Source organism: Bubalus kerabau, chromosome 14, assembly GCF_029407905.1.
Source record: "Bubalus kerabau isolate K-KA32 ecotype Philippines breed swamp buffalo chromosome 14, PCC_UOA_SB_1v2, whole genome shotgun sequence".
NCBI classification, from domain to species: Eukaryota; Metazoa; Chordata; class Mammalia; order Artiodactyla; family Bovidae; genus Bubalus; species Bubalus kerabau.
The window spans coordinates 37,714,675-37,858,853 of record NC_073637.1 but is presented as its reverse complement, the minus strand read 5'-3'; the positions used below and the strand labels follow the sequence as shown (position 1 = coordinate 37,858,853).

Genomic DNA, 144,179 nt, shown 5'->3' with positions numbered 1-144,179 from the left:
CTTTTCCATTATGGTTTATCAAAAGATATTGAATATAGTTTCCTGTGCTATACAGTAGAACCTTGGTGTTCACCCATTCTATTTATACTAATTTGCATCTGCTAACCCTGAAGTTCCAATCCATCTCTCCCCCAACCCTTCCCCCTTGGCAACCACATCTGTTCTCTGTCTGTGAGTGTGTTTTTGTTTCATAGATGGGTTCATTTCTGTCATGTTTTAGGTTTCATATGTAAGTAGTATCATATGGTATTTGTCTTTCTATTTCTGACTTTTAGTACAATAATCTCTAGTTGCATCCATGTTGCTTCAAATGACATTATTTCATTCTTTTTTATGGCTAAATAGTATTTCATTGTGTGTGTGTAGAGGGGTGTGTGTGTGTATCTTCTTTATCCACAGAATCTCTGCTTTGAATCTCAATTTTATTGGCCTCAATTTTAATAGACGCTAAAAGAATTCTAATCCAGTATTTTCTCTGGGATAGTGGCGGGGGGCAGGGGTGCCATGGTTCTGATATTTTATGCTGCTGACCCATGAATTTTAGGTGAGGTGAACAGCTTGCAAAACATCTCAATGGTTCTGCTTTTTAAAGACTTAAGAGACCTGTCTGTTATTAGAATATATTGTTCCGTTCTTTCTTCTCCCACAGCAGTTTGTATATGTGTAAATCTGTAAGTATTTCTAGAGGCTTCTAAAATTATTTGTTTACAAGTCTCCTCTCCATTAGAGTGCTAATTCCCTGAGGGCAAGAACCTGGTATTATCCATGCTTAAACTCTCAGCACCTAACAAATGACTGATACATGGCAAGTCTTCAATATTTACTTGTAGTGAATAAATAAATTCTGGCATTCCTTTACAACACTTGCAAGGATGGAAAGCCAGGAATGATTGGAAGGGAATTTTACATAATTTGCATATCCATATGTAATTGAATATACATTGAGTTTGTCTTTGTTCAATAAATTTTTACTGAATATCTACAGGTACCAGCCAATGTTTTAGGTAAAGGGGACACACAGATGATTATGATATTACTCCTTCTTTAGAACAGTTCAAAACAAATGATTAATTTAACATTTTTTTCTGGATAAAAGAAGGGGCTTGACATGTCTTTGGAGCTGATTGTGTGTCTCTTGGCAGTTATTCCATTTGTGCATATGATGCCATTTGAAAGGGTTTTCTTATTCTAATATAGAAACGACTATCAGTATTACCAATAAAATATTAGACAAAAGGCAATGCAATTTTTAAAAAGCCATTCATTTCTCTGCACTATATAGTTTGGTGAAATTATATACTTTGTGTAATGACTAACTTAAGTAGAGCATTGCAGTTTAATAGTTATCTATTCATATATTTGATTTTTGCTTATCCCTTGATTAAATGGAACTTTCAAGAGCGCAAGTTGCTTGTCTCAAAAGTCCTCTGGTTATTGAACCATTGCTGCCATCTAGTGGGAGAATTTGGTGTTTTGAAAGGAAGACCATGCCTCCAAAAAATTAGTATTATGATCATAATCAAATTTTTGTTACCATGAACCACCAAAATTTAAATCCTTTATAATACTGAATTACAATAAAATTAAGTCCTTTAAAACATTAACATTCTAACAAATCTTTATTGATATATACATATATTATCATTGTTTGGCATGTTTTATCCTTGCATTGTTGTGCTCATGGTTATACAAAATATTTCTTTTCTATTCTTTGGCATTTACTACAGTTAGATGATTAAATTGTAATTCTATATGATTAATTTCACTCTTCCTTAACATTAATCAGATATTTTACAATGATAAAAGTTATCTTTCACACTTCATTATTCAATCTAACAAATCTTTCCAATTCCTTTATGATATTTCCTCTCTGAACTGTAAAAGCAGAAGACACTCATCTGCTTGAGTTGATGGTTCCAATGAATCAACTCTTGGGGGGAGCACTGGTCACCATTGATCCCCACATTCAGGTGATGAAGCTTAGAGGGAGACCAGGACACGTGACAGGGCTGCATGCAGATCTTGGAAGCTATATGTTATATAGAAAATCAGTTCAATGGTAATGGGAGTAGTTAAGACATTTTTTAAAGATGAGATAAAGATAAGTTATTGAGGGCTCAGCGGTAAAGAACCAGCCTGTAATGCAGGAGCCGTAGGAGACATGGGTTCAATCCCTGACTCAGAAAGATTCCCTGGCAACCCCCTCCAGTATTCTTGCCTGGAGAATCTGATGGACAGAGAAGCCTCGTGGGCTACAGTCCATAGGGTCACAAAGAGTCAGACATGACTGAAGTGACTTAGCATGCATGCAAAGATTAGTTTCTCTCAAATATGGTTAGAAAACAGTTAATCTACTATCTTTTTCTGCAGGAGAGTCATGTTGATGAATTCGCACACTGGCAAGTAAACTGTCAATCCCTCTGAATGAGATAAAAAATACTAATGTAAAAATACAGGTATCTAACCAGGAGAGCGAGGACACTACCTTTTCAGCAAACACACAAACAAAAGTCACCAAAAGTCTCTAGGCACAGAACAAGGAGAATTACTCAGAATAGTATAACTTTTGGCAGGCAAGTAAAATCCTTATTGATGATTGATTGATTACCTTTTTATAAGACATTGACACGTGCAGTTCTTATGTAACGTAAGTAAAACGTAATTGTGATCATCAAAAATCATTATTGAGCACTTACTTTGTGCCAGTAAACACTGAGATGTGAAAAAGGCTGAGATTAGTCTCTATTATCAGAAGAAAATAGATATAAAGAGTGATGCCAAAGGAGAGTGGCAAAGGCAGAACAGAAAGAACTTTTAATTGACATTAACTTTGTCGGGCTTTTCTCTCTCTTTGAAATTCAGACTTACAATCAATAAAACTGTATAAATAAAATACAAGGCAGCTGGAAGAAACCGAGTTATAATTTATTCTCTCATCTTCCAATAAACATCTAGTTAGTACAGAGAAAAGAATAGGTATTAATATTTTAGAATCCTCTTAGGTATAAGAAAACAAAAAAAAAAATCCCACAAAATTGTTTCTTGTGTCAATTTCTCAATGTTCTACAACTGAAACTCCTTTAAACATCATCAAAACTGTTTTGAAATGTTAAACATGCACACTATCTAGAAATTTTTAGTGGGGAAAAATGACTTAAGTAATTCAAACATGAGAGAGAAATTTATTCTTTATTGAAACTAACTCATCAAAGCAAAACCAACTCATTTTTAGAAAATACAGTTCAAAGATGGAATGATACGCACTGTAATTGCAATGGCAACATGTGTAAAGAAAGGTACCCTTGGGGCTGACAGCGTTTACACTGAGAGTCCATCAAATGGGGATGCGTGACAGAAGGTACTTGGTTTGCAAAGTACTATTGAAATGCTATTCAGTTTAACTTGAGTGGATTGACCTTCGTTTACACATGTGAATGGGTGTAGTGAGCCAAGATTCATAGGATCCTTGAGGTACATGTCTTAACAGCAGGAGTAACTAGAATAAAAACATCTGTGATCATCCTCTGCGGATATTGACCACCCACTCACTTATGAGATAGTCTGTTGACGTGCATAGTGTTTATCTCCGTGTCATTTACAGAAAAGAATTGTGAGCCTCTGGGTATGAGTCTTCTTTTCTCAGCTACTTGGAAGGCCTTCGCAGGCAACCATTTGCCTTCTTGCGTTTCTTTTTCCTTGGCATGGTTTTGGTCACCGCCTCCTGTATAATGTTTTGAGCCTCCATCCACAGACCTTCAGGGACCCTCTATCAGATCTAACCCCCTGAATCTGTTTGTCAGCCCACTGTATAATCATAAGGGATTTGATGCAGGTCATACCTGAATGGTCTAGTGGTTTTAAGATGTGTTTAAGATACGTTTAAGATCAATAAGACGTGTTTGTTTTCATATATATACATTATACTTTTTTTCATAATATATATATATGTTATAAAAATAGCCTCACATGATGATCACGGAACTGTAGTCAGCATGTTGATGTCCCAGGTGAGTCAAAAGTGAAGTTCCAGTCAAAGGCCAGCAGGCTCAAGACCAACAAAGAGCTGATGTTTAAGTTCAAGTTCGAATGCAGGGAAAAAAAAAAAAAACAAAAACAGTGTCTCAGCTGAAAGACAATCAGCAATCAGGCAGGAAGAACTCCTGTTGTCTAGGAGAGAGTCAGCCTTTTTGTTTTGCATTAAACCTAAAAATTGCAGAGATAAAAATACGGAAGACATGATAAGGAAAGATATGAACCAACACATTGATTTAATAAATGTTTCCTGAGACTCACTAAGTGCCAGTTCAGTTCAGTCGCTCAGTTGTGTCCGACTCTTTGCGACCCATGAATCACAGCACGCCAGGCCTCCCTGTCCATCACCAACTCCCGGAGTTCACTCAAACTCATATTTATTGAGTCGGTGATGTCATCCAGCCATCTCATCCTCTGTCGTCCCCTTCTCCTCCTGCCCCCAATCCCTCCCAGAATCAGGGTCTTTTCCAATGAGTCAACTCTTCGCATGAGGTGGCCAAAGTACTGGAGTTTCAGCTTTAGCATCATTCCTTCCAGTGAACACCCAGGACTGATCTCCTCCAGAATGGACTGGTTGGATCTCCTTGCAGTCCAAGGGACTCTCAAGAGTCTTCTCCAACACCACAGTTCAAAAGCATCAATTCTTCAGCACTCAGCTTTCTTCACAGTCCAACTCTCACATCCATACATGACTACAGGAAAAACCATAGCCTTGACTAGACGGACCTTTGTTGGCAAAGTAATGTCTCTGCTTTTGAATATGCTATCTAGATTGGTCATAACTTTCCTTCCAAGGAGTAAGCATCTTTTAATTTCATGGCTGCAATCACCATCTGCAGTGATTTTGGAGCCCAAATAAATAAAGTCTGACACTGTTTCCACTGTTTCCCCATCTATTTCCCATGAAGTGATGGGACCAGATGCTATGATCTTAGTTTTCTGAATGTTGAGCTTTAAGCCAACTTTTTCACTCTCCACTTTCACTTTCATCAAGAGACTTTTGAGTTCCTCTTCACTTTCTGCCATAAGGGTGGTGTCCTCTGCATATCTGAGGTTATCACTAAGTGCCAAGCACTCACTATTCTTGGTATAAGACAGAGGGCAGTGAACAAAGACAGATCTCTTGGCCTCATGGAGTTTATACCCAGTGACAGAAAGACGGTAAAAAATTAGAGTATATAGACAATATTATTTCAGAGAGAGCTAAGGGCTAGGAGGAAAAGTAAAGCTTACCAGTGACTGAAGGATAATATGTTAATCTCTCAGTCGTGTCCAACTCTGTGGCCTCATGGACTGTAACTCACCACTCCTCTGTCCATGGAATTCTCCAGGCAAGAATACTGGAGTGGGTAGCTATTCCCTTCTCCAGGGGATCCTCCTTTACCATCTGAACCACCAGGGAAGCCTCTGGGTAGGTACCCTAAGACAGGGTGGATGAGCAAATTCTAAAAAATCACGTCTATAACTTCAGCTTTACGTTTATAACTTCCTTTTCCTTACTACTCATTGGGTTATATTTGCATCCAGTTAACACTTCAGCTGGTTAGGATTACCTAAATACCCCAAACTTTCATTCTTAAAGGATCTAAGTGAAAGTGAAAGTGTTAGTCACTCAGTTGTGTCCGACTTTTTGCAACCCTGTGAACTGTAGCCCGCCAGGCTTCTCTGTTCATGGGATTCTCCAGGCAAAAATGCTGGAGTGGGCTGCCATTTCCTTCTCCAGAGGATCTTCCTGACCCAGGGATGGAACCCAGGTCTCCTGCACTGGAGGCAAATTCTTTACCATCTGAGCCACTAGGAAAGGATCTAAGTTCTCAATAATTTTACCTTAATTGAATTGCCACTGTCTTCTTTACTTGTCATGGATATATCAGAGGGTATCCCATAGAATCCTCTAGATTTCAGACACACCCCTCCCTTTCTGTCCTTATACAGCAACAAACAAATTTCATCATGCTATTTGGGATCTATAACATTAGCTACCACAGCGATCTCCTTTCTAAGTCTATGTGTGGTGTTTTTTGTTTCTTTTTATTGAATTTTTTTTTTCTTTTACTTATCTGGCAGTGTGGGATCTCAGTTAAAGCAAGCAGGGTCTTTGATCTTCGTTGTGGCATGCAAACTCTCAGTTGTGGCATGTGGATTAGTTTCCTGACCAGGGTGGAACCTTGGCCCCCTGCATTGGAAACACAGAGTCTTAGACACTGGACCACGAGGGAAGTTCCTCTTTTCTTTGTTTGTTTGTTCTACAGAATGATAACACACAAATGACTAAGTGGCCGTCCCAGTTTCCAACTGGGAAATAATTGTTACATCCTCAGGGGATGTATCAGAGTTCAAAGCTATGAAGGTGGGAAGTAAAAATTTTGTGACTAAGTTATTAGGTATATTAGCTAAACCCTTCCTGTTTTCATGCTTGGTCTTACTGTGGGAGGAAACAGAATCAAATGGTTGTTACCAATTTTATGTACACACCACATCCTATTGGACACTGTGGAGAAACTGCAGAAAATTAGCTCTGTAGCTGAGGTTTCAGTAGGCCAATTCTATCTCTGAGAGCTCAGTTGGTAAAGAATCTGCCTACAATGCAGGAGATGCTGGTTCGATTCCTGGGTCAGGAAGATCTGCTGGAGAAGGGATAGGCTACCCATGTGAGTATTCTTGGGTTTCCCTTGTGGCTCAGCTGGTAAAGAATCCACCTGCAATGTGGAAGACCTATGTTCGATTCCTGGGTTTGGAAGATCCCCTAAAGAAGGAAAAGGCTACCTACTCCAGTATTCTGGCCTGGCGAATTTCATGGACTATATAATCCATGGGGTCACAAGGAGTCAGACACCAATGAGAAACTTTCACTTTCACTTTCATCTAGAATGGTAAAAGCAATAAAGAATTTGACTGTGGCATCATTGCATCTCTTCTCTTTCCATAAAATGAGTTTCTTTGTTCTGAAGCCATGCTGTATGGAAAAACAGGATGGTAAGCATGGCACCACACAAGAAGATGTTAGGAGAAGTACAGTGGGCAAAAATGCAAACCTCTATCCAGAATGAGCATCTAGTGAGGGCATGCAGCTGTTCCCTGGAAGGTAGGAGGGGAATAGTAATCAGCCTCCGGTGACGGTGGTGGTTGTTTCTGCTACCAGCAAGCTGGGCAGCCAGTGATGCGGCATTCAGATCAGCTCTAGAGCGGAGGACCCCTGTTGTCCAGCTTCTGCATTTTCTCTGTCTTTGACCCATACTACTCAGTCAGTCAGTCGTGTCCGACTCTGTGACCCTTTGGGCTGTAGTCCACCAGGCGCCTCTCTCCATGGGATTTTTCAGGCAAGAATACTGGAATGGGTTGCCATTTCTTCCTCCAGGGGAAATTCCTGACTCAGGGATCGAACCAGTCTCTCTTGCATCTTCTGCATTGTAGGCAGATTCTTTACCACTGCACCACATGGGAAGCCCAGTAACTAATACGAACTGTTTAAGTCAAAACTTGTATTTTTTAGGCCCCATCTTTCAGGCCTTCATCTGAGTGGTGTTACAAGGCTATGGTATCTACTTCTGGTGGCTACTGGATGCTTCACACATTCATCTGTAAACCAGGCATGAGTTGGTTTGTTGTTTTTTTTTTCTTCCTTAGTAGGCAAGATGGGGACTGTGATAAGTCAAGTGAGACATCCAGCGCACAAAACTCCAGGAGGTATCTACTCCTAGGATCATGTAAATGCTATCCTTTGTGAAAGGAAACAAGAAATACTTGCGTGTATTTACATTAGCAAAAGGAAACAGGAAGAATAAAATGTAATGAGACTTGTTACCTACAGGGGAGGTGTTCATGGGATGGACTTGATGTAGAAGTAATGACCTTTTTGTGTAGTTTGACTTTTGAAGCCATATTAATGTTTTTCAGACTAAAAATAACAAAAGAAAAGCAGCAAAGATGAAGGAGAGAATGAAAGTGTAATATAAACAAAAACTAATGTATCTAATTTTATTTCAGATGAATAACATAGCTGCCCAGAAGGAGGAAAATGCAATTTTGAACAGAAAACAGTTTTGTCTATAGATCCTTAAAGACAAGAGCTATTATGGTTATTAAAACAATATTAACCTGGTAGGTTTGTTTTCCCTATGGTGTGCATTAGTGGTATTGAAACTGCGTTTACTCTTTTCTGTGATTGAGCAAATAAGTAAATGTGCTGATAAAAATGGACACCAGAATTCTCATTGTTGGAAAAGGGGGTTAAAATACAGAAAGGGAATTCAGCAACATATCAAAAAGCTCATACACTATGATCAAGTTGGGTATATTCCAGGGATGCAAGGATTCTTCAATATATGCCAATCAATCAATGCGATACACCATATTAATAAATTGAAAGATAAAAACCATATGATAATCTCAATAGATGCAGAAAAAGCCTTTGACAAAATTCAGCACTGATTTATGATTAAAACTCTTCAAAAAATGTGCATAGAAGGAACCTATCTTAATGTAGCAAAGGCCATATATGATAAGCCTACAGCAAACATTATTCTCAATGCTGAAAAATAGAAAGCATTCCCGCTAAGAGCAGGAACAAGACAAGGGTGTCTTCACTTTCACCACTATTATTCAACATAGTTCTGGAAGTCCTAGCTATAGCAATCAGAGAAGAAAAAGAAATAAAAGGAATCCAGATTGGAAAAGAAGAAGTAAAGCTGTCCCTGTTTGCAGATGATATGATACTGTACATCAGTTCAGTTCAGTTCAATCGCTCAGTCGTGTCCGACTCTTTGCAACCCCATGAATCACAGCACGCCAGGCCTCCCTTCCATCACCAACTCCCGGAGTTCACTCACATTCATGTCCATCAAGTCAGTGATGCCATCCAGCCATCTAATCCTCTGTCATTCCCTTCTCCTCCTGCCTCCAATCCCTCCCAGCATCAGAGTCTTCTAATGGGTCAACTCTTCACATAAGGTGGCCAAAGTACTGGAGTTTCAGCTTTAGCATCATTCCTTCCAAAGAAATCCCAAGGCTAATCTCCTTCAGAATGGACTGGTTGGATCTCCTTGCAGTCCAAGGGACTCTCAAGAGTCTTCTCCAACACCACAGTTCAAAAGCATCAATTCTTCAGCGCTCAGCTTTCTTCACAGTCCAACTCTCACATCCATACATGACCACAGGAAAAACCATAGCCTTGACTAGACGGACCTTTGTTGGCAAAGTAATGTCTCTGCTTTTGAATATGCTGTCGAGGTTGGTCATAACTTTCCTTCCAAGGAGTAAGTGTCTTTTAATTTCATGGCTGCAGTCACCATCTGCAGTGATTTTGGAGCCCAAAAAAATAAAGTCTGACACTGCTTCCACTGTTTCCCCATCTATATCCCATGAAGTGATGGGACCAGATGCCATGATCTTCGTTTTCTGAATGTTGAGCTTTAAGCCAACTTTTTCACTCTCCACTTTCACTTTGATCAAGAGACTTTTGAGTTCCTCTTCACTTTCTGCCATAAGGGTGGTGTCATCTGCATATCTGAGGTTATTGATATTTCTCCCGGCAATCTTGATTCCAGCTTGTGTTTCTTCCAGTCCAGCGTTTCTCATGATGTACTCTGCATATAAGTTAAATAAGCAGGGTGACAATATACAGCCTTGATGTACTCCTTTTTCTATTTGGAACCAGTCTGTTGTTCCATGTCCAGTTCTAACTGTTGCTTCCTGACCTGCATACAAATTGCTCAAGAGGCAGATCAGGTGGTCTGGATTCCCATCTCTTGAAGAACTTTCCACAGTTTATTGTGATCTACACAGTCAAAGGCTTTGGCATAATCAATAAAGCAGAAATAGATGTTTTTCTGAAACTCACTTGATTTTTCCATGATCCAGCAGATGTTGGCAATTTGATCTCCTGCTCCTCTGCCTTTTCTAAAACCAGCTTGAACATCAGGAAGTCCACGGTTCACATATTGCTGAAGCCTGGCTTGGAGAATTTTGAGCATTACTTTACTAGCGTGTGAGATGAGTGCAATTGTGTGGTAGTTTGAGCATTCTTTGGCATTGCCTTTCTTTGGGACTGGAATGAAAACTGACCTTTTCCAGTCCTGTGGCCACTGCTGAGCTTTCCAAATTTGCTGGCATATTGAGTGCAGCACTTTCACAGCATCATCTTTCAGGATTTGGAATAGCTCAAGTGGAATTCCATCATCTCCACTAGCTTTGTTCCCAGTGATGCTTTCTAAGGCCCACTTGACTTCACATTCCAGGATGTCTGGCTCTAGGTCAGTGATCACACCATCGTGATTATCTGGGTTGTGAAGATCTTTTATGTACAGTTCTTCTGTGTATTCTTGCCACCTCTTCTTAATATCTTCTGCTTCTGTTAGGTCCATACCATTTCTGTCCTTTATCAAGCCCATCTTTGCATGAAATGTTCCCTTGGTATCTCTAATTTTCTTGAAGAGATCTCTAGTCTTTCCCATTCTGTTGTTTTCCTCTATTTCTTTGCACTGATCCCTGAGGAAGGCTTTCTTATCTCTCCTTGCTATTCTTTGGAACTCTGCATTCAGATGTTTATATCTTTCCTTTTCTCCTTTGCTTTTTGCTTCTTTTCTTTTCACAGCTATTTGTAAGGCTTCCCCAGACAGCCATTTTGCTTTTTTTGCATTTCTTTTCCATGGGGATGGTCTTGATCCCTGTCTCCTGTACAATGTCACGAACCTCTGTCCATAGTTCGTCAGGCACTCTATCTATCAGATCTAGGCCCTTAAATCTATTTCTCACTTGCACTGTATAATCATAAGGGATTTGATTTAGGTCATACCTGAATGGTCTAGTGGTTTTCCCTACTTTCTTCAATTTAAGTCTGAATTTGGCAATAAGGAGTTCATGGTCTGAGCCACAGTCAGCTCCTGGTCTTGTTTTTGCTGACTGTATAGAGCTTCTCCATCTTTGGCTGCAAAGAATATAATCAATCTGATTTCGGTGTTGACCATCTGGTGATGTCCATATGTAGAGTCTTCTCTTGTGTTGTTGGAAAAGGGTGTTTGTTATGACCAGTGCATTTTCTTGGCAAAACGCTATTAGTCTTTGCCCTGCTTCATTCCGTATTCCAAGGCCAAATTTGCCTGTTACTCCAGGAGTTTCTTGACTTCCTACTTTTGCATTCCAGTCCCCTATAATGAAAAGGACATCTTTTTTGGGTGTTAGTTCTAAAAGGTCTTGTAGGTCTTCATAGAACCATTCAACTTCAGCTTCTTCAGCATTACTGGTTGGGGCATAGACTTGGACTACTGTGATATTGAATGGTTTGCCTTGGGAACGAACAGAGATCATTCTGTCATTTTTGAGACTGCATCCAAGTACTGCATTTCGGACTCTTTTGTTGACCATGATGGCTACTCCATTTCTTCTGAGGGATTCCTGCCCACAGTAGTAGATATAATGGTCATCTGAGTTAAATTCACCCATTCCAGTCCATTTTAGTTCACTGATTCCTAGAATGTCGAAATTCACTCTTGCCATCTCTTGTTTGACCACTTCCAATTTGCCTTGATTCATGGACCTGACATTCCAGGTTCCTATGCAATATTGGTCTTTACAGCATCAGACCTTGCTTCCATCACCAGTCACATCCACAGCTGGGTATTGTTTTTGCTTTGGATCCATCCCTTCATTCTTTCTGGAGTTATTTCTCCACTGATCTCCAGTAGCATATTGGGCACCTACTGACCTGGGGAGTTCCTCTTTCAGTATCCTATCATTTTGCCTTTTCATACTGTTCATGGGGTTCTCAAGGAAAGAATACTGAAGTGGATTGCCATTCCCTTCTCCAGGGGACCACATTCTGTCAGATCTCTCCACCATGACCCGCCTGTCTTGGGTTGCCCCATAGGCATAGCTTAGTTTCATTGAGTTAGACAAGGCTGTGGTCCTAGTGTGATTAGATTGACTAGTTTTCTGTGAGTATTGTTTCAGTGTGTCTGCCCTCTGATGCCCTCTTGCAACACCTACTGCCTTACTTGAGTTTCTCTTACCTTGGGCGTGGGGTATCTCTTCACGGCTACTCCAGCAAAGCGCAGCTGCTGCTCCTTACCTTGGACGAGGGGTATCTCCTCACTGCCTCCCTTCCTGTACATAGAAAACCCTAAAGATAGTATCAGAAAATTACTAGAGCTAATCAGTGAATTTAGCAAAGTTGTAGTGTACAAAATCAATACACAGAAATCACTTGCTTTTCTATATACTTACAATGAAAAATCAGAAAGGGAAATTAAGGAATCAATCCCATTCACCATCGCAACAAAAAGAATTAAATATCTAGGAATAAACTTACCTAAGGAGACAAAAGATCTATACACAGAAAATTATAAGACACTAATGAAAGAAATCAAAGATAACATAAACAGATGGAGAGATATTCCATGTTCCTGAGTAGAAAGAATCAATATTGTGAAAATGACTATACTACCAAATGCAACCTACAGATTTAATGCAATCCCCATCAAATTACCAATGGCATTTTTCACAGAACAAGAACAAAAAATTTCACAATTCCTGAATATCCAAAGCAGTCTTGAGAAAGAAGAATGGAGTTGGAGGAATCAACCTTCCTGACTTCAGATTATACTACAAAGCTACAGTCATCATGACAGTATGGTACTGGCACAAAAACAGAAATACAGGCCAATGGAACAAGATAGAAAGCCCAGAAATAAACCCATGCAACTATGGGTACCTTATTTTTGACAAAGGAGGCAAGAATATACAATGGGGCAAAGATAGCCTCTTCAATAAATGGTGCTGGGAAAACTGGACAGCTACATGTAAAAGAATGAAATTAGAACACTTCCTAACACCATACACAAAGATAAACTCAAAATGGATAGACCTAAATGTAATACCAGAAACTATAAAACTCTTAGAGGAAAACATAGGCAGAACACTTGCTGACATAAATCAAAGCAAGATTATCTATGACCCACCTCCTAGAGTAACAGAAATAAAAACAAAAGTAAACAAGTGGGACCTGATTAAACTTAAAAGCTTTTGCACTGTAAAGGAAACTACAAGCAAGGTGAAAAGACAACCCTCAAACTGGGAGAAAATAATAGCAAATGAGACAACTGACAAAGGATTGATTTCCAAAATATACAAGCAGCTCATACCAATGCCAGACAAACAACCCAATCAAAAATGGGAAAAAGACATAAACAGACATTTCTCCAAAGAAGACATACAGATGGCTAACAAACACATGAAAAGATGCTCAACATCACTCATTATTAGAGAAATGCAAATCAAAACTACAATGAGATATCACCTCACACTGGTCAGAATGGCCCTCATCAAAATGTCTACAAACAATAAATGCTGGAGAGGGTGTGGAGAAAAGGCAACGCTCTTGCACTGTTGGTGGGAATGTAAATTGATACAGTCACTATGGAAGATGGTATGGAGATTCCTTGAAAAACTAGGAATAAAACCACCATATGACGCTGCAATCCTACTCCTACGTATATATACCCTGAGGAAACCAAAATTGAAAGAGAAACATGTATCCCATTGTTCATTGCAGCACTATTAACAATAGCTAGAACATGGAAGCAACCTGGATGTCCATCAGCAGATGAATGGATAAAGAAGTTGTGGTATATATACATGGAATATTGCTCAGCCATAAAAAGGAACACATTGGAATCAGTTCTAATGAGGTGGATGACCTAGAACCTATTGTACAGAGTGAAGTGAATCAGAAAGAGAAAGATAAATACCGTATTCTAATGCATATATTTGGAATCTAGAAAAAATGATAGTGAAGAATTTATTCACAGAACAACAATGAAGAAACAGACTTACGGACATGGAGAGAGGGGAGGAGAGGGTGAGATGTATGGAAAGAGTAACGTGGAAACTTACATTACCATATGTAAGAGATAGCCAACGGGAATTTGCTGTATGGCTCAGGAAGCTCAAACAGGGGCTCTGTATCAACCTAGAGGGATGGGATGGGGAGGGAGCTGGGAGGGAGGTTCAAAGGGAGGGGATATATGTATACCTATGGCTGATTCACATTGAGGTTTGACAGAAAGCAGCAAAATTCTGTAAAGCAATTATCCTTCAATAAAAAATAAACAAATTTTTAAAAAATACAGAAAGGGAGGTAGCTAGAAGGAACTTTGTGGAATTGGGTTGGAATTTAGAGGTACCAGTATAAACTGGTGGTTATGGACAGAGACATAGAAATGTATGTTTATATGCATAATTTATTTCTAGCTCTTTCTTCTGAGTTCTTGAAGCAATGATTCAAGAGAGATTGAGAGGTTGAGTGGTTCCAGTAGCAATGAGTGAACATAAAGCTCAAATCTTGGCAAATTAAAACCATTTGTCACTATAAAACACTATTAGAAAAGTCGTTGATTAAGGGACTGAAGCAGAGAAGGGACAAGAGGAGCTTGGAATTTCTCACTGTACCTGAAATTAAGGAAGATCTTAAAGAATGATGTGCGTGCATACTAAGCCACTTCAATCATGTCTGACTCTTTGCGACCCCATGAACTGTAGCCCACAAGGCTCCTTTGTTCATGGGGATTCTCCAGGCAAGAATACTGGAGTGGGTTGCTATGCCCTTCTCCAGGGGATCTTCCCAACCCAGGGATCGAATGATGGGCACATGTCAAAAGTACAGATGCCACCGTAACTGAGAAATCAAAGATAACCTTCCCTGTAATGTCACACATTATGAGTCTCTTGTTAAAATGCCCTGAAAACAGTAAAACTCTCTTTTGAACTTTCCTGGCAAATATGTATATCTGAATCAAATGATGAAGAAACATCAGCTAAAGCTCATATGGAGGAGGTATTCTACAAAATTATCAAGTCAGAGAAAGATTGGAACCATTGCAGATCAAAGAATATCATCTAAAGAGGCATGGTGACTGTATAAAATGTGTGAACTTTTCATGTGTAGCTTTGTTTGCAGGTTTTGAGGCGCTAAAGAATTTGGCAACTTCTGTATTGTTTTCAAATGAGCAGAAAACATGATAGGGGGTTGGTATTCCAGGGAACTATCTGGGTGCAAGGCTTATTATATTTTGTCTTATATACAAAGCAGATCTGACTTATGTACAAAGCTTTATGTAAACCAAATTATATTTGTTTTAATCAGATTAATCTCCAGACTATTTGCCTGCCTTATTTTTCATTCATCTCTAGGTTCTGTTACCTAAAAGGATATAATTTTCTTCCAATTTTATCTTATCTTCGTCTCCACGTATGTATCCGTCCCACTGTGATGTATAAAAAGGACACAATTTTAGGTTTGAAGATTTTTTGATTAATAGTATATATTTGAAATCTTAGTTTCTACCTATGTGTGTGTGTGAGCCTGCATACTCAGTCATGTCCAACTCTTTGCAACTCCCTGAACTGTAGCCTTCCAGGCTCCTCTGTCTATGGAATTCTCCAGCAAGAATACTGGGGTGGGTTGCCATTTCCTTCTCTAGAGGATCTTCCTGACCTGAGGATTGAACCCACGTCTCTTGCATCTCCTGCATTGGCAGATGGGTTCTTTACCAGATGAGCCACCTGGGAAGCCCATGTAGGATTAAAAATGTAAACTGACCTTTTTGAAACAGATTTCAATGATGTGGGTTTTGTTTTTTTTTTTTTTTTTTTTTTTGTCTTTTTTTTTTTTTTTAAATTTTATTTTATTTTTAAACTTTACATAACTGTATTAGATTTGCCAAATATCAAAATGAATCCGCCACAGGTATACATGTGTTCCCCATCCTGAACCCTCCTCCCTCCTCCCTCCCCATTCCATCCCTCTGGGTCGTCCCAGTGCACCAGCCCCAATCATCCAGTATCGTGCATCGAACCTGGACTGGCAACTCATTTCATACATGATATTTACATGTTTCAATGCCATTCTCCCAAATCTTCCCACCCTCTCCCTCTCCCACAGAGTCCATAAGACTGTTCTATACATCAGTGTCTCTTTTGCTGTCTCGTACACAGGGTTATTGTTACCATCTTTCTAAATTCCATATATATGCGTTAGTATACTGTATTGGTGTTTTTCTTTCTGGCTTACTTCACTCTGTATAATAGGCTCCAGTTTCATCCACCTCATTAGAACTGATTCAAATGTATTCTTTTTAATGGCTGAATAATACTCCATTGTGTATATGTACCACAGCTTTCTTATCCATTCATCTGCTGATGGACATCTAGGTTGCTTCCATGTCCTGGCTATTATAAACAGTGCTGCGATGAACATTGGGGTACTCGTGTCTCTTTCCCTTCTGGTTTTCTCAGTGTGTATGCCCAGCAGTGGGATTGCTGGATCATAAGGCATGTCTATTTCCAGTTTTTTAAGGAATCTCCACACTGTTCTCCATAGTGGCTGCACTAGTTTGCATTCCCACCAACAGTGTAAGAGGGTTCCCTTTTCTCCACACCCTCTCCAGCATTTATTACTTGTAGACTTTTGGATTGCAGCCATTCTGACTGGTGTGAAATGGTACCTCATAGTGGTTTTGATTTGCATTTCTCTGATAATGAGTGATGTTGAGCATCTTTTCATGTGTTTGTTAGCCATCTGTATGTCTTCTTTGGAGAAATGTCTATTTAGTTCTTTGGCCCATTTTTTGATTGGGTCATTTATTTTTCTGGAGTTGAGCTGTAGGAGTTGCTTGTATATTCTCGAGATTAGTTGTTTGTCAGTTGCTTCATTTGCTATTATCTTCTCCCATTCTGAAGGCTGTCTTTTCACCTTGCTAATAGTTTCCTTTGATGTGCAGAAGCTTTTAAGGTTAATTAGGTCCCATTTGTTTATTTTTGCTTTTATTGCCAATATTCTGGGAGGTGGGTCATAGAGGATCCTGCTGTGATGTATGTCAGAGAGTGTTTTGCCTATGTTCTCCTCTAGGAGTTTTATAGTTTCTGGTCTTACGTTTAGATCTTTAATCCATTTTGAGTTTATTTTTGTGTATGGTGTTAGAAAGTGTTCTAGTTTCATTCTTTTACAAGTGGTTGACCAGAGTTCCCAGCACCACTTGTTAAAGAGATTGTCTTTAATCCATTGTATATTCTTGCCTCCTTTGTCGAAGATAAGGTGTCCATATGTGCGTGGATTTATCTCTGGGCTTTCTATTTTGTTCCATTGATCTATATTTCTGTCTTTGTGCCAGTACCATACTGTCTTGATAACTGTGGCTTTGTAGTAGAGCCTGAAGTCAGGTAGGTTGATTCCTCCAGTTCCATTCTTCTTTCTCAAGATCGCTTTGGCTATTCGAGGTTTTTTGTTTTTCCATACAAATTGTGAAATTATTTGTTCTAGCTCTGTGAAGAATGCTGTTGGTAGCTTGATAGGGATTGCATTGAATCTATAGATTGCTTTGGGTAGTATACTCATTTTCACTACATTGATTCTTCCAATCCATGAACATGGTATATTTCTCCATCTGTTAGTGTCCTCATTATGAAGAAATCCTCTGTGTATGTCAATGTATGTCAGTGACATACAAAATATGTTTAATAATTGAATCATTCCCCAAAAGGGTGGATATTCTAACTAGAATGCTAAAAGCTTTGGCGGGTGATGGAACATAAGTTTGAAGTAGAGCTTGGGACAGATGAATTGCTCTGCATTATACCTGCCTGAGAATTGTGAGGAGGAAACAAAATGCAAGGTCTGCTGGCATCCACCGGATGGGGAGGTGAGCTGAGATGCAGGATGCATCACAGCGTAAGAAGTAGGGGATTGGAAAGGGAGTGGTCCAAGAGGAATTTTAGGGCAACAGGCTCTTGAGTGTGATTCATAAATCTCATATAATGCTTAGGGTACTTGGAGCGGTGGTAAAAACTAATGAAGAGGTGTAATTCCCTGACTGACACAGTGTGGAAATCATAAGGCTTTGTGGATGAGGGCACTGTAGACAACTGAGGTCCATCTGCACTTGGGCATCTTGTAATATGCAAAAGAACCCATCTGTGGATATGTTCCTTTAGGGGTCTTGGTTTGCGGGGTGGGGGTTCATGTTTTTCTGTAATATAATGACTGGTCAACAGTCATTTCCTGCCCTTTTTCTTTACTAAGCCATTTTTACAATGGGACAGTTTGATAAATTTGGTAAATATCTGAGGCTAGTTCACAGGCAAACAAAGTCATAAGTAGATGGGTAACACTCTGTTCACTGGTTTTCTCTAAATAGATACAATGAGTCACATCTTCCCCTTGGTTTACCATCTGCTGTGATTTAGAAAGCAGCCCTCATTTTTAAACAAGATAATTTTTTTTTCTTTTTCTTTGATTATTCTTGCATGTGAGAAGGATTGGCCTGGGACTCACACTTTTATTTATTTTTTGTTGTACATGATAAACCCTTATTGTGCTATGTCAACCCTTGTCTTGCCACCCTGTACAAATCACTTAAAGGGGGCATCTATAGCAAGAGTACCACTCAACTGTCTCTACAGATGCAGCCATGAGTGTGAATGCCGGGGACCAGCCCCGGCTGATCCAGGGTATTCGAAGGAGAGACGGCATAGGCGACCTATTTATTTATTTATTTATTCAGAGATATAAAGAGTAATAGAATGAGGATAGCTCAGTAGGAAAATTCAGTGGAGAAAAGAGGCTGAGTAGCTTGGTTTACGCGGGAGACCAATAAAACTTCAAGACAAGAAGTTTGCACCACTTACGTAGGCTGCAGTCGTCCTTCCATTCTCCCGAAGGAGAGGAGACACTGAGGCCTCCCCAGTCGGATCTTAGAAGCCCAGGCATAATTAGCAAGCATGGCGGGTTCCGCGCTGCAGATGGAGACTCAGCCAGAATTTGAAAGAGAGAGCGACATGGGGAGACCAAGTTTCGGTGAACAAGGCCCTCACTTTATTTTCCAAAGTAGTTTTTATACCTTAAGTTATGCATAGAGGATAATGGGGGAAGGGGTGGAGTCATGCAAGGACAGCAGTTCCTGGTTCGAATCGAAGCCAGGCTTTCAAACTTATCATATGCAAAAGTTCAGGTGATTGACATCATCTTCTGGCCAGGAGGCCTGTTAACATTTTAAGAAACTTATTTTTCTCTAAAGGTGATTATTCCAAAGTCAGGCACCAGCCTCCAAAAAAGCATTGGACAAAGCTGCATTCCTATAGGGCAAAGGTGAGGTGGGCTCAATCAAGAAAAGAATTAACTCAAGGGTCCAAGGTTACAAACATTGAGGCTACTACTTACATTTCTATACACCCATTATATCAATCAATACACTACCAAGGACACAGTAGGTAAGGAGTATGGAGACTTAGCAGCAAACATTGGCCCAATAAGTGAAAAACCCTTCACCAATACAATTTATAATCAATCTTTTAACTACTCAAAGGAATCTGTGTTTAGACAGTTTAGAACATCTCCTGCCTCTCACAGCTGGGAGGCTCTGAACAATCACATGTGGCCAGAAAAACCTATTCAGGCAGGCTAGAGGACTTCCAAAGGAGTTTGTAGGTTGAAACACTGTCACACCCAGGAATTATTAACTGGAGCTGTAAGCTAACTCTTTTTTCAGAGAGAGGTAGTGGGGGACAGCCCCCCGTAAAGTCAGAGGTGTAGGTGAAAGCACAAAGCAGAAAGTAGGCAGACTCTGGTTTTGGGGGTAGATGCTCGAGAATTTCCAGGGGGACTCCTGAGGCTTGATCCCGCTTTTGCGTATGCCGAGCCTCCTTCCTCATGACCTTTGTCATGGCCGGAGTTCCTCACGCTGGCTCCCGGCAGTGATAGAATTCCAGTTGAGCTATTCCAGATCCTGAAAGATGATGCTGTGGAAAGTGCTGCACTCAATATGCAATATGCAATATGCACTCAATATGCAATATGCCGGCTCCCGGCATGTGAGCTCATTTGCTCAGCCGTATCCGACTCTTTGTGACCCCACGGGCAGTAGCCCGAGAAGCTCCTTTGTCCATGGGATTCTCTAGGCAAGAACACTGGAGTGGGTTGACATGCCCTCCTTCAGGTGATTTCCCGACCCAGGGATTGAGCCCAGGTCTCTTGGGTCTCGTGCACTGGCAATTCCTCTTTCCTAGGGAGTGTCTGTGATGCCCCCTCACCATCACTATCTGGCAGAACTGATTTTACTATTGATTGTCATAGCAGACATTTGAGATGAGCTACAGGTCACCTGGAATGATTTTGTAAAGAAATCTGTCATGACTGGGCAGTTGGGCAGAGAGGTTGGGACAATCTGAATATAGGAAAGTCTTATCCAGAGCTGCCATATAATTTTCTTCCATATAAGCTTACCCTCTATTTTCTACACGCTATGATGAGAGAACCAGTTCTTACAATTTGATCATGAGTTTCATTCAAAAGTTTTATAAAGGGACTTCCCTTGTGGTCCAGTGGCTGGGACTTAACACTTGCAATACAGGGGGTCTAGGTTCAATCTGAGCACCAAGGAATTGAAGTTTTTGAACTGTGGTGTTGGAGAAGACTCCTGAGAGTCCCTTGGACTGCAAGGAGATCCAACCAGTCAATCCTAAAGGAAATCAGTCCTGAATATTCATTGGAAGGACTGACGCTGAAGCTGAAACTCCAACACTTTGGCCACCTGATGCAAAGAACTGACTCATTGTAAAAGACCCTGATGCTGGGAAAGATTAAAGGCAGGAGGAAAAGGGGCCGACAGAGGATGAGATGGTTGGATGGCATCACCGACTCAATGGACATGAGTTTGAGCAAGCTCCAGGAGTTGGTGATGGACAGGGAAACCTGGCGTGCTGCAGTCCATGGGGTCACAGAGTAGGACACGACTGAACGACTGAACTAACTGACTGGGTTCAATCCCTGATCTGGAAACTGGATCCCACATCCGCAACTAAGGGATCATGTGCCACAACTAAAGATTTCCCATGACGCAGCAAAAATCGAGGATCCTGTGTGCCTTGACTAGGACCCAGTGCAGCCAAATAAATAAATATATTTTTTTAATTTCATAAAACTTTTGAGCATCTACTGGGTACAGTCATTGAATAAGATAAATCCTTGCTTTTAAGCAACTGAGTGAGCAAACCAACAATTGTAATTGCAAAGACAAAGATATACAAAGAGCCTGAGTAGGGTGATGTGTTCTAACCCGGGAATTAAAAAAAGAAGTGTCTTAGAGGAAAGGGTGCCTGAGTTGTGCCTGAATAAGGAGGAAATAGTCAGGAAGTGGGGTGTGTGTTTGGGGTAGGGGTGGCAGACCAAGGTCCTAAGAGTGGGAACATTATGAATAAATCCTCAGAGGTTTGAAAGGAAGGAAAGGAAATGCAGTAAGGTGTTCAAGGAGGAACAAGCATTGCAATCATGGCAGGACAAAGCGTGAGGCCAGAAGGAGAGGAGTCAGGGCTGGATAGTTAGTGGAGTGGGTCACGGAGCAATGCAAGAGGCTTAGCGTTGATCCTTAGGCAACTCAGGAGACACTGGAGGGTATAAAATGGAGAGCTGTCTTTTAAAAGACATGGTTATGTGGAGGAAGCGCTGCAAGTGAACAAAATAACGAAACCATTGAGAAGGTTGCTGCTGTGGGAGACAGATGATGAGATATTGAACAGGACAGTAATTACAAAGATGGAGAGAAGGGAGTTGGGTTTGAAAATTATCAGGAGCTAAAATTAGTAGAACGTGGGGATCGATTACATCATGGAACAGAGTGAAGGAGCCCAGTACCTGCTGTGGTAACTGGTTGGCTGTAATACAGTCTATTTGAAGAGCCCACTTAGTGGAATACAAATTTAGCTTTGAGTATTTTATCAGAGCTCCCCAAGTGGAGATATCCACTAGCCGGGGGTCCCTAATCACCAGGCCATGGACCGATTGTTAGGAACCAAGCCCTAGAGCAGGAGGTGAGCAGCAGGCCAGAGAGGGAAACTTCATCTGTATCTACAGCCACACCCTAATGTGCTTGAATCATTCTGAAACCATACCCCCTCCCACCACTGGTCTGTGGAAAAACTGTCTTCCGTGAAACCAGTCCCTGGTGCCAAAAAGGCTGGAGACTACAGCACTAGGCAATCAGATTTGTGCTGAGTGGCATAGCCAGGTCAGGGATGCTGCTAGGGATTAAGAAATCAATAGCAGAGAAATGGGAATTAAAGCCCAGGGAGAATGTGTAGAACATAGAGGTCAATGATCAGAAGCAGCAAACGGATGGAATGACCAAACAGCAATAACAACAACAGAGAAAATCCATCAGTATAGACAAATAGGAAGGCAGGGATTGGGGGATGATGGTGGTGAGCTTTAGAAAGAGGGAATCCTGGGAATATATCTAGAGAAAACTCTAATTTGAAAAGACACATGCACCCTAGTGTTCACTGCAACACTATTTACAACAGCGAGGATATGGAAGTAACCTAAATATCCACATGCAGGCATGCCCAGTCACTTCAGTTGCATACAACTCTGCAACCCAATGGACTAGAACCTGCCACAGGCTTCTCTGTCCATGAGATTCCCCGGGCCAGAATACTGGAGTGAGTCGCCATGCCCTCCTCCAGGGGATCTTCCCGACCCAGGGATTGAACTTACGTCTCCTGAATTGGCAGGGAGGGTTCTTTACCACTAGTGCCAGCTGGGAAGCCCAGATAAAGAATGTGGTATATTTATACAATGAAATATTACTCAGCCATAAAAGAGAATGAAATAATGCCATACGCAGCAACAGGGATGGACCTAGAGAATGTCTAAGTAAGTCAGGAGAAAGACAAATACCAAATAATATCACTTATATGTGGAATCTAAAAGAAATGACACAAATTAATTATTTAAAAAAAAGAAATAGATCCACAGATATCTGAAAAAAACTAAGGTTACCAAAGAAGAGTGGGGAGAATAAATTAAGAATTTGGGCTTAATATATACACACTACTATATACTGACTAGATAACCAACAAGGGCCTACTGTATATCACAGGGGACTATACTCAAAATTTTGTAATAACCTATAAAGGAAAAGAATTTGAAAAAGAATATATATCTATATATAACTGAATCAATGTGCTACATACCTGAAACTAACACAACATTGTAAATCAACTATACTTCAATTAAAAAAAAACAATATTGTAAAAAAGTTTAACTCTGAGGCAGTCTTTTCTGACTAATTGAACTGAAGATAGTTGCTGCTGCTGCTAAGTCGCTTCAGTCATGTCCAGCTTTTTGTGACCCCATGGACTGTAGCCCGCCAGGCTCTTCTGTTTATGGGATTCTCTGGGCAAGAATACTGGATGGACTGCCATGAGCAAGCTTTAAACCTCAAAGTAACATTGGTCAGTTTGATGTCAGGAGAAAAGTTTTGATCATTTGACCAACTCACTTGTGCCATCTAGAACTGTATTCTCCAGGAGGGTAGCTACCACCATAAAAATTAATTCATAGTAAGTCAAATTAAAAATTGAGTCCCTCAGCAGCATCACACACTTAGCAGGAGTGCTACCCACTAGTAGTATGAACAGCATCAACGCATTTAAAGTGCTCAAAGGCCACATGTTTTGGACAGAGTAGGTTCCCAGGTGGCTCAGTGGTAAAGAGCCAGCTTGCCAATGCAGGAGACACAGGAGACGTGGGTTTGAGATCTGGGTCAGAAAGATCCCCTGTAGGAGGAAATAGCAACCCACTCCAGTATTCTTGCCAGGGGTAAGAATAATCCATGGGGTTACAAAGAATCAGACATGACTTAGGGAATGATCCTGCAAGGTATAATATTACCACCATGGTTGAAAGTTCCATTGGATGGTACTTACCTAGAAATGACTCCTTGGCCTGTTACTGCCCAAGGAAGGAGCCAGGTGCTAAGCAAAATGCCATTCACTAGTAGAAAAACTGTAGATGTGGTTACAGTGATCATGTAGTCCTTTGCTCAAAATACAAAGCAATACAGTATTAGGATTAGAAACCTTTAAGATTGGAATTACATGGAACTAAATGCAGTATTTAGCCATACTGAATCAGTGGAGGTGAATCCTTCTCCCTCATGGGCTCCAGTACAATAAAATCTGGATGCACTGCCGTCATCTGGGGCTTAGGAAAAATGAACTAAGTCTAAACATTTGAAATTTTGCATTTACTTTCTCAAAAATTGCCAAATAAAACAGTAGATGCCTATTGTGTATCAAGGCTACTTTGCTTTTAGGAAAAAAAAAAAAATCACAATCTCTAATTCAAACAATGATCTAAACTGTTTAAAATTTCAAAATATAAAATGAGAGGTCAAGAGAGCCCCCAAATACTGTTCCACTGTGGGGGGGGGGGGGAAGTAGTTCAAACATTTTAAATATGTTCTTAAATTTGTGCTTTTTTATAAATCATCCCTCATATTGGAGAGCAGTAATGCTAGCTTCTACTGAGAAGCAAACAGTAACAACCAAAGTATTATAAGGAAATTAATATTTATTATGGATTAGAGGAAAAGGTAAGAGTTCACTAAATAGCTTATTTGCTATTATATTGATACTATTTTTAATAATCAAACCATTACCCAGGAGATGCTGGCCAAGTAGAAGATGCTGGCCAGTCCGGATGATCGAATCATGAGGCTGTGTGGTAAATAGTTACTGCCTGATTAACAAACGAGGGACTCTAAAAGTCTAATTGTGTTTTTGTGAGTGTGTGCGTTTGACATTAAATTTTGAATCTTATTGCTCAGGAAGGACAGAAGGAAAACAAAAGCAAAAGGAAAAGCTTTGTTCTGAAGGTGTCCAGCAGGGGGCATCAGTGCTGCAGCTACAAGCATGCTTTCCCTGACCCCAATTGAAACAGGCTGGTTTATGATCAACCTTCATTAACCATTTCTCTTTCTGACACGAAGCAAGAAGCACAATCTAAATATCGATATCTTCAGGATAAATCTACTTTCATCCTGGGAATGAATGATTTTAAACATAACTTACAGAAAGCTTACATACAGCACGGGCTTCAAAGTCTTGAACGAATGTGGGGGGCGAGGCTAGAATAAGCACAGTCCAAACAATGATAAGACGATGGACCACTTTCCACTCTAGGAGTAGCCATCTGGGAAGAACAACTCTTTTCTTTTCAAACTCCCCTTTACTGTCCGTTCCATCTCCTCAGCATGTCAGAAGAGAAATACATTTCCATTCTAAAATACAAAATCTGCCCAACCTTTGTTCCCACCAGCCACCATCCAATTTACTCCTCTCTTTATAATCCCCAAACTTCTTGAAACCATGATCAACACTTTCTCATCTCTCATTCACTCTTCAGCTCCCTATAATCTGTTTCCCACCCTTGTGTCTTTCAAATAATCCTCCATGGAGCCCAAAGGGAAATTTGCCCAACTTCAAATCTCCTTGTGGTTAAACCTCTAGTCACTTAGGATCGAGTCCAACTCCTAAGCAGAGAATTAGGGTTGCCTCCCTCGCTGACCTTCTCTCTCACTAGCAGTCCCCAACTGCATCAGTTCACAGCACACACCATGCCTTTTCTCATTTCTGTGCTTTTGTTCATACTCTCTTCTCTCCCTGGAATGCCTTAACATTCTCCTTTCCCAGATTTGTCTGAATTTTCCTACACATTATTAACACCAAGCTCAAATTCTTGGAGGAAATTTCCCTAACTGGAGGAATTTCCCTAATTCCCCCAGTCCTACATGAATAACTGAACTCAGATCCAAATTTCTTATAATCCCCTCTGTATCTATCTGGGAATATATTTATTAGTGAATATGTTAATTATCTGTGTCTGTATTATAGTGTTTTGCTTATATGTCTATCTTCCCTTTCAGACTGAGAATTGCTTTAAAGAGGAGGTTTGGGAGTTTAATGATTCACTGAAGATTCCAAACAAAAACAATATTACAGTAAAATACTTTGCCTTGTACACATTATTGAAAACTTTTTTAAAACATCTGCTGCTGCTGCTGCTGCTAAGTTGCTTCAGTCTTGTCCAACTCTGTGCGACCCCATAGACGGCAGCCCACCAGACTCCCCCGTCCCTGGGATTCTCCAGGCAAGAACACTGGAGTAGGTTGCCATTTCCTTCTCCAATGCATGAAGGTGAAAAGTGAAAGTGAAGTCGCTCAGTCGGGCCGACTCTTAGCGGCCCCATGGACTGCAGCCCACCAGGCTCCTTCGTCCATGGGATTTTCCAGGCAAGAGTACTGGAGTGGGGTGCCATTGCTACCTATGTAAATACAGAAATTTATGGTTATTTCCAAGAAATTACTGTAGTGGAAGAATCATGGAATTACTTAATCGAGGAGCCAATTATTTAGAAAGTAATGGAATATGGTTTGGGGGGAGAAAAAGCAGGCAAACTTTGGAAAATCTAATGGTGAAAAGATGGAAAAAAACAAAGAGAGCATGACAAATATGTAAATAAGGTCACTACTATGGTTACTACTATTACAAAATATCGTGCCCATTGGTATGCTAAAAAATTTGGAAATACAGTAAAATAAATATTTTCTGGAAAACTACCAAATTGCTTCAGTATGAAGTATTTAATATGAATGGACCAAATTTAAACATTCATCAAATTGCCTACATAAAATACTTTCAGTTTTTACAAGTGAATTATTTAAATATTTCCTAGAAAATTTATGTGCCATTAAATTGTTTCAGAACATATGAAGTGGTAAAATTCACAATTCAGCCTAACAAAGCAAACATAACACTTATATCAAAACCCAATCCTTAGCCCTCAAACAAAACAGGGAAGATTCATTATCTGGAAAGTCATTAGTATTCAGTATCTCAAACTTGAAGAAAAAATTATACAAAATTTTAAACTTTATCATAAGGATATTTAATTAAATTAGATGACCATTTATAAGAAATTTTCTTTTAATAGAATCAGATCAGATCAGATCAATTACTCAGTCGTGTCCGACTCTTTGTGACCCCATGAATTGCAGCACGCCAGGCCTCCCTGTCCATCACCAACTCCAGGAGTTCACTCAGACTCACGTCCATCGAGTCAGTGATGCCATCCAGCCATCTCATTCTCTGTTGTCCTCTTTTCCTCCTGCCCCCAATCCCTCCCAGCATCAGAGTCTTTTCCAATGAGGCAACTCTTCGCATGAGGTGGCCAAAGTACTGGAGTTTCAGCTTTAGCATCATTCCTTCCAAAGAAAGCCCAGGGCTGATCTCCTTCAGAAGGGACTGATTGGATCTCCTTGCAGTCCAAGGGACTCTCAAGAGTCTTCTCCAACACCACAGTTCAAAAGCATCAATTCTTCGGCTCTCAGCCTTCTTCACAGTCCAACTCTCACATCCATACATCGCCACAGGAAAAACCATAGCCTTAGACTAGACGAACCTTTGTTGGCAAAGTAATGTCTCTGCTTTTGAATATGCTATCTAGGTTGGTCATAACTTTCCTTCCAAGGAGTAAGCGTCTTTTAATTTCATGCCTGCAGTCACCATCTGCAGTGATTTTGGAGCCCAGAAAAATAAAGTCTGACACTGTTTCCACTGTTTCCCCATCTATTTCCCATGAAGTGGTGGGACCGGATGCCATGATCTTCGTTTTCTGAATGTTGAGCTTTAAGCCAACTTTTTCACTCTCCACTTTCACCTTCATCAAGAGGCTTTTTAGTTCCTCTTCACTTTCTGCCATAAGGGTGGTGTCATCTGCATATCTGAGGTTATTGATATTTCTCCCGGCAATCTTGATTCCAGTTTGTGTTTCTTCCAGTCCAGCGTTTCTCATGATGTACTCTGCATATAAGTTAAATAAACAGGGTGACAATATACAGCCTTGACGAACTCCTTTTCCTATTTGGAACCAGTCTGTTGTTTCATGTCCAGTTCTAACTGTTGCTTCCTGACCTGCATACAAATTTCTCAAGAGGCAGATCAGGTGGTCTGGGATTCCCATCTCTTTCAGAATTTTCCACAGTTTCTTGTGATCCACACAGTCGAAGGCTTTGGCATAGTCAATAAAACAGAAATAGATGTTTTTCTGGAACTCTTTTGCTTTTTCTATGATCCAGCGGATGTTGGCAATTGGATCTCTGGTTTCTCTGCCTTTTCTAAAACCAGCTTGAACATCAGGAAGTTCACGGTTCACATATTGCTGAAGCCTGGCTTGGAGAATTTTGAGCATTACTTTACTAGCGTGTGAGGTGAGTGCAATTGTGTGGTAGTTTGAGCATTCTTTGGCATTGCCTTTCTTTGGGACTGGAATGAAAACTGACCTTTTCCAGTCCTGTGGCCACTGCTGAGCTTTCCAAATTTGCTGGCATATTGAGTGCAGCACTTTCACAGCATCATCTTTCAGGATTTGGAATAGCTCAAGTGGAATTCCATCACCTCCTCTAGCTTTGTTCATAGTGATGCTTTCTAAGGCCCACTTGACTTCACATTCCAGGATGTCTGGCTCTAGGTCAGTGATCACACCCTCGTGATTATCTGGGTCGTGAAGATCTTTTTTGTACAGTTCTTCTGTGTATTCTTGCCATCTCTTCTTAATATCTTCTGCTTCTGTTAGGTCCATACCATTTCTGTCCTTTATCGAGCTCATCTTTGCATGAAATGTTCCTTTGGTATCTCTGATTTTCTTGAAGAGATCCCTAGTCTTTCCCATTCTGTTGTTTTCCTCTATTTCTTTGCATTGATCGCTGAAGAAGGCTTTCTTATCTCTTCTTGCTATTCTTTGGAACTCTGCATTCAGATGCTTATATCTTCCCTTTTCTCCTTTGCTTTTCGCTTCTCTTCTTTTCGCAGCTATTTGTAAGGCCTCCCCAGACAGCCATTTTGCTTTTTTGCATTTCTTTTCTATGGGAATAGTCTTGATCCCTGTCTCCTGTACAATGTCACAAACCTCATTCCATAGTTCATCAGGCACTCCATCTATCAGATCTAGGCCCTTAAATCTATTTCTCACTTCCACTGTATTATCATAAGGGATTTGATTTAGGTCATACCTGAATGGTCTAGTGGTTTTCCCTACTTTCTTCAATTTCAGTCTGAATTTGGCAATAAGGAGTTCATGGTCTGAGCCACAGTCAGCTCCTGGTCTTGTTTTTGCTGACTGTATAGAGCTTCTCCATCGTTGGCTGCAAAGAATATAATCAATCTGATTTCGGTGTTGAATAATGGTCCTTAAATATAATAAAGAACTTCAAGTGTGGATTTTGATAAATTTATCATTTTTTCATTTTTAATGAAAGATCCAATGGTTTCAACTTTGTATCTTGAAAAGAGAATGTGGTAAAATGATTTGAAATCCAAGTTGTCTACAATTATTTGGTGAACGACCCCGTGTTACAGCTCACAGGATATTTATGCAGACAATTTTTATGCCAGGTTGCGGTTCTTCTACAATAGGTCTAGATGATTTCAAACTTTGTGATTCTTTCCCTGGAAGTTATGTCTATATAATTTTGGAACTAAGCAATATGTCTATAAAGTATCCTTAAAAATTTGGTGAATATTTTCCATACCATAAAAAGAAATTATATGAAATACTGATGGAACAGTTTGTTTAAAAATGATTTAAAGAATTAGAAATATGAATTTTCTCTTTGTCAGGAGTAATCCAATAGTAGTTATGTAGTTATGTTATCTTTGCAGCATGATGCTGTTAATAAACATGAACTGCTAAAATATCTTAACAAAACGTGATGGGCCACCCCTCAGCCTCTTATTGACCTTTGTTCTTAGAGTTTGAGGGTGGTAAGTAAGCATTCCTAGACGTGAGTCAGCCCCGTTGCCCCAAATTAAAGCTGACTAAGAAATAAAACAAACTCCTCCCTCCATGGGATTCTCTAGGCAAGAGTACTGGAGTGGGTTGCCATTTCCTTCTCCAGGGGATCTTCCCGACCGAGGGATTGAACCTGGGTCTCCCGCTTTCCAGGCAGATGCTTTAACCGCTGAGCCACAGGAAGCCCTAAAACCAACTACTGGAGGTGAAAAACATCAGTTTACACATTGATAAAGCTAGATGGGAGATGCGAGACCAGGGGAGGCTGCCAAATAATTTCCTTGCTGAGACTGACTTTCCCTCAGTGACTGTATTGCTCTCCTGCTGTGGGCAAAGCCAACCATGGTAAACAGACCTCAGGAAGAGCTGGAACTGCCTCGCCTAAAAGAGACCTGTCCCTGCTGTCTTTTTTCCCTAAGCTCACCAGTGAGATCAGCTATTCTCTTTCCAAGTGAAAGAGTGAGTGAGGTACACTGTTAAACACTAGAGAAAAGGTGTAAGTTCCCAATTTGTAGAGAACGGTTGCTTCTACCAAGTATATTTTCAGTAAGGTCTTAGAGAAGACACCATTGATCATTAAATTATTTCATGTTTTAAGATTACATTTAATTTATAAGGTTAAACAACTATGGCTTAAACAAGAAGGAAGCCAATGTTCCTTTTATTAAAAGACATCAGACACCGGTAGCACAATTACTTTAGCAGCTACATAATCATCCAAGGTCCAGCCTTCTTTCTGCTCTTTGCTCTACCAATCCACTTCCTCATGGCACAAGAAGGATTCTAGAGCTCTGGCCATTATATCAAATCCACATTGAATATGGAAGGAAGAAAGAAAGAAGAGAAGTGAAGAAGAGTATGTTCTCTTATTCAGGAAATTTTCTCAGAATGACACATGACCAAACGATGCTTTTGTATTTGATTTCTTTGCCAAAACAGTAACATGACTGTCCCTGTTGCTAGGAAGTCAGGAAGGTTATTTATCTGTGCCCAGTTAATACTGGAGCCTTATTACAAAGCACGAAGGGGTGAATGTGTTTGGGAAGCAACAAGCAGAATTTGTCATGTTGATCAAGCAACATGGAAAAGAATCATTTCAGTTCAGTAATCGTGTCCAACTCTTTGCAACCCCATGGACTGCAGCACGTCACGCTTCCTTGTCCATCACCAACTCCCAGAGTTTACTCAAACTCATGTCCATTGAGTCAGTGATGCCATCCAACCATCTCATCCTCTGTCGGCCCCTTCTCCTCCCACCTTCAATCTTTCCTAGCATCAGGGTCTTTTCAAATGAGTTAGTTCTTTGTATCAGGTGGCCAAAGTATTGGAGTTTCAGCTTCAGCATCAGTCCTTCCAGTGAATATTCACAGGACTGATTTCCTTTAGGATGGACTGGTTGGACCTCCTTGCTGTCCAAAGGACTCTCAAGAGTCTTCTCCAACACCACTTTTCAAAAGCATCAATTCTTCAGTGCTCAGCTTGCTTTATGTGAAAAAATAATAGCACCTAATTTCCTCCGCTGAAAAGTTTTTGATCAAATTCTCTAATTTATTTATTTATCTGCTAATTTTTGGCTGTTTTAGATCTTGATGGCCCTGCGCAGGCTTTCTCTAGTTGTGGCAAGTGGGAGCTACTCGTTGTTGCAGTGTGTGGACTTCTCATTGGAGTGACTCCTCTTGTTGCAGAGCAAGGCTCCAGGGCACATAGGCTCGGTAGTTGTGGCACAGGCGCTTAGTGGCTCCGTAGGCACGTGGGATCTTTCCAGACCAGGGGTCGAACTCATGTTCCCTGCATTGACAGGTGGATTCTTAACCACTGGACCAGAGGGCAAGTCCCTCAAATCTTTTTAAATTAAGTTTTTACTTTTACCTTGTTTTAAGTGCCAATAAAGGTCCGTCTAGTCAAGGCTATGGTTTTTCCAGTGGTCATGTATGGATGTGAGAGTTGGACTGTGAAGAAACCTGAGAGCCGAAGAATTGATGCTTTTGAACTGTGGTGTTGGAGAAGACTCTTGAGAGTCCCTTGGCCTGCAAGGAGATCCAACCAGTCCATTCTAAAGGAGATCAATCCTGGGTGTTCATTGGAAGGACTGATGCTAAAGCTGAAACTCCAGAACTTTGGCCACCTCATGCGAAGAGTTGACTCATTGGAAAAGACTCTGATGCTGGGAGGGATTGGGGGCAGGAGGAGAAGGGGATGACAGAGGATGAGATGGCTGGATGGCATCACCGACTTGATGGATATGAGTTTGAGTGAACTACGTGAGTTGGTGATGGACAGGGAGGCCTGGCATGCTGCGATTCATGGGGTCGCAAAGAGTCGGACATGACTGAGCGACTGAACTCAACTGAAACATTATATTAAGGCCTTGAAATGTCTACTTCTTTTAAATGTTCTCAGTATTTTTCATTAGGGTGCCTTATGTCGTTCAACAAGACTGAACTGTTTGGAATTGGAGACAGTATTCTTAGGAAAGCCTGATATAAGAGCTGGGTTCAGAGAAAAAGTGATCATGTAAGTTAAAGTACACTTGTTATTGTTGATTCATAGGATGGTGCCTTGCCTATCGACAACTGAGATGTTTGGAAACCTCAGATTTCTGGGGACACAACTAACAGACACAAAACAAGCTGAGAAAAAGTACTGAGAGAATCTAAGAAACCCAAATAAGTGTTACAGTATCCAAACACCAGTACTCATGAATATTTCACCTGTGGTGTTTAGTCCCATTTCTGCTTATTTGCAGAGGAATCAAAGAAGTGTGAGTGCCTGGTTTCTACAGGAGATTAAAAGAAGCAAAATAGTTAAAGTATGTACAAAGCAAGAATAGGTTAGTAAGGATATATGCAAAGATACAACACCTAGGGAAAAGGCAGAAAAAAATGAGATTCTTCCATGTCCTGGCCATTGCAAATAGTGCTGCAATGAACGCTAGGGTATATGCATCTTTTGGAATTATGGGTTTCTCTGGGTTTATGCCCAGGAGTGGGATTGCTGGGTCATATGGTAGTTCTGTTTTTAGTTTTTTAAGGAACCTCCATACTGTCCTCCATAGTGGCTGTACCAATTTACATTCACACCAACAGTATAGGAGGGTTCCCTTTTCTCCACACTCTCTCCAGCATTTATTGTTTGTAGATTATTTTTTGATGATGGCCATTCTGACTGGTGTGAGGTGATACCTCATTATAGTTTTGATTTTACTTTCTCTAAAGAATTATGACATTGAGCATCTTTTCATGTGCTTTTTAGCCATCTGTATGTCTTTGGATAAATATCTGTTAGATCTTCTGCCCGTTTTTTAATTGGATGATTTGCGTTTTGATCTTGAGCAGCATGAGCTGTTTGTGTATTTTGGAGATTAATCCCATGTTGGTTGATTCATTTGTAAATATTTTCTCCCATTCTGAGGGTTGTCTTTTTGTTTGGCTTGTAGTTTCCTTTGCTGTGCAAAAGTTTTTAAGTTTAATTAGATCCCATTTTTGTTGTTGTTGTTGTTTCCTTTGGTTTTATTTTCATTACTCTAGGAGGTGGCTCAGAGAAGGCAATGGCACCCCACTCCAGTACTCTAGCCTGGAAAGTCCCATGGATGGAGGAGCCTGGAAGGATGCAGTCCATGGGGTTGTTGAGGGTCGGATACGACTGAGCATCTTCACTTTCACTTTTCACTTGCATGCATTGGAGAAGGAAATGGCAACCCACTCCAGTGTTCTTCCCTGGAGAATCCCAGGGACTGGGGAGCTTGGTGGGCTGCCGTCTATGGGGTCACACAGAGTCAGACACAACTGAAGTGACTTAACAGCAGCAGCAGCAGGAGGTGGCTCAAAAGGGTCCTTCTGTGATTTATGTCAAACAGTGTTCTGCCTATGTTTTCCTCTAAGCATTTTAAGTGTCTGGCCTTACATTTAGGTTATGGAAGAAACCTACATGTTCATCAACAGAGGAGTGGATAAAGAAGATGTGGTACATATATACAATGGAATATTACTCAGCCATTAAAAAGAACAAAATAATGCTATTTGCAGCAACATGGATGCAACTAGAAATTGTCATACTGAATGAAGTAAATCAGAGAAAGATGAATATCATATGGTATTACTTATATGTGAAAGCTTAAAAAAGGGTACAAGTGAATTTATTTATAAAACATAAGTAGTCACAGATGTGGAAAACAAAGTTGTGGTTACCAGGGAATAAGCAGGGGGAGGGATAAATTGGGAGATTGGGATTTACATATATACACACTACTAGATATAAAATAGATAAACAATAAGAACCTGCTGTATAGCCCAGGGAACTCTGCTCAGTACTCTGTAGTGGCCTATATGAAAAAAGGATAGGGGGAAAAAAAAGACTGGCTGTACATATATGTTGGCTTCCCAGGTAGTTTAGTGGTAAACAATCCAATCCACCTGCCAATGTAGGTGAGACACTGGTTGGATCCCTGGGTCAAGAAGATCCCTAGAGAGGGAAAAGGCAACCCGTTCCAGTATTCTTGCCTAGAGAATTTCATGGACAGAGGAGCCAGGTGGGCTATAGTCCATGGGGCTACAAACAGTCGGATATGACTAAGTGACTAAAAACAATAACAACAAATACGAATATGTGTAACTGATTCACTTAGCTGTATACCTGAAACTAACACGACATTGTAAATCAGCTATATTCCAATAAAGATTGTTTAAAAAACCAGACTCTCATGTGAGATTCCAAAAGAACAATTTGGGGCAATTTTAGTGACTTTTTAGTGTAAGGACAAGCCATCATATTTTTTGACAGAGTCTATGGTAATGGCAATAACAAAATCAGAACAAGAGTTTTTTTTCATACAGATGAACATATTTTCAACAGAAGTTAAAGACAAATAGCTTTTAAAGTAAGTTGCTAAATACAGACTTTAGTCAGGAAAAAATTATATCCAAAGGTTATTTATTGATAAATAACCTTTTTAAACTTTTTTTTTTGTTTTTTGGAGTATAGCTGATCAACAATGTTGTGACGGTTTCAAGTGCACAGCAGAGCAACTCAGCCATACATATACATGTATCCATTCTCCCCCAAACTCCCCTTCCATGTAGGCTGCCACATACATTGAGCAGAGTTCATAAGCTATAGAGCAGGTCCTTGCTGGTTTTCCATTTTAAATATAGCAGTGTGTATATGTTCATTCCAAACTCCATAACTATCCCTTTTCCCCCACCCTTCCCTTCTGGTAACCCTAAGTTAATTCTCTAAGTCTGTTTGTCTGTTTCTGTTTTGTAAATAAGTTCATTTATATCATTTCTTTTTCAATTCTACTTATAAGAGATGGCTCAGACGGTAAAGCATCTGCCTGCAATGTGGGGGACCTGGGTTCGATTCCTGGGTCGGGAAGATCCCCTGGAGAGGGAAATGGCAATCCACTCCAGCACTCTTGTCTGGAAAATCCCATGGACGAAGGAGCCTGATAGGCTACTGTCCATGGGGTCGCAAAGAGTCGGACACGACTGAGTGACTTCACTTTCTTTTCACTTTATAAGAGATATCATAACATCTTACAGAAAAACCCAAACGAACATTTTGGCCAACCCAATAATTACGTAGTTACCATGAGTAGGATGGGTCCCTAATTCAATGACTGGTGTCCTTATCAAAAGGGGAAGTTGGGACCCAAAGACAGATGCATTCAGGGAGAACACCATGTGACAAGGGAAGCAGAGATGGGGACAAGGCTTCTATCAGCCAAGGAACACCAAAGATTGCAGGCAAACCACCAGGAACCATGACAGAGACCTGAGGCAGATTCTCCATCACAACCTTCAGAGGGAACCAACCCTGCTGAACACTTCATCTTGGACTACTAACCTCCAGAACTGTGAGGCAATACATTTCTGCTGTTTAAGTCACATGGTTTGTGGTACTTTGCTATGGTAGCCCTAGCAAACTACTAGAACCATTGAGCCAGTTCCTTAGAAGAATTAAAACTCATTACCAGGCTTCCCTGGTGGTTCAGACAGTAAAGAATCTGCCTGCAATGTGGGAGATCTGGATTCAATCCCTGGGTCGGGAAGAGCCCCTGGAAAAGGGAATAACAACCTATTCCAGTGTTTTTGCCTGGAGAATCCCATGGATGAGGAGCTGGTGGGCTCAAGTCCATTGGGTCACAAAGAGTCGGACACAACTGAGTGACTAACACTGGAACACTGCTGTATTGAACTTACAATGATTGTATTCCTAGAACAGGATAGGTGGAGAGAAGGAAAAGGAGTAAGTAATTAGGCTTTCATTAATTTTAATTGTTTTATTTCTACACACGTATGCCTACCTGTCTACCTAATCTCCTTCCATAATGTAGATAACTGCATAGAAAACTGCCCATCAATCTTGTTCCATGAATGGGGTCAGTCACTCTCAATGCTTCTTGCTGTTGCTGTAGTATGTTCTAAGCACTATTAGAGATATTCATTTTCAAGATTCTGTTGGCCAGGGGGTTGGTCAATTAAATGATGTGTCTCATGGAGAAACACTTTAACTACATTCCCGCTGGGGGTGCCATGAATCAGATCCAGGAAATTAAACAACTGTCTCTTGAGCAACTATTATGTACAGGGCTCACTGTGAGGCATTTGGGGACAATACATATATTAATAATTAACTACTGAGCTGGACATTAAGGGGACACATATATCATATTTGAAGCTTTTCTTTAATAATATGCTGAATGGAAAAAAAGACCCTGAATCACAGAACCAAGTCATGGGCTGCCTCCTTTGAATGTATGATGGGTTTTATACCTCCAGGTTTTGGCAAACCCAACTATAGCACTTCTGTCCTCCTCCTCCCCATATAGAGGTCCATTCTCTGGGGTCCCTACTTCCTGCCCAGTGAAGCCCTATCCCCTGGAAACATAATGATAATAAAGCTAATTTATTATTGTACAATTAAAACAACTCATTTACGTATACCTCTTCCATTGATGAAGGGCCAGGGTATCTTCCCAACCCAGGTATCAAACCTGCATCTCCTGTGTCTCCTGCATTGGCAGGTGGATTCTTCAACCACTGAGCCACCTGGGAACTTACCTCCATATATATATGGAAGAATATTTATTCATTTATTTAGGGATAATTTTATTATGAAATAGTCATTTTCCTACTTGTTTTCTTCTATTTTTTTCAGTGACTTTCTGGAAGATGTTTTATGAAACACTTTAGAAGTCATAGCTACTCTTCTGGGTTCAAGAGGCACCCAGGTGATAAAAACTTCCCATATGTGATATTTGATCTTGCCAGATAAAAGGGCTTCTTTTTATGCTCCAAAACAGCCCTTTATTTCAACAGCATCATTTAACTCCAATTAGAAGGGGCTTCTGGACTTAAATGCTAATGAAACTACGGCAGGAAATAATTTGCTTTATTAATGCAAAGAGATGTCAAATGCAATTATAGAAGTAGAGAGCAAAAATTATTAAGATTTTGATGGAAAGATTATTCAATCTGAATCTGTTCATTAGAATCCACTGTTTTGTTATTAAATGGGTTTGCATAGAATGTTTTCAAAGTAATGAGAGCCCCTTATATGAATGTGTCTGGATCAAGCCATGGGGGAAGCTCTTGATATATGTTATTCCTCAGTTATTCAGCATGATGAAATGACTTCTCTATTCAAGAAATGGCATGATATATGAAGATGAATGATAACTGGAAGTAAAACAAAACATTTAATTCAGATTTTATAAAGATCCTTAGTTATGCTGTTTAAAATATAAATTTGTGTGTTAGTCACTCAGTCGTGTCCATCTCTATGTGACCTTATGGATTGTAGCCCACAAGGCCCCTCTGTCCATGGACTTCTCCAGGCAAGAATACTGGAGTGGGTTGCCATTTCCTTCTCAGAGGATCTTCCCAACCCAGGGATCAAACCTAGGTCTCCGGCTTTGCAGGCAGATCTTTTATTCTTTACCATCTGAGCCCCAGAGAAACCTCAAATATAAACTTATCTCTTCCATTAAGACAGTCATAAATTCTGGATCCTAAAAATATATTATTAACTTCTGCCCCCCAAACCCTTTTATTCTCATTGCTCTCCAATATAACCTAATTTGTGTGACTGAACATCTCGATGAGGTGCCTTTCTAGCTAAAAATTGATAGAAATTTTATCTGAGAAAAGTTTAAATGGCGATTTCTGTAAAGAGTTGGACCTGAGATCAAAGTGGACTGAGAGAACATTTTTTCTAATGGGCTTTATTTCAGGAACTCAGCTGATAGCCGATTCCCTTGTAACGGGTGCCACTCCCAGAGGAAAAGTGTGCAAATAATCTGAACCCAAGAAAGCAGGGGATGCTGTTGGAAAGCTAATGAGTTTTAAAAGCCTCATCTCCATCTAGTGAGAACCCTGATGGGCAGCATTAAGCCTCTGGAAAATGAATAGTGCTCTCTGAGAGCACAGTTTTAATATTATTAACCTTCTTATAGTGAATTGAAGTTTCTTGTTCAGAGAAGTGCTGAGGAAAACCTCAACCCTGTTGACCTGTTGAACTGTAATAATGTAGATACTTGAGGGTGGTGGGGAGCAGTAGGCGAAGAGCTTCAGTAATTGGAAACTGATGCAGCAGTGAAGGGAATGGCAAACCACTCCAGTATTCTTGCCTGGAGAATCCCATAGACAGATGAGCCTGGGGGGTACAGTTCATGGGATCACAAAAGAGTTGAATGCAACTTAGCAAGTAAACAACAACAGCAGCAAAATGTAAAGGGTTCTCCCAACAGAGTTCAACATCATTGATAAAGGAGAGGAGATTGCCCAAGTTCCTCAGAAGTTATTCGACAAATCCCGACTAAGGGAGGTCACTGTGAGCCACTATTGGTAATTGTGTCGTTTGAGGCAAACCCAAACTCCTAAGACACTAGAAGCAGAAGTCCCTTCTTGATATATTCAATCCTGTTCCAATGCTTTAGGAGAAAGAATATTAACTTTCATAAGAAGCATTCCCAGAAGGATTCTGTAATCATGTAAGATGAAGACATCCTTATCCAAATGACCTTTGTAGTCTGAACAAGCCAGAGCACTGAGAGTCTCTGGATATGACGATAGGGTCACAGGTGCAGACCTGGCCTCCAGCTTCCTGCTTTTTTAAACCCATCCCAAGAGAACATCTCTTGACTCCTAGAGTGCCTTCTAATCCTGCTGTTGTTGTTTAGTAGCTAAGTTGTCTCCAACTTCTTTGTGACCCCATGGACTGTAGCCTGCCAGACTCCTCTGCCCATAGGACTTTCCCAGAAAGAATACTGGAGTGGGCTGCTATGCTTTCCTCCAGGAGATCTTCCCAACCCAGGGGTTGAACCTGTGTCTCTGGCGTCTCCTGCACTAGCAGGTGGATTCTTTACCACTGAGCCACCTGGGAATCCCAAACAACACCTCCAAAAGAGTGTAAAAACAACCCACAGAGTGGGGGAAGATATATACCTGGAAAAAAACTTTATACCAGAACATACAAAGAGCTCTTATCAATCAATAAGAAAAACATAGACATATAAAAATACTTATAAAATATTTTAACATATACATCACAAAAAGAGGATATCCAAATAAGCAATAAACATATAATAAGACCCTCAACTGCATTGTTTTTAAGGAATTGCAAATTCAACTACAATATATCACAATATTCCCGTCAGAAATAAAAAGTGAAGAAAGACAGAAAATATCAAGTGCTGGCAAAGATGTGGATAAAGTGGAATACTTAGACAATGCAGGTGTGAATATCAGTTGGTATAATCCCTTTGGTAGGCCATCTAGTGCTATCTGTTATTAATGAATGATACACATCCTATAGCCCAATCCTTCTCAACAACAACAAACATAATCAACAACAAAAATATGAATATACATTCCTCAGAGGACTTGGCATAGAACTATCACAGTGGAACTAGTTTGTAACAGTAAAAAACCTGAAAATTTCAAATGTCACTCGATAGTAGAATGGATTAGTAAATGTTGGTATGCTCACACATTGGAATGTATTTGTACAGCCATGAGAATGAGTGATTTACAACTACCTAAAAAATTCCAAATTAATTCCCAAATATTGAAAAATCCTCCTAATATTGAATTAAAAACCAAGGTATATATAAATGTTCCATTTATATAAATTACATAAATTAGCAAAAATACGATGTGAGAAGCCAGGATGGTGATCACCCTTGGGAGAGTGAGCATGGGGAGAGGTGTTCCAATAGTAAAAAGGGACCCAAGTGGGGTCTCCTGAGATTCTGGTAATGTGTTTTTCCCTTTGGATGCCAGTTTCTCAAGTGTGTTCAAGTCAAGGAAAATGAGATTTCGCTTACCAAGTTTTTTAAGAGCAGACCAAACAGTATAATGAACCATCATGTATCCATGTAATCATACTCAGCTACAATGATCAGTTTATGATTAATTTTGTTTCAAAGATACTCCTACTTCCCACTTCCCATATTGCTTTGAAGCTAATTCCAGACATTATATCATTCATTTCATCTGTAAATATTTTAGTTAGTATCTCTAAATCACAATGACTCCTTTAAAAACAGAGCTATGGTAACATTATCATACTGAAAAATTGGCAATAATTCCTTGATATTATAAAAAAAATCAGCATTCAAGTTTTCAAACAGGGCATATACACAATTCGTTTTATAGCTAGAGAAGTTCATCCTACTTGAAATTCACTCTTCTTGAATGAAGTCCATTTCAAATGGGATCTGATTCTCACATTGTTTTCCTGATTTTTTTTTTCCATCTATTAGTTCAACCCTACCATCATCTATGGGGCTTCCCAGGTGGTGCTAGTGGTAAAGAACTTGCCTGCCAATGCAGGAGGCGTAAAAGACACGGGTTTGATCCCTGCGCCAAGAAGATCCCCTGGAGAAGAGAATGCAATCCACTCCAATATTCTTGCCTGGAGAATCCCATGGACAGAGGAGCCTGGTAGGCTAGAGTCCACAGGGTCACAAAGAGTCAGACATGACTGAAGTGACTTAGCATACACGCACCATCATCTATATACCTAAAAGCAAGCTTGCTGCTGCTGCTGATGCTGCTGCTAAGTCGCTTCAGTCGTGTCCGACTCTTAGCGACCCCATGGACTGCAGCCCACCAGGCTCCTCCATCCATGGGATTTTCCAGGCAAGAGTACTAGAGTGGGGTGCCTTCTCCAAAAAGCAAGCTTAGTTAGTTACTAATGGTTTGTTTGATGAATAAATGACAATGTTTCCTACACATTAGATACACAAACACACACACATAAATACACATATTCAAACTCTATGTTAAAAATATCCCCCTTTCCTATGGGTCTCTAAGATAGAATTTTCTAGTTTTGTTAACTATCTTTTACAATATTCTGTTTTTCAGAATGATGCATGTGAGCAAATAAATTAGGAGAAATTGCTTTTTAAAAATCAATATTTGAACTTGCAGTTATAAGAGGGTTCAGAAGATAATCAAGGCAGAAAGTGAAAATTTTGCTTTCTGTAGAAAATTATAGGGCTTCCTTGGTGGCTCAGATGGTAAAGAATCTGCCTGCAAGTTAACTTTGTGGATTCAAGTGACATATAATAATACATGGGACATGTTTATTGCTGTGGTTTGGACATTTGTATAAAGGAATTATGGTGGTTCTTGAGTACAGGATGTTTACACCAAATATACTCTCCTTAATGATGGCAAAAGGTATTTATATTACCATGACCTGTAATCACTCCACAGGTCTTGATATTGGGAGCTCTGAGTCATCATTAAGGAAGCTGGTCTAAGCCCTGGAAATATAGTGATGCTTTGCTAGATAATGTTTCCATGAGTAAACTTTTGTGGTGCCAAAAGCAGAAGAGTGCTTTGGCAGAGTTGTCGATACTGACTCTTCCCTCATTGTAATTGGCCCCGGCAAAAAATAAGTAGGGCATGAAGAAACTCCAGCCGGTTGATTTTATTCTTGACAATATGGGTGAGTTCTCCTGTCTCGAATAAAAAATGAAGCCAAAATTTGGGAGCTAATCTCTTTTTAAATTTTAATTGGTTTCTTCTTCTTCCAGCACCCAAGAGGCATCTTCTAAATTTGTGTCATTTTTAATACAGGGGGGATGATAATGATAAGGGCTTTTTGATGTTGTTCTTTTGTTTTTATAATGAGTTACTAGTATTCTTCCTGTGTCTTTAGTGAGAAATTGGGAGAGGCTATGTATTAGGAGATGTGATACTATGATTTATTATATATATATATATGTATATTATATATGTATATTTGGTCTTTGTCCCCTTTTCTGGCAGAGAGCTCCTAAAACCATTGGAATTCCCTACATGCTGAGACCCACAGAGGTATCTTTTGTATTGTTAATGTGATTTTGGGGAAGTGCATAGGTAACTTAAGGATGGGGGATGGTGTTCATTGGAGACAACCACATTATTAGAGGGTTAAAACTTTCAGTTCCACCCACTGACCCTTAGGAAGAGGAGGGGAGGTCAAGTTCAATGACCAGTAGCCAGTGATTTCATCAATCATACTTATGTGATGGAGTTTCCATTAAAACCCCAAAGGAGAGGGTTTGGAGTACTTCCATACTGGTGTACACATGAAGATCTGTGGAGAATCTAGAGAGGGCATAGAAGCTTCATGCCCTTTCCCCATAAACTTGGCTTTACCTGTCTTCATCCAGATGTTCCTGACTTATATCCTTTGATAATAAACTGGTCATCTAGTAAGTAAATTTTTTCTCTGAGTTCTGTGAGCCACTCTAACAAATTAAATGAACCCAAGGAGGAGGTAGTAGGAACCTCTGATTTATAGCCAGATGGAAGGACAGGTAACAACCTGGACTTGTAACTGTCATCTGAAGTCCAACAAGAGGGTCATTGGGACCTCCAATCTGTAGCCGGTGGGTCAGAAGCACCAGTGACAACCCGGGCTTGCTACTGGCATCTGAAATGGGGGTGGAGGAGTAGTGTGGGACTGAGCGCCTAGCCTGTGGAGTCTGATGCTACTTCCAGTAGACTGACTTGTAGGGCACCCTGATGGTGTCTGGAGAACTGTTTGTTAGTGTGCAGAAACCTCTTCTGCCAAACATTGATACTGGATCCAAGAATCTGAAGAGAAGTACTGTTTTTAACTGCAAGGAAAAAGGTCTTTATTGTTATACTAACAAAAAGTACAGAGTAGACCAATTTCAAAGTTGCTTCAGTAGCTCAATGATCATGTCACAGACACAGATTCTGTTCATCCTTTGGTACTATTCATGCCCCAGCTAACAAAAGGAAGTAGGCAGAAAGAAAAGGGCCTTTCATATAGTCCTTCTTCAAACAAGGAGTAAAGTTATTCTCAGAAGCCTACCACCCCTAGCCAACGTTCTCATGTCTCAAGTTCTAGTTGTTCGTGCCCAAACCAATCACTGGCAAAGTAGAACAGGATTATCTGTTCAGTTCAGTTCAGTTCAGTCACTCAGTCATGTCCGACTCTTTGTGACCCCATGGACTGCAGCATGTCAAGTTTCCCTGTCTGTCACCAACTCCCAGAGCTTGCTCAAACTCATGTCCATCGAGTTGGTGATGCCATCCAGCCATCTCATCCTCTGTTGTCCCCTTGTCCTCCTGCCTTCAATCTTTCCCAGCATCAGGGGATTTTCTAATGAGTCAGTTCTTCGTATCAAGATGGCCAGAGTATTAAAGCTTCAGCTTCAGCATCAATCTTTCCAAAGAAAAGTCACAATTAGACCTACTAGGGTTCAGTCTCTGAGGCTTATCAAATAAAACTCAGTATTATCAAAGAAAAAGATGGAATGGAATGTCCTGGGTTGCATCATGGTTTTCTTCCATGCACTATTTTGAACAAAGTCCTCACACGAGGTTTCCAACCTTGCATGTGTCAACATATGTTATACACCAGATGTAGAACACCAGAAATCAACATGAAAAGAAAGAAAACCAAAAACAACTTTTTCATTAAAACTTTTCATGCATAGACACAGCAGTGTACTTTATTTGTCTATCTATTTTATGGAAGGTTTATGAGCCATGTCACTCTAGTAAACTTGTTCTAGGTCAAGCATGAGTTGAGAGGTAGATAATATTTGAGCAGACATTTTCAATCCTACAGCACTACAAAGAATCGATAGGAAGGAGTACTAACAGATGAACACAATTTCATTACTACCATAAAAAATAATTAAAATATTTACCTCTGATGATATTTCATCTTTAGACATCAAGTCACCAAGAAGTTTTCTGGAAATCAAAACAACACTGTAAAAATGTATCAAAGAACTCAAAAGAAAGCCCAAAAATCCACTGAAAGAAGGAAAAATCAACAAGTGGAGTTGGAGATTTTATCTTGGTTACTATTCTGGAACAAACACATCTGAGCTTATCTTCTCCCCAGATATGTATTTCATTTGCTAAGATAGCTTTTCTGATGTTTAAAATTTTTTCATGTGTCTAGATACCCTTGTGGCTAGGCAGCAAGCCTGTGAAATAGTGATGAGGCAACTTTACAGATAAGCAGGCAACATTTGGTAATATAAACACCTGCTCTATTAATCCTAATGGAAGATTAACATCTGCACAGAAAGAAAATTAGTAGTTCAAACAGGGAGCATCAAAGTCGAAGGTATGTAGTGCATCCTTGGTGCCAGATTGGCCAGCATTTTGTGGGACTGCAGTCCATAGGGGAGCAGAGTTTTGCTTGTTGGAACAGATGGATGGAACTGGATCAGATGATTCCCATGAAGGTGACTGAAATTCACATTAAACAATGCTCTCTCAAGAGGAAAGAAAAAAAAAAAAAAAAAACACCACATAAATCTAGAAACGCAGGGTGCAGGAGAGAAAGTGAAAGGAAGATAGTACTGGGAAGCAGTTGGGGGATAAGAAGAGATGAACAGGGCCACCATTTGCGGTTCTACTGCCCCCAATCAGACTCATGATCCCCTGCCTGTTGCATGCATGCATAGTCAGTTGCTTCAGTTGTGTCTGACTTTTTGCAAATCTATGGACTGTAGCCCACCAGGTTCCTTTGTCCTTGGGATTCTCCAGGCAAGAACACTGGATTGGATTGCCATTTCCTTCTTCAAGGGATCTTCTGACCCAGGGATCGAACCCAGGTCTCCTGCACTGCAGGTGGTCTACTGCATTGCAGGCAGATTCTTTACTGCCTGAGCCACCAAGGAAGCCCTCTGCTGTATACAGTAGGACCTTGTTGTTCATCTATGAAGTGATTTATAAGGAAAGAGGGTAATGATGTTCACCTTGACTCTCATTTTGATCTTTATTAGAGATTAACTGGTTATCTCCCTTGGGTCTGTGCTTGAAATCTCCCAGCGAGGACGGTACACAATTTGTCCAACATTAACCGTAACTTGGATTGATTCTGTGCCTTCCCAAGCAAGAACGTAATTTTACTTTGTTTCATTTTCTTAAACCACAACACAGGAAATTTATATCTGGAAGGATTGGCTCTTGGGCAAGCAATTTGTCTGGGAAGTTTTTATTGAGCTGAGTCAAGATGAATCAGACTACAAAATTTCAGTGTTTACAGCTGAAAATAACAATTGCATGATTAGCAGGATGAAAGGAGTAGGTGAGGCAACTTGTTGATGCGTGGAGATTATTAAATGTTGGAGTTGGCATAAGGATGCCAAGGAATATCTATCCCTGCCTGCATGCATGCTAAGTTGCTTCAGCTGTATCTCATTATTTGAGACCATATGGACTCCTCTCCCGCCAGTCTCCTCTGTCCATGGGATTCTCCAGACAAGAACACTGGAGTGGGTTGCCATGCCCTCCTCCTGGGGATCTTCCCTACCCAGGGATAGCACCTGTGTCCCTTACATCTCCTCCTTTAAGAGGCAGGTTCTTTACCACTAGCGCCACCTGGGAAGCCCATCTCTATCCATAACAGTCCTTAAAATTCATATATTGGATTGGCCAGAAAGTTTGTTTTTTTCCATAACATCTTATGGACTTTGGGAAAGGCAGTCTCCCGTTCTATGCCTAAGCTTTCTCATTTGTAAAATGGGAAAAAATTAAGAACCTACTTTCATAAGCAGTCATGAGAATTCAATGACATAATAAATATAAAGTACTGAAATGAGATAATAAGTATGAAATCTGGCTCATTGTGATCATTAATAAATGTTAGCCATCCATCTAGTGTAGACCATCTGGTAATTGTGATAAATAACTTGTGACTCTGGAATAAAAAGCATAAGGTATTGCTTCCCTTTTGTTAGAGTGATTCAATTAAAAATATTATAGTCATTTCCCTCAATGGTTTATCTTATTCCCAAGAACCTCAATAAAGCACCTTTGACTTTAGAAGAATCCAGAGGAGTTCAAGATTAAATGTTTCTCCATCTGAAAGGTTCATAATGGTCTGCCTTGTATTGAACTCCTAATGATTTCTCCTATTACTAAAAGGATCATCAGCATAATAAATAAGCATTTTTGTAATGCTGCTCATAAAACGCAGATTAGGCTGCACAGAATTGTGTAGTTTGAGAATATTTTCTCATACACTGTCTAATTTGCTTTCAACAGAATGCTAGTGGGGCTGGCTTTACTTCTGTTCATAAGAAGTCAGAAAACCAGAGAAATTACCAACCGAGGATTACGGAATTGCCAGATGGCATGCTGGGACTCAGACTTTGGTTTTCTTACTTCAACTTCCATGTCATTGCATGACCTTTGATCTCCTGGCCTGGAATAGCCTGGATTAATAGAGCATGTGGGGGATCTTCTATGGGTGGATGGCATTTTGGCCATGAGTTTGCTTATTTCCTACTGGGGCCATAGACCAACATTTGTAGTGTTCTGTATATGGTCTCAAAGAGTCAGACATGACTTAGTGACTGAACAACAACTATATTGGTCTATAGTTATAATTTCTAAAATGAAATTACTATATTCATTTCATCCCTGGAAAGTCCACAGAAAAACAACACCAAAACAACTAAATGTGAAAAACAGTTACTTCTTTTCTTCCCCTCTGTAATTGTTGTTCAATCTCTAAGTCATGTCTGACTTTGCGACCCCATGGACTGCAGCATACCAAGCTTCTTTGTCCTTAACTATCTCCCACAGTTTGCTCAAATTCATGTCCATTGAGTCAGTGATGCCTTCTAACCATCTCATTCTCTGTCATCCTCTTCTCCTTTTGCCATCAATCTTTCCCAGCATCAGGGTCTTTTCTGATGAGTGGATGTCTCGCATCAGGTGGCCAAAGTATTGGAGTTTAAACTTCAGCATCAGTCTTTTCAGTGAACATTCAGGATTGATTTCCTTTAGGATTGATTGGCTTGATCTTCTTGCAGTCCAAGGGACTCTCAAGAGTCTTCTCCAACACCACAATTTGAAAGCATCAATTTTTCATTGCTCAAACTTCCTTATGGTCCAACTCTCACATCCATACATGCTGCTGTTGCGGCTGCCGCTAAGTCACTTCAGTCGTGTCCGACTCTGTGCGACCCCATAGACGGCAGCCCACCAGGCTCTGCCATCCCTGGGATTCTCCAGTCAATAACACTGGAGTGGGTTGCCATTTCCTTCTCCAATGAATGAAAATGAAAAGTGACAGTGAAGTCGCTCAGTCATGTCCAACTCTTCGCGACCCCATGGGGTGGGTTGCTATTTCCTTCTCCAATGGATAAAAGTGAAAAGTGAAAGTGAAGTCACTCAGTTGTGTCCAACTCTTAGCGACCCCATGGACTGCAGCCTACCAGGCTCCTCTGTCCATGGGATTTTCCAGGCAAGAGTACTGGAGTGGGGTGCCATTGCCTTCTCCACATCCATACACGACTACTGGAAAAACCATAGCATTAACTACACAGATATGCTCTCAGGGTTTATGATACCTTTTATTCCAAGGAGCAAGCATCTTAATTTCATAGCTACAATTATCACCTGCAGTGATTTTGGAGCTCAAGAAAATAAAATTTGTCACTGCCACTTTTCCTCCTACTATTTGCCATGAAATGATGGGACCGGAAGCAACAATCTTAGTTTTCTGAATGTTGAGTTTTAAGCCAACTTTTCTCACTCTCTTCTTTCACTCTCATCAAAAGGCTCTTTAGTTTCTCTTTGCTTTCTGCTATCAAAGTGGTATCATCTGCATATCTGAGGTTGTTGATATTTCTCCAGGCAATTTTGATTCCAGCTTGTGATTTATCCAGGCCAGGATTTCATATGATGTACTCTGCATATAAGTTAAATAAACAGGGTGACAATATACACACAGACTTGTCTTACTCTTTTCTCAGATTGGAACCATTGTTGTTCCATGTCTGGTTCTACCTGTTGCTTCTTGACCTGTATACAGGTTTCTCAGGAGACAAGTAAGGCGGTCTGGTATTCCCATCTCTTTAAGAACGTTTTATAGTTTGTTATGATCCACACAGTCAAAGGCTTTAGCATAGTCAGTGAAACAGAAGTAGATATATTTCTGGAATTTCCTTGCTCCTCTATGATCCAACAGATGTGGCAATTTGATCTCTGGTTCCTCTGCCTTTTCTAAATCCAGCTTGAACATCTGGAAGTTCTCGGTTCATGTAGTGCTGAAGCAAAGTTTGAAGGATTTTGAGCATAACCTTGCTAACCTGTGAAAGAAGTGCAATTGTGTGGTAGTTTGAACATTCTTTGGCATTGCCCTTGTTTGGGATTGGAATGATAACTGACATTTTCCAGTCCTGTGGCCACTGCTGAGTTTTCCAGATGTGCTGACATATTAACGCAGCACTTTAAAAGCATCATCTTACAATTTTTAGCTCATTTGGAATTCCATCACTTCTACTAGCTTTGTTCATAGTAATGCTTCCAAAGGCCCACCTGACTTCAGATTCCAGGAGTCTGGCTCTAGGTAAGTGACCACACCATCATGATTATCCTGGTCATTAAGACCTTTTTAAAAAATATTTCTTCTGTGTATTCTTGTCATCTCTTCTTAGTCTCTGTTAGGTCCTTACTGTTTCTGTCCTTTATTGTGCCCATCCTTGCATGAAATGTTCCCTTGATATCTCCAATTTTCTTGAGGAGATCTCAGCTCCTTAGGATATCTTAATATACTACCTAGTATACAATTTCTGCTCAAAAAAATGTTTCTAAGTTAGTAATTGACTGACAATGAAAATGCATTAGAAACAGAAAACAAAGGATATATCAGATGGACCATCTCCAATCAAATTGTCATATTTGATGTACAAAGCTAGTGTAACTTAAAAGATATTACAGCTTTCACAAAGCATCTTGTTAATTACTTTCTTAAGAAATTTATTTTTCTTAAAATAATGGCAGACTCAAATATATGCTTATGGCATGAGGCATTTGTCATATTCTATTTTGGATAATTTTCTCTTGAACAACTCAGTTTTGTCCCCATTTTACTGGTATATAGCACATTTTATACGTGAATGACAATGCTGCAAACTTTTATATACTTTTCTTGGTGATCCATCTTTTATTCAGTAGAAGGATGGTGATTAGTTTCCCACAGAAGCTAAACAACTCTCCTGAGGGTACCACTTTTAACTAGTTTGATTTGTGATATTACATTATAAGAGTAAGTGAGATAAACTTTAAGCAATAATAAATCAGGTGACTCCTTTTCAGTAGCCAGTAATCAAATTTCAAAGCTCAAAGTATGAAAACTTTGTGTTCACTCATCATTTATATAAGGTAGTCTAATAAAAAGACACAATATTGACTCCTAGAATGAACCACCCCTTGTGTAATTATATACGACTATAAAAGTGGGTGCAACCTACGGACTCTGTGAGAAAAGGAACAGCTCTTTACCTGGGTAACATCAGGTACAAGACGTCAATTTCCATGAATAAAGGTAAGCATGATTTTTATTCACTATCTTGTAACTTTAAGATTTTTAAATGTCCTAACATTTCAGATGTTAGGTGAGTCAAGTTTTCTGATATAAGAAATTAACATAATGATAATACTAATTATATACTTCAAAGGCTAGTTTGTGTTTCAACTCTAAGGAATGTAAGTTCTCATTTTATATTTGATGTTGCTGCTGCTAAGTCACTTCAGTCGTGTCCGACTCTGTGCGACCCCATAGACAGCATCTGGCCTAGTTCCCATCATGAATTGGATGAAATAAAAACTTCATTTTTACATACAATTTTATTCAAATTGTTTGAGCTATGGTTGTCAGGAATTACTGAGAAGCTTAATTAAGACTTGGAAATCTAAAAAGTTTTTCTCTTTACAGACTGGGAAATTGAATGTATTCTTAAAACAATAAAACAATAATATTTCTATATACTGAAAATACATTGAACTACAGATATTATTTGTGTTAACAGCTTAAGATAAATTCAATAAGACATTTTCATATATTAGTTTAAAATATCCTTGTGCTTAAAAGGTTCCATATATAATAAAGTTATTAAGGTAAATAGCAGAGGTGCTTTCTATTGTACTTTTACTGCCCCAGTCAACAATGACCTTGGTATAAATGAATTAAGTGTATAGAAGGTAAAGTTGTACCAAAGAGGCTTTTCATAATCATCAGGAAGCTTCAAGTGTACTTTCAAATCCTATAGAGTAACACTGCTAATATGAGAAATGTACCATTATCTCCTTCATGGGCAGACATCATGGAAACGTATTTTAAATTTTGACTGTTGCTTCAGGTTAAATAGTTAGAAATAAAAATTCAGAACATGAAGATTAACCCACCATCTGATTAAGCTTTATAGAATACAATTTACAGGAATAGAATACAAGTAAAATAAATTTATATATCTTACTTTATTCTAAAATTTGAATTACTGTTTGCCATGACACAATTGACTCTTAGCAAGGTTTTCTTGGTCTGGGGGCCAACTTAATTAGCTTTTTTAAAATATCTCACCTTTGAAGTAACCTTATCAGATTTGCATTTTTATTAATTGCACTAATAATCTCTCTAGACCACAGTTGCCAAGGGCCCTGGAATGGGGCTGGTTTGGATAATCTGTGTCTATCAGTTGGTCTTCTGGGAGGTAGAGAGGGAAGAATCTACTTCAGGCTTCTCTGTATCAAAGCTCATGGACAGTCTCTGATTCCTGGTAGAAAAGAGTATCTCACAGGTGTCCCCAGCAGTACGCGTATGGTGTGTGCGTGTCTGTGTGTCTCTGGGCTGGGGCATGTACGTGTGGCTCAGACAGTAAACAATCTGCCCACAATGCGGGAGGCCTGGGTTTGATCCCTGGGTAGGGAAGGTCCCCTGGAGAAAGGAATAGCAACCTACTCCAGCATTCTTGCCTGGAGAATTCTACAGACAGATGAGCCTGGCGAGCTATAGTCCATGGGGTCACAAAGACTGAGACACGACTGAGCGACTAACACACACACATATGTGTATAACATCTATATATCTGTGTTAAGCAGAATTTTCCATTTGGGACTTTGCTGTCACCAAACTAATGACATGGCCTAGTGAGAAGTAGAATTTATTAAATATTAGTTTCTCCCCTTCCTCCCAAACTCAACCCTTTTCTAATGTAACTTATTCATTTCAAGATGCACTATACAAAAAAAAAAAAAGGACATTTCCACACAAGTTGGCAGACACAGGATAAAAATTTTTAAATTACAGAGAAAATAAGAGAAAGTGATTGAATTAAGATAGTTGTCTGAGACACATCTACTTTCTTTCCCATCTGAAAATGTGAAATAATAATTCTTTTTTAATAAAGAGAAAATCCAAATGAAAGCAAAAAAAAAAAAAAATGCATGCAACCAACAGTTTAGAGATGTTAAAGGATTCTGGAAAGGTGGGAGGTCAAAACTACATCATGAAATTTTATAGAGCTAATAGAAAACTCAGTGATCATACCGACGGTCATAAACTTGGAAGAGTGGTAGCTTTCAAACGGTAGAGAAATTTCTCTTTCTTGATGAAAAAAGAGATAGAAGAGGAGAGAGAAACAGCTTTGATGACATTCAGTCCCAGATCAATCTGTCTTACACTAGTACACTACATTAACACAGACTTTTTATTCTATGAGCCAGTCAGTTCTATTAATGGTTAAGCCAGTTTTGGTTGTGTTTTTCTATTATCTGCCATGAAAAGATACCTAATGTTGTAGATACAAAAGAAGAGAATGAATAAAATGGAAGACAGTTTCTCAGAGCAAAGAAGATCATTAGATTAGAAGTACCACAGAGTTCAGAACAAGGCAGAATAGAAATGCCTCACTGAGTTACATATTGGTGAAATTTCATAACACTTAGAATAAGAGGAAAATCCTAAAACATTCCAGAGAGAAAAATAAAACAAATTACCAAGAAATGAATGATAAACAGATTGATATAAGATACTTTACCTGTAAAAATGCATGATGAAAGAGAAAAATAAACTCTTCAAATTTCTCAGAGAAAATGACTTTGAAATAGTTTTATATCTATTAAAACTATCATCCAATCAGTTCAGTTCAGTCACTCAGTCATGTCTGAATCTTTGTGACCCCATGAACCACAGCACGCCAGGCCTCCCTGTCCATCACCAACTCCTGGAGTTCACCCAGACTCACGTCCATCGAGTCAGTGATGCCATCCAGCCATCTCATCCTCTGTCATCCCCTTCTCCTCCTGCCTCCTCCTACTCTCAATCTTTCCCAGCATCAGGGTCTTTTCAAATGAGTCAGCTCTCTGCATCAGGTGGCCAAAGTATTGGACTTATCATCCAATAGGAAGCCAAAATAAGGAAAGTTTTAGACATGTAGGGCCTAGAATTTCTAACCACCAATTTCTCTTCAACAAATGTTTCTTCTTTAGAAGAATCACTTATATACAGAATCCAGGAAAAATTCATATGACTCTAAGAAAAGGAATGATAAGGATTGTGAGAAACAGTAATATAAAAATAATGATACAATTTACAATTATCTAAATACTTTTATAAAGCTTAATTTTTACATCTGAAACTAAAACCCTGGATATATTAATATGGGTTATGGGGATAGTCAGCAAGAGGGAAATGTAAGCTGTTGTATTGTAAATGGGAAGATATAGACAAGCATTAACTTTTGAGATTGACAAAAATCTTAAGTGAGGAACAACAACAAAATATTTTGATTATTTCCCATCAGAGATAATGGAGGGCAATGTAATAACATTTAAAGTGCTTAAAAAATCTTTTGAGTAAAAGTTATACATCTAGCAAAATTATCCATTAATAATTTTTTTTCAAGCAGAACAGCCTTACAAGAAATTCTAAAGGAAGTTCTTCAGATTGAAAGGAAATGATACCAGATTATTGTGCAAATCTACTGGAAGAAATGAAGAGCACTGAATATGGTAAATATTATAACACTTTTATTTTGAATTATATAACATACATAGATATAGTATATATCCATAAATGCATTACAAATAACAATAATAGTATAAAGATGGGAGAGGAAATGGAGGTGTATTGGAACAAAGTTGATATAGTTTACTGGAATTAAATAAGTACTAACCTGAAGTAGATAGTGATAAGCTGAACATTGTAATCACTACACAAAGAAAATAACTTATTAAAAAATCTACCAAAGAATAAGAATAGTTTGCTGAAAGAATTGTTGAACACAAAAGAAGTCAGTAAAAGAGGAATAGGGTAGAAGAGAAAGATATGAGACATAGAAAACAAATATCAAAACAGCAGTACCACAGAAACAATTACAGTTAATTTCAAGGGTTAAATATTGTAATTAAAAGACAGAGACTGGAATTGGATAAAAGAGCAAGATTTAACTTGACACAATGCATTAGAAACACTTTAAAGATACATAAAGGATACAAAAAGGTCTACCATGTAAACAATAAATATAGGTGATCCGGAATAGCTATCTCAGACAAATAGAATTTAACACAAAAAATATTACTAAAGACAAAGAAAGAAATTTCATAATAATAAAAGGGGAAATGTAATAGAATAGCAATAATTACAAATATGCATACATTTAAGAACACACAGCTACCCAAAAAGAAGTAAATCCTGAACAAAACTGAAAGAATAAATCAACAATTAACAGTTATAACTGAGGGCTTCCTAGGTGGTGCAGTGGTAAAGGATCTGCTTGCCAATGCAGGAGATGTGGGTTCAATCCCTGGGTTGGGAAGATCCCCTGGAGGAGTAAATGGGAACCCACTCCAGTATTCTTGCCTGGAAAATTCCATGGACAGAGGAGACTGGTGGGCTACAGCCCATAGGGTTGCAAAGACTCGGACATCACTGAGCACGCAGGCACACACACAGTTATAACTGGAGATTTTATTACTCTTCTCTCAGCAACTGATAGAAGAATAGACAAAAAGTCACTAAGAATATGGAAGACATGAACACTGCTATAAACCAAATGGACTTTAAAACATGCAAAAACGTTACCAAGAGAAAGAGAAAACGCATTCTTTTGAAGTATACATGAAACAATTTATAGGAGAGACCACACGACATCCACAAAACAAGTCTCAGTGACTTCACATTTGAATTTAGATGCACTGAAATCATTTAAGTATTTCTCTGACCACAACCAGATTGTCAAAACAACAGAAAGAAATCTGGGAAAACCCCAAATACTTGGAAATTAAACACACATTTCCAAAAAATAACTTGTGAATTAAAGAAGAAGCCACAAATGGAAACACAACAAATCATGAGATTTATTGGATGCAACTAAAACACTGCTTAGAAAATATCTTGTAGCTTTAGATGCTTATATTCAGTTCAGTTCAGTTCAGTCGCTCAGTCGTGTCCAACTCTGTGACCCCATGAATCACAGCACGCCAGGCCTCCCTGTTCATCACCAACTCCCGGAGTTTACTCAAACTCATGTCCATTGAGTCGGTGATGCCATCCAACCATCTCATCCTCTGTCGCCCCCTTCTCCTCCCACCTTCAATCTTTCCCAGCATCAGGGTCTTTTCTAAGGAGTCAGTTCTTCGCATCAGGTGACCAAAGTATTGGAGTTTCAGCTTCAGCATCAGTCCTTCCAATGAATATTCAAGACTGATTTCCTTTAAGATTGACTGGTTTGATCTCCTTGCATTCCAAGGGACTCTCAAGAGTGTTCTCCAACATCACAGTTCAAAAGCATCAATTCCTCAGTGCTCAGCTTTCTTTATAGTCCAACTCTTACATCCATACATGACTACTGGAAAAACCATAGCTTTGGCTAGACAGACCTTCATCTAGTAATGTCTCTGTTTTTTAATATGCTGTCTAGCTTGGTAATAGCTTTTCTTCCAAGGAGAAAGCATCTTTTAATTTCATGGTGACAGTTACCATCCACAGTGATTCTGGAGCCCCCCAAAATAAAATCTGTCACTGTTTCCATTGTTTACCCATCTATTTGCCATGAAGTGATGGGGCCAGTTGGAACTGGACATGGAACAACAGACTGGTTCCAAATTGGGAAAGGAGTATATCAAGGCTATATATTGTCACCCTGCTTATTGAACTTACATGTAGAGTACGTCATGTGAAATGCTGGGCCGGATGAAGCACAAGCTGGAATCAAGATTGCTGGGAGAAATATCAATAACCTTAGATGTGCAGATGACACCACCTTTATGGTAGAAAGTGAAGAAGAACCAAAGAGCCTCTTGATGAAAGTGAAAGAGGAGAGTGAAAATGTTGACTTAAAGCTCAACATTCAGGAAACTAATATCATGGCATCTGGCCCCATCACTTCATGGCAAATAGATGGTGAAACAATAGAAACAGTGACAGACTTTATTTGGGGGGGCTCCAAAATCACTGTGGATGGTGACTGCCGCCATGAAATTAAAAGACGCTTGCTCCTTGGAAGAAACGCTATGACCAACCTAGACAGCATATTAAAAAGCAGAGATAGTACTTTGCCAACAAAGGTCCGTCTAGTTAAAGCTATGGTTTTTCCAGTAGTCATGTACGAATGTGAAAGTTGGACTATAAAGAAAGCTGAGTGCTGAAGAATTGATGCTTTTGAACTGTGGTATTGGAGAGGACTCTTTTTTTTTTAATTTATTTATTTTTTATGAAGGATAATTGCGTTACAGAATTTTGCTGTTTTCTGTCAAACTTCAACATGAATCAGCCATCGGTATACATGGAGCAGACTCTTGAGAGTCCCTTGGACTGCAAGGAGATCCAACCAGTCTATCCTAAAGGAAATCAGTGCTGAATATTCATTGGAAGGACTGATAGTGAAGCTGCAACTCCAATACTTTGGCCACCTGATGATGCGCAGAACTGATTCATTTGAAAAGACCCTGATGCTGGGAAAGATTGAAGGCAGGAAGAGAAGAAGCCGAAGGAGGATGAGATGGTTGGATGGCATCACCGATTCAATGGATATGAGTTTGAGTAAACTCTGGGAGGTGGTGATGTACAGGGAGGCCTGGTGTGCTGCAGCCCATAAGGTCCTAAAGAGTTGGACATGACTGAGTGACTGAACTGAATTGAACTGATGGGACCATATGCCATGATCTTAGTTTTCTGAATGTTATGCTTTAAGCCAACTTTTTCACTCTCCTCTTTCACTTTCATCAAGAGGCTCTTTAGTTCTTCACTTTCTGCCATAAAGGTGGTGTCATCTGCATATCTGAGGTTATTGATATTTCTCCTGGAAATCTTGATTCCAGCTTGTGCTTCATCCAGTCTAGCATTTCTCATGATGTACTCTGCATATAAGTTAAATAAGCAGGGTGACAGTATACAGCCTTGATGTACTCCTTTCCCAATTTGGAACCAGTCTGTTGTTCCATGTCCAGTTCTAATTGTTGCTTCTTGACCTGCATACAGATTTCTCAGGAGGCCGGTAAGGTGGTCTGGTATTCCCATCTCTTAGAATTTTCCACAGTTTGTTGTGATCCACATAGTCAAAGGCTTTGGCCTAGTCAATAAAGCAGATGTTTTTCTGGAACTCTCGCTTTTTTGATGTTCCAACAGATGTTGGCAATTTGATCTCTTGTTCCTCTGCTGTTTCTAAATTCAGCTTGAACATCTGGAAGTTCACGGTTCACATACTGTTGAAGCCTGGCTTGGAGAATTTCGAGCGTTACTTTGCTGGTATGTGAGATGAGTGCAATTGTGCGGTAGTTGGAGCATTCTTTGGCATTGCCTAGAAGGCGATGGTACCCCTCTCCAGTACTCTTGCCTGGAAAACCCCATGGATGGAGGAGCCTGGTAGGCTGCAGTCCTTGGGGTCGCTAAGAGTCGGACACGACTGAGTGACTTCACTTTCACTTTTCACTTTCCTGCACTGGAGAAGGAAATGGCAACCCACTCCAGTGTTCTTGCCTGGAGAATCCCAGGGACGGGGGAGCCTGGTGGGCTGCCGTCTATGGGGTCGCACAGAGTCGGACACGACTGAAGTGACTTAGCAGCAACTACCAACCCTTAAATGCTCTCCAATGTAGCCTGCAGGGTAAGCAGTCAACAAACCTTTATTCAGTGCCTGCTCTCTGTCAGGTCTTGGGTCCACAGGGCTCTTATGTTAGCTCTGGAGATTATATGACTATGACAATCCAGAGTGTTTAAAAGAGCACTAGTGCTCAGTCATGTCTGACTTTTGGGGACCCTATGCCTGCCAGGCTCCTCTGTCCATGGAATTTTCCAGGCAAGAATACTGGAGCAGGTTGCCATCCCCTATTCTGGGGGATCTTCTGAACCCAGGGTTTGAACTCCTGTCTCTTGTGTCTCCTGTACTGGCAGGCAGATTCTTTACCACTGTGCCACCTAAGAAGCTCCCCAACTGCCCAAAGAGTGTCAGCTAAATTCAAGACTGTGGGGAGTAATTAGCTTTGGAAGGAAGTTTTTTCTTTCTAAACTTGTGCCAGAAACATAGTGGCAACATGTGGCAAACATACTTTCAGTGGCTATGTTATTTGTAGGTAGATGTAAAACTAGCCTCTCTCACAGAGAGTAGACACCTTCCACTCCACAATTACACCAGCTCTGTTGATTAATAAACTCAGCACTGGCCCATGAAGATAAGCCTGTTCAAACAGTGCAGAGGGTAAACAAGTGGACACTAGTCATCATGATTTCTTGTATAATCTAACAGTCATTTTATTAGCCCGGCTGAAACACCAGTCCCTGAGGGGATTAGTATTGTTATGCACAGGAAATGGGGCCAGAGGTTCAAAGTGACTTCTAATCCCTCAACCCACTGCTAGGATTTAATCACTCCTCTTTTCTTCCCTAGTAGCTCAGCTGGTAAAAAAAATCTGCCTGCAATGCAGGAGACCGGGTTCGATGCCTGGGTTGGAAAGATCCCCTAGAGAAGGAAATGGCCACCCACTCCAGTACTCTAGCCTGGAGAATTCCATGGACAGAGGAGCCTGGCAGGCTACAGTCTGTGGGATCACAAAGAATCGGACACAACTGTGCGACCAACTTTCACTTTCTTTTCTTTTGGAAAGATAAGTTTTTCTAAAAACCTCTCCAGCTCAAAGAGCCTTCTACAATGATGCACCACAGGAAGCTGAAGCCTGGTCACTTTTAGCTGGGAAAACAAATAAACCTATTCATTTATTTTTGAAATTTGGGTTTGCCAAATGTATATGAGATCTTAGTACCCCCACCAGTGATCAAACACAAGGCCCTTGCATTGGAAGCCCGGAGTCTTAACCACTGGACTGACACGGAAGTCTCACAACAAACTTTTTTTTCACTGTGTTGAAATAGGATTTATTTGAAACAGTTTTTTGTTAAAACAAAACAAAACAAAACAAAATGTTAAGTTTGGCTTTCAGCACATATCCAGGTCACTGTAATGGCCTTTAGAAATATTAAAACCTTAAACATCAATGAACATTCCAAGTCTTCCTTAAACATAATATGACAAGTTTCACAGTCTAGTACTCTTGAAGGCAAAGTTGTGTCAGATCTCACAATCTTGACATTTTGTGGTGTTTATAATTTAAGAGATAAATGAAACCTTCCCCCCAAACCTGCTGTAAACATCATCATTACTTCAAAACTGTATGTAATACTACGTGCCAGGAAGAGAGAGAATACAGAGGTCTGTCAATTCTGCATTGTATAGAAATAAAACTCCATTAAAAGCCTTTCATTAAAAAATGTAACAACTTTCTGCTTTAGTTTGCAAGAAGCCAGGACTGATCTCAAAATTGGAAGCCTTAGAACACAATGCCTCAAATTCTAGGGTATTCTTTTGATTTACACCCATTTTACAAGAGTTGATTGTCCCACTTTAAGAATGGTCTGAGTATTGTGATTTTCTTTTTTAAATAAATATATAAATTAAAAAATACTTAAATAATAGAAAAATAAACATCTTCCCAGTGTACCCAGCCACTCTCTTGTCATTCTCTCCCCCGTCCGTCCCCCTGCTCTCCCCTTCCTTTCTCTCTGATTGCAGGACAGGACTGGGGCTCTCAGGGTTTTTATTATGAGTCTAGATTCGGTGGAGACACTCTGATCTGACACCTAGACTCAAGGGTGCGCTGCTGCAGCCGGTTGCGCTTACCGCCCGGGGACACACGTGGCGCGGCCTCCCCCTGGCCGCGCGTGGACACGATGGCGCGTCCCCACGCCTCCACGCGCCCCTCCTGCTTCCTGCCCTACAAGTAGCCCGAGCCGGCAACTCTGGTCAGAAGTCCTCCCGGCCTCACGCAGAGCAAACCTCCTTTCTCCCGGGGACCGCCGTGTGCGGAAGAGCTCGGAGCTCCGGCGCGGACTCCAGCGGCGCCAGCGCCGCTAGCGCCCAGGCCGCGCCCGGCGCCGGCTCACGGCGACTGTCTCGCCCTAGGTGCCCGCGCCCGCGGGGAGCAGCTGCCGCAGGTGGCGTCCGGGGCGTGGTCAATGAGGCGAAGCCTGAGGAAGATGCTGCGCCCCGGGGAGAAGAAGGAGCCCCGGGACTTCGTCTGCCTGGGCGTGGAGGACCACAAGGACAACAGCAATGACTTCAAGGTACCCGGGCGGGCGCGCTGGCAAGTCCGGGCGCAAGTCGGCTCTTCCTAACTTTATCCTCCTCGACTCGAAGTTTCCTAGCGGGCAGCCCAGGGATGGGAGGACCAGGGCAGGTGAGGGCTGTCTGCTTGGGGTGTGCGTGCGGTCCAGGATGGACCTCGGGAAATGGGGAGCTCGGGGAGCCGCGTTCTTAAAAGGCGCCCGCCGGCAGGTGCCGGCTTTGTCCTTCCTGTTTGCTTGTTTACATGTTCACCCTGTTCTTGCTTGTGGTGGGCAGCTGCAGCGTGGGGAGACCTACCCTCAAAGTACCGCTAGCATTTGGCCGCAACTGCCTGGTGCCAAAATCGGAACCAGTTTTGGAGTGCGTGCTGTTCTCCTTTTTATAGATTTTATTTAGAACCAAACAGCTAGATGGCTGAATCTGGCTGCCGGAGAGCTAGCTACTCAATAAGAGTTTGGGGTTCTAGAAGCATGCTTGTCTTGCGGAGGGAAATGGAAGCAGAACCTAACAGTGAGGTGTTGCAGGGATTGGAGGACGGGTGGGCAGACTCCTCCAGGGGCTGGGGCAGTCAGTCGGAAGGGACTTTGGTGGAGGAGACCCTTCGAAGCTAGGTAGGTGGTCTTCCGGAGGTCCCAAGGGCTAGGATGGAGCTTCTGTTTCTTTTGCGGATTCCAAAGTCGCTCTGACCAAAAGGCTGCACCAGCTCAGGTTGCTGCTCGCTGATGGCGCTAACTGAGGGCGGAGGCTGTCCGATGCTCAGAAAACTCATCGCTGGATGCCTCATGTTGTCAGTAGGAGGAAGCATCTCTTTTCAAACGTTAAAAGAATTAAAAGCTCTCTCCAACGCCACCACAAATCTCTTTGCATGGTGAAACCATTTACACTTGGATTTGCTCATGGAATATATTTTGGAATACTTTCAAAATCAGCCGCTGGAGATGTATCTCATTCTTCTTAGCAGCTTTATAATATTCCCTTGTATGAATGTGTCATGCTTTACCAGACCAGCACGTGTGTGTTTGTTTTGTTTTGCTATTACACACGTGATTGAGTGTCTGTGGGTGTAGATATGACTTCCTCTGTCTACAGTACCTTAATGAGTATGTTAAAGGCCTAGTAGGATCAAAAGTCACCTATGGGCTTAATTTTGGTAGAAATCGCCAAGTTGCCTTCTAAATAGGTTAGGTGAATAGACAGTGTTTTTAATCCTGCATGTGAGTCAGGCATGCATACAAAATTACATAAAACCACAAACCAGGCCTCCCATAGTGCATCCAGATTAAATCGAGATTAAATACTTTTCCTCCTCCTTAATATTAGTATAATAACTATCGTATTTTAGCTTAATACAAAGAACTGAAGTTATAAGTGAATGTCAAACACTAGGATAGCATCTTTGGAATTAACATTAAGGGACTGGAAAAAAATTTTAATTTTGAAAATCACTCCAAATGTACTTTCTTTACTTATCAATGTGGTCTCTGTTTTCTGGAGATAATCAGTGAAGGAATTCTGCAATACAGTGTCTCAAACTTACTTTCTTTGTGTTTTTGTTTGTCTTTGTTTAGTTTTCTTGCCTAAATCCAGCAGAAGCATTTATGTTATCTAAGGCTTTTGAAAACCACAGTCAAGCTTGTAAATTGAGGGATTTATACATTTTATTTTGTTACCTGACTTTAAATCATCCTGTAGAAATCTCAGCAGTGAGACTAATTACAAACGAATACATGTAGCACTCTGGAGAGTTCTGAACTCTAAGGATTTCCTCATTAAGAAGACATGGTGTGCAATATTTTCTCCAGCATGCACACACATCTCAGGAATCCTGACAAAATCGAAGTATGGCAGAAAATTTACGAGATTAGAAATGTGGAATATGAATCATCTGACTGATGCTTTTAATCTTTTCCAATGACTTTCTTTCAAGGGAGTTAATACTTTAGCATTGGGCCTTAATTTCTCATTGTTATGGGCTTCCCTGATGGCTCAGACAGTAATGAATCCATCTGCAGTGCAGGAAACCTGGGTTCAATCCTTGAGTCGGGAAGATCCCCTGGAGGAGGAAATGGCTAACTACTCAGTATTCTCGCCTGGAGAATTCCATGGACAGAGAAGCCTGGCAGGCTACAGCTCATGGAGGAATTGCATAGAGTTGGGCATGACTGAGTGACTAACACTTACCTTACTTACTTAATTCTCATAGTTATAATCTCCCATTTGTTAAAATCTCTCATTGTAATAATTTCCTTCCTTTTTGCCCCATACTGCTTATATGTATTTCATTAAAACCACCTAAAACAGGTGTATTTGATACCTCCAGTTTAAAGGACTCAGAATTAGCTTCTTTAAATGTAATAGAACTAACCAATCAATCCTAAAGGAAATCAACCCTGAATATTCATTGGAATATTGAATAATCATTGATGCTGAAGCTGAAGCTCCAATACTCTGGCCACCTGATGTGAAGAGCCAACTCATTGGAAAAGATCCTGATGCTGGGAAAGATTGAGGGCAGGAGAAGAAGGGGGAGGCAGAGGATAAGATGGTTAAGAGAGTGTCACCTACTCAACGGACATGAATTTGAGCAAACTCTGAGAGACGGTGAAGGACAGGGAAGCCTGGCGTGCTGCAGGCCATGGGGTCGCAAAGAGTCAGACACAACTTAGCGACTGAACGACAACAACAAACGTGGTCTAGTCTGTTACATCCTGTATCTAGTCATAGAGTTCAGAACCGGAAAGAATGTGAAGTGACCTGTGACAGCAGAAAACTCTATTGACTGAATATGTAATAACTTGTCTAGATGACATCCTTGACTTTCAGTACTTTCTTTAAAGAAATCTCTTCGAAGCCTAGGTAACATGCCATGAACTAAATTCAGACAGCACATCTGATGAGCTTGTATAAAATATTTAGATGCTTTGTTATCAGTGTGAACGCAGCAGTACCTCATGAGCCTCTGAACTCAGGCCTGGCTGTCAAAGAGTGTGTAATTGGGTTTGTGTTGACTGCACATCACTGAGTAGACCTGTAAATTGCTCTTTTTGACACTGTGGGGTAGACGATAGAATTCCTTTATTATTACTGGAAGAACATATCCATTTCAAGTGCTATAATACTTCCTAATGAGGTCAGGTAAACACTTCCTTTGATGCAGTGAGACATTGAAAAAGAGCCTACTTCTGTGAAGAGCTAATTTTAAATCTATTACTGAATATATATAAATTTGGAAATTTCATACCTTGTGAAAATGAATCAAAAGCAGAATATCAACACCTCGAAATTTCACAAGGAAGAGATATACTGTCATCCATGATAAGTCATCTTTAGTGCAGTTATAATAAAGAATATAAACAGCATGAAGAAAACAAATCTTAAAGAAAATTTAGATATTCTAGAAAGTTCTTGCTCCTCCCCTGACATCAGTGGACATTAATGTGTGTTTGGAATCATACTTTTCCAGGCCAGTGACAACTGCCAACTATGCCCAAAACTTATGGAACTTGTCCTGAAAAGTTTGTTTTTATGATCTGGAAACTTTGTCACACAGTTTCTCTATCACAACTTCAGTCTCCACTGTATGTTGGATTTTTGGCATTCATCAGTCAGACAAAATCTGTATTCCATGTACCTTCCATTCAAATTCTAACTTCGTTCCTTACTGTGTGCCTTTGGGTAAACAATGTAACCTCTCAGTGTCTTGATCTCTGGTGGTAAGTAAGTACACAGACAGTGGAAACAGTGAGAGACTTTAATTTTGGGGGGGCTCCAAAATCCCTGCAGACAGTGACTGCAGCCATAAAATTAAAAGACACTTGCTCCTTGGAAGAAAAGCCACAACAAACCTAGACAGCATATTAAAAAGCAGAGATATTACTTTGCCAACAAAGGTCCGTCTAGTCAAAGCTATGGTTTTTCCAGTAGTCATGTATGGATGTGAGAGTTGGACTATAAAGAAAGCTGAGTGCCAAAGAATTGATGATTTTGAACTGTGGTGTTGGAGAAGATTCTTGAGAGTCCCTTGGGCTGCAAGATCAGACCAGTCCATCCTAAAGGAGATCAGTCCTGAATATTGATTGGAAGGATTGATGCTAAGGCTGAAGCTCAAGTTCTTTGGTCACCTGATGTGAAGAACTGACTCATTGGAAAAGACCCTGATGCTGGGAAAGATTGAAGGCAGGAGGAGAAGGGGACGACAGAGGATGAGATGGTTGGATGGCATCACCAACTTGATGGACATGAGTTTGAGCAAGCTCTGGGTGTTGGTGATGGACAGGGAAGCCTGGCATGCTGCAGTCCATGGGGTCGCAAAGAGTCGGACATGGTTGAGCAACTGAACTGAACTGAACTAAACTAAATGCTAGCCCTTTTGCCTGCAGAGAACCATGAGGCACTGCACCTGACTTGGCCTGGATCAGAATCCCAGTCATCAAAAGAGGGGGGATAGTTCATTCCCAGAGGAGAGTGGGCAGCTGTTCTAGATAACTGACCAAGAGACTTACATCACCATCCTTCAGTATGATTCTATCTCCATTACCTAGGAACACATTGGATGGGAATTGACTATCAGCAGGAAGGCCAAAGAAAGGACAGTAATTTAGCTTCTACTCTTACTCCTTGCATTCACGAAAATCTTTTTTCATCAACCAGAATCCCTTATGCTGTGGTTTCAGTACATTTTTCAGCTGGAAGAGACAATGCCTCTATGTTTTCACTCTACTTATTTTCTTCTCAGCTCGCATCTATTACATTTACTTCCAAACTCTTCTCAAGGCCTTTATTTCTACAGCATATACAGGTTTGGGATCAAAAAATCAAATTATTTATTTAATGTGCTTATCGATGTGAAAGCATTTGCAGACCTGGGTTTAATCCTTGGGTCAGGAAGATCTCCTGGAGAAGGGAATGGCTACCCACTCCAGTGTTCGTGCCTGGAGAATTCCATGGGTAGAGGGGGTCGGCGGACTACAGTCCAGGGGGCCTCAAAGAGTCACACATGACTGAGTGACTAACACTTTCACTTTCTTTCTATATGTCTAAGAATCGGCCAGGCAATTAAGGAGACACAGGTTCGATTCCTAGGTTCAGAAGATCTCCTGGAGTAGGAAATGGCTACCCACTCCAGTATTCTTGCCAGGAAAAACCCATGGACAGAGGAGCCTGGCGGGCTACAGTCCGTAGGGTCACAACGAGTCAAACACAACTGAGCATGTATGCTCTGGGGCATGCTCTATATGTCTAAACATTTTGTGTTCTTCAGAAAAAAAAATTATTTACTTTATCGTAAGCACAAGAACTAGTTTGGATGATAATCCTTTGACAATGAACTTATTATACTAATAAGTTTTATATATGCTTATTTAAGGTGACAATTTTGTATATACTTCTAGGTGGTGTTCGAGGGAAACAAATGCGGTTTACAAAACTTTGTGAAGAAACAAAAGAGATTTAAAAAATATGATGATGTGAATGCCTCGCCTTTGCACCATGCTGCAGAAGAAGGTCAAGTGGAGCTGATGGAGATGATTGTCAATGAATCCTCCTGTGAAGGTAACAGAATTTTACAGCTAGTGCTATGTATTTCATCATCTCATTAGACTCATTTGGAAAGAGTGGAATGAAGTGATTCTGGAGCGTCAATTAGTTCCAGATTATAAAGGGCCTGAATGTCTCACTCAGGAATGTGGTCTTCCCTCCAGCCAGTGCCCTTCAATCTTTTCCACTGAAATACTGCAGAGGACGGTGCAGGGATCTGGGACAGCCCACTACTGGTGCAGATTTTCTTTGCAATTGCATGATAGATCATACAAATTCATGTGTATTTCATGTATTCTTATATACTGTCTCCACTGAGGTCATCACATACTTAAATTGCTTGCTTGCTGTGTGCTCATGCTAAGTCACTTCAGTTGTGTCTGTCTCTTTGGGACCCTATGGACTGTAGCCCACCGGGTTCCTCTGTCCATGGGATTCTCCAGGCAAGAATAGTAGAATGGACAGCCATTTCCTTCTCCAGGGGATTTTCCCAATTCAGGGATCGAACGCACATCTCTTATGTCTCCTGCATTGGCAGGTGGGTTCTTTACTTCTAGTGCCACCCTTATCGTGTCAATAAAATTGACACCCCAAGAAGATGTCACATCCTCCCCAGCCTTGTGCCCCCAGCCTTCTCTGAGAAACTCAGCTGTAGTTGATAAGGAAGCAGGATGACACAGAGATTTAAGCAGTGAGGTGGTGTAATAAGACCATTATTATTTAAGGTAAGATGAAGGTCAGTTAAAAAGCTATTTTAGTAGTAAAGAGAAGTTGAACATCCACTAGGGTTTTGAGATTGGAATAAGGAGAAAGGGAGAGATTCAGGGGCTATTTCACATGTAGAGTGGAAAGTGCTTGATAAAGATTGAATGCAAGGAGTAAGTGATGAAAAGGTGGACTGATGTTGACATTCTTAATTTAGGAATTAGATTAATAGTCTAGCCATCTGGAAAAGAAGGTTTAAAGAAAACAGAAGAAAAGTGAGTGTGAGGAGATAATTTAAATATGATCATACAGAGTTTAAAAGGCCCAGGGGACATCCACTTGAAAATTTCTAGTAGACTTATAGCCTAATACCTTGTATCTAGTAGACCAAAAATATAGAAGGAAAGGGTCACACCAGGGCCAGTATTGCATAGGAAGTAGCTCAAATTGTGTAAATGCATGAAAATCCTTTAGAAGACCATAGAATTGCCATTGAAGGTGGCTAAGGGTAAAACACCAATGTTCAGGGTCAGAGGGCAGAGGAAAAGCCAGAAAAACGATGGTGAAGACAGTGATGCATGAGATTGATGGCACATGAGCCAAGGGAGAGATTAGTTAGAAGGATCAGGTACCACAAAGAGATCACATAGAAAGGAGACACAATAACCTTGACATTAGAAGGCCTCCGGACCTCTGTAAAAGTGATTTATGAAAAGCAATGGTGGTAAAAGCCAAATTCAAGTTCTTTAATTGATGAGTGGGAGTTTGTAAGTTTTGGCCACAGTTTCATGAGGTTTGGTGCTAAATGAAATGCTGATGTGGTACTTTGTCTTGATCAGACAGAATGGTCAAGGGATGTGTGTGAGTATGTGAGAGAGAGTATGTGTGTGTGTGTGTGTGTGTGTGTGGTTGAGAATGAGGCACTGGAGTGACTGAGAGAAGATAGTGGGGAGATAAATGTTAAAAAGGAGAAAAATGAGAAATGTGGCTGCAGCATGATTCCAGGCATTGTAGGTGGTCCTTACGTCACATTTATGAATGAGCTCTTTTCCCTTCTCTTCAGACATAAAAATATACTACCACCAATTAAAATGGTTGATAAAGCAGACGGTCCTATTTTAGAGCAGATATAAAGTAAATCCTGCAGTGTCAAAGGGCATGCTAATCACGGGGTAAATAATACAACGATATATTGTAGAAATATGTGGAAACCATGTATGGCATCAAGGTGCACAAGCTGTAATTCCAGTCTTGTGTTTGTTAGTGGTGCATCTTTTTTCTCACTAACATTTTTTTGAACCATTGCTAAAGGCCAAACACCCCATTAAGATCTTTAAGAACATGATTTGATATTCTTCTCCTAAGAATATTGCAAGGTGTACCTATCTGTTACACTCTTTTCTCTTCCTCCCTCCCCTCTTTCCTTCCTTCCACCAAATTTGAATATGAGAAAACTGAGATTCAAAGAGCTAAGTCAGCTTACAGAGCTCTTACTGGCTGCATAATGTTGGCAAGATTTTGAACCTCTCTAGTCTTCATCTTTCTGAAAAATGGTCATGGCCTCTTGTGAGCTATTAGAGGGTTGGATGATATAATGGTTGCGTGGAACTTAGAGTTGCCTGGTGTAGAGTTGTTACTTTTATATAAGCTCAATGCTTTGCAACAAATCCCCAAATTCATAGCACAGATAAAAGCATGTAGCAATAAGAAGACCTATTTGCTATGGATCCTACAGATTGACAGCTAACTCATTTAACAAAGTCAGTGCCATCACTGACATGCAGCCCCAAAGGTGTCTGTTAGATGGTTTTGAGAACTGAAGCTATCTTTTTATTTCTCCTAAAGAAGGTGAAGCCTCTGGCATGACACTTGGCACTGAGCTTTGCAGTAAATAGGCATGCAGTAGGTGCCGAGTACAATCCAAGCAACGTCTCACCTGTATTTTGCTGTCTTTTTCTAGTACTGAATGTGATGGATGATTATGGAAATACCCCGCTGCACTGGGCTGCAGGAAAAAACCAGGTGGAAAGTGTTAAGTTTCTTCTTTGCAAAGGAGCCAACCCAAACCTCCGAAACTGCAGCATGATGGCCCCGCTGCATGTGGCTGTGCAGGGCGGGTACAACGACGTGATGAAGGTGAGCTTGCTGGCAGTCCCCAGGCCGAGCAATATAGCGTGGGCCGGGCCTCAGGTCCAGCTATGTCTGCTTTGTCCAAAAGGCCAACCTCGGCTGCCAGGGCCAACAACATGTGATGATTTTAAAGTTGGCTTTTCTTCTGACCAAAACCATCTCCATAGAGATCGTGATGATGATGACGTGAAGAATAATAAGCACCATCTTATTTTCTTGATTAGTTCTTATGTATCAGCTACCAGCCTTTTTCTGTGTTTAGGAGCCTTCTGTGTTTTTGGTTTTTAAATCCCCATTTTAAAAAATCTATAAAGTAAGACCATTATTATCCCCATTTCACAGCTGAGGAAACTGAGGAAGAGAGTGAATTAAATAACGTGCTTAGTTAGTGCGTAAGAGTTAGGAGGAGAAAGCAAGAGTTAGGAAATTTGTCTTCATTTTTATGTTTCTCAAGTCAGGGTTTTACTGCTTTTACCTGGCTGATCTAATGCTTCAAAAAAAGGAGGTGCCCAGTGCCTCCATGAAGAGAGGAAATAGGATTTATTGTTTTTGTGAGAGTCAGTGACAGGCCTTAGTGGATGGCATGTCTTAGCAGAAGACATAATCATAATACGGGGAAATTTCTTAGTATTTTTTTTAAGAGAGTGAATTGGGTCAAATAGAGGAAGCCTTGAGAAACGCAGTTTACAAATGAATTATATTCTAGAAATTCATTTCTGAGGTAGGTAATTTGGACCTTGCAGTAAATTTTCCTGTAGGAAAAACATTGCGAAGGATGACATGGCTGTTGTGTCACAGTTCCGGCTGCCGTCACAGAAAACTGAAGACCCAGTGGCGTGAACAACAGCTGTCTCTCACAGCTGTGGAGGCTGGGTTGTCCGAGATTGAGGCAGTGGTGGATTTGGTATCTGGTAAGGGCCTGATTCCTGGTTCATAGGCGGCCTTTGTCTCTCTGTGTCTTCATGTTGAGGAAGGAATGAGAGCTTTTTGTGCTTTTGTTTATAAGAGTGCTAATCCCACTCGTGAGGGTTCTGCCTTCATGACCTAGTTCAGTTCAGTTGCTTAGTCGTGTCTGACTCTTTGCAGCACAATGGACTGCAGCACGCCAGGCTTCCCTGTCCTTCACCAACTCCTGGAGCTTGCTCAAACTCATGTCCAGTGAGTCGGTGATGACATCCAACCATCGCATCCTCTGTCGGCCCCTTCTCTTCCTGCCTTCAGTCTTTCCCAGCATCAGGGGCTTTTCAAAGGATTCAGTTCTTCCATCAGATGGCCAAAGTATTGAAGTTTCAGCTTCAGCATCAGTCCTTTCAATGAATTTTCAGGACTGATTTTCTTTAGGATGGACTGGCTGGATCTCCCTGCAGTCCAAGGGACTCTAAAGAGTGTTCTCCAACACCACAGTTCAAAAGCATCAATTCTTCGGCACTCAGCTTTCTTTATAGTACAACTCTCACATCCAAACATGACTACTGGAAAAACCATAGCTTTGACTAAACAGACTTGTTGGCAAAGTAACGTCTCTGCTTTTTAATATGCTGTCTAGGTTGGCCATAGCTTTTCTTCCAAGGAGCATGCATCTTTTAATTTCATGGCTGTAGTCACCATCTGCAGTAATTTTGGAGCCCCAAAAAATAAAGTCTTTCACTCTTTCCCCATCTATTTGCCATGAAGTGATGGGACCAGATGCCATGATTTAGTTTTCTGAATGTTGAGTTTTAAGCCAGCTTTTTCACTCTCCTCTTTCACTTTCATCAAGAGGCTCTTTAGTTCTTCTTTGCTTTCTGCCATAAGGGTGGGGTCATCTGCATATTTGAGGTTATTGATATTTCTCCCAGCAATCTTAATTCCAGCTTGTGTTTCATCCAGCCCAGCATTTTGCATGACGTACTTTGCATATAAGTTACATAAGCAGGGTTACAATATAGAGCCTTGACTTACTCCTTTCCCGATTTGGAGCCAATCTGTTGTTCCATGTCCAGTTCTAACTGTTGCTTCCTGACCAGCATACAGATTTCTCAGGAGGCAGGTCAGCTGGTCTGATATTCCCATCTCTTTAAGAATTTTCCATGGTTTGTTGTGATCTACACAGTCAAAGCTTTGGCATAGTCAATAAAGTGGAACTAGGTGTTTTTCTGGAACTCTCTTGCTTTTTCAGTGATCCAGCGGATGTTGGATATTTGATTTCTGGTTCCTCTGCCTTTTTTAAATCCAGCTTGAACATCTGGAAGTTCAAGGTTTATGTACTGTTGAAGCCTGGCTTGGAGAATTTTGAGCATTACTTTACTAGCGTGTGAGATGAGTGCAATTGTGCGGTAGTTTGAGCATTCTTTGGCATTGCCTTTCTTTGGGATTGGAATGAAAACTGACTTTTTCTGGTCCTGTGGCCACTGCTGAGTTTTCCAAATTTGCTGGCATATTGAGTGCAGCATTTTCACAGCAACATATTTTAGGATTTGAAAGAGCTCAGCTGGAATTCTATCATCTCCATTAGCTTTGTTCTTAGTGATGCTTCCTAAGGCCCACATGACTTCTCTTTCCAGGATGTCTGGCTCTAGGTGGGTGATCACACCATCGTGGTTATCTGGGTCAGGAAGATCTTTTTTGTATTGTCCTTCTGTGTATTCTTGCCACCTCTTCTTAATATCTTCTGCTTCTTTTAGGTCCATACCATTTCGGTCCTTTATTGTGCCCATCTTTGCACGAAATGTTCCCTTAGTATCTCTAATTTTCTTGAAGAGATCTCTAGTCTTTCCCATTCTATTGTTTTCTTCTGTTTCTTTGAATTGATCACTGAGGAAGGCTTTCTTATCTCTCCTTGCTATTCTTTGGAACTCTACATTCAGATGGGTATATCTTTCCTTTTCTCCTTTGCTTTTTGCTTCTCTTCTTTTCTCAGCTATTTGTAAGGCCTCCTCAGACAGCTATTTTGCCTTTTGCATTTCTTTTTCTTTGGGATGGTCTTGATCACTGGCTACTGTACAATGTCATGAAACTCCGTGCATAGTTCTTCAGGCACTCTGTCTATCAGATCTAATCCCTTGAATCTATGTGTCACTTCTACTATATAATTGTAAGGGATTTGATTTAGGTCATACCTGAATGGTCTAGTGGTTTTCCCTACTTTCTTCAATTTAAGTCTGAATTTTGCAATAAAGAGTTCATGATCTGAGCCACAGTCAGCTCCCAGTCTTGTTTTTGCTGATTGTATAGAGCTTCTCCATCGTTGGCTACAAAGAATATAATCAGTCTGATTTTGGTGTTGACCATCTTGTGATGTCCATGTGTAGTCTTGTCTCATGTTGTTGGAAGAGGGTGTTTGCTATGACCAGTACATTTTCTTGGCAAAACTCTGTTAGCCTTTGCCCTGCTTCATTTTGTACTCCAAGGCCTAATTTGCCTGTTACTCCAGGTATCCCTTGACTTCCTACTTTTGCATTCCAGCCCCCTATAATGAAAAGGACATCTCTTTTGGTGTTAGTTCTAGGAGGTCTTATAGGTTTTCATAGAACCATTCAACCTCAGCTTCTTCAGCATTACTGGTTGGGGCATAGACTTGAGTTACTGTGATATTGAATGGTTTGCCTAGGAAAGGAACATTCTGTCATTTTTAAGACTGCACCCAAAAACTACATTTTGGATTCTTCTCTTGACTTATGAGGCTACTCCATTTCTTCTAAGGGATTCTTGCTGACAGTACTAGATATAATGGTCATCTGAATTAAATTCACCCATTGCAGTCCATTTTAGTTCACTGATTACTAAAATGTCGATGTTCATTCTTACCATCTCCTCTTTGACCATTTCCAATTTGCCTTGATTCATGGACCTAACATTCCAGGTTCCTATGCAGTGTTTTTTTTTTATAGCATCGGACTTTACTTCCATCACTGGTCACATCCACAACTGTGTGTTGTTTTTGTTTTGGCTCCATCTCTTCATTCTTTCTGCAGTTATTTCTCCACTCTTCTCCAGTAGCATATTGGGCACCTACTGACCTGGGGAGTTCATCTTTCAGTGTCATATCTTTTTGCCTTTTCATAGTGTACATGGGGTTCTCAAGGCAAGAATACTGAAGTGGTTTGCCATTCCCTTCTCCAGTGGACCACATTTTGTCAGAACTCTCCACCACGACATGTCTGTCTTGGGTTGCCCTACGGCATGGTTCATAGTTTCATTGAATTAGACAAGGCTGTGGTCCATGTGATCAGTTGGATTCATTTTCTGTGGTTGTGGTTTTCATTCTGTCTGCCCTCTGAGGGATAAGGATAAGAGGCTTATGGAAGCTTCCTGATGGGAGAGACTGACTGTGGGGGAAACTGGGTCTTGTTCTGATGGGCGGGGCCATGCTCAGTAAATCTTTAATCCAATTTTCTGTTGATGGGCGGGGCTGTGTTCCCTCCCTGTTGTTTGACCTGAGAGCAAACTATGGTGGAGGTAATGAAGACAATGGCGACCTCCTTCAAAAAGTCCCGTGCATGCTCTGCCACACTCAGTGCGCCCATCCCTGCAGCAGGCCACCACCGACCCACACCTCTGCCAGAGACTCCTGGCCACTCAGAGGCAAGTCTGGGTCAGTCTCTTGTGAGGTCACTGCTCCTTTCTCCTGGGTCCTGGTGTGCAGAAGGTTTTGTTTGTGCCCTCCAAGAGTCTGTTTCCCCAGTCCTGTGTAAGCTGTGGCGGCTCTATGGTAGGGTTAATGGCAACCTCTTCCAAGAGGACTTATGCAATACCCAGGTCTGTTGCACCCAGAGCCCCTCCTCTGGTGGCAAGGCACTGCTGACCCGTACCTCTGCAGAAGACACTCAGACAGAGGCAAGTATGGCTCAGTCTCTGTGGGGTCTCCTGGTGTACACAAGGTTTTGTTTGAGCCCTCTGAGTGTCTCCAGTAGGTATGGGGTTTGATTCTAAACAGAATTTCACCCCTCCTACCATCTTGCTGAGGCTTCTCCTTTGCCCTTGGACGTGTGGTATCTTTTTTTGGTGGGATCCAACATTCTCCTGTCAATGGTTGTTCAGCAGTGAGTTATAATTTTGGAGTTCTCACAGGAGAAGATGAGTGCACGTCCTTCTACTCCATCTTGTAGACCTACTGCTAAGTCGCTTCAGTTGTGTCCGACTCTGTGCGACCCCATAGACGGAAGCCCGCCAGGCTCCCCTGTCCCTGGGATTCTCCACGCAAGAACACTGGAGTGGGCTGCCATTTCCTTCTCCGATGCATGAAAGTGAAAAGTGAAAGGGAAGTTGCTCAGTCATGTCTGACTCTTAGCGACCCCATGGACTGCAGCCTACCAGGCTCCTCCGTCCATGGGATTTTCCAGGCAAGAGTACTGGAGTGGGGTGCCATTGCCTTCTCTGTTGTAGACCTAAGCACTTCCCAAATGCCCCTCCTCTTAATACCACACTGGGGATTAGGATTTCGATATATGAATTTTGAGGGACAAAAACATTCAGTTTATCACACCACATCCAAACCTACTCAGCCTATAATATACCAACAATACCTCAGGGGTGTCCATGAATTCCATGCTTCCTTAGTTCAGACCCCTTCCTCTCAGCCCCCTGAGTCCTTGGCTCCTGTAAGCCAGGCAGAGAGGGTGTGAGAGGAGCCCTCTTTCCGCTCTCCTTTTGTGCCCTGTATGTAGCTTTGCCATAATCCTTAGCACAGGGTACAGCAATCAAATGTTCACATACTCATCTCCCACTCTGACTGCTTATACTGGAAGAAGACACTGTGTGTGACTAATGGAACATCTCCAGTCCTCAGCATTGCTGCTAAATGATGGCTCTTGAATGAATAAATTAGTAACAAGGCGTTCTGGCTGAAGGGCAAGGGGAGAGTTTAAGTGTCTGTGCCTAAGAAGACAAGTCAGAACAGCCCCTTGCAGAGGTTATTGGAGAGGCCTTTGGCAATAGGCTGTCAGTTTCTGTCGATGTCTGCGTTATTCATGAGCCTGATGCTACTTCTGTATCATCCGTGCTGGGCCACCAGTGAGTGCAGACCCCTCCCCCCAAGAGATGCCACGTTTCCCCAATGAACTCTTGTGCTTCCTCTGAAGGCTCTTTTCAAGAACAAATGCCCATTGACTTAATTAATCTCACCTCTGAAAGTGTGATTTGGGAACTCAAAGGCAGGTAACAGTTGAAAGCTACTGTTAACTAGAAATCAAATCTTCAGGCTAACAAATACAGAAGGATAGGTATCACACTGAAATAGAAGAAAGTCTAGAAATAAACCCATAATTGATTTACAATCTAGATGGTGGGTATAACAGATTTTCCTTTGTGACACCAGAACAACAACAACAAAAAAATAGGGTTGTAAGGGAACTGAAATTAGTTGTCTCTCCTTTGCTTAGTCTTACCAACCATCACTTCATCAAAAGATGTTTTCAAGCCCTTTTGCTTCACCAGAGAAGAAGGAGAAGGAATTTAGGAGGATCTCTCAAGGCAATGGCACCCCACTCCAGTACTCTTGCCTGGAAAATCCCATGGACGGAGGAGCCTGGTAGGCTGCAGTCCATGGGGTCGCTAAGAGTCGGACACAACTGAGTGACTTCACTTTGACTTTTCACTTTCATGCATTGGAGAAGGAAATGGCAACCCACTCCAGTGTTCTTGCCTAGAGAATCCCAGGGATGGGGGAGCCTGGTGGGCTGCCGTCTATGGGGTCACACAGAGTCGGACATGACTGAAGCAACTTAGCAGCAGCAGCTCTGTGCACTTGCATCCTCAGGGCCTGCCTCTCCCATTTATACCACCTACAGTCCGCCAGGTTCCCTCTGTCCATGGAATTCTCCAGGCAAGAACACTGGAGTACGTTGTCATTTCCTTCTCCAGGGGATCTTCCTGACCCAGGGATTGTACCCTGCAATTGCAGGCAGATTCTTTACCTTGTGAGACACAGGGAAGCCCTATTTATAACACCAGCTTTTGCCAATTTCAATCTCCATTATCCAGCCTTCCCCCAAACCTTCCACGGCTGCCTTGTGGTTGTAAAGTAAAAAACTGTTACCCATGTGTGACCTTGTGTGACCTCAAGTTCTTACACAGATACCACTGGTGTGCATAGTGTTTCCTGGGGCACATTGGACCGGGGTTGGGGGCTGGCCTTGCTTCTCCGTAGCACTGCAGGTCTTAGTTCTTGGCTTAACCCCAAAGGATACAGTTGGACCTCCCATGAGGCTTCCTGGATTCTTATCACAGGGATCTCTGGAGGTCTCACCTGCCACCCTCCAGACTTGTCTGGTCATGACTGAGCTTGAACTAGACACACAGTTTATTGTTGTTGTTGTTTTTTAATGTTTTTATCATTTTATTAGAAATAATTCCAAATGGGTTATGAAGAAAACTTATTCATTTAGTTTGATGAGTTTTCCAAAAACTCTTAATGAAGATATGTTCACCAATAAACAATAAAACATCAGCAGAACTATCATATACTGGGCAAAGAGTCAGGCTGACACCAAAAGCAACATGCAACATAAAAAAGATACAATATAAAGGAAGACAGTCTGCTGAAGATTAAAAATCACCTCCATATGCACTCTTTGCATCTAGCACAGGACTAATTATCAAATCCAAACCACACCAAGGTAAGCTTGGCTGATGGAAGCCAGGAGTCAATAAAAATGGGGGGAGAAATAGAAGTTCCTCAGTGCAAGGTCTGAATAGTGTTTTGGAGCATTTCCCTGGCTGGTACAAGCAGTATTAAAAAATCTTTTTGGCAAGGGGGAAAAATAAATACAAATGGAATGCTACATTTTTTAAAATCAGCAGACTGTCCCAGGAATGATAAAGATATCATTAAAGTAGCAGGGGGTAACTTTAAAACATTAGTCCTTGTGGGCTCAAAAAAAAAAAAAAATTCAAAATGGATTTATTTAAAAGGTGTCACATTAGCTACCTCCAGGCATTTAGGCTTAAGGGAAGTAAAATTACAAGAGGACACTTCTTTTTCCCCAAGTTAAGGAGAATCTCTTTAAAACCAAGCATATTGCTAAACGGCAACATTATACTTGGTAAACAATAATTGGCAACAAAATAAGTTTAAACGCAATAATATTCTGCCCGAACCAGTCCCAGATACTGTTTAATAACCAAGATGCAAACTAATTTTGTTGTAACAAGCCTAGACCAATTCAATCAAACATGGCCTTGGTTAGATATCCAGCTTCATTTAACGTTTTGAAAGCTCATTTGACAGCCAGTCAAGTCCCTTATACAGACTGGTTCCTTGTGTAGCCCAAGTGGCTTGAACATACCATGTTCTGTTACGAAGGGACTGAAGACTAATTTATCTGTCATTTCACTAATGGCCATAGCATTCGGCAAGTCCTGTTTGTTCGCAAAAAGCAGCAACACTGCATCTCGCAACTCATCTTCCTGAAGCATTTTCTGCAGCTCTTCTGTTCCTTCCTGAATTCTTTCACGATCATTGCTATCTACCACAAAAATAAGACCCTGGGTATTTTGAAAGTAATGTCTCCAGAGAGGCCTAATTTTATCTTGACCACCAACATCCCATACTTTGAAACAAATGTTCTTATATTCTACTGTTTCCACATTAAAACCAATGGTAGGAATGGTGGTGACTATCTCCCCTAACTTCAGTTTATGCAGAATGGTCGTCTTGCCAGCAGCATCCAATCCAACCATCAAAATGCGCATCTGCTTCTTGCCGAAGAGGCGGGAGAAGGGGGAGGAGATGGTGAGGGCCATGGGGGTAGTGGCACTTGCAATGGGCAGGAGCAAAAGGGGTTTGGGGCGTCCCCGGACCTTCTCCTTTTACGCTCCCAGAAAACTCAGCGAGGAAAAGAGCTGCTGAGGAAGAAAGACGGCTGCGGGGATGGTTCGCTAGCCGGCGTGGCCGAAGAAGCTCCCGGCCAGCGGAGTGAGGGCCTGCTCCGCGACTGGCGGGGCAGCTCCGGCTCCGGCGTTAAATCTTCGGCTGTGCCACGTCACGAGGCAGCCGCGGCGACTACGGCAGCGGCCCGGCGCCCCCAACGCGGGCAGATTCGCGTCCCCGCCGCCCCATCCCCCTGCGCTTCCGGCGCTTCCCCACACAGTTTAGTTGCTCTCTCTGGGCCCCCTGCCACCTACACTTGAACACAGCTTTAGGAAAGACTGTGCTAGTGGCAGTGAGAAGAAACACCCTAACAGAGGCTCCAAATCTAGGAGCTGTGATTCTAAGAGGGCAGAGATAAAAAACAAAAAACAAAAAACCTCTCCTTGTGGACTTGGGTAGATTACTTCACATGCGAATCAATCCAGACTTTGTTAAGAATAGAAGGCGATGCCTCCGGTCCATTGACTGAACTGTGTGTTCTTATTTTCCTTCATCCATAATCTTCCTGTGTGTTCTTATGGCCTAAAATTCCAGTGTAATTTTCCTTTATGAGAAGAGCTGATTAGTAAGCCTGATTCATCTGCTGACACATCAGGACATATTCTATTAACTAGCAGCTCTGTGTGCCTTCTTTTGTAAGTCAGAGTTTTTAGGAAACAGCTTGTTTAATAAATTCTTTCTTAGTTGTGAGCACCTGATATAATTTTATCAGAGTCTTGCTGCAAAAGAAAAGGCCTTTAGCAGGCTAATTCAGAGATTTCTCTTTTGAGAGAGACATTTATGTAAGAAAAATTTCGTTAGAAGAAAACTAGTTCAAGATCAATAGATTCTTAGTCAGTAATCAGCTGTGAGTCAGCCAGATGAAGGGGTAACAGGTCTTCAATTAAATCCCATTAGAAAAATTGCTTAACCATTTTAGCAGGAATTCTCATTTCTTACGTCAGAGAAAGAGTTTCTGGTTCCAGACTAAGTTTGAACCGATTGAGTTAAGCTATATCTCTGTTACATGAGACTCTCTTCTTTCCTGGAAGGAACGGGGTTTTAATGGACATTTCCCAGAATACTTGCAATCTGGGTCAAAGAAAAATGTCCAGATGGGAAAAGGAAACAGTTTCCTCCCATGTTTGCTTCCCCCTCCCTCCCTCTCTTCTCTCTCTCCTTCTCCTTTCTTACATTCCTCCCTTATCACCACCCACACATTCTCAATTTATTTTTTGGCTCCATCAATTTATTTTTGGTAGATATTAGTTAATCTCATATATTAAAATCACATATCTGGAATCTAGAAAAATGGTACAGATGATACTATTTGCAAAGCAGAAATAGAGATGCAGATGGAGAGAACAAAGGTATGGATACCAAAGGGGGAAGTGAAAAGTGAAAGTGAAGTCGCTCAGTTGTGTCCGACTCTGTGACGCCATGGACTGTAGGCTACCAGGCTACAAAATACCATGGCATTTTCCAAGCAAGAATACTGGAGTGGGTTGCCATTTCCTTCTGCAGGAGATCTTCCCGACCCAGGGATTGAACCCGGGTCTCCTGCATTGCAGGTGGACGCTTTACCGTCTGAGCCACCAGGGAAGTCCAACGGGGGGAAGAGGGTAAGATAAATTGGAAAACTGGGATTGACATATATACACTATTATGTATAAAATAGATAACTAATGAGAGCCTGCTATATAGCACAGGGAACTCTACTTACTGCTCTGTGGACACCTAAATGGGAAGGAAAGCCGAGGGAGAGGGGATATATGTGTATACCTGATTCACTTTGCTGTACAGCAGAAACTAACAGAATGTTATAAAGCAACTATACTCCAGTAAAAATTATATACATATATATATATATATATATATAGCTTACTTAATACAAGTGAAAAATATTTAGTGAGCAATGTTAACTAGTATTTACGATTTTTTTCGGAGAAGGCAATGGCACCCCACTCCAATACTCTTGCCTGGAAAATCCTATAGATGGAGGAGCCTGGTAGGCTGCAATCCATGGGGTCACTAAGAGTCGGACACGACTGAGCAACTTCACTTTCACTTTTCACTTTCATGCATTGGAGAAGGAAATGGCAACCCACTCCAGTGTTCTTGCCAGGAGAATCCCAGGGACAGGGGAGCCCGGTGGGCTGCCGTCTAAGGGATTGCACAGAGTCGGACACGAGTGAAGTGACTTAGCATTTACGATTTTTAGTCTATTTTCAATTCTACAACTCCATGTTGGCTTAACTTATGAGCTATAGAAATTGCCATTATTTCATCTACATGAGAAATTTTTGTAGTACCCACTAGGTACAAGGTTTTATGTCAGATTCCATGGGAGAGTGATGGAAAAGATGAATAAGGACATGGTTCCTGGTACTGAAAGCTTAACATCCAGTGGAAGACAAATACCCTATTTGAAAACCTGCAGGTTAACTTTTGACTGACTATTCCCTCTTTTAAATGTAGGTCTTGATTGAGCACAGCAGTACTGATGTTAATCTGGAAGGAGAAAATGGAAACACAGCTCTGATAATCACATGTTTCACAGATAACAGTGAAGCCATGCAGCTTTTGGTTTGTATTTTATTTATATTTTTTCCTGTTTTCTTTATCCTTTAGTACAACATGAATTTTTGTTCTTTAAAACAGCTTTCAGGGACTTCCCCGGTGGTTCAGTGGTTAAGACCCCATGTTTCCAATGCAGGGGACACAGGTTCGATCCCTGGCCAGGGAACTAAGGTCCCACGTGCCATGTGGTGTGGCCAAAAAATAAAAAATAAACAAAACTATTTTCAGTTTCTCTTTTAGCAAAATATAAAATGTAGAAAGTGTGTCAGAAAAAAATAGTTCTATGAGTTTGAGTACATGTTCACACCCCTTAGGGCTTCCTTGATGGCTCAGCAGGTAAAGAATCTGACTGCAATGCAGGTCACTAGGGTTCAATCCCTGGGTCAGGAAGGTTCCCTGGAGGAGGGCAACGCAAGCCACTCTGATATTCTTGCCTGGAGAATCCCATGGACAGAGGAGCCTGGTGGACTGTAGTCCATGGGGTCACAAAGAGTCGGACACAACTGAAGCAAATGAGCACACCTCTTAAATCTTAAGAGTCTGAAATTTCTTCTGGAAGACAAATAGGAAAGCATTACAGAAAACGTGAGATGACTGAAGTGAAAAGAAAATATCGACAAGAAAAATTAATGTGAAACTGGTGGTCAGACCTAGAATGAAAGTGAATGTGAAAGTCATTCAATCATATCTGACTCTTTGTGATCCCATGGACTACTGGGGTGGATAGCCTTTCCCTTCTCCAGGGGATCTTCCCAACCCAGGGATCAAACCCAGGTCTCCTGCATTGTGGGTGGATTGTTTACCAGCTGAGCCACCAGGGGAGCCCAAGAATACTGGAGTGAGTAGCCTGTCCCTTGTCCAGGAGTACTTCCTGACCCAGGAATCAAACCGGGGTCTCCTGCATTGCAGGCAGATTCTCTACCAGCTGAGCTATCAGGGAAGCCCAGAATACAAAAGACAAAGCATAATGGCTTGTATGTGCATAATGGTGAATCATACTTGGGACTCTGAACTTCTGAATCATCAAAGGAAAGATGAAGATTGTTATTTGCAAAATTATTGTTGGGCCCTGCAATAAAAGCCAGGAGAAACAGCCCCATATCTGTTTCCAAGATGAGAAGAAACAGCTGCAGTGGGTTCTCAGAAAGGGACCCTGGCATGATATATTGACTGAGCTCCTCAGCCATAGCCCGACAAGAAGAGCCAGCCTTCTCTCCAGTGAGATTTCTCGGGATGATCCAGTCCGACTCTTCAGGTATCTATCACCATGGCTGAGTCCTGCTCCACGGAGTGCCCCTTCTGAGTGTGGTATTAGAATTTCATCAAAGAGCTTTCTTTTAAATATTCCTCAATCACTTGTACATTATTCAGGCCAGATTTTCTATTTTTAGCACTTGATTTTCCCTCTCCACTACCTCCAGGGAGTAAATAAAATGAAATAAAATAATTTCAGACTATCTGTGGGATATTTCAAATTACAAATACCTTCTAACATATTTACTAAATATACTTGGATGAAAATATATATTCTTATAAGCTGTCATGATTGGACCAAAAAAAGAATTTAAAAAGATTTAACTTTTTTTGGTCCAATCATGACAGCTTATACTGGGAAATTCCATGGAGAGAGAAGCCTGGTGGGCTAGTCCATGGGGTCACAAGAGTCGGACACAACTTAGCAACTAAACCAACAACCAGCCAACCACAATGGAAAAACCTCAAGCAAAAATCAACAAAATTAGAAATAGCAAAAGGATTTAATTGAATATGAAATAGAATTTGTAAATGGCAAAAGATCAGTATGCAATCCTATCCTAAAAATTTGAAAATGATTTTTAATGGATAAATGTGCTGTGCTTAGTTGCTCAGTTGTGTCCGACTCTTTGCGACCCCATGGACTATACATAGCCAGCCAGGCTTCCCAGTCCATGGGATTCTCCAGGCAAGAGTACCATTTTCTACTCCAGGGGATCTTCCCAACCCACAGATTGAACCAGGTCTCCTGCATTGCAGGCAGTTATACTCTTTACCATCTGAGCCACCAGGGAAGCCCAATGGATAAATAACTGACTGTAATTAAAGTGTTAAAATTGACTACAAAATTAAATATCTGTAAGGGAAGTATTTAGGAAAAAAAAGCATTGCTAATATTTGTTAAAGCTCTGGAACCAGCTAATATATGCTTTTATAGATTTTATAGTTTCTTTCAAACTTGCAAAGAAGTTTCTGTTTCAGGTAATCTTCCTGTAGCACAAGAAAAGAGTGACATTGTGCAGATTAGTTTTATGAAGTAGACATAATAACTCCAAAACCTGAGAGCTCCCCCCAAAGAAAAACATAGATCAATTTCACATAGATGCAGTCTTAAAAATACTAGCAATTAATTCATCAAAATAATGAAAAGTACCATGTAATACCACATTGGCCTTATCCAGGGACTGAATGGAGAGTTCAGTATTAGATTAGATTATAATCCCTTGATTGACCTGAGCTAACAAAGCATATAATTATATTGATCTGTTTATCTTTAAATGGATATAAAATTATCTGTATTTTCACAGATTTATAAGAAAAAGACAGTACTCCATAGAAAACTGGCAAGGGGCACATAAAGTTTATTTAATTTCTCTAATAATCAAAGAGAAAGATATTAAAACAATGAGTTTTTTTTTAATCTCTTAAATTGAAAGGACAAAAATTCCTTATTGATTGAAAATGTAATGAGTGTTAGAAAATGTAATGAGTTGGGGAATTTCATTCACTGTTGGCACAAATGTATTTTGACTCATCAATCCCAATTCTTGGAATACATCTCAAGGAGATAATTAAAGATATCACTGATATTAACACCAGTGTTATATATAGCAGAGAAAACTGAGAAAAAGTTGAAATTCAGTAATAGGGATTCATTGTATGAAGTTTTGTGTACCCCCAAATGGAATATGTATTTAATAAAATCACGTAATTTAAGAATATTAAATAAAATACTTTTAAAAATAATGTGATCACATAGTATACATGTAAATATTACTTATGCAAAGAAGACAGAAAATATTTTCTAAAATGTAAAACAACGCTATCCCTAGAAAGCAAGATGATACATGTATTTGCTTCTTCACACTTTTTTGCTTTTTCAAAATCTCTCATTTTGTGGTAAGAGGTACTTAAAACTGAACTCCAGTGTTCTATAGAAAATGGTGATTGAGAATGGTTAACTCAGAGGTGAAGGTAATATACCATTCTGTCCATTTTAACAACTTTTTAGTAGAGAACATTCATTAGTGAAAAGGTCTGATTTTCATGATTTAATACAAGTGCTGGTCTAATCATTTGTTAATTGCACAAATGACAGGAAAATGATCTGGGAAATATTATCACTTTATTTGTATAAGGAAATGAGAATGGGTATAGGAGCAGTCATGATAATGCTTTTTAAAATCTCTTTAATTTCACTAAAAAATGTGTTGACTTTGGTGGAAGATCAAGTTGAAATTTTTGTGTCTATGTTGTTACTTTATCATTAGAAAATTTAAAGTGTCTCTAGTTCAGAATGTTAGCCTAGTTCCAAAATTACCTTTTTGTCCAGATTTCATACCATACAAAGCTTTTCTATGTAAATAATTTTACATGGGCACAGAGTAGCGAAAAGTTATGGGAGAGGCATATAAATTCTTGTCCATCCTTGTGATGGGTTTAATCTTTGTCATTTATTTCTTTTGTTCTTTCTTTTGTTCCAGTTAAATAAAGGGGCTAAGCCATGTAAATCAAATAAATGGGGGTGCTTCCCTATTCACCAGGCAGCATTTTCAGGTGCCAAAAAATGCATGGAAATAATATTAAAGTTTGGTAAGTAGAAGCTTTCCTCCATTATGTACTATAAGGAAGCCTATTTTGGTGGATGCTATTGAGAAATATTTAATATGATTTATACCTGGGCTTTTATGCAAGTCTAAAAGTCCTTTCTTCTTTCTAAAAAAAAATACCTTTTATTTATTTATAGTATTTATTCTCTTGAATTTTATTTTCTCCTAAAGGTGAGGAACATGGGTATAGCAGACTGTCTCACATTAACTTTGTGAACAGTGGGAAAGCCAGTCCTCTCCACATGGCAGTTCAAAGTGGGGACTTGGACATGATTAAAATGTGCCTGGACAATGGTGCACAGCTGGACCTGCTAGAGGTAACTGTTCAGATTCCTCCTGTAGAATTGTTCATGTTCTATTTGCCAAAGTGCCCTACAGCTCTTTCACAGTTAATTTGGATAGATGTTACTTCCTGCTATTCATGCAAAAGCAGAACAAGAGATTCTCTCAAATTTTAGTCTATCTAAAGAATTTTGAAAGCTACCAAAGACAATTGCAAACACAGATACAGATACAGTAGAGATAAAGACACTGATGATAGAAGCTAAGTACAGTCAGAGCTGTCAAGAACTGTCACCTTGCAAGGAAATAAAGTTGCTAGCTATGACTTTAATATTGAGGCTTCTCAATAGGTGAAACTGATTACCCTTTGCCATCTTAAATTCCATACTCCTTGGTTTTGTTGGACGGGGAAGAAAAAAACAACTGAATTTAGGTTTGATCCTTAAATTGGGACGGAATATTGATTGATGCTGATATCAAAACTCTTTACAGAAAGGGAAGTGCACAGCCCTTCATTTTGCTGCCACCCAGGGAGCCACTGAGATTGTTAAGCTGATGGTATCTTCCTATTCTGGCAACAGCGATATTGTTAATGAGGTGGATGGAAATCACGAGACACTGCTTCACAGGCAAGTTTCCCTCCTATCATTCTGAGTACAGATTTTTCGTCTTCATGTATTTAATTAAGAAGACAAGACAAAGTTACTGCTTATGGTAGCAGAGACTCCATAGTTCAAAAGAAAAGAGCAGAGATAACAAAGATCCTGTGGTTCAACTGCAATCTCTATGTTCCTCTGGAATCAAAAATACAAAGTTGAACAGATTTTCATAGGATAAACTCTCCAGTGGAATATTCTGGATCAGTTCTTTGTCCAGTGGCTATAGGCTCGATTCACTTCTTATATGCTCAGGAGGTCAACATACATGGCTTTTCAAAACCTTTCTAACCTGTTTCAGGTCCTCACATATGTGTTATCTTCATTCTCAGGGGGGATAATGGAACAGATACATATGAGTGGTCCACTTTTCCCACCTGATTTCCCTTTCCATGTAGTCCCACAATTACATGTAAAAGTTCTCAAAACATATATGTACTTAGTCTTAAGGAATGATAGCCAAGCTCCAAAGAAGATAAATACTTCTGTTGAGTTTAACAGAAATACACATCAGATAAAAGCATCGGAAATTATAGGCTTACTAGCTGCTAAGACAGGAAACAGGCAGTGTAGACTGAGTGTTCAATTCCTTGAGAAGACAAAAACTGGCTGTTCCCTATGTGAGTGAAAGAAATGGCTGAGAAGGGGCTTTGCTGTCTCTCTGTCTCTATCTCTCACCATCTCTCTCTGTCTCTGTCTATCTGTCTGTCTGTCTCTCTCTCTCACACACACACAACACTCATGGAGGCAGAGCTAGAAGCTTGGAATGGCAGAAGAAGAACTGAGATAGTCTCAATAAGTAACTGAACCAAGAAATCTACACTATCCCACAGTGAAAAAGAAACTCTAGCTACCAATATAAGATCTAGTTCTAAACTGGGGAGATGGAGGCGTGAGTGTACACATTAGCAAAACTACTAGCCATAATAGGCTACGCATGAACAGAAGGAACTCCAAGGAACTTCCATGCAGGATGAGTTTGCAAACTAAAATTTCGTAGCATAAAGGAAATTCATAAGATTATGACAATCAAATTGACAAAAGGCTAATTTACTTCCAAAGGAATAGAAATAACAGGGCAATTTATAAATAATTTCATAATAAAGGTATTTAAAACTTTCAGAAATTTAAAAGCAGGAATGGTCAGTTATGTAAAGTAAATGTATTAAGAGAAGGCATTATGGAAAACAAATTGGCATTTATGAATCAAAGATTGGTGATGTGAAAAAGATGCAGTTGGAAACCCTAGACAGGAAAAAAAAACAAATATTGAAATAAAACAAAAACTCAGTTAGACAGATTAACCTCTAGGCCAAATATTTTTCAAGCTACTACACGTTAGAATCCTGTGAGGAATTTATAAAATCCCAACGTTAATTCATACTCAGATTACATCAGAATTGCTGATGACTCTCAGGAATTTTTAAGAACTCTTTGTGATGCCAATGTTTAGACAATTCAGAAACCTAGTGATCTGAGTGTAGTTAAAATGTGTGCATTTACCTTAGAGCTTTAATATACAAATATGCACAAGGAGTTATTTTAGGATAACAGACCCACCTACCTGACCAAAAAATATACTTAGCCTGGGGACTAGCTGGACACTTTCAACTTGAGTTGGCTGAAGATTTCTTGGACTAGTTCAGTCCAATTCTGATGAACCTAATGCTGATCTATGATCCTGGAATGTCCTTTTAATAGCCAGTGACATTGGAGTTCATCTTGAGCTTCAAAGGAAAGTTTGTTCCTTGGTCTACAGCTTCTTTTGCTACTGTAGTGCAAAGATCTCAGTGGTGTGCGGGCCACACTTGGAGCACCAGAGCTCTAGACTGAGAAGATACAGAACAAATCGAATGGGGCCTTAAGTTAACGTTATTTGACTCTTAAAATTACTCAATATATCTAATAACATTTAGAATGCAACCTCTTGTGAATTTTGAATGAAAATTGGCAAGCTGATACTAAGACTTATACACAGAACGTTAAGAATAGAGGAGATGATCTTGAGTAGGAACAAAGAAATAAGATTTGCATTAGGAAACAGACTTTTAAATCATTGGTATTAACATTTGTTATGGTGATGCTTTAATATGGATTAAAAATCTGTATTTGCTGTATTAATTAACATTATCCTTATGGCTGTTTGTGAGATGATACCAAGTGACTTCAATTATATCCATCGGGTTTTTTTGGCTTCCTAAAACTTTAGGAACTCTAACACTGCCTTGTTAACTTTTGCCAACAAAGGGGCATTGTGAACCCTGCAGGTAAATCTTAGCTGTACCTTGTACGCAATTGTTGCTATTTCTCATGGTCACAGTGGTAATAGCCAGCTTTTTGGCCTTTTATTTTAAACTTTTAGGACAGATTTTACTCTTCACTTCAGAACATGTCCATGATGGAGAAAATAGGTTTGCAGAAAGATGAGGAAGAAAATCTTGTGATGTATTTGATCTTTCTCTATTACTCCTACTTGAAAAGTTACCCTCATCAGAATCCAATTGTAGATTTTGAAAGGTTATTAACTCCCTAGCCTTTTATCATGTTATTCAATGATCCTTTAAATTCACTTTCTGAATATATTGAATAGTAGCTTTATTGTGTATATTTATATCAATAGTTCCTTAATATGCTTATAATTCTTTTTTTGCAGAGCCTCATTATTTGATCACCATGAACTAGCTGACTACTTAATTTCAGTGGTAACTATTTCTTTGACAGATTTATTTTTTACTACTATTTACGGTTGAAAAATCATATAATTACATACCATGAATCTTCAAAATTCAATCAAATTTTTCAAATTGGGTTATACTTACTTCACAATATTGTGTTAGTTTCTGCTGTACAATTAAGTGAATCAGCTACGAGTATACACACATCCTCCTCCTCTTGGATCCCACTCCCCCATCCCATCCATCTAGGTCACCACAGAGCACCAAGCTGAGGTTCCTGTGCTGTTTTACACATGGAGAAGGCAGTGGCAACCCACTCCAGTGTTCTTGCCTGGAAAATCCCAGGGACAGAGGAGCCTGGTAGGCTGCAGTCCGTGGGGTCGCTAAGAGTCGGACACGACTGAGCGACTTCACTTTCACTTTTCACTTTCATGCACTGGAGAAGGAAATGGCAACCCACTCCAGTCTTCTTGCCTGGAGAATCCCAGAGACAGTGGAGCCTGGTGGGCTTCTGTTTATGGGGTCGCACAGAGTTGGACACAACTGAAGCGACTTAGCAGCAGCAGCAGCAGTATATATGTCTATACCATTCTACCAGTTCATCCACCCTTTCCTACCCCTGTGTCCACACATCTGTTCTCTACATCTTCATTCCTGCCTGCAAATAGGTTCATCTGTACCATTGCTCTATAATCTACACATATGCATTAATATACAATAGTTGTTTTTCTCTTTGATTTCTTGCCTACAAGCAAAAGAGTTTACAAAAAGATGATTGATACATTTGCAAAACATTTTGAAAATTTTTTCTATGTCTTTAATTTTGTATCTCTGAGATGAGGGATGTACACTAAGCTTACTGTGATAATCACTACATGATATCTGTAAGTCCAATTATTATGCCACACACCTTAAACTTATTCAGTGCTATATGTCAGTTATGAAAGCAAAGGTTTTAGTCACTCAGTCGTGTCCAACTCGCTGTGACCCCGTAAGCCCACCAGTCTCCTCTGTCCATGGAATTTTCCAGGCAAGAATACTGGAGTGGGTTGCCATTCTCTTTTCCAGGGGATATTCCCGACCCAGGGGTCAAACCTGGGCCTCTGGCATTGCAGGAAAATTCTTTACTGTCTGAACCACCTTGGAAGAACTGATGCTAAAGCTGAAGCTCCAATACTTGGCCACCTTATGTAAAGAGCCAACTCATTGGAAAAGACCCTGATGCTGGGAAAGATTGAAGGCAAAAGGAGAAGAGGGTGGTGGAGGATGAAATGGTTAGATAGCATCATTGATTCGATGGACATCAATTTGAGCAAGCTCTGGGAAATAGTGGAGAACAGAGTAGCCTGGAGTCCTGCAGTCCATGGGGTCACCAAGAGTTGGCCATGACTTAGCGACTGAACAACAGCATGTCAATTATATTTCAATAAAACTAGAAGAAAAAAAAAAGATACTTGATACATTCACAAATAGGGTATATTGTATATGAATGCATAATGGCCAAACCTCATTGCCAGGAAGCTAGAAGTACCAGAGTGTATTTTTGATGCCCATATCAATGCATTTATTGTGGGGAGTTGATAGGTTCATGGCAAGGAATGCTCTCCTGTGACCCAGTCCTGGGAAAGGGTCAGGCTTGTTGACTCTGTCAACCCCCCTTCAGTACAAGTGGCTTGCAGGTGCAGGCGGGACAGAAAGCAAGTGTGCCCTTCACCTTCCATTATAATCTTCTACCCCCGCTGCCTCCGTGCCAGCTTTCAAACAATGAAAACATGAAGAACTAAAAATACTGTCCAAGGTTTGTTACAAGTGAAAGCATAAGACCTTTTTCACTCTAAGAAATGCAATCAGTCAGCTTTTGGGTAAGCCCTTTCTACAGATGAGTCTATGATGTGTTTATTTAAGCCCCATCATATCAGTAATGAATGGAGTCTGGCCTGGAGTATTTAACATGTGCTTGTTGTCAGTAGCAACTATTGAAATTGTGGTATTTACATAGGAGAATCCCTGGAAGACTCATTATAGCCCAGAGTTTTGTTATTCACAGTTTCCTGCAAATATAGCCCTCTCTTCACCTGTAAGAGGATGGCAGGACCTCTCTGATCACTACCAGGCTGCCCTTGTCATCTGTATTCAGTGGGTCCCAAAAGAACAGGATCCTAGCCCCAGTTGGAGTTTAAGCTATTTTTATTACCCTGTGCAAAAGATAGAATTCTTTCCATGAACTTTTAAAAAGTTTTTGTTTCTTGTCATATCAAATATTATAACCATAATATGTAATGGTAAATACCAGCTTATTCCCTTGAAATATATACATATGAGATGTGATTTCTTAAATGCAAACACTTTTCAACATTTGACTAAAATTTTACTTTAGGATTTGAATGATTTCAATTCAGTTATTTCAGTTCATCTGTTTCAGATGAAGTAGAGTTTTTAAAAAGAGAACAGTTTTTTTTTTTCATGAGTTATAATTAACACATACTATTATGTGAATTTCAGGTGTAGAGCATGATTCAGTATTTGTATACAATGAAAAGTGACCACCACAGCAAGTCCAGCTACCATCTGTCACCATGAAAGTTACAAAAATTTTTTTTCCTTATGATGAGAGCTCCCAGGATCCACTATCTTGGCGATAGAAGTGAATGATTTCTTGTGAATGCTTTTAAAATGACAAATGCAATAAACTTAGATTTTTTTAACCACAGATATTTAACAATATTCTCTTACAGTGGGAACTAAACTAGTGATATAGGTCAACATTTTATGATTTCGGCAGGAAGATAGATCTACTGCCAGATGTCAGTCAAAAGATTAACATGTGAGAAAGACTTCAGTTGTTGAAGTTAGAGAATAATGCCTTGATTTTCTCTATGATTCATGCAACATGAATTACAGGGAAATGTCAAGCAGTCATGTGCGTGAGTGCTAGCTATATTTTGGACATTCTGTCCCAATGAATGAACACTAAGTTACAGACTGTAGTGTGAGCTGTTTTGTCTGTTCATAGGCTCTTTGTTGAATGACTTGTTTTATTTTAGGGAGCAGATATTGATATCACCGATTCTGAAGGACGGTCTCCACTTCTATTAGCAACTGCTTCTGCATCCTGGAATACTGTAAATTTGCTCCTCTCTAAAGGTACTAAGAGGGACTGAGCCAGGCCTTTAGAACTGCTACTTGGTTGGTTAAACACTCAGTGTCCATTTACTGTGTGCCAGGCTGTGGGCCAGGTGCTATGAACACAGATGGGATACTTCCCGTATCTAGAATAATTCTCAGCCCAGTAGGGCATAATACTTGGAAAGATAACTTCATAACAAGAATTGATAACCTTTGTAAGGGGATGACTACATCCCAGGCATTTCACTAAACACTTTATCGGCATCCTCTCAGTGAACCAATCCACCTGATGTAGGTGCTATAACTGTTCCCATTTTAGATACTAACCCGGTCTGATAATGAAGAAAAGAGATACCTTCACCTCTTCTCTCTTGATCTCTAATCTCTCTATAATTCTATTTTATGTTTTAAAAGATGAGACCTCATATATTAAATAATGTAATAAATCACACATTCTCTACCCCTTGTACACACACATGCACACTGCAAGATAAACACATTTTAAACCATGTTTAGTTTTCTTACCTAAATAAAGTTCTCTAACTTAAACACTGGCAAAGTTTTAAGTCAGTCTTTTATTTTCTTACATTGAAAATCCACCATAGGCTATGCTTTAAATAAATGAGTAGGAGTTATATTTATATTGTGCTTTTTAGGTGCCCGTGTGGACATAAAAGATAATCTTGGACGTAATTTTTTGCATTTGACTGTTCAACAGCCTTATGGATTAAAAAATTTGCATCCTGGGTTTTTGCAGGTAATACATATATGTGGATTTCCATAAAATGAGTTGGGTTCAATAGAGGGTAAAGTGATTTCATTTATTATGATTTTTATTTCTTTGAAGGCTGAGTCTGGAATTTAAATTTTATTTTTAAAGAAAGATGTCATATTTGAATATTTACAACATAGTAGAAGGCAATGGCAGCCCACTCCAGTACTCTTGCCTGGAAAATCCCATGGACGGAGGAGCCTGGTAGGCTGCAGTCCATGGAGTCGCTAAGAGTCGGGCACGACTGAGCGACTTCACTTTCACTTTTCACTTTCACTCATTGGAGAAGGAAATGGCAACCCACTCCAGTGTTCTTGCCTGGAGAATCCCAGGGACGGTGGAGGCTGGTGGGCTGCCATCTATGGGGTCGCACAAAGTCGGACACAACTGAAGTGACTTAGCAGCAGCAGTGATGATTATGATAATGATAATAATAAATTACATCGGGACTGTTTTCTAAGTTATGTAGAGTTTCCATATATCCTTATCTATAATAGAATGCCTTTCCTTCACTCTTGGACCATTACGAATTGTGTATCAATTGAGAGGTCAAGTACATGAGTGAATTAGCAGCACTTCCTAATCAATGAAGAAAAACTACTCAGCATGCTTGTTGACAAATTGAAAACATTATCTCTATATTTATATTCACCAACTAATACTTACTGAGTGACTATTAGGTACATTTGAAGTGCATCATAGTTTTTTAATAAATAGATTTTAATATAGTCTGTGTCTTAAAGAGTCAAGTATATTTGAATATCTAAAATATAAAATGTTTATGGATTGATTTAAGCTGCTCATTTGCCATTTGATTTTTATTTAAAAGATAAAGTGATGTTAATTTCATTTAATTTTATTCATTTTTTTAAAGTGACACTAATTTAACAGTTTTGCTAATTTTGACTAACAGAGCACATCAATATTAAGCTGTTAAGTATTATTGGGCCGGGCATGGGGGGTGAAATGAAGGGAGAGATGAGAAGGTTGGTTTGTGGTCAAATACAATTTGGAAAATGCTGGGTTTAAAATATTAAATACATTTCCTATTCTTAGGATTTCTCAGCGCCTTTAATACGATAATATACATTATAGGGAGACAGAGCACACATCTTCATCCACATTTATTTTACTCTAGTATCCTTGTGTGTGTGTTTTTAGTTGTTCAGTTGTGTCCGACTCTTTGCGACCCCATGGACTGTAGCCTGCCAGACTCCTCTGTCCATGGGATTTCCCAGGCAAGAATACTGGAGTGGGTTGCCATTTCCTTCTCCAGGGGATCTTCCCGACCCAGGGATCGAACTCGCATATCTTGCATCTCCTGCATTGGCAGGCAGGTTCTTTATCCCTAGCATCACCTGGGAAGTCCCTAGTATATAACCTTTAAGGTTATTTATACTTTCCACTCAGGTGTATATATTGGTCCTTGTTAGAAAATACTATCCTACAAAATAGGTTGAAAAACTCTGTTAGCATCATCACGGAGTTATATTTAGAATATCCATCTTTCCCATAGATGCAACATATAAAAGAGCTGGTGATGGACGAAGACAATGATGGGTGCACCCCTCTGCACTATGCATGTCGACAGGGGGTCCCTGTCTCTGTAAACAACCTCCTCAACTTTAATGTGTCCATTCATTCCAAAAGCAAAGATAAGAAATCACCCCTGCATTTTGCAGCCAGGTAAGGGTCACTTTAAGCGACATACAAGCATGTCCTCTTTCTGTTAAATGTTTGCTTTGAAAATATCAAACTTTTTTTCTTTCAAGTTATGGGCGTATCAATACCTGTCAGAGGCTCCTGCAAGACATAAGTGACACGAGGCTTTTGAATGAAGGTGATCTGCACGGAATGACTCCTCTCCACCTGGCTGCAAAGAACGGGCATGATAAAGTTGTTCAGCTGCTTCTGAAAAAGGGCGCATTATTTCTCAGGTGAGGATATAAGATTGCAATATTTACATCTTCTTTATAACTGGCTAGACATTGTCAGGCTTTTTTTATATTTTATTTTTGATTATGATATCTCCCTTTCAATTGCACTAAGTACTTTTACCCATTTCACTTAATCCTCAAAACATAACATGCTTTATTAAATATTGAAAGGGAAGTCAGTATTATTTCCAACTGAAAACACTGAGGTTCATAGAGCTGAAGGCCTTGTTCAGAGTCACAGAATAAGTGGCTTTGTGTAGTTTCCAGAATCTTTGAGCTATCCCTTCTCCTATATACCTTCATCATGCTATCAGCTGTTTTGGCAGATACAAGGCAGTGTGTTTTTACAGACACACACACACATGCTATACAAATCAAAGACTCTACATCTCATTCAGTATGATGACTGATAGACATGAAGAACTTCCTTTAAGCTGCAACATGAGACATAAAAATTTCCAGAATTTCACTACAAAAGAAATCTAACACATGAAACAAAACCAAGTTAAAATGTGCTGTGCTTAGTTGCTCAGTTATGTCTGACTCCTTGTGACCCCATGGGCTGTAGACCGCCAGGCTCCTCTGTCCATGGGGATTCTCCAGGCAAGAGTACTGGCGTGGGTTGCCATGCCCTCCTCCAGGGGATCATCCCAACCCAGGGATTGAACCCAGGTCTCTTGCATTGCAGGTGGACTCTTTACTGTCTGAGCCACTGGAAGCCCAAGTTAAAATAATTAAGTACAATAAAAAGTGGCATCATTAAATGACATCTTTGTAAAAATAAAAGGAAAACCCAGAAGCATTTCATATATGTATGATGGGCTAATTTCTAACTGCACCAACATGGTAGCAGAGAGTTTATTAGGCTAATGTTAAAAAACACATCTCTTTATCAGAGTACCAACCCCAGCACAGCAATGATGCAGCCGTGAAATGAATGTTCTGCTTAGCTCCTTCCTGCTTCCAAATGAACACCAGGCAACAGACTTGCAAGGGGCCCCAGGTGAGCCCAGAAGACAAGAGCTCTTGCGTAACTATGTCATAACTGTAGTAGCGAGGTGTCTCTTGCACCTAATACGGCTACTCACTGGCCCTGAAATTAAATTGTTTCAGTATCTTACACGTTTTTTTCTATGTCTAATTTGGAAAAAAGGCAAGTGTTCACTGTATTCATATCTTGAATTTCTGAGAGAAAAGACAGACATTTTCCTAAAGGATCAAGTAAGAATTTTTGAGAGTATGAGAGGAACAATCTCTTTAGACCTGAACTTTTAGAAAAAAATAAGTGGCACTAAGCTAAGCATCTTCTATCCATGTTTTGTATAATGATACTATTATTATAATGATCATCATTATTATTATTAGCCATGAATGGTAACCACAAGGACTAATAACACCATCATGGAAAATTTTTGATACAATATTCAGTGAAAGAATAAAGCAATATTGAAAATAGTGTGTGTAAGTACATTACAGCCTTAAAGAAAATATGTATGACACAGACATGCTAACTCCAGTTTCACTCACCCAAAGTGTTTGATAATGTGTTTATAGACTTTATTTATTTTCTTTTACAATTTTATTGAGATTATAATTGACACTGTGTAAGCTTAAGGGGTAAAACACATGTATCATGAAAGGGTTCCCACAGTAAGTTCAGCGGACACCCTTAATCTCATAGAGATACCAAAAAATGGAAAAAGAAAAAAAAAGAAAAAAGTTTTTGTGATCAGAACTCTTAGGGTTTACTCTGTTAATGTTCATTTATAACATACAGCAGTTTTAATTATATTTATTCATGTCATACACCACATCCCTAGTATTTATCTTATAACTGAGAGTTTGCAACTTTTACCCATGGATTGCAGCCCACCAGGCTCCACTGTCCATGGAAATCTCCAGGCAAGAATACTGGAGTGTGTAGCCATTACCTTCTCCAAAGGATCTTTCCAACCCAGGGATTGAACCCGGGTCTCCTGAATTGCCGGCAGATTCTTTATCATCTGAGCCACAAGGGAGGCCCTCATCCAATTAAGCTTGAAATTAACTTATGTTTAATTAACCAGGCAATACATATTTGGGCTTCCCAGGTGGCTCAGATGCTAAAGAATCCACCTGCCAGTGCAGGAGATGTGGGTTTGATCCTTGAGTCAGGAAGATCCCCTGGAGAAGGAAATGGCAATTCACTCCAGTATTCTTGCCTGAAAAATACCGTGGACAGAAGAGCCTGGTGGGCTCCAGTCCATGGGGTTGCAGAGTCTGACACAACTTAGCAACACAGCAACAACAATACATAATTACTTGCTAGAACTCAAATATCTCAGGTATGGTTTGTTTTCTCTGATCATCAGACCCACTTTCAATTGGGAGGTGTCCTTCCCCTTTTCATCTGTAAGGTAAATGCACACGTTTTCTCTTCGTTAACAGTGACCACAATGGCTGGACTGCTTTGCATCATGCTTCCTTGGGCGGGTATACTCAGACCATGAAGGTTATTCTTGACACTAACTTGAAATGCACAGATCGGCTAGATGAAGAAGGGGTACGTACTGTGTTCCTCATACCTACCCCAAATCTTGGCATAGAGGAACCTTCCAACATTGCCAGAAACCTTCTTAGCTACCCTTTTCCCTTCTTACCCTATATTGGGTTCCTCACTAACAGTCTGCATAATAAGGGATAGTTAGGGAGTCTGGGATGGACGTGTATACACTGTACTCCAAGTACAGTGATGAACTTGGAGTACAGCTGATGAACAGCTGTACTTTTTTTTTGGAGTACAGCTGATGAACAATGTTGTGAGAGCTTCAAGTGGAGAGCAAAGGGACTCAGCCATACATACCCATGTATTCATTCTCTCCCAAACTCCCCTGCCATCCAGGCTGTCACTTAACACTGAGCAGAGTTCCCTGGTAGGTCCTTGTTAGGTCCTTGTTAGTTATCCATTTTAAAGATAGCAGTGTATACATGTCCATCCCAGACTCCCTAACTATCCCTTATTATGCAGACTGTTAGTGAAGAAAGAGTCAAAGGGGAATAGAATAAGGAGACAGCCCCAAGGGGTGGGTGTATGTTGAGGACAGCTGGTGAGTCTCTCAGAGGCCTGTTACAGGCCCACGTGAATTGATGATAAAATTTTCACCCAAGGGAAATGAAGAGGACAGGGGTAAGTTTTCCCTAAAACTAAGCATATTTGATTTGAAAGACTGTCTTTCAGTCCACTATAATGTCCTTCATTCTTTTTTGGAGAATGAGTATTGAAATGTACATTCTTTCATGAAATGACAGAGCTTAGAGGACTATCATTGCTTTTTAAAATGCCTTTTTGTGGCAAAACTAGAGACTGGCAACCTTTTATCAACCTGTGATTTTTTAAAAATTTATTTTATTTTTGGCTGTGCTAGATCTTTGAAAGAGCATGGATTTTTTTCCTCTAGCTGCGGCAAGCAGGGGCTACTCTGCAGTTGTGGTACATAGGTTTCTTCTCATTGTGGTGGCTTCTCTTGTTGTGGAGCACAGGCTCTAGGGTGCGTGGTTTCCGTAGCGGTGGCACAGGCTCAGTAGTTACGATGCAGGAGCTTTGTTGCTCCACGGCACGTGGGATTTTCCCCTATCAGGCATCAAACCCAGGTCTCCTGCATTGGCAGGTAGATTCTTTACCGCTGAGCCACTGGGGGAGCCCCAAATTTTAACTCTTTGTCATTAAATAGTTTTGTTAATAATATCTTAAGCAATTCAACAGTGAAACAAAGCTGTAAAATAGCCAAAGGATGAGTAGCCTTTGTCACTGGATTGTCCGGGTTCTGTTTTCTCTGAAAGAACACCGCGCTTCACTTTGCGGCGAGGGAGGGCCATGCCAAAGCCGTCTCCCTGCTCCTGAGCTATGATGCCGATGTGGTCCTGAACAAGCAGCAGGCCTCCTTCCTGCACGTTGCAATCCACAATAAGAGAAAGGAGGTGGTCCTCACGACCATCAGGAACAAAAGGTACGCTGCCGTCCTGCCCACAAGTGTCTAGTGTCCTCCGGCACTGGGGATAATCCGAGAGGAAGCAGGAAGAGAAAAAGAATCAAAGTTTCAGCTGTCGATCAACATTTTTATTTATTTTTCCTTTTTTTAATTGAGATTTAGTTGATGTGCAATATATTATGTAAGTTCCAGGTGTATAACACAGTGACTCACAATTTTTAAAGGTTATATTCCATTTATAGTTTTCTAAAATATTGCCTATATTCCATGTTGTACATTATATCCTTGTAGCTTATTTGTTTGATACATAGTAGTTCGTACCTCCAATCCCCTACTCTTATTTTGCCCTTCCCCTCTTCCTTCTCCCTCCTGGTAACCACTGGTTTATTCTCTATATCCACAAGTCTCTCTTTTTTTAAATATTCACTAATTTGTTTTATTTTTAGTCCACATGTAAGCAATACCATAAAGCATTTGTCTTTTTGACTTATTTCTCTTACCATAATACCCTCCCAAGTCCATATGTGTTGTTATAAATGGCAACATTTCATTCTTTCTTACAGCTGAGTAATATTCCATTGTATCTATCTGTCCATCTATATGTATATATATATACACACACACACACATATATATACCACATCTTTATCCATTCATCTGTTGATGGACACAGGTTGCTTCCATACCTTGGCAACTGTAAATAATGCTGCTTTGAACACTGTGGTACATGTATCTTTTTGAGTTAGTGTTTTTATTTTTCCTTAGGATTATATATCCTGTATACCTATATACCCAGGAGTGGACTTACTTCATCATATGGTAGTTCTAGTTTCAGCTTTCTGAGGCACCCCCATAGTGACTATACCAATTAACATTCCTACCATCAATGTATGAGGGTTCCCTCTTCTCCACATCCTCGCCATTATTTGTTATATGTGTTCTTGTTGACAATAGCCATTCTGACAGGTGTGAGCTGATATCTCATTGTGGTTTGAATTTGCATTTCTCTGATGATTAGCAGCATCTTTCCATGTGCCCATTGGCTATCTATTTGTCTTCTTTGGGAAAATGTCTATAGAGGTCTTCTGTCCATTTTTTAAAATCAGTTTGTTTGTTTTTTGACGTTGAATTGTATGAGCTGCATCATATCATTTGAAAATATTTTCTTCCATTCAGTAGGTTGTCTTTTTGTCGATGATGTCCTTTGCTGTGCAAAAACTTTTAAGTTTCATTAGGTCCTATTTGTTTATTTTTGCTTTTATTTCCCTTGCTTTAGAGACAGATGCAAAAAGTCAACATTTTAAAATGCCAGTTGTTCCCCTAAAGTTTTTAATGAACTCTTTGAGTGACCACAGACACCCAAAGAGTTGCTTAAACTCTCTGGCCTTCAGTTTCCATTTCTAAGTGACGGGAGCACAGACCTACTTCACAGCACTCTTGTGAGGCTCCCAGGGGTCAGGTGTCTGTAGTCTGTGGCACCATGGTCGTTCTCAGGCTAACTCTGCCCTGACTCACCTGAACTTGCCTGAAGCTCTCCTGCCCAATGGAAACCCCCAAACTGGATGTTGGTGAAAATATTCTCCAAGGTAAATCCCTATTGTTACCAGTGCCAGGAAATGAAATTTCCTTTAGCCCATGATCTTGTGTGGCTGTGGATTTTTTTAAACCGTACTCTAAGGAGTTTTAATGATGAAGTTGGAGGGTAATTTGTCCCATGTCTCAAACATAATCTATTCTATGTATTAGTCATCACAGATCAATTCTCACCAAGGCCCAGTGTCCCCCAGTAGTGGACTCAGAGATGAGCAATCTCATATTCATAGCAGACCAAGCCTGTGTTTTGGAGCATGGGAAGTCTCCAGGTCCCCTGGCCCATTTCCTTAGAAGCACTCATCAGTGCAACCTGGAGTTTTCTATTGATGGTACAGATATCCTAGATGGACTTTACTGATAGGGTTAACAGAAAATATGTCTGGGTAGCTTTTAGAACTAGCCTCCTATTACAAAGATAGGATCTTGGAGATAAATGGGCTCTTTTTTACTTCCTGTTATAGATTTCTTTCATTCTTGGTATCATAAACATCTCCTTATCCTGTCCAACCAGATGGCAGTAAAGAAAGATGCAAATCTGCGATGTTCTCACAGAGCCCGTGGTTATTAATGTACTTAATACATGTTGTTCTTGTTTAGTTGCGCAGTCATGTCCTGCTCTTTTGCAACCCCATGAACTGTAGCCCACCAGGCTCCTCTGTCCACGTGATTTCCCAGGCAACAACACTGGAATGGATTGCCATTCCCTTCTCCAGGGGATCTTCCCCACACAGGGACCGAACCCACTGTCTCCTGCTTGGCAGGCAGATTCTTTACCACTGAGCCACCTGGGAAGCCCTGACACATGTTACTTTGTAGTTTAATTCAATACATGCTGTATACCTGGGTTAAAGGTAAAGTGTTATGCTCCCAGTACTATGTTGCTGCTGCATGTTTGTGAATGTGGATATCTCCATACAGCATGACCAGCTTTGAAAGTAATACCCCTTCATGACTTCAGGGGGAAATCAAGGTCAAAACCTACCTTCTTGAAAAGGCATTTAGATAAAGAGTCAGAACAGTGATTATAACAGCCATCCTTGAATTTGCCAACATTTCTAATTTGCATGAATGAACAAGGATTCTATTGGATTGATTTCAGTTCACATATTGATTCCATTGAAACCAATCAGTTTCTCCTAAACATAATAATCTTGAATTTCAACTGGTAGTTCTGTTGTTGCACACAACAGAAAGTTTAAGAATTGTGTTTATTATTTTTTTACAGATGGGGAGAATGTTTCAAGGTTTTTAATCATTGTTCTCCTACCAATAGATGTCCAGTTATAGAACTGGTAGAATACCTCCCTGAATGCATGAAAGTAAGTTCTAAAAACAAAAATCCTTTGGGTATATGCTTGGCATGTAATAAAATGTGAAGATTTATTGTTGTAATTACAACCTAAACATAGCAATTTCCATCTTTACAGTTAAGCATCTAGTTTTATATAGGCTACAAGGGAATCGAGCCAACAAATTTGAGAAGGACCTCCTTGGATTAAAAAATCCTGTTAGTGGTTATGTGCAATGTAGGAAAATATGTTAAACATATTTTTTTTATTCAAACAATCCAAGTCTAGAGCAGAGAGCACTAGTGGAGGTTGCCAGCTGAATAAAGCCTCTAGATGTGGGGGTTTGGGGGCATGCATGTGATTGTTTCAAATTTGCATCTATTAGTTGCAAACATGATTTCAGATTTTGTCACTCAGTAATTCCAGTTGTTTGGATCTGTCCTAATGAATAATCAGATGTATAGAAAGATTTATGTGCAATGATGCTTCCTGCAGCATTATGAATAATAAAAAGTTATAAATATTCACATATGGAAAACATAGAAATTATTCCAAAATGCTAATAGGAATTACGGTTGTGATTATGATTTGGTTTTTCTTTTCTTCTTCATGTTACTATATATTTTCTAGTTCATTTTCTATAATGACTTGGTATTATTTTCATATTATGAATTTTTTTTTTAACTAGGGGGAATTAAAAGTGTTTTAGTTTAGCCTCACATCACATATTTGTATAACAAACACAATCCTTCCCCCATGACCTTCCTCTGGTAGCCCAGCCTTCAGTTTGCCTGTGCTGGTTATTACAAAGTTTTCAAACTGTAATAGCCAGGCCTGTGTCTGGTTCTTCCTTGCACAGCACAATTGACTGGACTTGTCTTTCTCTTTCATGATGTCTGTTATGACTCCTAGTACTGCTGCTGGGTCATGATCAACAGAGACTGCCTCAAAATTTTTAAGTTGCCTTGGTGCTTGAGACCAGCCAGGACAGGCATGCCCTCCCAGTGGGGCCTGAGTTCCTGTGTCTCCCCTTCAGGGTGCTGTCTAACCCTCTACCATTGTGTCCTGCCGGTGGGGTCGACCAGATGTCCCAGGAGCTCCAAGGGACCCACTGATGGGGTCACCTGGGGCCTTGTGTCCACATCTGGTTTCAGGAGGGCAGACTGACTGGGCAGAATTTCTTTCTCAGGATCATGATTTGGGGCCACCAGAAACCAGAAAGGTCCCAGCACACAGATTTGAGGTTACTCAAATTGTTTACGTAGTAGACAGGAACCCCCACAAAATATCTGTCCCTACACTTCCCAGGGGAGGATCTAACGCTTAACTCTTAAGTGATTTCTCCCTTAACTGAGCATCTCGAGGGCCTCCAACTGTTTGTCATTATAATATCCGTGGCCTAACATCCTGTCCACACCACTTTGGATGTGAACTTTGTCAGTGTTGCTCAGTAAGCCAGGTACAGAAGCAAACACAATATTCCAGGATCAGGTACAGGATCAGATACAGAAGAAGCAACCTAGACTGTGGGAAGAACTCAGGACTCAGCTGGAAGGTCTCGGTTAGAGACAATTAAATTATCACTAGAAGATGCTAAGCAAAGGAATCCTCAATCATCCACATATTTTCTAGTAACCCAGAAAGACATCAAGTTTTAGGCAAAGCAAATGGAATATTTCTTACCTAAAATTTAGTAAATGCAGTTTCATTCTCAGGTGTGTATTTTTCTATATCACTTGGTGTTGCTGAGGCGTGCAGTGGTACGTGTTAATACTTCATGTTTTAGACTTTGTTCCTGAATGACTTAGATCATAGTGTACAAGACGTTGAGGTACAAGAAGCAAAGGAAGGGGAAGGTAATATCGTGGATATTATTTTAGAAATGGGACCAAATTCCGTCTTGGATCTAGTCTCCTGTCCAATAGCTTTGCCAATCTTTTTCTCTCAAAGGTACTTTTAGATTTTTGTGTGATGCCCTCCACAGAAGACAAGTCCTCCCAAGACTACCATGTAAGTTTATTTTATCATAATAACTTGAAATGCATTATAACTCTTTAAGGAATAGTAAAAATAATGTTACTAGAACTCCAGAATCTCAAAAGATGGTAATTGTCTTCATTTCTCATATTATTATATTATCTACTTATGAGATAATTTTTCCCTTGGATCTTCAGTTTTCTCTCATGATTTAATTGTTTCTAATAGTTTTATTTAGCCTTATTATTTATATCTTTATATTTTCTTGTGTAATATTGCCTGAAGAATGAAATTCTAAAAGATCTAAGTGGTCTTTCTAGAAGACATTTTTTCCCACAACTAGAGAGTTAGAAAGTAATCAAATACCCTGTTGGGACATTTATTTTTTGAAATGAATACAGAATAACTTATTTACTTTTCTTCAGGTTAAATGGCTCAACTTTATTTGAATCACTTAATTTTCAGCAGAATGATAGGGTTGCATATTTGATGTGTTAAGAAGGACTTTGGGGGCCTATGCTAGACTGCAATTTTTAAAAAAATTGTTATCTTCTACAGATCGAGTATAATTTCACATATCTTCAGTGTCCATTAGAATTCACCAAAAAAGGAACACCTGTACAGGACATCGTATATGAGCCTCTTTTAACTCTCAATGTAAGTCCACTATTTTCCTTATTCAGGTAGTTTCTACATGAATTCTGTAATGTTTTGGTATGATAGTTCCAGGAAGGAGTCTGGAGAGAATTCCAGATTTATAGTTTGATCTCTGTGTATGCCATGCAGCCTAACTCTTTATTTGTTAGTAAAGAAAGCAATCATACAAAATGATTTGTAATTCGTGCCCTTAAAGTTCCACACTGTTGATCACCTTAGTCCTAATGGTCATGCTAGACCTGCCCAACCCAGAATCCAATAAACCATAAGTAGAACAGGCTGACCATCAGCATCTGCTCCTACCTTCATCCACTTCAATGCAGACATACATATATAAGAGTTTCCAACAGTGTAAAACCCCAGGAAAATGCAGGGGGTGACAGTTTACAGTCATTGATTCCAAATTCAGCTAACCACTGGCCTCCAGGGTAAACACAAACCTCTCAGCAGCTCTTATATCCTTCTGGAAGAGTGAACCCAATCTGAAAGCAGGCGCTAATCACACAGTTTGGGCCCAAATTTCCCAAGAGACTGGATCCAAACCAGTTCTTATTCCAAAGAGTGCTTTTACATTTCTTGTAAGTGAGGTCATGAAAGCCATGCAGACAATCTGCTTCAGGGTAAACCAGGAGTTTCAAACTCAAATAACTGCAGAGGAAAACAGGTATCAGATGAGTGGGTTTCTGGTCTAAAAGGACAGCAGCTACTAGTTTCAACAGATTTTAGCCACATGGAGCAGCAGACTTGTGGTGTAAATATTGGCAACACAAAAGCTTTGTGCATGTGAAAGAAAACATTTGAAGGCTGGATGGCAAATGGTGGTGTAGGATCCAGATCTGTTCTCTCTAATATAGTAACTGAGCCACATGTGACTGCTTAAATGAAAATTAATGACAATTAAAATCAAGTTAAAAATTCATTACTTCATTTGCAGTAGCCATGTTTCAAGCCCTCAGAAGCCTATGTGGTTTGTAGTTCTTTTGCTCAACAGCATAGATATAGAAATTTTCATCACTGCAGAAAGTTCCATTGGACAGCACTGTTCTAGATCAATTAAGAACTTTCATTTACCTTAAATGAGTTCATTTCCCTACATGGAAGGCTTTGATACAGACCATGGTACCAGCCATCACCTAATGTGAAATCTAAAAGGCTGGCTGATGGGAATTCCTGGCTGTCCAGTGGTTAAGACTCCCCCTTCCAAGGCAGGGAGGTGCCGGTTCACCGGTTCAATCCCTGGTCGGGGAGCTAAGATCCCACATGCCTCATGGCCAAAAAAAGCAAAAAGTAAAAAATAAACAATATTGTAACAAATTCAATAAAGATTTCAAAAATTGTCCACATCAGAAAAAAAAATCTTTAAAAGGCTTACTGAGGACTTGGAGTGTGAAGAAAGAAGAGACATGTGGATTTTATGCCCGTAAGACTGGTGATGACAACTGACTTTCACATCTGTTCTATGCAAATAATTTTAGCATCTGTATAAAATGGTTTTCTCTAGCTTGTGTTTTTTTTTAAAAGACATATATTCTTGATATAATTTTTAATTTTTCAAAGTTTCTAAAATAAGCAAGTGTTGTTTTGATAAAATTAAAATAAAGTTATAAAGCCAGCAAACAAAAAGCTGAGTTTATACTCAAGAGTTTAATGTGATTGCGTTTTTATTGATCTTTCCTTATTTCTCAGGCAATGGTGCAACATAACCGCATAGAGCTTCTCAACCACCCTGTGTGTAAAGAATACTTACTTATGAAATGGTGGGTATTAAGTAGTGTTTCTTTTGAATGTTGCTTTCATTAAATTTATTTAAAATCTTGCAAAACAAAAAATAAACTGACCCAGTAATATTTGATTATAAAAAAACCTTCTAAATAATTTTTAATGGTATCAGAATACTTTATATTTTATTACTTTTAATGTTTTATACTTTAAAAAAGAAATATGTCAAAGGCAAATTTTGGTATTTAAAATGTTGATATTAATTTATCTTTGGCATTAAATGAAATATTTGGGGGATCATTATATAAAACACAAAGAAGCATTCCTGGGTTCTGCAGTTTAGCAGACAATGAAGTAACAAGAGTATTCCTGGGAAGAGCATTCAACTTGGAGTCAGAGCTAAAGTTCCTTCCATTAACTGGTGAGAGATTTTAAGTAAGTCATAATTTGCTAGGAAATTGTGATTCCTTTTCTGGAAATGAAAAAGGCGAATTCCAAAATCTTTCAAGTTCAATGAACTTATCAAATACATTTCCAGAAGAGACTGTAACTCCTCTTTCTGCAGGTATCTTAACTGAATATTCGTGGTTGAAACTACTCAGTTGTGGTTTGCTTATGTTTTGTAGGTTGGCTTATGGGTTTAGAGCCCATGTTTTGAACCTAGGATCTTACTGTCTTGGTCTGTTTCCCATGACCTTTCTTATTGTCAGTATCAGACCAGGTATGGCTTTCAACTCAACTGGAATCATCAATGAAACTAGTGACCATTCAGAAATTTTAGACACCAAGGTATCTTCAACTGGTTTTTATATTCCAACTTTTTAAAACAAGGGATTTTCAGAACTGTGGGCATTTTTTATTTAGAAAATACTTTAACCTCATAATAAATCTGAACTACCAAGACTTTGTTTAATACAAAGAGTTTATAGAATTCATATATGTAGCAACTTCTAAAACCCTTTGTAGAATGAGAGGGAATATAAATAAATAGATCAATAAATGAGCTTATCAACTAACAAAAGGAATTGACATGTATGAGAGCCAACGCATCTCACATGTATAAAGTACATTGACATGTACCTAGCTTAGATGGGTGCTGAGGTATAAAAATTTAAAATAGGATATACAAGGAAGTGGGCTTCCCTGGTAGCTCAGCTGGTAAAGAATCTGCCTGCAGTGCAGGAGACCCCAGTTAGATTTCTGGGTTGGGACAATCTCCTGGAGAAGGGATAGGCTACCCACCTCAGTATTCAAGGGCTTCCCTGGAGGATCAGATGGTAAAGAATCTGCCTTCAATGCGGGAGACCTGGGTTTGATCCCTGGATTGGGAAGATCCCCTGGAGGAGGGCATGGCAACCCACTCCAGTATTCTGGCTTGGAGAATCCCCATGGACAGAGGAGCCTGGCAGGGTACAGTCCATGGGGTCGCAGAGTCGGACATGACTGAACAACTAAGCATATACAAGGAAGCAGATTTATAGCTGCTAAGGATACTGGGGAGGGGGAAGCAATGCTTAGCAGGGACAGGATTTCCATTTGGAGGTGATGAAACAGGCATGGAACTAGGTAATAGCTGTATGACATTGTGAATGTACTTCATGCCACAGAATTGTATGTTTTAAAAGGTAACTCTATATGTAAAATGTAACATTTTTGAAATGTAAATTTTATGTTATATGTATTTTGCCACAGTTAAAGAATATTATATAGATCTATAGATTTGTTTTCCTTTAGAATTCAATTGGCAACCTCTATTAATAAAGACATTATGAAATGACTGTGTTGTCTTTATATTGGCATCACAGGAGTTTTCTGTTTAAAGCAAAAATGGACAGTACCTAGAAATAAAAGCGGATAAAAACAAATGTTTAATAGTGAAAATGATGAAGAAAAGTGTTGTTTTCTTTGATAGCCTTTATAACTGTTTGTCTTTTTTGTTTCAGAATTCCTATGCTATAAATTTCTGTATGATTTTAGTTTTGCTATCAAGTATATTAGGATACTGCAAAGAAGTGGCCCAAATTTTCCAACAGGTACATGATATGTTTTATATCTTTACAGTTGCAAATATTTTAATATGCAAAATATAGATTAATTGCTAAACTATTATTGAAACAATTTGTGTCAGAATAAAATCACATAGCTGGATGAATGTATAAATCAGAAATACCAAGTATAAACTCTTCAAAATGTAGAAATTACATGATTTCAGATAAGGCTTCTGCATTGGATGGTGCCTATTTGATTTATCTGAAGCAAGTGGTTCCAGTTTTATTAGTATGTATGTGTCTACCCAGCTCTGATGAACTTTTGGAAGACTTTTCTGTTTTCTCTGAGATATATTTCATATTTTGCTAACACACAGATTTTTTCAATTTGATAATTTTAAGTGTCACTGTTTACAGAGATAATTTTAGGTGTAACTGTTTATTTGGCTTAAGACTCCATTTCAAATGGATCTTTGAATTCCTTTCCTAATAGGAATGTTTTTTATTAGATAAAATTTCAAGTTACAATGAAATTGGGGAAACTTTTTATTGCATAATTTTTACAGGTGTCTCAGTGGTAAAGAATCCGCCTGCCAATCCAGGAGACTCAGGTTTGATCCCTGGGTAGGGAAGATCCCCTGGAGAAGGAAATGGCAACCCACTCCAGTATCCTTACCTGAGAAATCCCATGGACAGAGGAGCCTGACCTGCTACAGTCTGTGGGGTCACAAAGAGTCAGACATGACTTAGCAACTAGAGAACAATGAAAACGCTGTGTTTTTAAATAGGTGAACACACATTCAGATCAGACCCAAGGTTTATATAAATTATGTGTAGGTCTTTGATGCAGTTGATAAATGACATCAATCATTTATCTCTCAGGGTGGAGGCTTTAAGTCCTTGATTATTCATTTTGTGGTATGATTTTGTGTTTTTTATAAGTCATATAGCTTTTATACAACGCCTCATTTTCTGAAAGAATTTACTATGTTACATGATATAAGCACAAGGATATTTGCATTAAAGAATGTTAGTAGTAATAACAGTGCTTTTGCATTTGTCTGATATTATACATCGCAAGTACACACACACACACACACACACACATATTTCCACTAAATCGTCACAATTCTGAGAGTTAAGACTGTGTTGTTCCACTGTTCCTTCAATGATTTAGGGCATATTATTTAATATCTCTTGTCATTATTTTTATTTTTTAAAGACGAGAATTACAAATGATAGTTTATATTGAACTGTAAAGTTGTATGATTTCTCTGATAGTTTTGGTCTCCACACTTCCTTATTGATATGTAAATTGTCTACCCTATAGGAAATCTGATGCTCAAAACATGAAATATTTAAGAATAGGAGATGACACCAAATCATTATGGTAATTAAGTCTTAGCACAGGCTCCAAACCTCCTTAGAAGCAGCTTTAGTTCATTATCCTGAGAAATCCACGTGCGTGTCCTTATATAGACAGAAAGGAGTTACTAAAACAACTTGCAGCTCCCCAGGAATTTCCTTAAGATGGAGTGAACTTTATGAGTAATGCCTCGAAACTTATAGAATTGCTTAGGCTCCCAAAACACCAGGTCAGCAGGAGAGGCTGGGGCACCTCTAATACTGATCTCTACCCAAGACTCTGAGTTCAGTCCAGGATGGCAAGAGCTGGTGGCCCCTTGGTCATAAACTTCTCACCAGCTGTAATGCCAGAAAAATGTTGTTACTGGTTACATGTATATAACCATCCGTAAGTTGCCAGGTCTCAGGCTCTACATGTGGTAATTCTTTATTCTTTTCAACCCCAGAAAAGGAATTACTTTTTGGATAAGGACAACGCAGCTGAATGGATCATCTACACAACCAGCATCATATTTGTGTCACCCTTGTTCATCAGGATACCAGCATATGTGCAGTGGCAGTGTGGAGCAGTTGCTATTTTCCTCTATTGGATGAACTTCTTATTGTATCTTCAGAGGTAAAACCAGCTTGAATGACTTCTACATCCTTTGTTGTTGGTGGTGTGTAGTCACTAAATCATGTCCGACTCTTTGCAACCCCATGACCTGTAGCCTACCAGGCTCCTCTGTCCACAGGAGTTCCCAGGCGAGAATACTGAGTGGGCTGTCATTTCCTTCTCCAGGGCATCTTCCCGACTCAGGGATAGACCCCACGTCTCTTGCATCTCCTGCATTAGCAGGCGAATTCTTTACCACTTCACTGCCTGGGAAGCCCGTAAGCAATTGGTAGCACTGATACTGGGAAGCTGTGAATAATTTTCAGTGGCCAAGTGGTAAAACAATTCAAGATAAACGTTAGGAAGAAGTGAAAACAAAAGAAACAGAGCAGTTTGACAGTTTGAAAATAAAAGGCTTGACTCTTCACAAATTTTCGTGTCCCTCTCTGAAAGTAGATGGCCTCAATGATCTCATCTATGAAACTTAGTACCTGGTGCCTCATAACTATTGACACTGAATGAAATTCAGTTTCAGCAGAAAAGTGAATAAATGTTGTAATTTTCAAAACGTCCCTAGATTTGAAAAGTGTGGGATTTTTATCGTGATGTTGGAGGTGATCATGAAAACTCTGTTGAAATCGACAATTGTGTTTGTCTTCCTTCTTGTGGCTTTTGGACTCTGCTTTTACGTGCTCCTGAATATCCAGGTGAGATATTTGCATGAGTCGTTGATTTTGTTGCTGTGAATACTGGGAATACATATTTATACTTAAATCTTAATGGTGTACAAAATTCATAATAACCTCACAATATTTGAATATTTTTTATCTGATATAATAGCATTCACATGATTTTTATCACAGGGAAAAGTAAATGACTTTTTCCATTGTCAGAAAGTTTATGTGTAGTGCATGATGATTTGTTATATGTGCAGAAAAGATCTTTCTGATGACTTTTGTTGTTGCTGTCGTTGTTTAGTCACATCTGACTCTTTCGTGACAATATGAACTGTAGCCCACCAGGCTCCTCTGTCTGTGGGATTTCCCAGGCAAGATTACTGGGGTGGGTTGCCATTTCCTCCTCCAGGGGATCTTCCCAACCCAGGGAATGAAGCTGTGTCTCCTGCTTGGCAGGCAGATTCTTTACCACTGAGCCACCAAGGAAGCCCTTTTGATGACTTTACCACCAGTTTGTTAGTATTAATAGTTCTTATCACTGTGTTTCAGTAGCATATTCTTATGACTTTTTTTTAAAAAAAGTATTTTAAATGTGATTTCTATCATTTTACTCTCTAGGGAACATTTTTTTCATTATATGCATTTTGAATTTCATTTTCCCCTTACTATCTTTTCCCAGGATGCTTTCAGCTCTCCGTTCCTTTCTATAATCCAGACCTTTAGCATGATGCTAGGAGACATCAATTATCATGATGCCTTCCTAGAGCCATATTTGAAGAATGAATTGGAGTATCCACTTCTCTCCTTTGTACACCTTATCATATTCACCATGTTCGTCCCAATTGTCCTCATGAATTTACTTGTAAGTAATTTATCCTATTGTTTGCTGTCAGTAGATCACTTGGGACATTTAAGAATGATAATGCTTTGTAGCCTCTTTTGTCTCCTTTCACAAAGGGAGAAAAGGAACTGCTATAAAATTCATTCATTGAACATTCATTAGTACCTGGGGCGAGCCAGGCAGTGTGAGGTTAGGGGATGCTAAGATGCATCTATTTGGCAAATATTTACCAAGAATCTACCAAAATACCAGACACTGATCCAGGCCCAACAGTGGTGAACAAAACAGACCAATACCCAGCCCTGACATGATTATAAACTTGTCATGAAGATGAGTAGTAAACAAATAAATATGTAGCCTGACATCACCCCTAAATGCCATGAAGAAGTACAAAGTATCGATAGAGTAATAAAGTAATGATGAATGGTGAGTGCTGCTTTGCAGTTGGGCTGAGGGTCAGAGGTTAGGCAGAGACCTTCATGAAGAGGAAGATTAAGACCTCATCTCTGCCCTAGAATTTCTCATTGACCCTCTAGAGATTCAAGCGGGGAAGAGTTGCTCATGCAGAGGGCATCGGCAGCATTCAGCTGCCACGTCTGAGTCAGTCAGAGCCTGGATGCCCTCAGCAGACACAGGTGTTCCCTTCCACAGAGAGTCTGCTCCAGCCACGGGCATCTTGGTTGATGCAGACAGAAATACATCCCAATTCCAGGTCCATGGGGAGCCTTCACTGGCAAAATTGTTACTGAATGTGTGGCTGTCCATAGAAATAAATATTTATAGATAAATAAATTAAATGGACAAGCACACATTCAGTACATTTTGTCTGAATCTGACTATATAGCAGAGACTGTGCTAGGCTGTGTTGGTGGAAAAAATAATAATAATACAGACTACTTAATGTTTTGATTCATTCTGTTGTTGAGTCACTAAGTCGTGTCTGACTCTTGCAGTCCCATGGGCTGTTCTAAGCACTGGGCATACGGTGGTGTCCTGGGCAGACAGAGTCCTTCTCTCATGGAGTTCACTTGACTCTGAGCTCCTTGAGAGCACGGACTGGTTTTTTCTCTCTGGCTACTGCCTGTAGAAGGCTGATTTGGCATACACAGGTATGAAGTTCCTAACAAGTGATAAGAGAGTGAGTGAATGTAGCTGATTTAATTCAGGTTCAGTAGAAGGCAATGGCACCCCACTCCAGTATTCTTGCCTGGAAAATCCCATGGATGGAGGAGCCTGGTGGGCTGCGGTCCATGGGGTCGCTAGGAGTTGGATACAACTGAGCGACTTCACTTTCACTTTTCACTTTCATGCATTGGAGAAGGAAATGGCAACCCACTCCAGTGTTCTTGCCTGGAGAATCCCAGGGACGGGGGAGCCCGGTGGGCTGCCGTCTATGGGGTCGCACAGAGTTGGACACAACTGAAGTGACTTAGCAGCAGCAGCAAAACTGAGCTGACAGCTTACCTCACTTAATTCTACCTAGCTGTGGATTTCTAGAGGGAGATTTTATCAGAGCCTCACTCACCTTTAAAGTGTACCTTTTCCTCTCAAAATATATGGAAGATATAAATTCCTTCCATCCCCTCAGTTTAATGTTTTAGCTTTTCCATGTTGTCAGGTCACTCTTGTTTCCCTCAAGCACTCAACTCCTGGAGTTTGCAACCATTTTGCATGGCTACACCAATCCCAGGCTTCCCTTGTGGCTCAGCTGGTAAAGAACCTGCCTGCAATGCAGAGACCTGGCTTTGATCCCTGGGTTGGGAAGATCCCCCGGAGAAGGGAAAGGCTACCCACTCCAGCATTCTGGCCTGGAGAATTCCATGGACCATATGTAGTCCATGGGGTCTCAAAGAGTCGGACACAGCTGAGCGACTTTCACTTCACCCCTGTCTTGTCCAAAAGTAACTTATTTTCATTTTAAGTTAAGATGAAGTGCAGGCTAATCTGTATGCCCTCACTTTTCATGAGAACACGTATGACTACTGGACCCACTGATGTGACCACCACTGCTGCCGAGGTCTACAGGCTTTTGCAGGCTTATGTACGGCGTGTAAGCACAGTGTCTTGAGGCCCTGCTAGTAAATTTCAAGCCACTCTGACTGTAGTCAAAGTGACAACACACACACTTTTAGATGAGTCATTAAACTAATAGTGATTCACTGCCCTGTTGCCCTTCAGATTGGTTTGGCAGTTGGTGACATTGCTGAGGTCCAGAAACATGCACTGTTGAAGAGAATTGCCATGCAGGTAAGTGTTCTATTTCATTATGACTTACTGAACTCACTAATGACTTCCCAATTATTCGTGGATAAACACTGCTGATTTCTGAGAACACAGTTATTTAATACAGGCATTGTCTGAGCCCTGAGAGGCACCCCCACCCTGCTGGTTCTTTGTGTCAGTGGATCATTCCTGCTCTGGTCTGAGAGTCAGTAATCATGAAAAAGATTTCCCCCAACAACCTCAGCAGAGAAACTGGGTAATTGCCTGAGCCTCTTTCTACGTTGGCATTTGGCCAGCCAGGTAGTTAGAGGCTGGACCAAGAACGTCAGTGATTCTTGTCAATAAATCCCAAACGTACTTTAGGTGGAACTTCACACCAGCTTGGAGAAGAAGCTGCCGCTCTGGTTCCTACACAAAGTTGATCAGAAATCCATCATCGTGTATCCCAACAGACCCAGATACAGCAGAGGGATATTAGTAAGTACATGTGACAAATACTGTCATCAATCACATGATATTGACATTCATTCATTGTGTTATCCCTAAGGGTGCCCGTTTATGGGCAAAGTTCCCGCCTTCCAAGTGGCTCATCCATAGCCTCCGTGTTAAATACGTACCACATCCCCCCAGTGAGAGCAGAGGGTGGGTGGATCAGTGTAGGTATACTTCATTTCTTCTTCCTAGTCACATGTGACTTACATATGTGTGCAGATATGTGTGTACATATATAGAATACATGTGTATATATACACAGCTACTTACACACACAGGGAGAGTGTGCTATTGCTATTGCTAAGTCACTTCAGTCGTGTCCGACTCTGTGTGACCCCACAGACGGCAGCCCACCAGGCTCCTCCGTCCCTGGGATTCTCCAGGCAAGAACACTGGAGTGGGCTGCCATTTCCTTCTCCAATGCATGAAAGTGAAAAGTGAAAATGAAGTCGCTCAGTCGTGTCCGACTGCTAGTGACCCCACGGACTGCAGCCTTCCAGGCTCCTCCATCCATGGGATTTTCCAGGCAAGAGTACTCGAGTGGGGTGCCATTGCCTTCTCCGCAGGGAGAGTGTACATTGCGGAAAATATACAAAGTATCAAAGACTGAACAAGGCTATTGCATTATAATGGGAAAGGAACTTATACTAACAGTCAGAAGTACTGGATTCTAATTCTTTCTGAGTTCTTCATAGGTTGAGTTTCCATTATGTAGTTATAAATGATAAGGTCAATCTCAGTATGGGCTTAGGCTTTATTCTGCACTACATTATTTTTGTTTGATTTCTCTCATAACTGTGGTTGCCATCACCACTGAAACACAGAAAGCTCAGCAGCTAATTCTCTGGCCTGGAGCTCATTGAGTTCCAAGCTCCTGTAGCCAACTGTCTATATGACATCTTCTCTGGTGTATCTCCAAGGTACCTCAAATACTGCTGTTCAGAACAAACTCATGCAAAGCACACTTATGATCTCTACTCCTCTTGTTTCACCTCCTCCCAGCAGAGGGTGAAACCATCCCATCTTTTCCCAGACCTTCATGTTTCATTGGATGTCAGCACCATTCATTTGCCTGTGAGAGATGTCGTCCATCTCCTTTCCCTTTCTCACCTTCACACCCAATCAATCCCACATTTGGTCCACCTGACTTCCCATGCGGCCTGTGCAAGTGGCCATCTCCCCTTGCCTGGACGGCTACAGTTACCTCATTCCTGGTCATTTCACACCTGCCCTTGACCCTTTGCAGTGCACTGATGGTTTACAAGACATTAAAAAGCTAACACAATATTGTAAAGCAATTATCCTCCAATTAAAAATACATAAATTTAAAAAATATTTATAAAAAGCAAAAAATCCTATGATAAACCATTATGGAAAAGAATATTAAAAAATGTATATGTAAGTATAATCAAATCACTTTGCTGTACAGCAGGAATTAACAACATTGTAAATCAACTACATTTCAATAAAAATAAATAAGAAAAAAGACACTAAATTAAAAAAAAAACCAGAAATTTCCCCATGTGACATTAAGTTGTGTTGGATAATGGTGCAGAGCAGTTTGAGAGGAATAACAACCAATCATGTGCGGAATTCTGCTATTTGTGTTGGATGTTTTTAATGAGAAAATATAATATGGTTCAGTCACACCTTTTCCTAAACAATCCCCTATTCCAGTTTATTCCACCTTCTATATTAACTATACATCTTATACATCCCTCAGTTACATGTGTGACTTCATTTTATGGCTGTGTATATTTGTCTATTTCTATCAAGAGGCTGTGAGCTCCTTGAGGGCCATGATTGTGTCTCTGAATATTTGTGTTGGCATGCCCGGCTTGTAGCTGACTGATGGCACCTGTTCAGGAACTAGTTCCTGAATGGAGTTCTACCTGAATAACTGTTAATCTCTTATCCCATAGCGTGGTGTATTTCATTATATCTTTTGCCCCCATGAAACAAGACAAGAAATACCAAATGTTGATACATCTTTAGAAACAGAAATAATGAAACAAAAGTACCGGTATGTATTTTTCCTTTTATCTATATTTGAAAAATTTAACACTCTTAATAATGATGAATAGTAAAAGTCTATGTTGTCTAATTGTGTTTATCTACATTGTCATGCTTTAATTGATGATGTGGCTAGTATACTGAGAATTTTGAGACTGTTTGTTTTTAGACCCAACAACTGATTTGTTGCTACTGACAGATCATTTTGCTCAACAGTATCCTAAACTGCATTCTTCATCAGCTGTCTGAATTCTTACATCAAAACTCTAGAAGCTTTGAGGATCCCTGGAGAAACTATGCAGTGTTCAGTGGTGAAGCCTGAGGGCTTCAGGGCTAATTTACCTGCTTTCAAAGACCTACTCAACTGTTTTCTAACTGCACGACCCTAGGCAAGGCGTTTAACCTTCCTGTGCAACTGTGTTTTAATCTTTAAAATGGGGACGAAAATTAAACTTGGGAGAACCACTTAAACTTTTAAAATATGTATTCATTAAGAGGATCATGACTACTGAAAGTGAAGTGATAGTCACTGAGTCGAGTCCAACTCTTTTCTACCTTATGGACTGTAGCCTGCCAGGCTCCTCTTCCCATGGGATTTCTGTCCATATTCTTTCCAGGCAAGAATACTGGACTGGAGTGCATTTTCCTTCTCCAGGGGATCTTCCCAACCCAGGGATTGAACCCAGGTCTCCTGCAGTGCAGGCAGATTCTTAACCATCTGAGCCACCAGGAAAGCCCTTGGTACAGTTAATCTGATCTAGAACCCAGTACCAAGGTTTTCTGTACTCAAGGACTGAAAGGATAATTGAAAATTAACCCATGAAATGTGTTTCCTTTCAGGCTGAAGGATCTCAGTTCTCTTCTGGAAAAACAGCATGAGCTTATTAAACTCATCATTCAGAAGATGGAAATCATCTCTGAGACAGAGGATGAAGATTACCACAGTTCTTTTCAAGACAGGTTTAAGAAACAGCAGTTAGAACAAAGGAATAGCAAATGGAATTGTGTATTGAGGGCAGTAAAGGCAAAAACACACAGCCCTTAAGTATTAGTTGTCCAACTGTGGAACGGGTTCCTGATGGTCAGATGGGGGGTTATGTGACTACTGGGTCTACATTCCAATTTGACAAGAGTGAAGAAAAAGCAGAAATGTGATTCTGATTTCACTATATGTGAAATTATGGTTCCTGTATTCTATATAAAAGGTAGGCTCTCTGTTTCTCTTCATATTTCCTGCCAGTCACTATGTACAGGGATTATCCTTGCTAATAAGTTCAGGTTGGACTTTACCTCAAATTATCTGAGTGGGTAGAAAGCTCATTTACTAGAACACACACTGTAATGATAAGGAGTAATATGTGTAATAACTATTAAGCTAGAATACAAATGTCAATACTGGATCCATACTTAATAATTTACAGTAGGGAAATGCATTAGACAATGAAGTATTGAATTAGATCCTACCACTTGGTATGAAAACGCTGTGTTGAAAAACTCTGTGCATGGACCCCTGTGTGCTGTGTTCCCACGAGAATAAATTCCCCACCTTCAGGCTGTTTCTAACACACCTGATGTCACTTTGAGATGAGGCCCCAATTAATAGACCTTCTGTTATACATGAATTTTACTATATGTAGCATCTGTTATTTCTGTATATTTTGTTTGCTGCTGATGATAATAAATGTAAAATCTATATAGTCACCTCAGGGATTATTGTGTAAGCCTTCTATTATTAATATTTATTTTTGAGATTTGCAAAAACACCTCCATCATCTATGTCATTTTCCTTTTGATGTCCAGTACAAAGTGTGATCAATGCCTCATCATTGATCTTTCAAAGTCCTTCTCTTGTTTCATTTTCCTCTTCGCCTCAAGTCTCATGGTACTCCCCGCCCAGGAAACACCCTCTTTAATGAACATCTTTGACCGGGTATGCGTTTTTGTGTTGTGTTGAACAGTGTTAAGTTTGGGGTGTGTTTTTACTTACATAGGTGATTTGCTATGCCTTCTTTCTTACTTGTTATTCTTACTTACTTCTTGTTCTCTTGCTTACTTCTTTCCATTGGACATTATGTCTGCAGGACATAACTCCTGCAAGAACTCCTGACAGCTGCTCACTGTCGTGGTGTACACCCCGCAGAGGACTCATCTCTGCTCCAGCGATGGACACAGTGGTGTCCTCCCCCTTCCTCCATCACACACATTCCCAGACATGTCATACACACAGGTCGAGTGCTGAGTGACAATATATATTATGAAAAAAACAGACATAGAGAACAGACTTGTGAACACAGCAGGGGAAGGAGAGGTTGAGATGAAATGAGAGAGTAGAATTGAAGCATATACATTACCATATGTAAAACAGATAGCTAATGGGAAGAGCACCAAAGAACTGATTCTTTCAAACTGGTGCTGGAGAAGACTCTTGAGAGTCCCTTGGACAGCAAGGAGATCAAACTAGTCAATCCTAAAGGAAATCAACCATGAATATTCATTGGAAGGACTGATGCTAAAGCTCCAATACTTTGTCCACCTGATGCAATGTGCCGACTCATTGGAAAAGACCCTGATGATGGGGAAGATTGAGGGCAGGAAGATAAGGGGGCAACAGAGAGTGTGATTGTTGGATGGCATCACTGACTCAATGGACATGAGTTTGAGCAAACTCAGGGAGATAGTGAAGGACAGGGAAGCCTGGTGTGCTGCAGTCCACGTGGTCATAAAGAGTTGAATACGACTGAACAACGACAACAATGGGGAGAAGCTGTATAATACAGGGAGCTCAAGCTGGTGCTCTGTGACAACCTAGAGGGATGGGATGGGGTGGGGGGTGAGAGGGAGGTTCAAGAGGGAGGGGACATATGTATACTTATGACTGCTTCACATTGTTGTACGCCAGAAACCAACATAACATTGTAAAGCAGTTATTCTCCAATTAAAAAAACCAACCAAACAAAAAAAAACACTTCATGGTTTCCCATCTCCATACCTCTTACTATCGCTCTTCCACCCAGAACGTCCTCTGCCTCCTCTCTCCAGCTTTTTTCCACTTCAGTTTAAATGGCTCCTCCACCTAGAAGTCTTTCCTAATGCCCCAAGATGGTGCTCCCTGCTTCCTTTGAACTGGAGACTTGATGTCTCCTTTGCCACTTCTGTCTGTTGCACTGACCACTAGGGGGTAGACTCTTGAGGTCAGTGATTGACTATCATGAATAGTCTCAAGCAATCTAAAGAATTCCATCCTGTTTCTTTTTTCTTTTTATCCTGTGTAGTTTCTGGCACAGGGCCTTGAGTAATGGATAATAACAGATGCTCAATGAAAAATCAGGGAAAATAATAAACACTATAAGCCTGAGAGATACTGTAAGAAAACTGGTCCAGCCTGCCTCTGAAAAGCAGTTTAGTGCCCCTATTCTGTTGACTCTTGTCCTAGAGAAGTTGAATGATTTTCCTCCAACTGGTGGAAGAAACACTGAAACACCACTTTTCTGCCTTTTTTTCACTGTGTCAATCTGCATTAATCTTGTATTAATACTTCCCTGGTAGCTCAGCTGGTAAAGAATCCACCTGCAATGCAGGAGACCCCAGTTCAATTCCTGGGTCAGGGAGATCCCCTGAAGAAAGGATAGGCTACCCACTTCAGTATTCTTGGGCTTCCCTGGTGGCTCAGATGGTAAAGAATCCACCTGCAATGTGGGAGACCTGGGTTAGGAAGATCCCCTGGAGGAGGGCATGGCAACCCACTCCAGTATTCTGGCCTGGAGAATCCCCATGGACAGAGGAGCCTGGTGGGCTACAGTCCATGGGGTCACAAGGAGTTAGACATGACTGAGCGACTAAGCACACATGTTGAGGAAGAAAACTCTAGGAAGAGAAAATTACAACTCCAGTTGTTGTTCAGCTGTTTTTGAAATTGGTAGAGAAGGGAAGGAGGAGAGGGGTGATTATGGCTCCTGAAAAGGAAGGACAGTGTGTCAGTACCAGCAAAACCTGAAGGGAGGGTCTCACTGGCACTTTCTATACAAGCTGCAAGAATCTAATTGTGAAGCTCAGGAATCTGTGAGAATAACAACCAACTCTGTTATAGCCTCAGACTGTTGTTCTCAAACTCGAATTCTTCATCAGGACCTTCTGTAGACATCATCCAGGGACAAAGCATGAGCCTCAGTTTAATCCCCATTAAGGACTTCGACAAAAAAAGGAACATATGGGAGACAAATCAAGTAGCTACAAATTGACTCAGTAAAGGCCAGCACTGTCCAGCTCAGTCAAGAGCCACATTCTGTACAGACACAAAGCTTTGATTCTGAAGAGGCCAAAGTTGTCTGAGGAAACCATAATAGGGACAAGCCCGAAGTGGGGTTGAAAAGTGCAGACATCTTTGCTTTCAGAACACCTCAGGCAGACACAAGAGCTTTTGTGCTGTGTGCTCAGTCGCTTCAGTCCTGTCCAACTCTTCTGCAACCTTATGGACCACAGCCCGCCAGGCTCCTCTGTCCATGGGATTCTTCATGCAAGAACACTGCAGTGGGTTGCCGTGCTCTCCTCCAGGGGATCTTCACGACCCAGGGATCAAACCCACATCTCTTATGTTCACAACCAGATAAACCAGCAAGTCCCAAGTTTACTATGATGCGGGGTGGTGTCCTCAGCCACTGAGATACAGATTAGGTCCTCGGAAGGAAGGAAACCAGCAAGCCCAACGGCAGTCTTCAGCTAGGGACTCAAAAGTCTCTTCCACCCCAGCAGAGACAGTCGGTCATCAGACAGCCTGATGGCCTGGAGGGTTTTGCCTCAAATGCTGAGTATGTCACAGAAACGAGGGAGGTCTCCAGAACTACAACACTGAACTGCCTGTAAAAACACCTGCAATTCCCACCATGCAGTGTCACTTGGAAAACCTTACCAAATATAAATCTGCAAAATGTATGTAATCTTCCAAATTTAAATAAGATGAGAAATGCATTAATCCAAATTGTCCCTCTCCTCAGAGGAGTGGAACCCCAGCTCTGCAGCAGGTACAGGGCTGCCTTGAGTCTAATGGTCAATGCTGTCCTTCCTTCTTAGTCTTGAGGAATGAAGGGGCCCTTTTTCATTCAAATCACTGTAGTCCTACCACTCAGCACACAAGCCCTGTCTGCACATTTTACCTTCCTACAATTGCTGTGCTGCCTTGAAATGGATTTGACCCAAGCTGATAAGGGACACTGCCAAAAAATGGGAGAAAATCAGGGATTTTGGAAGTTTCCATAAACTGATGAAGGACAATCCACAGAACCTTGAAACATGGACTATGTTAATTTCATAATATGAAGTGTAGAAGTGTACCACCTATGTGACCGGTCTAATTTTTCAAAATCCTATTATACAGAGTGAAGTAAGCCAGAAAGAAAAACACCAATACAGTATATTAACGCATATATATGGAATTTAGAAAGATGGTAACAATAACCCTGTGTACGAGACAGCAAAAGAGACACTGATGTATAGAACAGTCTTATGGACTCTGTGGGAGAGGGAGAGGGTGGGAAGATTTGGGAGAATGGCATTGAAACATGTAAAATATCATGTATGAAACGAGTTGCCAGTCCAGGTTCGATGCATGATACTGGATGCTTGGGGCTGGTGCACTGGGATGACCCAGAGGGATAGTATAGGGAGGGAGGAGGGAGGAGGGTTCAGGATGGGGAACACATGTATACCTGTGGCGGATTCATTTTGATATTTGGCAAAACTAATACAATTATGTAAAGTTTAAAAATAAAAAAAAATTAAAAAAAAAAGTAGATTACAAACATTCCATTTACCTCCTTCCTATGGAACTGTCTTGAAAAAAAAAATGCTACATTTTTAAAGTAGTTTCCATTTAAGTAGTTTTTAAGGCAGTATTTTTTTTTTTTTAACTCTGAAGAAAAGCCAGTGAGAGAAAAAGCTAAATTCTGTGAAAATATTTTTGACGTATGTTTGATACTAACATTTTAAATCCTAGGGTTTCCCAGGTAGTGCAGTGTTAAAGAATCTGCCTACCAAAGCAGTAAATGAAAGAGACAAGGGTTCGGTCCCTGGGTTGGGAAGATCCCCTGGAGAAGGAAATGGCAACTCACTTCAGTAGTCTTGCCTGGAAAATTCCATGGACAGAGGAGCCTGGCAGGCTACAGTCCATGGGGTCACAAAGAATCGGACACGACTGAGGCACACGAGAGAGAGAGAGAGAGAGGTTTACGATAAGAAACATCAAAATGTGGCAAGTTCCTTGCCTGAATATAATACCCAGGGCTTCATTGCTGTTCTTTGCACATGGAGATTCAGCAAGAGAAGTTATCTGTGAAAAGCTGAAGTTTTTCCCCAAGACTGGTACACAACTATCGAAATCCACTTTGAAATAGAATAAAACAGGGCCAAAAAAGTGTGAAGTTGTTTGAGAAATTATTTTTTAGCTTTTAAGGTTGTTTATAATTTGAAAAGCAAGTAACTAAAGCAAACAATGTGGGGAAGGCCTCTGTGGTTGGGTGCAGCCCTACCGCTTGGGTAAAATGTTTCCTAAGATTCAGTTCCTTACCTGCAGGGAAAGGATGAATGAGGAAACTCAATATAGGTGTTTTGATTAAATCATCCATTTAAAAGTGGCATTAGCAAAAATAAGGACAATTTTAAATGTTTTTGGTTATTGTTAATATTTTCTTTTTTAAAAAATATTTAAGGAAACTATTATCATAGAAAAAGATTACATACACAGAGTAAGACTTCCCTGGTGGCTCAGGCAGTAAAGAATCCACCTGTAATGCAGGAAATGTGGGTTTGATCCCTAGGTTGAAAAGATCCCCTAGAGTAAAGCATGGCAACCCACTCCAGTATTCTTGCTTGGAGAATCCCATGGACAGAGGAGCCTGGTGGGCTACAGTCCATAGGCTATAGTCCATTCTCAAAGAATCAGACGCAACTGAATTGTGACGGCATGCACACATACACAGAGTATCAGAAGAAGTAATTGGCTGCAGAATTTAAGCTCACATGGATATATATACATATCTTCATATTTTGAAAAATGACATTCTATCAACTATTGGCAAGTGAATATATTGAGTTACTACTGAAGATAATTTCTGAAATGTAAAATCAGATTTAAACAGTACATTTCAAATGATACAGATCAAATGGGTAGATACCAAACTACGACCACACACTGGGGCTCTCGTGCTCATATACAGAATTCCACGTGTGTAACTTGAAACTTTTTATTGAGATGTGAATCAGATGCTTTTGAATTAAACAAAGAAAGTATCACTGATAAAACAAAATAACTACTTAGTCATTTAGCAGCTATCATACCCTTCAAAGAAAATGATTTAAGGCAACACAAACAAAAATACACTTCCAGCTTAACCTGAGCATGTAAATATTGTAGAGTCAGCCCCAGACAGGGCTTCAAGCCTGCACAGCTAATCACACTTGTGGCCCACAGAAGCCCCAGCTGGAGCAGCCTGTCTGCTGCGCTTTAAAAACAAGTCAGAAAAAGGCAAACTTTCTGTTCTTCTGGTGCCGTGTGTATATATTTTGGCTATTTCAGGATATAAGGTAATGGAAAAAAAGCACCTTTTGTTTCATTTTTCACCATAATGAGGAGTACATTTGACGTGTATGACAATTTCACTAGATAAGACAGGAACAATAAAACACAGGGTCGAAACACAAAGAAAAGAATGCTTTCTGAGGTCCTATTGGGCACACATAGTTGTTTTATGATGTTTTAAAACTCATTTTTAACTGATCGTGCCTAAGTGTGTTCCATACTTTGGAAAAAGGGACATTTATGAATTCGCACTTATCAACAAATGTTTCAAGAGATCAAGAACAGCGTAACATGTACATTACATGTATGCATACAACACAGGACACAGATGTTTATGGGAAAATGACGAACCTCTTTGTAAATTTCCATTGTACAGATTTCAAAGACCAAGCCAGTGCAATATAACTGTAGATTATATCAATATCTTCTGTATTGATCACTGTCAGCTCTGGTAACTATAAAAAGGTCAAATCATTTGCATTTCACAGCTAATCACTCATTATTTTAGCAAAGAGTTGATTCTACTCAAAGTTAAAGATAGTGCGTCTTTTGTGACTAAAGTGTCACATTTGAAACTAAAGAAATATAGGTTAGATAATTTTTCAAAAATTTTTAAGTAACTACAAACATAATTTAAACAGAATAAATACATATCAATGCACTAAAATAGAGAAGAAAATAAGCAAAAACAAACAATATAACCAAAGCATTAAAAAAAAAAAAGGAAAACATTGAGGCCCACAAAAATCCAAAGTCATAAACAACAGAAAAATAATAAAACTTATCAATTCTGACAACAAATATAAACATTAGTAAAAGCAAAAATACTCTCCATTTGTGTTAAGAAATTTAATTAACTAGAGAATAATCTAAACCAGCATTATAGAAAGATGAGCAAAGGTAAATGTGAAAAGGTAAGCAACAGGAGTGACAAAATGAACTTAACACAAAGAATTCCATGGGAAAATTTAAAATTAGAAAAATATATTGCTTTACACTGATAAAAGTTTTGATCTATTAGGAAGTCATGAGTTACTAACCTTTTTGTTTCAAGTAAGTTATCAAAATGTGTCAAGCTATACCTGGTAGTCATGAATCATTGATAGAAATACTGCGGGAGAATCTTATCACACCTCCATTAGCCTAATCCCAGCTCTACGTTTATGAATTGTGTGACCCACAAAGGTTATTAAAACATAGTTGCCGAGGAACCACCAGAGAAGAGTCTGCTAGGCTGTGGCAGAGAGTAGCAGCTGCTGGGGTAACGCAGGTGCCAAAATTGGGTTCCCAGACTAGAAGAGGACCTGGTCAGAAAGATGGGTCTTTGGAGACAGGAGGGTTTAGGAAGCCTTTAGACTCCTGATTATATTTTTAGTATTACTTCCTCATCTGACCCAAGGTTAACCTCTTTTGATCCCAGCCCACTTTTTCCCCCTTCCAATTTCTGACATTAAAATCCCATTTTCCCTAATAAATCAGAGTTTTAAAAGTTTAAAATAGTAGAGTTTATAACCCTTGGAATTTGAGTTTGTGAGTAGAGAGAGAAAATAATAACTAAATCTGAACCATTACTGGGTCTGGCTTTCTTCCTCTTACCTGATTTTTATTGACAAAAATGAAGCTGTTTTAATCCATGTGCCAGCTGAGAAGATACTGATTCCTCCTTGTGTCCCTTCCCCAATTAATCTGCTATCTAAACTTTAGTTGAATGAGACCTGCCCTTTCATGCTACTAAAATTTAGTCTTGTCCTCTGCTCCCTCCAGATCTTGCTCTTCCTATGGGTTTGTCCCATGTTCCCTGGTGCATGCGTGCTTAGTCATTTCAGTCACGTCCGACTCCTTGCGAACCTACGGACTGTAGCCCGTCAGGCTCCTCAGTCCACGGGATTTTCCAGGCAAAAATACTGGAATGGATTGCCATGCCTTTCTCCAACTCAGGGATCGAACCCACATCTCCTGCATTGTAGGTGGATTATTTATCAATTGAGCCACCAGGGAACCCCCCATATCCCCTCATCTGCCCACCCCAAACAGGATACTTGTTTCAACAGTTGGTTCTCATGGTGAATAGCATATGTTCCAGGGGTGTCATCTACTCTTTCACTGAGATGCTAGACAACTCTTGATTCTGGAACGTTCTACCGCCTTGCTGTTAAAAGCATGGCCTGTTGGACCAGCAGCGTGGGCATCCTCCGGGAGCTTGTTAGAAATGCAGAGTCTCAGGCCCCAACCTAGACCCACTGAGTCAGAATCTGCATTTTAACAAGGTCCCTGGTGATTCAGGGGCTTCTCTGATAGCTCAGTTGGTAAAGAAGCCGCCTGCAATGCAGGAGACCCCGGTTTGATTCCTGGGTCAGGAAGATCTGCTGGAGAAGGGATATGCTACCCACTCCAGTATTCTTGGGCTTCCCTGTGGCTCAGCTGGTAAAGAATCTGCCTGCAATGCGGGAGACCTTGGTTCGACCCCTGAGTTGGGAAGATCCCCTGGAGAAGGGAAAGGCTACCCACTCTAGTATTCTGGCCTAGAGAAGCACTGCTCTGGTGATTGTTTCACACTACTATTATTGCATACATGATTTTAAAAACCTACAATCAAATACGGGAAATGCTCATATTTAACCACCCCCACTCCAGTTTCACAATGCATACTGACTTAGAAAAGGCTCTGATAAAACCTGTAGTGAACAAACCAATATATTTTGTTTTTATAACATAATAAGTTTGATATTTACTACCCATGGATCCCCTGCCACATGGTAACTATTAATATCCTTCAAAAATCACAATCTATGGGACATATTTTGGGAAATGCTGAGCTAATGGACATAATGTGATGAAAGAAAGCAAAGCAGCAATCAGGCACTTCTTTGGATTTCAGTTTCCTTACCCATGCATTGGGGTTAAATCTTGATTTATTGAAGCTAAGAAAAAGATGAAATAGATGTGAAAGCCCTTTGAAAATTTAATTCATTTATTTATTCATTTAGAGAATATTTATGAGTGCTTTCTCTGTTGGTAGGTGTGGGGGCTATAGCAATGAGAGAAGCAGACGCAGTTCCTACTTCCATGGAGCCAAAAATCAATTTCAAGTGAATTAAGAATTAAGATCTAAAGACCACAAATATATATAATGATTCCCTTGAGGTAATCAACTTCTAAAGGAATCCTGTAAGTGTTAGTTTAACTCAAAATTATTTATTTACTTAGCAGAATGCGTTCTCAAACCCACAGGGAATAGGAGTACCTACTGGCTAGTAATAATAATAATGTGAGCATTTATATAGAACTTACTAATAGGTAGTTTTTAATCAAAGTCATGCTGGCCAGCCAGCCTCTGATGTACAATATTTGCCAGTTTCCATGGTGTAAATATTCTCCCCAAGGCCAATTACTGCAAGCTACTAATATGACATCACCGAATATGGGGATGGGAAGATTTGTAGATTCAGAAAAGATGTGAGCCAGTACAAACAGCACATCATGGCATGAACCATTCTAAGTAGTTCACATAAAATAAATCATAACCACTTGGGAAGAAAATAACTACTATCTTTCCCCCATTTTACAGATGGGGAAATTGAGGTATGGAATGATTACAAAATGTTTTCTAAGATCATGTGACAAGTGAAAGAGAGCTGGGATTTGAATCCAGGGACATATAACTTTAGAAGTCCTACCTTTGGACAATATAGCCAGTGCTTAGTGGAAAGTTCTGATGTATAAAAATTCCTTCAGTTAGTGTTAGTCAACTCCATCTCATTCATTCATGTATTCATTCTACCAGGAGGAGTCAATGATGGGAAATATAACACTTTGACTGAAATGCTGATAGCTGATAGCTGCTCCACTGAAATGAGAGTATTCTATGTGGGAACTAAAATAAACTAACATGTGGATGTGGCTGACACAGGCGATGGCACCCTACTCCGGTACTCTTGCCTGCAAAATACCATGGACGGAGGAGCCTGGTACGCTGCAGTCCATGGGGTCGTGAAGAGTCAGACACAACTGAAGCGGCTTAGCAGCAGCAGCAACACACTCCTGGTGATAGAGTACGTGCACTATCATGAGACAGTCACCAGATTCCTTTGGTTTGGCATGCCAAATAATCTGAGATTTGTCCAAAACTGTTCTTTGGTAACTGCTAAGAGATTATGACAGACGTTCAAGTGGGCATGCAGATCATGTTGTTCCTATTATCTGAATGGTAAGGCTATTGTCCTGGTTATTTTATACAGACTTTGGTTAGGATAGCGTATTAGTTTGCTAAGGCTGCCATAACAAAGTACCACAAACTGGTGGTTCAACAAGAGAAAATTATTCTCTAACAATTCTGGAGACTGGAAGTCCAAGATCAAGGTATCAGCAGAGTTAGTTCTCTCAGGGCTATGAGAGAGGATCTTCTCCATGCATTTCACCTAGTTTCTGATGACTGGCATTCTTTGGCTTGTAAAAGCATCACCCAGATCTGTGTCTTCATTTTCACATGGGATTCTCCCTCTGTACATGTCTGTGTCCAAATTTCTCCTTTTTGTAAGAACATCAGTCATTTTGGATTAAAGACCACATTATGACCTCATCGTAATTACATCTGAATGACTCTGTTTCCAAATAAGGTCACATTCTGAGGCACTGGGGGGTTAGAACTTCAACATATGGATTTCACAGGGGATACAATTCACCTCGTAACAGATCTGCTTACAAAAGCAAAACTCAAAATAACATACCTATAAATGAAAAGTTTAAAGTTAAAATGATATAAACCAATGGTTGATTTCTCTGTGTCATCATAAAGGCTAGAGGTAAGGAGTACAGGGCTAATATAGCCACCTTGCTCCATAGATTCCTTTGCACACCATCCAAGCATGTGCCCTGTCTTCAAGGTCCAAAATGTTGGCATGTAAGGTTCTAGACTGTGGATTGCAGGAAGGAACAGGAAAAAGGACTGCAGCAATGGTCTCTTAAAGAAGATTGCTAGGATCTATATGTATTATACCACATATATACTATTATATTTGGATTTAGCAAAATGACTACATTTTGCTTTGAGAGAAGTTGAGAAATACAGTTCTTACTCCATGCAGCTGTGTGCTGTTCTTCGAAAGAATGGATTAATGGATGTCAGCAGTCAACCAGCAATCTCTACCACAAATTAGAAGAGGAAAATCACAAAATCCTAACACCTGTTTGAAGAAGGCAGCTCCTTAAAGTGTTGAGCCATTTCTAATGCTAGGTACCTCACCTGGGGAAGATATGAAAGTTAGAACAGAACATTCCCCAGGAGGCTTTTGTTGTTTAGTCACTGACTCTTTTGTAACCCCATGGACTATGTACATGGGATTTTCCAGGCAAGAATACAGGAGTGGGTTGCCATTTCCTTCTCCAGGGGATCTTCACAACCCAGAGATCAAATTCTTGTCTCCTGCATTACAGGTGGATTCTTTACCACTGAGCCACTGGGAGGCTGTCTTAGTTAAAAGGCAGAGACAACTTGGCCTAATCAGGTTTTTGAAATGGTACAACGCTGTGCAAGAGATTAGATGTTAAACAGAAAAGCAGTCTTGAGAAAATACATTAGAAACTAGTTAATATCATATCCCAGGAAAGGCCTTCTTTTTCTTCCTGGATGTCTATGGGGGAATGGGATAATAGCTGAAAGCCCATGGTGAGCAGCACAATTTTCTGGAAACCAAATTTATTTAGCTTTAAATTCTATGTGTTTATTACTCTTTTTACTCAAGAATTTACTATGGTTTATTTTCAATCATTCTATTTCTGTTTCAACTGTGAGCCAGTTATTGAGTCAAGGGATTTTGCTCACATTAGGTCAGACTGTCTAAATGATGGAGAGAAGCCTACCTAGGGCCCTATGGTAACTGCTGCGTCGCTTCAGTCATGTCCGACTCTGTGTGACCCCATAGACGGCAGCCCACCAGGCTTCCTGTCCCTGGGATTCTCCAGGCAAGAACACAGGAGTGGGTTGCCATTTCTTTCTCCAATGCATGAAAGTGAAAAGTGAAAGGGAAGTTGCTCAGTTGTGTCCGACTCTGTGTGACCCCATGGACTGCAGCCTACCAGGCTCCTCCATCCATGGGATTTTCTAGGCAAAAGTACTGGAGTGGGGTGCCATTGCCTTCTCCTGCCCTATGGTAAAGGTAGCGGCAGTTTTTCTGACTGCAGGTGTGATATGGCATGGCCCATCACCACGTCCTTTCCTACCAGTAGAACTTTCTTTAGAAAGAACTTGGGAAGTTTGGAGTGCATGTTTTAATAAAGAAGGCTTGGGACTCCCCCTGGTAATCCAGTGGTTAAGACTCTATGCTTCCAATGCAGAGGGTATAGGTTCAATCCCTGGTTGGGGGATTAAGATCCCACATGCTTTGTGGCCAAAAAATGAAAAACACAAATAAAGGCTACTTTTTCTCACTCTGAGTTAATTACAGCCTAGTGCATCCACTCCCAGAGTTCTCTCTCTCCTTTTCTCCTCTAAGCTAATGTGGCAGGACTTAGACCACCGATTCTCTGCTCATCTCCCAAGTTCAGTACCTGCTGGTCCATGGCCACCAATATGATGAGCCAAAAAAGAACTAGTTAGTAACTGTCTTCCTGCTCTCATAAGCTCAGGAATCAACAGCAAGGGAAAAAAAGAGAGAGAGAGAGATTTACAAAATTCCTGAAAATTTGACCCTGGTCTCTCATGCTGGTATAGAAAGGTCTAATCACAACTAGTGACTGAGCACAGTGAGCACAATAAGTTACTAACTCTTGAACTAATGGATGGACATTACAGAAAAGAGTTACTCCGGATTTGAGAAGCTGTATCAAAATCAGTTAGTCTCAAGTGGCTACAGCCAAAACAGCCTTTTGAATATGTCAGAAGAATGAAGACTAGCTTAACAGAGCCATAAAAGACGTTTTCCAGTAGTCATTTACAGATGTGAGAGTTGGACAAAGGAGGCTGAGCGTCAAAGAATTGATGCTTTCCAACTGTGGTGCTGGAGAAGAATCTTGAGAGTCCCTTCAACAGCAAGAAGATCAAACCAGTCAATCCTAAAGGAAATCAACCCTGAATATTCACTAGAAGGACTAATGCTGAAGCTGAAGCTCTAATACTTTGACCACCTGATGTGAAGATCCAATTCATTGGAAAAGACTCTGATGCTGGGAAAGACTGAGGGCTGGAGGAGAAGGGGCGACAGAGGATGAGATGGTTAGATAACATCACTGACTCAATGGACATGAGTCTGAGCAAACTCCAGGAGATAGTGAAGGGGAAGCCTGGCATGCTGCAGTCCATGGGGTCGCAAAAAGTCAGACACGACTTAGAGACTGAACAGCAACAAAAAGAGGCTTCTGATGAAAATCTCCATCTTCAGAAATAATAAATCTGCTTTACTAAAAGGAAAGGGGGAAGGAGAGAGTGAATGAACTAAGTGACTAGAACAAGGGATTTTCCTGTTCTAACACATCTTCTGTTCACAATATATTAATAAAATGTTTCCACTAACACTGTTTCTCTTCCTAGCCCTATATCCTCAGCACAGAAATTAATTCAACCTTCAGATAACCTTACTTCTGAAGATTCAGGAACACAACAATCATTTTTATCTCTTAAAAATGTGATTTTGAATCTACTTCAGTTTGATTTCTATTTAGGGATTATACAAATTACTCAAAAGGAAGGTTGATAGAATTCTGATTCTTAAGATAGTGTTTTATGAATACAGATGATTTAAATTTGTATACTGTGAGTGAATTATTCTCTTTTTACTCTATTTCTAACTAATCAAATTTTTATATTTTGTCGATTTTGTTGTTTAAACGATTTCACTAAAACAACTATAGTAGGAATTTTACTGAGCGACTGGAGATAGTTTGAAATAAAATGGGGGAATTCAAACAAACTGTGAAATGAAAATATCTCCTCTATATCAATAAATAAGAAATGTCATGGCCATCAGCCATTTCTGGCCTCCAAATGAGAATGAGGGCTCCCAAATGTACAATCCAGAAGATGCCACCAATCCCCACGGTGATTACTGAGGAGCTGGGGTGGGGGGTGGGGGGTGGGGAGCTGGGAGATGCAAGAAGCTGCCTTATCTACCACTCTTAAGGTGGACAAGGAAACGGGGTTGGCCCCAGAGAGCTGAGGTGCCTATGAAAGGAATGAATTCAGCGAGCCCAGAGGCTCGCATCTTCCTCCTACACAGAAAGCTAAATTCCTTGATACCTTACCTCTGAGGTCCAGACTGCCTGCTACCTTTGTTGCAAACTTGTATACAGCCTGACTCTCCACCCCGGCACCCAACCCTGCCCCATCCCCACCGCCGCCTCCTTGGAGCAGTTTTCTCAGAGCTAGTGAGATACAGTCTCCATACCCGAAACGGTCCCACCAAATAAAGCAACTCTCCACTTTCAGGTTGTGACTTTAGTTGACAAATGTAACTGAAGATATTGGAAGTAAAGGCCATTTCTGTTTATGCCCAGATACATGTTTACTAAGGTCATAAGACAAATGTGAAAGCAAATTGATGTTTACTTAAGTAACTTTTAGTCAGTTAAAAAAAATATTTCAGAGCGTTTGTAACTCAAGTATTTAACATAAAGTTAAAAGGCTTCTCTTGATTTGGAGTTTTTTTTCAAAAATGGAGCACTTTTCTTAGGCATCTTTCCAATTTATTTGTGAGTTATAGACTTTCTCTTTCTGCTAAGAATGTTCTGCCCAGCAATTAATGCATCTGGTCCTAGGAGATTATGGCATCTGAAGGAAAAGTCCATGGACAGAGGCTGGAGCCAATGATGGAGGTCCAGGGAAGATGAACAGAAAATAAACAGAGCCTCTGAGCAGCAGGGCTTGCCCGGCTGGGAGCAGGGGAAAAACACAGGAGTTTTCACACACAGACATCACAGCACAAGACTAGATGTTCAGGAGAGAGAATTTGCATGCTCACTTTAACCTGATACTTATGGCTGGGAAAGGAATTTAGGAAATATAGTATTAAAAAAAATTCATCTGCTCAACACTAGATGGCAGTGAATGATAGCACTTAATAGGATTTGGGGGTCATTAATGACACTATGAACACATTTGGACTGTCTTCAGTCTTGACCTAGAACAATAACAACAACAAAAATCACTTGATCACTCTCGCCTTGTTTCCTGTTCTAGCTATAATGCAAATGATGTATGAAAGACATTATTTTTTCCTTCTCCAATGGCAGCTATAGTTCTGTCTCAATCTTCTTTACAACACTCAGTTTCTCCATTCTTCATTTCGGTGCTGTCGTGTGTTGTAATCTTTTACATTTATATCCCTTACTGTAAATATACTCTTTTTTTCTTTCAAAAGAGTGTTTATGTATAAAGTCTTTAGAAACAGCGGACTGTTCATTCTTTTATTTGACTATTGTTATCCATTCCTAGTCAAGTGCTTTAAATGCCTTGCACTTGGAGAACTCTTAATAAGCACTGCATCTCTTAAATACACTCTGTATTAGGCTTTGTTTTGCCATATGAGAAACAAGCCTGAGGCATGTTTTCTACTTGTTAGTCTTCTTCCCTCTAAGTATATAATTTTCCTAAGGGACGAAATTGTGTTATATTTTTATATCCTCAGGAACTAGAATATTAGCATCTTTGACCATCAGAGCTGAAAAAGACCTTAGTATTAATAGTCACTTGGTCCAATTCCATCTGTTTTTAGAGGAAGCAACTAAGGATCACAGTAGGTAAGTAACTTGCCTGAGGTCACCAAGCAGCCCTTTAGCGAGGGCGTTGGAAACAGAACCAAGGTATGTTGGCCTATAGAGCTTCTTCGTTAGCCCTTTATAAGCTCCCAGGCCAGAGGTGCTGAGTGGGAAAAGTAGGTTCTCTCCAGGCTGGGGGCCGGGTTTGGGGGAAATGTCCTGCCTCTGGTTTCAGCCAGTTTCCGCCAGCTTCCGAGGTTTTGAAGCCCAGGGAGATGGCACCAAGTCTCACGCAGGCTCTGCAGAATGGGCAGACGGGTAGGATACAAGAACAACTTTTCTTTAAGCCACTGAAGCAATCTCCAAAGGTTGAGTGCAGGTCCCTGCTTCTGGGAGGAAAGAGGTGTCCCCCATCCTAAACTTAAAGGAGAAGAGAAATTTGAAGCTTCACACACCCCAGCCTGTCGCCACCCACATCCAGGGGCAACAATGGCTGCGTAGGTGGCCTCTTGGGTGGCCTGGGAGACAGCGCAGGGGGGACAAGTGTCCTGTGCCCACGCCCTCCGCCCACCAGTGCTGTGCCCTGGTCGTGTGCCACCTCCGGTCCCACTGGGCGTGCTACCTCAGGGTGGGGATGGGTGCCCTGCCGCACCTGGCTCATCCCAGCTGCCCCCACCCCAGGGTGGCACAGGCAGGAATGCCCCCACTGTCAGCGGGGCAGGACCGCCAGTCCGACTCCCCTGATTCTAGGAGACAGCTCATAGGAGCAGAGTTGTAGGACTCTAAGCCAGAGGGCCTGTGGGTCGCAGGGCGACTGCCCTTATGGGAGAGAGCACTGGGCTTAGGGAGCCCTTGAACCCAGAGAGACCTGACCTGTTCTACTTCCACAATTATTTCCTTCCAGCCCCAGTTCATCTTGGGCTTACAAGAAGATACACTCCCTCTCTGAAACTGGGAACCACAATGCTCTGTTGCTCAAAGAAAAATAATTTTTAAAAATGTTAAAAAACAAAACTTTTCTGAACTTAAGCAATCTGCAAGACTTTTCCAGTATACAGTAAGTGCAGACAAATACTGTTTGATTCCACTTACATGAGATTCCTAGAAGAGTCAAAATCACAGTGTCAGAAGGTACATTGGTAGATGGGGGAGGAGCAGAATGGGGAGTTAGTGCTTAATGGGGACAGAGTTTCAGTTTAGGAGGGTGAAAACTTGGGGAGATAGATGATGGTGAGAGCTGTACGACAATGTGAATGCATTTAGTGCCACCGAACTCTACAGTTAAATATGGTTTAAAATAAAAAAAAGAAATCTGCAGTATTTAAGGAACTGGGGCCTTTGTGGGAACTTCTTTTACCCTCACATCCTTCACCAATAACATTAGCCCATGAGTATTTGTAGGGCATCTGCTAGTCCTCAGGTCTGTGCTAGGCGTGGAGGCTAGGATGGTGAATAAAACATACGTGTTTTCTTCTTTCCTGGAGTTTAGAAGTTTAGAAGAAAAGACAGACTTGTGGGGGGGGTGCGGTGGGGGTGGGGGGAACAGTTCCATGATCGAATGCTTCCAAGGGGAATGGCTTACACTGATGTGCTGAAACCTCTGGTACTGCCTCCCATACCCACCGCAGGCAATTGTCAAATCTTCAGGAATTTTGTCAGCCCTGTGTTAATCACAGGGCTGTCAGCCATGCTTGCAATCTACTAAGGTGAAGTACTCAGACCACTGAGATCAGCAACTGTCGCAAGGCAGCCCTCCCCTGAGAGACCCTGCTGTTAACCTTTACCTGCACATCATTGGAGAGAAGGGTTATGTCTCTTGGGGAGGATACCTACCTGCTGCTGAACAGGATTCTGTGAGTGTATCCAATTACCAGCTGGGCAGGGAGAGCTGGAAAGGGGGCCAATGTATTTGACAAGGGTGCTGTCGCCACTGGTGTGTGGTGTTTCCTCCTTTCCATTAGTAATCCAACGCAGGGAGGAGTATTTCCAGGGCCACCTGTGTCAATAAGGTGGCCAGGCAGTGGTGATGGGGCACCCACAGGTGGTACAGCATCAGTTTTGAGTAGAAACATTTGGATTATGGAGGTTCATTGGGTCCAAGTTACTGCCCCAAAGTGCTCTCCCAAACTTATTTTTAGTTTTGGGGGGCTTGTTTTTCTTTTACATTATTTATTTGGCTGTGCTAGGTCTTAGTCACAGCAGGCGGGATCTTTAGCTGAAGCATGTGGGGGTCTAGTTCTCTGATCAGGGATCGAACCTGGGTCCCCTGCACTGGGAGTACCAGAGTCCTAGCCACTGGACCACCAGGAAAGTCCCTTTTGCAAATTTTAGACATACCTAAGCCTTCCACCATCAGGATTTTGCCTGATCTACCTACCTTCTGTTCAATTCCTAACTTCATATTTTCTTTAAACTCACTTTGCTTTATCTCTGTAAAGAAATATTAAAGGAAACTTCAAACACTATTAATAAAATCAATATTGTTTGTAATAAATAGAAAGTGATCATAAAGATAAATGCAATGAAAACAGAATAATGGTATTAAATTTAAGCTCTGAACTTGAGCTCAGCTCAGAGTGAACCTCAATAGGTGTACAAGATATGTTAGTACCACTTGGCAACATTTCTAGAGATCATCAGTATAATTGAAATCACATTAAAAGGAAATAACTTTATCAGTGTGATTGGACACTATTTAATGTCGTAGCCAAATACCATTTAACCATCTTGTTATCATGATGCCATCATCAGCATCCTGACCTTTACTGAGCACTTCACAAGTGCCAGCCACCGTTCTAACTACTGATTTTCTATAGTAATTGGATGTTAATGGAGTTTTTCTTTGTTCAGCTTGTGCCAGTTCTGTGGCCATACTATTGGGCTGGCCCAAATTTTCACTCAAGTTTTTCCATACCATCTTATGGGAAAACCCGAAGGAATTCTGTGGTTAACTCAATACTTTGGTCTTTTCTACTCATGCCTCAACTGACTTTAGTTCTACAGAGCCTGAATGCAAACACAACTTACTATTGTGATAATTATCTTCTAATGAGCACATAAATCCTTCTATTTAACTGATAGATATGACTTTAAAACACATCTTCATCTTATTATCCTATTACTGTTATGAATATGACAAAAATTTCCCCAGAAATAAAAATAAAATTAAGCTTTCTTGACTGACTATTCATTCATTCAACAGATATTTATTGAATGCCTATTACACAGGCCAACACGTGGATACAGAGGATGAACTTCTCTTGCTGATGGGCCAACCCGAGGTCCTGAAGACATTGTCTCTCCCAGAATGTGGACACGGTGAATAATATCATCAGTCATGTGAAAGAGTTTGCTTAAGAGCAGAAGGAGGGTAGAATCTGAAGTTCATGCTTGAGAGACTAGACTTCCAAAAGGAAAAGATAAAAAGATTAAGAAAAAAGAAGAGCTGTGTGGTGATTATAGATCATAATCCTGTATCATATATTTGAATGCTGCTAAAGACTAGATTGTGTGTGTGTGTGTGTGTGTGTGTGTGTGTATCGTTGGGCAGTTTTATTTTAAATTTAATTTAATTTAAATTTTTGAATAGCTAATACATTCACGTTTCAAAAACCAAAAGACCTAAAAATGTACCTAGTGAAAAGTTCTCCCTCTGTCTCTTTCCCTCATCTATCAATCTAAGTAAGAGAGTAGATCTTAAATGTTCTCAACACAAAAAAACATGGTAACTATGGGACAGGATGGAGGTGGTGGCTAATACTGTGGTGATAATCATGTGGCATTTTATAAATGTATCAAATCAACCGAAATGAGAAGGAAATCCAAAAAAGAGGGGATATATGTATATGCATGGCTGATTCATTTTGCTGTACAGCAGAAACTAACACAGCATTGTAAAGCAACTGTGTGTGCTCCGTTGTTCAGTCATGACCAACTCTTTATGACCTCACAGACTGTAGAGCCCACCAGGCTCCTCTGTCCATGGAATTTTCCATGCAAGAATATTGGAGTGGGTTGCCATTTCCTTCTCCAGCAAAGTAATTATACTCATATTAAAAAAATCAATTAAAAATAAATAAATAAAAACATTATATACCTTAAACCTGTACAATGTAATGTGTCAATTATATTTCAGTAAGGCTAGGAAAAGAAAAGAAGCCCACTTTTTTCTTGTCCCATATCTGATAGCACAGAGGAAAGGCAGAATCTGCCAGTGACTCACTGGGCTGCTGCTGCTGCTGCTGCTCAGTCGCTTCAGTCATGTCCGACTCTGTGTGACCCCATAGACGGCAGCCCACCAGGCTCCACTGTCCCTGGGATTCTCCAGGCAAGAACACTGGAGTGGGTTGCCATTTCCTTCTCCAATGGATGAAAGTGAAAAGTGAAAGTGAAGTCGCTCAGTCGTGCCCGACTCTTAGCAACCCCATGGACTACAGCCCACCAGGCTCCTCCGTCCATGGGATTTTCCAGGCAAGAGTACTGGAGTGGGGTGCCATTGCCTTCTCCAGACTCACTGGGCAGGCAGAGGTTATTCATCATCTACACTCTGAGGTCCAGCCCTGCCTTCCTGTGCAGCTCAAGGGTGGGTCACGGGGTAGGGGCTAGTCTGAAGACAAAACACACTCAGCCTTCCTCAGAGCCAGAGAGAAGAAACTGGCAGTGAAGATGGTTTAATAAACAGGGACCCCCCAAGGGAGCCCCAGACCAGACCCAGTATCCACTGGAACCCCAAATACCACCGCTAAATGAATTGGCTGCAATAATGATGATTTCATGCAGTCCTTAAAATAATTACTTTATCCAATTCAAGATCTCTTCAAGTGTTTTCCTGCCATCAATCACCAGCACAGGCAAAATCTCAGACGGTCCATGTTTTACTTTATACTTGCTTCCTCTATCCCCTGCCCTAGCTAGCCTTCTTGGTGAGCATATAACTTTTCCTTTGTAATTTTATAAACTGAAAAATTAATAGCATGGGTTCTATTTTTCCATTCTTTTCCTTCTCTGTATAAACAAGCTCACTTCCCCCAATATTTTTTAATGAAATATTCCATCTAGACCAATCCACATCTTGGTTGTCTTCCTTTGCCTACAGTCTCACTTATTGGGGTTCCCTGGTAGCTCAGACTGTAAAGATTCTGCCTGCAAGGCAGGAGGCCTGGGTTCGATCCCTAGGTCAGAAAGATTCCCTGGAGGAGGAAACAGTAACCCACTCCAATATACTTGCTGGGACAATCCCATGGACAAAGGAGCCTAGCAGGCTACAGTCCATGAGGCCTCAAAAAAGTCAGACACGACTGAGCACACATGCATTCTAATTACAGGGTTTCTTTGGTGGCTCAGTGGCAAAGAATCTGCCTGCCAAGGCAGGAGATGTGGGTTTGATTCCTGGGTCTGGAAGATCCCCTGGAGGAGGGCATGGCAACCCACTCCAGTATTCTTGCCTGGAGAATCCCATGGACAGAGGAGCCTGGCAGGCTATAGCCCATGGGGTCACAAAGGGTCAGACACGACTTGACAACTAAACAACAAGTCTCCTGTATACGAACCTTCAAGTTGTGAGCTTTCAGATTCAAACGCATGTTCCATCAGCGTCAGGTGTGAGTGACACGGCACTTGCCCTCCGTCTCCTATTGCTGACGGTCCTTTTACTCTCCCGTACCCCACCGCATCGCCCTCCTCCTCTTCTTGCTTGTTCACTCGATGCCAGTCCTGAGTGCCAGCTGTTGTACTGTACTACTGTACTTTTCAAAGTACTGTTCTGTAAGACTAAAAATGCTTTCTTTAGTTTTTGCTATTTTTATGTATTATTTGTGTGAAAAGTATTATAAACCTATTATAGTACAGTTCTATAATATGTAGCTGATTGTGTTAGTTGAGTACTTAAACTAAGTTTGTTGGATGTATGAACAAACTGGACTTACGAACACGCTCTTAGAATGGAACTCATTTATATGTAGGGTTACTATATAGCATGGGTTCCCAACCTCTGGGACCTAATGCCAGATGATTTGAGGCAGAGCTGATGTAATAATAATAATAATAATAATAAAGTGCACAATAAAAGTAAATGTGCTTGAATCATCCCAAAACCACCCCCACACCCCCAGTCCATGAAAAAAATTGTCTTCCATGAAATTGGTCCCTGGTGTCAAAAAGGTTAGGGACCGCTGCTGTACAGGATTATAGCCGTGGTACTCAATGAGGGGCAGAGAATGGGAGACAGGGACATCTTGGGTGTCACAACTGGGCTGGGAGAAGGCTACTTGCATATAATGAGTATGTCACTCAGTGTCCCACAATATATAAAACAGATCCCACAACAAAGAACCAAAGAACAGAGACCCCGAATTCAATAGCCCAAGGTTGACAAACACTGGATTAGAGGAACAATATTTAGGACACACTATAAAAGTCTATGATACCCTACGAGAGTCAGACACGACTGAGCGACTTCACTTTCCCTTCTCACTTTCATGCATTGGAGAAGGAAATGGCAACCCACTCCAGCGTTCTTGCCTGGAGAATCCCAGGGACGGGGGAGCCTTGTGGGCTGCCGTCTATGGGGTCGCATAGAGTCGGACACGACTGAAGCGACTTAGCAGCAGCAGCAGCAGCAGCAGCAGCAGCAGCACGAGAGTTAAAAGTGAGTCAGAACAGAAACAGAAACTGAGAAGGGTCATCACTGAACTGTTCTTTAGAATTTCCAGAAGCTCTGGCCTATTTATCTCCCATCACTGTGCATGGGCTCATGTGTGCTCAGTCACTCAGTTGGGTCTGACTCTTTGTGACCCCATAGACCAGAGCCTGCCAGGCTCCTCTGTCAAAGGGATTCTCCAGGCCAGAAGTGGGTTGCCATTTCCTTCTCTAGGGGCTCATGTGTAGTTCTACTTATAAGATTATAAGACACTCTCAAAATGTGTTCTAGCTACCCATGTGGATGTCCCTCGATGCTAGGTCAATTTCTCATTAATAGACTTTTGCTAATTCTTAAACTACCTCCTTACTTTGCATTTCTGTAAGTCCACTCAGCACCACATCTGAAAATAGAAAGATTAGTCAGCATTGCATCTGAAAATAGGAAGATTAGTCAGAAACCAAAAATGAGCATTTCTTAGGTACTTGCTTTAAAGGCAGGGGGCATAGTCACTAATCACAGTTGCATTCTGAAAGGCATTATAGCAAGAAGAAGGGCAGCAATGTAGGGGCCCCTAACCGGTTAATAATAACGAAGGCATTAAGGACAGGCAAAGCTCTAGCCTCCCTGGACAGCTCGGGAGATGGATATTTCTTTCAATTTAACTAAACTTAGGTATGATGGAATAAATTGCATTTTGTTAAGTTGGGGCTGCAGAGAACTGTCCTATTTGTTTTAGAAATCGAATCACTGTCAACTTCATGTCTATTTCAGACATTACTAGGTCATCAGCAGGCCATGAACAGCAGGAGAAGAGAGCTGGCCTTGCCATAAGGTAGCAATTGCCCATGTGATACAGGAGGAAAAGGTGTTACATTATAAAGGAAAGAAATTACAATGTATGCAGCTGCTCTCCTAGGGCTTTTGGAAGAAATATGTAAATAGAGCAATGGAGCATAAACATAATGCGGAAATGGGCAGGTCTAAACTCTGGAGGAGTTAAACACCACTTGTTTAAAAAAACAGAGATGGTCCTTGGAACTTCAGCTCTCAGAGGTGCAAACGGCTTATGTCTGATTCCAGTCCGTGGTAGCAAGACCCTTCTTTACCTTGAATAAACAGGAAATTACAACCAAAGAACACACCATAAGACAGAGTAATGTGATCTGTATCACTCTACGCACTGAACTGCAGTGCTCCTGGATTTATACATAAACACTTCAGAGCTGTAATGTAAAAGACTAAGTCTGTTTATCTCTGCATTGTGTACTTGGGAATTAAGAAAAAATGAAGGAAAAAAACCTACTGTAATAGTAAAAGCCCCGAATGCAATGTTTAGAATACAAAATTCCTTTCCTTAGAAAATGTGTGGAACTACGTTGCAGGAACTTTTAAAAATAGCACATAGAACGGAATGTTCTTCCAGAGATGAAAAATTAAGTATACCATGTCCTTCCCCATCACCTGTGGCTTGGTAATGTCCTGTCAAGCAACCCGATTTAAACTGAAGGGAAGAACCTTCTTAAGGCTCTCCACACCTGAATTTTATCAGAGATTCACTTTTTGCCCCTCGTAAAGAATTTGCCTTGATTCAGCAATGGGCTCATCAGATGCCTGCCCCACTCCTCTGTTCTGAGCCTTTGTTCTGGAAGCTGCAGAATGCTCACTGGAGAATGCCTAGGGCACTGTTATTCAGGGGTCCCTGACACTTCAGAAGCAAAAGTTGGAAGTGATGTCAAAGATATCCTGAGATTGGCTCAGGGCTGAGCAGACAGGAAGTAACCAGGGCAGCAGCCCCTCCCTAAGCTTCTGATTCTAGATCTGTGTTGTATCTTTCCCTCGTGAAAATGACTATGGTTCCAGACATCTGTTCAGCTGGGCTTGCCTCCCCACATCAGTCTGCGGGGTTCTCTCCAATCAGTCTAGCAATCGAACCCATTTGCACATGGAAACCAAGCCCTAAGGATATGTGATCTAAAGGAAAGGATGAAAGCTAATCCACATGTGCTCATTTTTCTGGACGCCTCAGAGAGCTGGCCCAAGTTCCCCCAAATGGATCCTTCAAAGCAGCCTGATTATCACTTAGTGAGTGTACACCTTGTACAAAGAAAGTATGTTGCTGTTATAGAAGCACAAACAGCATTAAGACCAATTAAAGTATAATTTAAAAAAACCCATTGGTACTGATGAACCTGTTGGCAGGGTAGAGCTTCCCTGGTGGCTCAGCTGGTAAAGAATCCAACTGCAATGCAGGAGACATGGGTTCAGTCCCTGGGTTGGGAAGATCCCCTGGAGAAGGGAAGAGCTACCCTCTCCAGTGTTCTGGCCTGGAGAATTCCATTGACTCTATAGTCCACTGGGTCACAAAGAGTTGGACACGACTGAGCGACTTTCACTTTCACTACTTTCAGTTGAGGTGCAGATGTAGAGAACAAAAACAGACTTGTAGACACCGGGTGGGGGAAGAAGGGAGGAATGAACTGAGAGAGTAGCACTGACATATATATATACACATTATCACGTGTAAAGTAGAGAGCTGGTGGGAAGTGCCTTTAAAGCACAGGGAACTCCGCCTGGTGTTCTGTGATGACCTAGAGGGATGGAAATAAGGGTTGGGAGGGAGACTCAAGAGGGAGGGATATTTGTATACATATGACTAATTCATGATGTTGTACAGCAGAAACTAATGCAACATTATAAATCAAGTACATTCCAGCTTTTTAAAAAAAGGTGAAAAAAAAACAACAACCCTATAGTCATTCTATGTTTGCATATAGCTGTTCCATTAACTATCAGTCCAACTGCAGGCTATTATTTATGTGATTTCATGTGACTCAATTACTTCTTCAGTAAGAGGGAGAAAAATAGCACCTTCCAGTAGTCCCACCCTTAGGGATCCAGCAGCTGGGGCATGGCCCAGGAACTTGCATTTTTGGAAAGCTCTTCATGCAATTCTGATGAATAGCTAGACACAAGAACCACTGGTTGATAATTCCAAGAAAATAAGACCACTATTTCAGGAAAATAAAAGACATTTATGTATTTAATTTTTGGCCCCACCACTCAGCATGCAGGATTTTACTTCCCAGACCAGGGATCAAACCCTGGGAATGGGAACATGCCCCCTTCAGTAGAAGTGTGGAGTCAACCACTGGACTGCCAGGGAAATCCCAGCGATGTTTATATTTGATGTTAACCTAAACCAGGCATTAGCCTGGGAGAATACTATTCTAGTTCATGACAGATTTAAAGTTAGCATGTATAATTTTACAGACTGAGATTAAGAGTGGGGCGGGGAGGCAGAAAGCAGCCAGTTATTTGGCTGCTGGCAGGATATTCTCAGCTAATTTGTATAAAATATTCAGGACAGTTCTGGGTACACAGTAAATGCTCAAAAGATGTTAACAATGATTTTCAGTGTTGAAGAGAAACTGCATTGCTTAATTTAGGAAAAATTTAAGTAGTCTTTAAAGAGGTGATCTTTAAAAAGGTGATCAGCCTTCACTTGAGCAGAACATCTTTTAGAGATTACATGCAAATACCCATGCACATTCAAACTTTATCTAACATGTTAACTGCTTACATTTTCCCACCAAGCAACTTTGGAGAGCTCTATTTTTACTCTCACTTTTACATTTTAAAACTGATATTGATAGTCCTTTTATACTTCTGAAAAACACACACCAAAAACTATCTGGAAAGGACACAGGTTGTCATTTAAAGAAACTGGAGCTGGAAAAATCCTTTAGTCCATCATTGGGACAAATGTTAGGATATTTTGAAATGTGTACCAACCAAACACTTATATCTATAATAAAATTCCAAAAACTTTTCCTGCCTTGTATATGTTTATAGTACAAGATGTATTGAAACAGGCATGATGGTTTGAAGGTATAAGATGTTCATTTCATTACTTCATGTCCCTGAGCATCCTTACCCTTCCTTCATAAGCCTTTTCTACCTTTCTGGCAACATCACTTCTTCCTGTTCTTAGTTAAGACACGGTGATACTTCTTAGCAGATACAAAATGACTTAAGTGACTTAGTAATGTCAATTATGTGCTGGGTCCTTAACGCAAGACCACTTTGTGATCCTGCTCAATTCTTTTAACCCTTTCTTCTCACCAAGGTGTTCCATAGCTGGAGCACCAGCCACTATTAAAACATGATTATAAATCATGGGTTATTTGCCCACTGACCCTTCTTACTCCCCCCCCGCCCCCCCACCACCACACACACAAGTTCAGGCCTCACTTAGACAGCATCTCTGCTCTTGATGAATCTTTATGGAACCTTATCTTATATTTTTAACAGCAAAGCTCAGGCTCTGTTTTACTGAAGCTGTTTATATATCTAATCAGAGTGGATCAGGAAATGTGGTTGACAGCATAGGGCTGCCTGAGAAACATAATATTTGCTGGCCGGCTTTAAGGCCACCTTTCAGCTTGAAGGCGTGATCAATGGAGTGTGTCTGAGGCTCTGTTTAGATTAAGGGAAATAACGCACTGGTGGCCACATTCATCCCAAGCAAATCATTTTCCCTCACTCGGACTGTAGTGAAAAGCTTTCCAATAAAGTGATGACAGGATTAAATACAAGCAACTTCTCCTGTGTCCCTCATGTGGTTATTGGCTGCAGGCTGAAAGGAATGGGGGTTCTAGTTTAATTGGGAGAATGGCCCTGCAAAAGAGATGGCCCCCATACTCTGCCCGCCACTACCTAGCTGTGTGGCTGAGGGCAAATTATTGGATCTCCCTGAGACTTTGTTTCATCATTTGTACAATAGAGATTATTAGTCAGGGTTCTCCAGAGAACTCTCTCTTTCTCTTTCCATATGTATAATGCAATATATCTACAGATATAATATCTATCCATTTATTTATACAGAGATTTATTTTAAGGAACTAGTGCATGGATTGTGGGGGTTGGTGAGTGGGAAATTTGCAAGGCAGGCCTGGGGCTCAGGCTCAGGGAAGACTGATTCTGCAGCCTGAGTCTAAAAGCAGTCTGGAGGCAGAATTCCCTCTTTCTTGGGGGGAATGTAGTCATTTTTTAAGGCCTTCAACTGATTAGAAGAGCTCACTCACATTACAGAAGGTAAACTGCGTTACTCAAAGTCGACGGATTTAAGTGTTAATCTCAACTAAAACATACCTTCACAGTGACATCTCAACTGGTGTTTGGCCAAAAACTGGGTACCGTGGCTGAGCTAGCTGACACATAAAATTAACCATCACAGGGGATCATAATAATCTCTGCTCAGAGAGCTTTGGGGAAAATAAATGTTAATGCCTAAAAGACACTTTGCATAGGACTTAGTAACAGACTGTGTCCCACAATGTTAAGGCAGATTCGATTCATCGTTTAAGTTTTAAAACATTAAAAAAAGCATGAATGAGTTACCATTGGGTAGATTCAACAGGACCATGTGACAGCATCTGCTTCCTTCTCAGTCTACTGATGAGCCTCCCAGTAATAAGCTTTGGAGTCTCTGGACATTGAGGGGTGAAACATTTGTAGCAAAGGCATGTTTCTAGGCTCATTGCATTTTTAAAAACTTACCTTCTGCTCTTGAAAAACAATAAAGAGGCTTTGTGAGTACAGACAGATTTTTTGTGGGTGTTTTCATATCCTGTGGCCCCCATAATTTTGAACATGGAGGCATAAGTTAAGGGTTTATTTCACACTGTCTTCCCCAGTGCTCGCCTAGAGTTGGAAAAGGGCATTTAAGAATGTGGCTTCCACATACATCTTTCTCTCCGTGGTATGAAATATGGCCTCAAAGAAAACTCCGTTGTTTCCATTTCAAGGTCCTTTTGTGAGCAGAGAAACTGGGCAGTTACTGGTGGAATGCTACCTTTCCAAGATTTATGAGGAGTCGTGGAGGGCTCCGTAAACTCGGAAGGTAGCTTTTGTATCCTGCAGCACTCAAGACTGATTTAATTTCATGTCAGTCCTGGAACAGCAACCACAATATGAGCTGCAAGTTTATAAATTGCTCCTTGGAGCAGCTGACCTTGCAGGTGGGGGAGTCAAATGGAGTGGAAAAGTAGAGGAAGCCAGCAGATGGAGAATGTTGGTATACCGAGTGGGTGGATCCATTTCACCAAAACAAGAGTTCTCTTCTGCCCCCCTATTTTCACCCCCAAACCCCTTGTTTCCCTTGAGTTTGTCTCCTGCCTAAAATACTC

The 144,179-nt window shown here is 40.5% G+C and overlaps 1 protein-coding gene and 1 pseudogene across 1 annotated transcript; one reads left to right on the top strand and one right to left on the bottom strand.

Moving 5' to 3' along the window:
• The first annotated feature begins 59,500 nt into the window (after positions 1–59,500).
• Positions 59,501–115,804, top strand: TRPA1 (transient receptor potential cation channel subfamily A member 1). The gene is made up of 27 exons (XM_055546255.1): positions 59,501–59,608; positions 65,000–65,159; positions 67,810–67,985; positions 79,285–79,392; positions 83,124–83,232; positions 83,421–83,566; positions 84,024–84,160; positions 86,841–86,889; positions 89,907–90,006; positions 90,645–90,745; positions 92,277–92,446; positions 92,533–92,697; positions 95,125–95,239; positions 96,517–96,683; positions 99,484–99,577; positions 101,498–101,557; positions 102,083–102,181; positions 103,868–103,938; positions 104,527–104,689; positions 105,844–105,933; positions 107,700–107,869; positions 108,426–108,555; positions 109,205–109,387; positions 111,545–111,613; positions 111,953–112,066; positions 114,004–114,104; positions 114,935–115,804. The coding sequence occupies exons 1-27, from the start codon at positions 59,501–59,503 to the stop codon at positions 115,137–115,139; spliced, it is 3,360 nt and encodes a 1,119-aa protein (XP_055402230.1). The 3' UTR covers positions 115,140–115,804.
• On the bottom strand, positions 75,916–76,805 carry LOC129626790 (ADP-ribosylation factor 4-like; annotated as a pseudogene).
• Positions 115,805–144,179: the final 28,375 nt, after the last annotated feature.

What these genes read in the sequence shown, in the direction of transcription:
- TRPA1 (XM_055546255.1), top strand. Translation starts at nt 59,501, where the DNA reads ATGAGGCGAAGCCTGAGGAAGATGCTGCGCCCCGGGGAGAAGAAGGAG. An exon ending in TGCATCCTGGGTTTTTGCAG is followed by an intron (nt 90,746 to 92,276) that starts GTAATACATATA and finishes TCTTTCCCATAG; the next exon opens with ATGCAACATATAAAAGAGCT. An exon ending in TGAAGAGAATTGCCATGCAG is followed by an intron (nt 111,614 to 111,952) that starts GTAAGTGTTCTA and finishes AACGTACTTTAG; the next exon opens with GTGGAACTTCACACCAGCTT.